Genomic DNA, 144,179 nt, shown 5'->3' on the forward strand with positions numbered 1-144,179 from the left:
ATAGTTCCCATCTGGGTGGGGTCTTAGTCACATTATCTCAATTTTTTTTCCACTCACACTTTTAGAAAGCATGAATCCGTGCCCACATGGCGGCGCTGCTCACCTGCGTGAGGTCAAATAAAGAGGATTTTATAGAATATTGGTTATTTATTTCCAAGTAGAATCATAAAACGTTAAACACACACAGCAGTAAGAACAACAACAAAAAAAATTATTAAAAAAAATAAGACACAAGATTTAATAGTTTTCATTCAGTTGTTTAAAATCTTGTTTAGTTTTGATGAATAGAGGCAACGTTTGCGCTCTAAAACTTGATTCCACGTGGAGACTAAATTAAATCTAGGTTAGCATTTACTGACTAGACATAGCTGATATAGACTGTAGTGTGATTTGACTACTTAAAACCCAACATGTTCAAATTCACACCCAACTATTGATATTTACAGATGCAGAAAATTCAAATCATTTGCAGATTCCTCTGTTTGCAGTTTGGTCACGCGCCTGAAAAGCGCAGTGGAGTCTAAACTGGGGGTTTTGTTAGTTTTATTCTCTTTTTACACCAAAAGGGGAAAAAAATCTTACCATGACATTGTATCTTTCTTGTAAAATCAGTTCCTCTTCCTCCATCGGACTCAAAGTGCGGACAGCAGTTTTCAGCTGGGCGGCGCGGAGGAGGGACCAGCAGAGAAAACAGCCTATCAAGTCTGAACTGCTTCTCGCGCTCACAACATCTTTAACAGCCCTCACAGCTTTCCATGCACGTTGTTCATTAGCAGACCTGACTTTAAGATCACCTCAATTAAGTGAGAACAGTGACAGACATTTAAAAGACTGAACCAGTGAGGTTTTTTCTTTCCGCTTTCAAGTCGCTTTTCTCTTCATGCCTCAACATAAGTCCCACGTGAGAGTGAGGGAATACCCGTTCTTTTGTCAATCATGACATTAAGTTTTTCGCCTTTTTCAATCAAGGACATTCTCGGTAGACGTGATGCCGGAGGGGTATCTGACGCCACAGGTGTGGAGGAGATCTGCGCACCAAGACGCAATCCCAACCTCCCATCCCACACCTGCAAGGAGGAGTCCGGGGGAGATGAGCTCACAGAAGGTGGGGGATATATATATATATTTTTTTTCATTAAAGAACTGTGGTTTTGTAGCAGGTATGAAAATATGGTGGTTTTATGTTGGCATCATATTTGGATACGTTGATAACAAAACAAGAGAGACTAAGTCTGAAAATTGCTGTCGTCTTACCTGTTAGTCCAAACTTTAACATGTTTACATTCACTGCATTTTAAAATTACATAATGGTGCAAATACTACATATAGTTTTCAAAAGAAATTAAAACGTACAATTAATTGTTTTATCCTAAATGTTACAATAAGAGTAAGATGTTAGTCAACTTTGTGAGAAGTTATGACAACATATTGTTGAGGCTATAGGCTTATAAACACCAATGAGTTGATCTTTTATTACTTATAAGACAGCATAAGTTGCTGTACAGCAATGCAGTGCTCTTGTCCCCCCTTTTTAAAAAAAAAAAAAAAAAAAATCCTGTCATCACATATGTCTGTTTTCCTTCAGACCATTGTACGGAGCAGAAAAATCTCTTAGATGCAGGAGAGGAGGGATCTGTCCACCGAGGAGAGACGATCAGCTGTTCGCCGGATGAGCCCTGCAGGCCCGGGACCAAGAAGCGCTCTCGAGCGGCCTTCTCTCACGCGCAGGTCAACGAGCTGGAGCGCAGGTTCAGCACTCAGAGGTACCTTTCAGGCCCCGAGAGGGCCGATCTGGCAGGGGCCCTGAAGCTCACAGAGACCCAGGTGAAAATCTGGTTCCAGAACCGGAGATATAAAACAAAGCGGCGCAGGATGGCGGCTGAGATGGCCGCATTCAGCTCAGCAAAGACCGTGGCGGTGAAAGTGCTGGTGAGAGACGAGCAGAAACAGTATCACCTGGGAAATGGAGGATTCCCAGCCATGACTGTGCCTCTGTACCAGGGCTATTACTATCCCTACCTGCACTACTACTGTCAGCCTTGGAGTGTAGACTGCATGCCGTGTGGAGGGATGCTCTGAATCTGCAACAAGCCCCTGGAAAAGCAACGAGTCGGTAATCCTGAGAGTCATGTGCACCTCTGATGCAGAAAATATGTTTTGATTCTTCTGTGCATTCTGCATAGCGTCAGATATAGGGACTTTTGTGTGACGGTTTGTTTCTTAAAATGCAACGTTTTTCTTTTTAAAAAACGTGTGATGATCTGTGGTTAGTTCTTTAACCTGAGCAGTATCAAACAAAACGTTTTAACGTTACAGTAAAAGCAGCTGTTGTGGGTCAAAGACAATAGATATTTTTTCTTACTTTATTCTGATTCAAAGCAAAAATGTGTAGTTTTAAAACTGGATGCTCTCTATGATCTGCTGACTATCATATCTGTTTAATATTAGAGGGAATATTTTCATGATTTTGACTTTAATTTGCTGACACATAAATCGGAAGTGGGAGTTCAGAAAAAAAAAAGGGCTGTGGTTTTTTTTTTTTCTGAGTAAAGGGTACTCTGACATATTGGGGCAAGCAGAGATTATATACCTCATAGATGTATTTTAGCATCACCTTGTAAGGTAAACAATTTAACAAAAGATAAAATAAACCCATTATATACTCATATATATGAATGGGGTTTATTTTCAGGTGTCTTAGTTATTTGTCTCATCACATGTTTTTGCAACTGAATGTTCTCTCACTTTGAAGAAAAACTAAGTTTCTAATGAATTTGTCTTTTAACTCACTACTCTATTGCATTAATATTTTAAATTCTGTTATGTTTAAAATAATAAATTAAAAGATTAAAGTAAAATGAATTCTACATAAAAAATAAACAAGTTGCACCAATACGGAGTTACAATCTTACGTACTGTTTTGGGGACTGTTGCAGAATTTTCTTTTGACTGAATATACATCTAAAAGAAATAAAAATCAATGACGCTGAGGTTTGAATAGAAAAAACAGTTTCCAGATAGTCCATTGTTAAAGAGAATAAAGGAGTAAAAGGGGACATTCAGGGATTATCACATTTATTAATCAGCATCTCACAAATTCTGCAATCTCTTTTGAGTTTCTCAGTAAAATTTTCTTGCTTGCTGTGTCTCAAAAAGCCGTGGGATGACCTGTGTTTTGTATTTTATTCAAGTGTGAGTTATCTGTAACCCCACAGACATAGCAGAAAGGAATTTTGAATGAACCCAACAAGGACAAGCAGCTTCTGTCGGTGTGCAAGCAGCCTAAAAATGACATTTTGAGTTGATCTCCATCTTGTTTATGGGCCCTTACATTTACTGATGATAAAACTCATCCTTTTATAACATGTTTGAGCTCTGGTCACCTTTATTTTATGATCTGAAGAGTGTTTATTGCCAATGTTTTGGATTTAAAGCCTGTTTGAAACATGATTTTAGGGTTTTACTGCCTTCACTATAACATGGATTGAAAGTGAATGATCAGTGTTTTGTTTTTACAGATTTTTGTTCAGCATATGGGCAAAACGTACCACATAGTTTTACTTTCTTTTGTGCTTTGCATGAGTCAGAGGGGGTCAATAGACCATGGAGATGTTGCACCATCCAGCCTGGCTGCACATGTAAGACAGCACACATTAATCATGCTTTACTGACAAGACTGCACCCACATCTGAAATCAGTAAACACAATGACCACACTTGATATGGCAATGAAAACATGACACTTACTTGAGGTGACCAGCATCTTACTGGTTTATTTCTTCACTGAATAATTGGCTGGAAGGTATTAAAGCTGGCAAAGTTGTGTTTTATAGACGCAAATGGCAGTGGATAAGCAAATGAATCAAGCTGGAGATATAAAGACATTAGCCTGCTAATTTAGCAGGATGTGTTCACTGATATCACCACGATCAACAAAAAGGATTGCACGCTTTAAAACAGAGTTATGTCCTGTCTCTGTAATCCTTGCAAATACAATATTGCAAGATTAACGAGGCCGTGACATCAAAGAACTTCGATGTAAAATAGGTACTTCAACTTCCCGTTTCCCAACGCAGGGTGCTTTGGCATGGTTGATCATTTTGTGCAGTACTCTGGCACAAACCCAAAACCTCATCTACCTCTCACATCAAAACACCACTTCAAATTATCGTAAGTGGCTGGCACTGTGCACAACAGATTTCTGGGTTGGTAAGAGCAACATATCTGATTGCCATTATGTCATCACCTCATCCTTGAGTCTAATTATTTTCATTACATTTTCAATAGTGGAGACTTAGCAGAAGAAAAAGCAACACTGCTGGGTTATGGCTGCGAGGTATGCCACTCTATGGGAGCTCTGATTATTCACATTGTGCTGGTGAAAGGTTGGTCTAGTCATTGCTATGTGCCGTGACTAGATAAGACTTTTTTTTTTCTCTGTTGCTGCACCCAGTCTGTGATGCCACATAGAAGTGAATTTCCATTGACAACAAAGGGAGACAGGGACAGAGTGTCTGTGACACAGGTCATATGGTGCAGCTCCATAGGTGTTAAAGGTTGCTGAAGGGATAAACAAAGTGGGCAGTCAGACAGAGGTTACAAAAACAACAACAACAACAAAAAAACCCAATATACATTTTCTTACCACTATTGCTTTATGCTTTGAAATAAATGATTATGTGTTGCTAGAGTAAAGATGATTGGTCAAAGCTGTCACACTGGGCAAAATTATTCATCCTTTCCCTGAAATAGTTTAAAATCCACAAGATTATCTCTCGCTGTGTTATTATCTATTAATTAGCCCTGTTTGTAATATAATTAGACTATAAGATATCTACTGGTTTAGTTATCATAAAATAATAATTCTTGACAATTAATAAATATTTCATGACAACCAGGTATCTGACATTTCTTCTACCTCCACTTAAAATATTCACATTTTAGATTTATGGTCAACTTTAGGCTACTTGTTAAATTTGTAGCCAGCTTTTACACACTTTGTTGTCGCCACAGTTGTGTTTGTAATGTGGTAATGCTGAGGATGTCATGTTTTCCCTCTTTTATTATTGGGCTTTTCTCACTGTTTGTTAGCAGATGGCAGAATGCTGTCATTTTATTAAACATTCGCAAAAGAAAATCAACTAATTAATCTTTTGAATAAGTGTTTGTGTAAACTGAGTCTGTGTTTGGGGTAGGAGGGGCAGAGGAGCAATAAAAGGACCTGACATCCAATAGCCACACAGATGTCCACCAACTCTGATTTTATTTAAATTGACTTAAAAACTATAAATTGTTTGATTTTATACACTGTTTTGTTTTAATTCATTGTTTGGTCAGATTTAGGTGTTTAATTAGCTTTCGATGGTAAGAAAATGTCATGACTGGCTCAGTCTTCTGGGATGCACAGAAGTCATTTGTGCCTATGTGTGAATAAACACATGATAATCTGTTCCTTTGTTGCTGTGAGACAGAGCTGCTGAAAATGACTCTAACCTGGTGCAAACCTCCACGTGAGAAACATGTAGAATTAATCTTTTTTTTTTTTATCCATTGATATAAGAAAAACATTCTTGTAGCTTTTTGTGAAAGTATAGCCAAAGCAGGATTATCAGCTTTAACAGGAGAAAGGGCACGTATTTGCAGGCTGGAGTGATTTAGAAGTTGAGTTACACCCCAGCTTGGTCTTGGTTGTGTGTGGTTAATACAAATTTTGTCATTGCACGCTATGACCTTTGAAGGGACGACACCCTGCCCTGTATTGTTATCATAACCCTAACCCTAAAATATATGTAAAAAAAAAAAAAAAAAAGTCTAAATGCATATGAATGGCTGGCATATCAAAAATGGGGTGCTGTTCATGTACAATGACATCAACATGTCGCTCCTACATCATTATATTGAAAAAGACTTCATAACACTGACATTTAAAAGAGACACTTGGTACTAATCTGTTTTTCTTGCTTATCAGATAAAAAGTCACCAACAAAACAAAACAAAATAAAGTAAAAACAAGTAAAAAAAAAAAACAAAACAAAAAAAAACCCAACACCAAATGTCATTTTGCTTCAATATAATAACTTGTTTAATATATTCTTTGCTTTGGACCAGCAGGGATGGATGATATAAAGTGTTTGCAAGTTATACACTGGGAATATCTCCCATTATTATCTTCCATCATGCACGACATTCGCATGTCCTAATCAGCACTGTCAGTATTATTCTAACATACTGTCAGGTGAAACACTTACAATGTTTGCTTAAATCTTCCAGCCTTAATCTGCACCATGTCCACTTAACCAGTTGTTTATCACTGTTAGCTTTCTATAAAACACTTTTTCTGTGCTTCAGTGGCAAGCTGAAGAGAGACCAGCACTACATTTATGAAGTAATGACACAAAACCAACAATCAGAGGTTTTGTCAGAGTTTGCAAAAGTGTAACTTTTAATTCAAGTGGTCAGTTGCTAGCAGGCCATGCAGAGATGTTTAACTTCTGCAGATATCTTCGTACATAAAGCCCTTCATTTTCAACCTTCATTTGTTTCTAAATACATTTTCCATGGCAACTTCAGCTTTGAAACATTTCCATCAACATTAATGCAAATTAATGGTAGGCAGCTTAGTGTTTTTATTTATTACAACAAGCAGTCACAAGATCAGGCATATGACCAGACAGGCCATTTGATTGGTTGACACGCTCAGAATTAAATTTGATGTCAAGATGTTATAAAGTGAATAAGAAGTAAAAGTCATGATGACTGACAGGTTAATGTGAATTATACCTTACTTTAGTCTTATTTCCTTACATATGGTTGATCAACAGAGTTGCCAGAGTAGACTCATCTGGTGATGAGAGACTCTCACCATATGAAGCCTGTATTCTTTGTCTGCTACTTCACTATCACCTAAATCACTCTAAGGTCATAACTATGTCAGCTTTTTAACTGCCTCCTTGTCGGGTTGTATGCTCCAGCCGGTAGTCCACAAACACTTCTCTGCCTATAAATATGTTATGCTCAAGTATGTAAACATTTTGATTTGCACTTTATATTTGTATATTCCCATGAACAGACTCATAAAACCGTAAAGGAGGCAGCTATCATTGCAGAAGAACATGTTCCTCTACTTCTATGAACAATTATCAGCCCAACTTCAACACCTTACATAACACAAATGTTAAAAAAAAAAAAACAACAAAAAAACAGATTTGAATAACACTTATTGAAACAAGTGGAAGCAGGTAATTTCCTGTTGTTTCTATTGCTGTCGATTCTATTGCTGGGAGGAATGCCTCAAGGGTGGGGCTGCCTCTCTGGTGTGCAAGACAGGAATGGCAGCCCAGGCCTAATCCATGCAAGGTATACTTTTAAGATACACATCTATTGACAAAGAATTCTCACAAGGCTCATGAGCAGCAATTACACATTCATTTCCGATGTGCCTATTGTAAGAGGAATCATGTTCTTAAGGGCCTTGTTGATTTAAACGCAGCGTCTACACATAACGGCTGCTGGCACCAAGACTGCTGGGTGAAATGAAAGGATTTAGAGCTCACGCGACAGAGCCAGGGAGAAGTTTTCCTTACAGGAGTCTGTCCAAAACCATCTAAAACTGATGATGATTGTGACATTAGGTACAGCTAAATGTTTTACTTTGTGTAATAATGGAAGAGCAGAGTTTGTCTTGCTGCTGTTAATGTGTTGGCCTGAAGCAGACACAGGGCAGCACTCAGGAAAGAAAGAGGTCATGGTTAATACCTCTGTTTAAAGACAGATCTGCTTCCCTTTGACCTCTTGGTCTCTGTCTTTTTCTCACAAACATACTGACACACACAAACACACACACACATTGCAAATAATCCCACCCAGAGGACTTTTCAGGCTAGTCCCAGAAACTATTAGTAGATAGCATCAGTGCACGCTGGAATGTAAACATTTACAGTAAAGCTAAAAGACATCAACTCCCCCTGGGGTAGACACATCCATCACACAGCAACCACATCAGTGCTTATAAGCTCCCCTAAGTTTCAAAAGGCATTAGACATTGTACCTTTATGCACAATTTCATCTGATTCTGTCTAATCAGCCCGTATTGTTCTGTTTGGCATGTTGGTGAAGTCGCTGCCATGTGGTTATGCTGCTGTGTTCACATTTAGTGTTGATTTTAGTAGATTTTAAACTTATTAAATAAAAGTTTGTTTGGAGTTAAGACATCTGCACACAAACTCAGCTGATTTTAAGTGTAAGGCACAGTAATCCTGTCTGTTTGTAGGAGGTGGATGGGGGGGGGGGGGTCATGTTGAAGATTTGAAAAGATATGGAGATGAGCCCATCCACAATTTATAAAGAGCATGCGGCCATTTTTAAGGAAACGGTATGTGTAAGTGTATTCACAAGAAGGATGTGTAGTCTTACTCCTGAGAACTGTTGATCTCTTTTCACATGCACACCAAAAATCTGATCATCATCTGATTTCTGGAGTTATCAGTTTATATAAGTGATAATATAAACAGTATATTGTGATATGTTTATCAGATGGCATTTTCTGATGCTGCGATATTAGACCATACAGTTTGTCCTCAACACGCCAACGTCTTCATGCACTTATGTCCATAGATCTGATCTAGTTTGTTTTTTTTATGGACATGTTAAAAAAAAAACAAAAAACTGGAAGACAAGAAGCTAGAATAAAAAAAGCAGAAACTCAGTCACGTCAAGAACAGGTGCAGATGCTTTCGTCTTATGAAAGCCAATCTTTATTTTATCATCATCAAGCATAAAAAACAGCAGGAGTATGCAACATGTTTTTCAAGCCTGAACTGCACTTGGATTCCTAAAGTAAAAACTTACCAGCACAGAATCATACATAGTTAAGAGTATGTGAACAACTAACGGGAATAAACATGATTTTTAACATTATCTCCTGAAATTTTCTTTCATTTCAACTATCTGGGCTTTATTTCAGTAAATAGCCCAAATATATGAAGGAAAGACTGAACATGAGAGAAGTGGGAATGTGCATCGAGCTCTTCTGTCCAAAGATGGACAGAAAGTTTTCTAAATTGCAACATCTCCTTCCTTGACTCTTCTCCGCTCTCATGTCTCCCACACACATGCTCAGACAAATGCACACTCCCCCAGAACCAACCAGAGGAATCCAAATGTTTTAATTAGTGGTGATAAGCTGAGACAACGAAAGCATTGAGAAACTCTGACACACAGACATCTCCTATCAGAGGACTGATAAAGGAACTACTCTGGCCCCACTTACAGTCTATGAAACTCCCCTCTTCCTTCTACACCCCCAGTGGAGGAGACTACCACCATTCCTGTGTGAAACAGAAAGTGTCCAAAAGTACATTTCATGAGACCATGTGTCATTTTTTAGGTGTTACCCCACCAATTAAAGCAGCACTTTCCACTGTCCAGTCTTCTGCTTGGAGTTAAGGTAAAACCTGCCCAGCGTGGACTGGTTTACTGACTTTACTTCCCATCTCAGGTAGAGTTTATTGTCATATAGTGGCATTAAATTAAGAATATTTCTCATGGGTAATGGATTTAGACTGAAAATCCAAGTTCAAACTATGTCCTAACCTTGAACCACTGCTTTGTCTTCTAAAGTCCCCTTCCATCACCCCCCTTCACACACACACACACACACACACTCACACAAAGTCTGACACACATTAAGGGATACAATGCAAATTGCACGGATCCCCCCTGAAATTCTCTGACAGAGATAAAACATTTTTGGAGAAATCTTAATAACAAAGAAATCAAGCAGAGCACAGACCTCTCCACCAAGCAGCTCATTTTCATCCATATTGTGATTTCCCCTCTACGTTATATTCCCACATTTATTTTATACAAATATACAGAATCCTAGATTTATTGTAAATCAATCCACTGCATGTGTCTTGGCTACATTGGGGTGTTTGTTGGGTAGTTGTTCTCTTGCAATGATGAAAAATTCCAAATATCCTGTTTTGGAGGAAAACATCCAGAATTTTGCCAGAGTTCAGATCTATCTTTATTATCTTGTACAACTTGTTGGGAACTTTTCCTGTATTTTTTTTTTTTTTTTTGGCAAGGCACCCTGACCATGTTTTGTGGAGTTATTTGCATAAATACTGAAAATAGCCCTATTTCACAATTATAAAGAATTCTTCAAAACATTCTTGTATCAAATACGGTCATCTGGATCACTCCTAAAATATAATGGAATCTAAATTAGACTAAGATCCCTTCTTGAATATCTGCTCAGTAGTTTTCGGATAAATTTCCTATTAGTCAGACAGATAAATGCCAGCAAAAACATAACTTGCACAATGGAGGAATTGCTGTCAAAAATAAAATTTTAAAAAAAAAATGCAGTGACAAAAAAATTCTGCATAAAAACAATAGGAATATGTAAACTGTAAAGTTATTTAAGACATTTGCATCATGTGTGCAATAAGCATGTGTGTTTCTCTAAATGTAATGAGTGGCTTACAGCGTCTTTCCAGAGCAGTTTTGTGCTGGCTTGAGCTTGAAGGCATGGTAGTTAAGCTTATTTGACAGGAAGCAAACACAGCTTTCTTTTCAAGATCAAGTTCAAAGGGCAGGAGGCCTTTTTCTTCCTCGGTGTCCCTGACTGCACCTGTGTTGCTTTGGCACACACGTGCACATATGCACATGCAAGGAATCTAGTCCTCACTGCTACCACTTCACCAACAGCAGACATCTAAAGTTTTTGGTCACCAGCAATGTTTGTGTGAAACGTTGTGTGTATCTGCACACTTGCGCACGCGTTAGGTGTTTGTGAGTTGATTCAATGACCTTGAGTTTGTCACAGTAATATAGACATGGAAGTCAGTTGAAGGAACTCGCTGGACACCTTAAATAATCTGCAACAAAGCTGCAGCTCAGCGGACCAAAAACTTCCCTCCAAAGGCACAGTGGTGTGGGTGTATTTGTGTGCACGCATATGTGTACGTGGTGCTTGCTTTGATCATGACAGACGTTGGCAGAGTTAATTTCCTCCTTAGGCAAAAAAGACATTTTTGCCTTTTTACTCATGCTCAGTCTAAGTATTGCACAAAGCCTCTTAAACGCTTCTTTTAACATCGTGTTTTTTTTTTTAGTCATCACACTTTAGCTTTGCCAGCTCATTGTAAAATATCAGTTTCCCCGTTGCAGGAGCTCATTTTGCATTTCTGGCCCATTAGTAACGGTTCTTCACTGTAAACACTCAGATTCATCAAGCAGATTTCTATTCAGTGTAAGTCTTGCATGATATTCTGTTATGGCACGAGAAGTGAAAAGGATCCTGTTTCAAGCTAACGTGCACACCGCTGCTACCTGAATTCTGTGGATTTCTCTGTGTATTAATATATTAAAAATGATGCTTTTTCTTCCATTGCTGTCTCCCATAGATAAATCACTACATGAGTGTCCATGCTTAGAGGTCATGCTAGATTTTGTGTTAGCAATCATCTTGAATCCTTGGAGGTGGTGGGAAGAATCCTCCTCCAACTTGTTCTCTTAAGTGATGAAAAGAGCTACATCTCCCCCGCACTTTAATTCTCCAGAGCACAACACGATGGGAACCATTCAAGCTATAACTGGCACAGCAACTTGGTAATCTTTGTTATTTTGCTTGACTTGCCCTTATCAGGAACTCACATTTCCCTGTGCTCCATAACTCAGTCTAATGTTGCCATTTTTGGACTTGTGTCTAATATAACAAAAAACAGCCATGAATCATTTGTGACCTCTGTAATGTTGAAAATGTTTTGGACAAAACATTTTGAGAAATCTAATAGAGTAGAAAATTCAAAGCTAAGGTTTCTAATTTAAAAGCAGTTCAGATACTTAGGACCAAAACAATTAAGAATGTTTAAAACTATTGAAAGAATCTTTCTGGTATGATCTGAACTCATGCAGCTACATTGCGGAGGTAAAAAAAAACAAAAAACAACTAAATGTAAGGGAGAAAAATAACAGGCATGTGTGGAGGACTGGAAGATGAGAGGATTGAAGGAGAGCATAGAAAGGAGGCAGCAAGGGGAAATTTGGGGGATGGAAAGAATCAAAGGTTGGATCTAAAGAAGATTGTAATGGGGAAAATTGTGAAAACTGCATGAAGAGGACAGGAGGAAGTGAAGGGAGGAGAGTGAGGAAATAGAGGAAGGGCATGTGGTGATGGAGGGAAGAATAAGGCAGAGATGAAAAGATGGAGTGAACGGGAGACAGACTGAAAGACAGACAGATAGTATCTATCTATCTGTCTAAGATGAACTGCAATTTGCCACAACCAACTCATTTGCCTTTTCAGTGTCTTTAATAAAATTTCATCGTGTTTTATTCTTTGTGTCTGTTTGGCGACCCTCTTTAACTGCTGATGAGATCCAAGAGTCCACACACTGAATTCCATGAGCATATGATATTATTGGCTATTGTCAAATACATTTTTTGTGCATTGCTATTATTTACAAAAAAATTACAATACTATATTTATGCATGCTTAATCAAGTTGCTTTCTATTGTTTATAACCTTTTTGAATTAGTCCCCATTAAGCCTTTTCACCTCAACATTAGCTTTGCAGAATTAGAGGTACCTATAAGATTAAGTATCGAATGAGTTTAATTACAGGTATTAAATGTGCATCATGTGTTATTCAAATGCTCTCAGTACTACTTCCCTAACACTCTGTCATCTCTTAACACTGCCTTCAACTGAACAGAAAATAACAGCCAGAGGAATTGCAACAACAGCTCCTTTATCCAGCAGCACCCCCAAGGAGCAAGAGCTCACAATCTGTATCTGTATCTATATCAGAGTAGCTCGGTGTGTTACATGAAGAGTCTGTTATCACACCTCATCCATTAGCTGCTGGCCAGAATAGATTAAAGTGGACATTATGACATATTTCTGAATCACTCTGTAATTCATGACATAATTTGGCTTAAAATATGGAGAGAGGTCTGACAAGAGAAACAGTTTAAGTTCCAAACTTTAGGGGTGGGTGGGGGGCTCAGGAAATTAGCAACTGAAGGATTTGCTGGAAACAGTCCCAGTCCATCTGACACTAGCATTCCACACTACCCTGTGTGTGTGTGTGTGTGTGTGTGTGTGTGTGTGAGAAAACACCCAGGTGCTTGCTATAATGGGCTTTGACGGCAGGATTGAGTTTCCAAAACAGCAGCTTACACCAGCACACAAGGGAATGTATGTATATATGTTCCAAAGATGTCTACAGTCAAGTTGCACTATTTTGGCTAGCTTCAGATAGCATGTCATAAAATAAATTTAAATTTGCAATTGGGTTGAGGTGTGGCGTAGGGGTTATGCTGACGGTCAGACTAGCAGTCATAATACTGAATTATGACAGTAAAAAACACAACAGTGTGCATGTGTGTGTCTGTGTGTTATTGTTATAAAGTCTGAAAATGAATTGCTTTGAAATATGATAACATTCAGTCGGTAAAAGAAACACTCTGGGCTGAAGTGACTGCAGTTACGCTACCAAACACTCAGAATGCACGCACCACCTAGGTCCTTGAGGACCAGTGTCCTGCAGGTTTTCCAAGTGTCCCTGCTGCACCACACTTAATAGAAATCAGTGTGTATTTAGCAGACATGTGCAGAGCTTGTCTGAGTCTGAGTCAGGTGTGTTCCAGCAGGATCACATGGAAAACCTGCAGGACACCGGTCCTCGAGGACCAGGGTTGGGGATCCCTGCCTTAGATCATCTTTTTGTTGGCAGTTTGCTCTCACAAAGTGCTTTCACTTTAAGCAGGAAATCCTACATTTAAAAAAAAAAAAAAAAAAAAAAAAAAAAAAAAAAAGTCAATCGTATCATTTTCTGAACCACTTAGTCTAATCAAGGGTCCCAGGAGCCTATCCCAGTAATCATTGGGTGAGAGGCAGGGTACATTCTGGACAGTTCCCAGTCCATTACAGGGCCAACACAGAGAGACAAACAACCAGTCACGCTCAAATTCACTCCTAGGGACAATTTAGGGTAACCAATTAACCTAACATGGACGTGTTTGGACAGTGGGAGGAAGAGAACCCATGCATATGTGGCGAGACGGGGGAAGTGTGTGCATTAAGTTTTGACAACGCCACTCTGGGACTTTCACCCAGAGATTAATGTAAGCAACCCCGACCTCAAGGCCTTCAGGTTCGTTATACTAAAAGAAGCTTGAGACAAGTGTCCGATTATAAAAGAAATAATTTTATTTAAACAAACATTAAGATAAACAATTACCTAAAAAGAGTCTGCATTGAGCTTACCGGGGGGGGGGGGGGGGGGGGGGGGGGGGGGGGGGATGAGTGGGCTAAGCCAAGGTGGAGGAATCCGACAAAACAGTAAGGGCCACCCCAGGCACACGTGAAGGACTTTTTCCGTTCTCCCAAGACACACAACACAGGCACACGTGATGAACATGCAAAACAGGGAGTGGGTAATCACACCAAACGGGATCCGACACCAAGGCAGCACCACAAGCTCTCAGACCACTAGGAATAAAAAGAAACAAAAAATGTTAACACACTTAACACAATAAAAAAAAAAAAAGGAACAGCTGCAGGGCAACGAGTAGTGACACATCGCCTCTAATGCACAATCTTTGTAGACTCCAACGCAGCAGCCGTGAAGGCGAAGCAGCGCAAACTCCAGCTTGGTGGAGCGGGTAATATCTCCGCCACGTCAGCACCGGCGAATTTCATAAAACCAAGCAGTTCTTTAACAGTAAGCAAAGCAGCAGCAATGTTAGGGAGATCAGCAGAGCAGTAGTCAACCAAGGCACATCCAGTGCATTACAGCAATCCGCTGACTGCAGAACCGCTGTGCTTTACAGCTCTCAGATTTTCCCCTAGAATAGAAAAAAAAACAGTAAAGTAAGTGTCCCATGCAAGTAGAAAATCAGCCCCCCTGTATCAGATTTACATACCAGCATGCAGCGTTAGTCTCGCAGAGGAGTCGCGAGCAGAAGACGCGGCGTGGTGCGCTACCTATGAAAACAGCCACTTAAACATGTATACTACTTAAAATATAAGAAGCCCAACTAAGAGACCTACCACAGCGATGCAAATATACGGCCAACTCCGCTTTGAAGCAGCGAGGGACCTTAGTGATGGCCGGAAGTTGCGCGGTCAATCAGTCACACAGGTGAGCGCTTGCTGTCAGTACCTGGCTCCGCTGTTTAAATATGTCGCCCCCATCAGCTGATTGGCCAGCAACGCAACCACCCATCTAATACTGCCACACATACACAGGGGAGAACATGCATGGGCTGCACGGTGGCATAGTGGTTAGCACTGTGGTCTCAAAGCAAGAAGGGGTGGCCTTTTTGTGTGTAGTTTGCATCTTCTCCTTGTCAGTAAAAATGACTTATGTTTAAATTTTCACCTTCTGCTTGTTAAGTTTGGTTAACAGTGATACATATTTTTATTTATTAATCAAGCACAAGATAAGAGATTACCAGCCTCACTTTAAGAGTTTGAATAGGTCAGTGACCACCAGTATTAGACACAAATGGAATAAATGATTTTGTTTTTAGATTAATTGCACTAATTGTACATGCCAAGCATTCATGTGAGCTCTAGTTCTTCGGCTTGTTTAGTTGAACTAACTGTTTTTAGCAACCGTTTCTGGTTTCCTTTCATTGGACAGTCCTTGTCAAACTTTCATCACAGCATTCAGTTGTTGTTTTTGTTACTTGGACCAGAAATATTCCTCAGAGGGACAGACATGCAGTTTATACAGTCATTTCCATTATGGTAAAACATTTGCAAAGTTATGATACCAATTGGCCACACAAGAGTTTCCTGTCTGTTCATTTCTAGTCCAGGCTGTTCTTTTTTTCAAATTACCATAAAATGCATGTACCTAATACCTGCCTTTTGGTTAGTTTTGCAGGTCTCACACAAATAAGTAAAGTAACGCCCTCATTTCTTTTAACCCTTGTAGCAGACCAGGCTTTGTCAGAAGAGTTAAATAGACTGGAGCAATATAACACAGAGGATGACAAGAAGTATAGCTGTGCACAATATGAAGTAGTGTATTTTGATAGGTGTTTGAATAAAGTAATCAACTTGTATCTTAAAATAACATAACTAAGCTCTTAAAATTGTCAGTACTCTACAGAGCTTGTAAATAAAAAAAATACACTGTGTACCCAGAAAGTATCTTTTACGATTACTTTCACAGTGTAGAAGTGACACACAACACAGACATTATTATCGTGAATAAATCCATCTGCAGCGTTCTTGCAAGGGCATGTTCAAACATCTGCACCATCATGCACTTGTGTCAGGGTTACGGGGAAGGCATCCATATACACACAGACACACATCTTGTCAACATTTATTTTTATGTAAATGTAGTAGTATCAGGTTGACCTGATACTTTTTAATTATAAGGTTCCCTTTACCTGGCCTGGTAGTATTATTATCATGACCCAGACCTCATTTGTAGCCAGCACTGAAAGGTGAAGTACAACCTCTGGGTAAGTTTTTAATTGATAGTTTTAATTAATTTGGGGATATAAACTTCCATGTTTTGATCTTCTTCCTTGTTGTGTGTTGTCAGTGTGGGACTTGTGCGCGTGTGCGTGTGTTAAACCTATATGTGGAGCACATGTTGGATTTGCTTTTAGTTGCAGTAGGCCTGCCCCCCCACCAGTGGGCCCCTTTGTTTATGTTTTTAACTATTTCCCTTCTTCTTCCATTTCAGAGTACCCATAGGTGGCACCAGACTGGGTGCATCTTTTAGATTTTTTAAATAATATTTTGTCTAATTAAACACATATTGGATCATATGCCTCTGCTTGTTTTCACTAAATAAGCATTTGATTATTGAAAATTCAGTCACTGACTGCTTCACCCACAACTCACACGAAGAGGATGGTGAATTGTCAAAGCCTGGAGCTGTGTTTCTGCGATGCATTAAGGGAACCACAGAGTGCAGAAATCCCCTTCCTAAGACAGTGGTTCCAGTTTTATCACTGAGGAGGAGAACAGAAGGAAGGAGATGCAGTTTGTCCGTGTAGCATTTATGAGATGAAGAAGAGCATGAATAGTGTAATTTTTGTTTTCTGGTGATTCCTAAAATGCTGATTAATAAGTTTTGGAGAGTATAAAATGGTATCTCTGAAAAGTTTGGAAACATATTTTCGTATTCTGAAATAAGATGGTTTCTGTTTGATTCTTGCTGCTTCTGTTATAGTTTTCTTAAACATATGAGTGTTTAAGGTTTTGTTGACGAGTTCACATAATTCTACACATAAACTCTATCAATCTATTCATATAAGATTCATCACAAGAGACATAAAGGGAAGTTCTATGTGTCTGAGCAGCAGGAGAAAGAGAAATACACGGTTATGAAAGCTATTACAGACCACACATACTGTACACTGTACATGCATGCAGACATAGTGGGAGAGAGTGAGTGACAGAGACAGTTCATTAACTCTCCCTGTTTGAACAGGTGTCTGCCTGACAAGCATGGATGTATGTGGGTGTGTATGTGCAGGCTGGGGTGGGGGAGCTATCACTCCTCACTATAATCTGTATGAGCATTAAGACAGCTTCTCCAAAACTCACAATTCCACTTAATGTGTTCAAGCCAAAAGATTTTGTTTTGTTTCACCCCTTCTCTCCAAAAAAAAAAAAAAAAAAGGGGGGGGGGGGGGACAAAAGTAAAGATGCAAGCATGTCCAAAAGACTGTTGCTCATTATTTGAACTTTCATAATAAATGTAGATCTATTTATAATTGTGTAAGTGATTTAATTTAAAAATGTCTTGTTTTCTACAGCTTCTCAACTAGTATATTCGTATTTGATATTTGGTATGTTCTGGAGGTGATCCAGATAAAAATGTGAAACAAAGCACGGCGCTTTGCCAACGTTATGTTACCTGAGACATCATATGTGTTTTTTTTTTTCTTTTCTCATACATTTTAAATAAAAACAAAATTGTTATCCGATGCCTAATTATGTGCATCTTATTTCCATCTAAAAAAAACATGATGACTTTATACCAAAGACAACATTTATACTACAGACCAGTCTCTAAACATGATTCATTACCTTTCTAAATAGTTTTACTTAAAAGAGGTAATAATGAACAATAAGGTTTTGTTTTGAACTGAAAAATACCATTACATTTTCTTTATGCTTTGTGTAACAACTTTTATAAGTTTGTGTTTCTGCATAGTGTGCAGCATTTCCTTCAACATTTAGAATAACAAAGAGGTGTCAGACTTAAAAGCGATCTAGACCAGATTAGGAGAGTGCTGCTTTCAGGAAGTAGGAAAAATGTACAGCAAAGATCTGACATATGACCTAGAGATGCATCTGGACCTTCAGTTGAACCATCTACTGTTGCCTGGAGCATCAACAGAAATTATGTCTGTGGGAGGATGACGATTAAGGAGTCATTTTTTTAAGGGAAACAGGGACTGAAAGGCTGAGTTATGAAATATTACACAAGCAGTACTGATGCAGCGTGGGATCATCTGACAGAAAACAGAACAAAATACAGCTGATATTATTAAAACAGATAGCTTTAAAGTGTCCTTTAAGAGACCTGAAGAACTTTTCTGTTGGCTACTTAAGAGAAATTACAAAAAAAGATTTGAGAGGATTCAAAGTGTACTCAAGAATAGAGACCACCTTAATATTAATGTGCATATGAATAAGAAATGAACAAACACTATTTTCACCTTGTGTGCTGTATTTCTGTTTATATTTGAACAGATCAGCGCACTTAATTCCTGGAAAATGTATTTAAAAATTAGGTGCAGATAAAGCCTTTGCACATTACTATTACTTTATCCTTTAAGACATTAATATTATGTATGTATACACACAATTAATCTTGTAGTTTGTGACCATCTTCCAGTTTTCCTACCAGTTTACTCTGTCATGCATCATTTGCTGAATTCCAAAGCTTCATTCTTCCAGTTGTTTGTATGCAGGCAACGTATCCACAAGTTCACATTGTGTTTCAAGGGTTAAAGTTGACATTTGCACCTGTGCTCAAGACTAAACAACTGTACCTGCAAGCATGAAAAATAAAAAGCTGAAAAAATACACTGAAGTACTACATGTTACCTGTAGTGTTTATCTAACTTATTTATATGCTTTCTGTTACATTTCTATTCTTTTTAAATCAATTTATTTTACGTGAATATGCAAATGTTTTCTACTGAGGCATTTTCATGTAATTAGAAAGAGAACTGCATGAAATGCAAGACATCCATATTTTCTGAGCAGTGAGTAGAGCTTCGCTGCCAAGTGTTTATTCCACAAGTGCAATTCAGTGTCAGAAATGACATCAGACATCAATCGGTAAGAACGACAGCTTCCATTAATGTGCATGTACATTGGTTCAGATACATAATGTGTAACATCAAACCCCTGTGACTCCAATTCTCTTACAGTACGGACACTCTGTGCTGATGAGAAAAATGCTGAAACTCAGTAGTTCACAAGTTGAAAACAGAACTCCAACACAAGTCACCGTCTTCTGTACTATACAGGTGCATTGTGAACCATCATGGGGGCAAATTGTCATAAAACAATTGTTTTAGAATTATGAAACATAAATTAAACACAAATAAGTTGGTATTTAGTTGGTATTTCAGTCCAATTAAATAATAGGTAGCAATTTTTAACCATTTAATTGGGGAAAAATAAATTAAAAACACATCAATTTTTTAAAGAAAAAAGATATGCTAAAGAAAATAAACCATTACATTTTTCTAAACTTTGACCAGTGAGATCAAAGCATGTTGGATGACTTTTTAAACCAACTCTTACTGATTCAACAACAGCTGGATTTGACTAAACCTTCTAACTTGTAATGCGCGTCAGCAAATTTCTGTGTACTTTTTAAAAAAAAAAAAAAAAGCAAAACATTTAGTAGGTTGTTTTTTCTTTGGAAGCCAGATGGATTAAATACTTTTTAGCTGGAAATAAATCAGGACTGGTCATACTCTGTGTGTGGGATCGGAAGTCATTTGTACTTTTTATTTGAATGGGTAAAAATTGAAATCTGCTGCAAAGACAACTGACCTAATAAAGTTACAAGAGCTGATGGAATAACAGGACTGCCCCCTGCTGATAATCTTTCCATTTTTTCCCCATGCACTCAGCTTGAACAGTGTTCATTTCTAAACAAGCTTGCATTGATCATCTATTTCAACAAAGCTTATATTACTGTGAATGTTTTCTCTCGTAACAAAACTGAGGCCATATTTACTATTGAAAAAGTGTAGAAGACACAGATCTACTCAAATTGCCTTTGAAGATGTCTTTCTTATCTGCTATGTCTGAGAGGACCATGGCAACTGAAGCGTATTTTAGTGAGACTTTATGTGCGTATTAATTCTTCCTCACAGCGAGGGCAGAGCAATATTCGAGGAGATTAGACCAGAGACATATCTACATCTCAGCCTAGATGTGTTGTGCTCTCCTCTTGTCGTGCTGGCGCTTGGTTAGTCCATACTTGAAGAACTCATAGACTGACCAGCTGATGGCTGTGGAGGGCATCTGGTAGATGACCCTGGCTTGGACTCCTTTGAAGAAGCCTTGCAGGCCGCCCAGCCTGTAAACTGTCCGAAAGGCGTGGGACAAGCCTGAGATGTGTCTGTGGGCTCCTTGGCTTTGGCCAGAAGAGCTGAGGGCTACAAATTCTTGGGTGTTGAGCAGGGTCTTGCAGACATCCAGAGGTGTGGTGGCCGCCGCTGCGACTGCTCCGGCCAAAGCTCCGGACAACATGTGGGACGAGGGGTTATACTGTCTGTGGGGGTTGAGCAGCTCCTGAAGGTACTCATAGGTCATGAAGTGGAGCGCCTGAAAGGGCACGTTCATGGTGAGCTGGGTGGTGTAGCTGCGGTAGAATGCTGCAGAGCCCTCCTTCTGCCATATGGCGTGCACACAGTCCAACACGCCGCGATAGGGCGAATTATACATCTGCATGCGCTGCTTCACAACTTGGGGCACGGAGGTATGTGAAACAATAGTGAAGAGGGTCAAGGGTGCCCAAGTTTGACGACAACAAGGTGAAAAACATGAGAAAAAGAAATTGGAATCAGTTATTTGTAATTATAAAAATGTGTGTACACAGAAATATCCTGTATATTTAGTTGCATTTGCTGGGAAAGCTCAACTCCAGCGAACAGCTGTATAAGAGGACTCAGACCAACGTCCTTCTACTGACATATTTGAACAGGTGGAGCAGAGACAGCTGTGAAACAGAGTGCCTGAGACTACCGGTTTGAGGCCAACATGTGAAGATAGCTCACACAGGCCAGCCACCTGCAAGCTTCTTGTCTGAAACTCAAAACTGTTGTTTTGATAGACTACATATCATGTGACCCTAATTCACACTGCAAATACAGAAGAAAAGCATTTCCCTTACCTTCAGCTGGGTTCATTGCGGCATCGTGAAGCAATGTTGCCACGCAACCAGCTGCTCCTGAAACAAACACGTCTCGACAATTACCACACAAAGGGAAACAAGGAAGCTACAAACGACAGCTACTTGCAACAGAATCCATTTGATCATGTCAAAGCCTTCGTGGCTATGTTCTTAACAGCTGCATGTGTCATGCTCAAAGCATTAAAAGAGCAGAACTGGTACATATCCTACAGGTAAACCAAAGATCTATCCTGACCACTTCCAGGCGGTCAATCCTAAGCAAAGAGAGACACCTGGTGGCCATGACTCTTTTGGGATTTTTTTTTAACCAAGCCTACACACTTAGAAAAAACAGGAGAAGGAGCAGATTAGATGGGAGAAAGTCGACTTACCTAGCCTCCCACTAAACTGGAAAAGGGAAGAGGGGAAAAAAAAGTAGGGATGACAAGGAATAACAGTAAATTGAACATTAGGAACACAGCTTTCAAAACAAATCTTTGATTTAATCTCTTTCAATTTTGTAGCTGAGCTCAATAAATGTAAGACGCCTGTCTGCAGTTTACAGCCACAGCAATGAAAGGACTCATTCTATGGCTTGCCAAGTTTTTTTTACCTTTTTTTTCTCCCCCAAATTAATTAAGCTGAATCGGCAGTGTCACTGATCTCACACAGAGGGTCTTTAGTACGTAGCCTCGAGTCAGACCACCTTACTGTGTTCTCAAAATCCAAATATAAGCTAGCTATACATGAGCTGCACGTTGATGTTACTGTACATTTGTGTGCTTTATGGTACCATTAGCCAAATGACTGTTAGCCCCTGGATGAATGACATCACTTAGAGTCTTTTTAAGTTTCTCATAGCTGGCAAAATAAAGGGCGTGAGCAGGTCCTGCCCCAATTGCTGTTGCATTCAGGCCTCTCAGCGGGCGCCAGACTCCCTCTGTGGCAACGATTCGGCGAAGAGCATCCATCACGTTTCTGTAGCGGGCTGCAGGTTCGGGCTGGAGGGACTGCATTCGTGTCTGGAAATGAGAATTTCAAAACGTATAAAACAAAACAAAAAAAACAATCAACTCAAAACAAAACTTTATGTGCCCAGTATGAAACTGGGAGTCACGTTTTGAAGCAGGTTCAATGTACTCCCTCAGTTTTGACGTAAAGAAAAAACAAACAGAAAAAACATATTTCCAGTCTTTCTATGGCTATACAAGAAGACCATTAAGAGACCACAGAGTGGATCAGGGGTCAAACGTGGGAAATGAGGTGTTCGACATTGGGTGTGGTTCATGTTGTTGTACATGAATGCCTGAATAGAAGGAAGTATGCAGTTACAAGCTTGAGGGTCACAAGTGGACATAAGCTGACTTCCTTTAATCCTCTTCTCTACGATGACCCTGAACCTCTTTTCCTCTTAACACACAAAGGTAAATAACAGATTGTGTAAATGATATCTCAGAGAAAAGCACAAGACACCAGTCTTTCAGTCACCTGTTATTTAATATCTAGAGAGTTGTGTGCTGAAGGAGGGGGTCAGTGAATCTGTATGAGGAACTGCAAGTGACAATCTCTGAATACCAACGTTCCAGCTGAATGGACAAACTTACACCCCACTGTGTGTGCATGCAGTACACTAAGAAAGTGTCCTTGTGTCACATTGTACTGCAAATGTGGGATCCAGTGACCATACATTACTAGTTCCTTCCCTGATGCCTGTACATGTATACAGGCCATACCAGCTATTGGTCTGCAGTGTTTATCTGGACAAGTCTGTGTCAGCATTACTAGAAAGCAGTGACCTTTGTGCTCAAACAGTGTCCATTGCTCAGCAGAGAAAACATGTTTCTCCTTTCCCTTGTGCCTGAATATTGTATTCATTAATACATTCCAGTGTATACTGACAACAGTTGGGGCATTCTGGTTTACATCCAGTCAGTCACTAGAATTATTTATGAATTAATGGAATAAATTATTTTCTTTTCTATAATGACAAGCAACTCTTAAATGAACACTCATTCTTACAGACAGGTCATGGTCTTATATGGATCCAGGGCTGCAGTACTGAGATGTTGATGTAGCATGAGTATTTGAACAGCTTTTCTGTATTTAACTTATTGCTGTTTGGCCTTTCTGTCCACATTTAAAAAAAAGAAAAAAAAAAAGAAATAAAGAACACCACCATGTGTCTAACAACTTTGCTTCTTAGGGAAGTTTTACAAGTCTTTTTAGCATAATTTCAACTAATTCATACAAGGTTATAAAAGAACTGATCTCGAGAGACAGCATGACTCATGGTGAAAAGACAATTAGGAATGGAGTGTGTAAAGCAGTTTTTGGTGTTACATTGGCTTATAAAATAATAATTATCGCTTTTTGTCATGTATGTCAACTAGAAATAGTGTGTGTGTGTGTTGGTGCAAGTTGTTTAATAAGAGCCTTCTCTCAAAAGTAAACACTATCCGAAGTGACAACCTTGTATTGGGCTGCTAACAGCTGTTTTAAGTGTCCCTCTCATGTTTTCCCTGTTGTTTGGTAATTTTTGTAATTTGTCAAATGTTTATTAGTTTGAATTAATTTTACAGACATCTTGTGTGCTTTTAAATGCTCTGTTTAGTGAAGTATTTTTGAACCTCAGTGCAGCAGCCAAATCATTGCATGTTAAGTGGCGTAATATATCCGCTCATGTTTTCACGGCTTATGGATTTGGTGTTCAACTTTGTTAAATGCAAAGCGACTTGGTTAGCATTCCTTGTTAAGTTAAGTGTGCTAAACTAATTTTATACCGAAGGTTATTCGCACATCACTCGCCACAGCATGCTAACACGTTAGCTAAGGCTGTAAAACGTAACTGAGCCGACTGACCTTGTCCTCGGCAGGCAGCGTGTTCAGGTTAACACACAAAGCTAATTAGCGATGCTAAACGTGCATGTTAGCAACAATAACATATGCAAAGACCAGGCTGTGAAGGCATTCGGTAATAACAACCAGTTGTGAGTCAGCTGGTTAGCCAGTGAGCTATGCTACCTTCACACAATCGATGGGGAACATGAGGCAGTGCTCCATGATCCCAGCCACGGCTCCTGCCAACATGTGGGTGCTTGTGGAAGCTCCCTGTGGTAGACCCTCATAGTCCGGTTCATAGTCATCTGTTTGTGCATCTTGTGTACTACAGATAATGCTAACACTCTTCAGTTCCGTTTCCCCTCCAATCCGAGGAGTCAGGCTTCCCACGATACTTTCAGAAACTCCCCAGAATCGGCTCCCCAGCCATCGAACTTCTGCCCCAGCAGAGGCTCCTGCAACCCCGGGATCATTGCCTGTGGTCTCCGCTGTCATCCGACGCTTCCTCAGAAATCCATCTGCTTCCATGAGAAACACAGTAATGCTTTAAGTCTTTTAGGCCGTGCACAGGTTTTTGTAGGTGATCCCAGGCCTTAAGTTTTACATTCCCCAGGGGTTGTCTCTCAGCGTCTTGCCCTGCTCCGCCATTCCGTGCCCGCCTCCACTCTTCCTAACCGGGGGCCAGCAGGGAAGGCCGTAACGGACAAACACACGGTGACCCGCCCAGACTGCAATACGGAAGTGATCGCTCATTGGTTATAATGGTCAAGTTCTGATTACACTATTGGATGATAGACATGTCACTCATGCTTGGCTCAGTCGACTATTTCAAACCCTGTCATGTGGTACATGGCATAGAGCACACACGAGAAAACATTTACAAGACCGAAGTTTCACTATGTCATTTAAAAATAACCGTAATGCTAATTTCAGAGAGCATAAAATCATAATGTTCAGTGAAACTTGTTTACGCATATCGCTGAATTTCTGGTTGGCGAGAGAAAGTCATTGGACAATAGTGTCAAAATATCAGAATAAAATGTATACAGGTGTTTGGACAGTTCAAAATCTAAGTGATTTATTAATTGACATTAGATTAAGGTATAGTGTTTAAATGATCAAAAGTGTATGTCCGTTCTCCAGGCATCTTGACATATAGTTCAAAGCCCTTATTTGTATCTCAGCTGCCATTTGTTCTGTTCTCTGTCCAGATAACCCTACACTGCTTCAGTAATGAAGTCCTGACTGGGGAGTATTCCTCAGTTTGTAAGACCAGTTGCCCTCTGATTTCATTCCTGCTCTTGTGTAATCTGCCACATCGCAAACTTTTCTCTGTTTCTCTACCTCAACAATGGCTAATTACACAGTTCAATTACAGACCCACTCACATGGATATAATTTCTAAGGAGGTTTTATTGATCCAAACCAGTACTAGTAAAGTTTACCGAATAAAATATCCAGTGAGTTTATATTTTTAAAATGCTCTTTAGGGATTTTCTTTTTTTGTATTGTTAATTTGGCTAAAAGTGAAATATTAATGGACATAAAAAATAATGTAAAACACTTTCTGAATCATAAGAACTCATTTAGATCAACATGTATATTTTTTTTCACATGTTGTAACACAGGTTGCCAAAAACCTTGCATGGAAATATTTACTCAGCCATACCAACCATTCATTAAACATACCTGTTTTAAGTTTCTCAGGGGAGTTGGACAGGTCAACAAGATGTCTGAGACATATACACACATGCAGAAAACTGAAAAATAGCTTTATACTTCAGACCCATCATTTGGACCATGAAGAATGACCTGAGGAAAATTCAATATAGTAACATGGTGAACATATAAACTACACAGAAAGACTCCAGCTCAGATCTCTACAAGCACTGTTACTCCACAAAAACACCACCGTCTTAGAAATCAGCTGACATTTATCAAATGGCAAAAAGAAACAAAATAGCAATAAGAATTATTATCTTTAATATTTAAATTAACTACCTAACATCCACCTACCTAACATTTTCTTCTTTTTTGTTAAATAACTTGAGTATATATACATGTTCATTAACACAATAAGTCACTTTATGGCTACTGTGAAACAATAGTTTGTAATTTTGTAAATATCTTTATTGGAGAACTGCCTGGAGGCTAAATTTTCATGAAGACTGGATAATTTTGTTACGGAGCTCCTACAATGAAATTGAATTTTCCCCTTTATTGCCTGGGAGAACCTTCGAGGGCTGCAGTGTTGAATTTCTGCCGACAAAGGGGAATGAAGTGTTAATTTCTGCTTACAAGAACAAAATCTCCTGCTTGAATCTTCTGATCTAGTTATGGTTGATTGGGTGCTCGCCGCAGACGCTCCTTTAAGGAAAACTAAGCAGACGGCATATCAGGATCATTTCTCTTCTCTGAAACTAATGCCTCACTAATATGACAAGGGAGAGGCATTTTAAGACTCGCAGGAAACTCTAGATCACTATAACGCTGCATTTCATTCACACTACCAAGAGAGTGCACAATCTATACAAACCTCAGGAATTATTTTACACTGTCTAAGCAAAACATGGTAAAAAATCCACATTATATGGACAAGATGAGAAGATAACTTGCTTATATTCTGCTGTGTTTGGTTGTTTTTGTAACAAACACCATCCATTCCCAAGATCCCTACAGACAGTTTGCCTCTGCAGTTCTGTCTACTCACAGACTGCTGCTTATAGGTCCACAGCATGATCTATTGCCTCTTATCTCATTAATGCACAGTGGATGAACCACTAGGCCAACATGACATTTTCAACAGTAGCACTAGGAAACCATTCTGTGTTAAGAGCTCATCTTAAAGCTCTTAAGGTGGGTCCTCAAGACAACTCAAGTCCAAAGCCAGACAAGCTGAGAAAGGATTCCTTCTTGATTATTTATATAATTGTGAAAAAAACAAACAAACAAAAAAAAAATCCCAAAACAAAACACGTTTTAAGAAGCTATTTGGACTTTGTGGAGCAGATGTTGCATATTATAACAGTTTTGCAGAAGTTGAACCTCCATTGATCTGTACAGTCATTAATGTACCATAGTAACTTAAAATCTATTGCCAGCATCTAAATATTCTGTTACACATACAAAGCCTTAAAGTAATAATCAATCACTAAATTTTAAATTATTTTATAGATTTTTTTTTTTTGTTTTTACAGAAACAATACTCTGCAGGTTTTAGGTTGTTGAAGCACTTTGAAACAGCCTTTATTGGGCCGACAGTGCCCTCTCGTGGCGAACTTTAGAACAACAATACGTTTTTGAAGCTCGGATTATGGCATTCCCGTCTTGATACGTGTAACTGTAGCAGAATTATTCTGAATCAAACACACACACACACACACACACACACACACACACACACACACACACACACACACACACACACATATATATATATATATATATATATATATATATATAAATATATATATAAAAATATATATATATATATATATATATATACATATATATATATATATATACATATATATAGTCTAATTCCGCAGTTTAGTAAAAGTGCTTATGTATATGTATATATATGTATATATATATATATATATATATATATATATATATATATATATATATATATATATATATATATATATATATATTAACACTTTTACTAAACTGCGGAATTAGACAAAATATAACTTCCCTTAGATTGTAATAGCCCAACCTGTCCCGCCACAGTGAAAACAATAATAATGGATTCATTTGGGGGGCGCAGTTGTCGCTCGAAACCCGGATCTACTATAGGGGAAGGAGGCGGGACTGATGTGGAATAACTAGATACCTTCTGGTCCTGCCATGGCTGCAGCGGTGTGGACTGATCGAGGGCGCAAAGCTGTGAGACTGGTGGGGACAGTGAGTGGTTCCAGATCAAATCACACCGCATTTCAGTCCCGTTATGACGCGCTAGTCATTGGTGGAGGTGAGATCTAAGGGCAGCTTGAAAAATAAAAGAAGGTGAAAAAAAAGTTCTGCAGGTTTAACAACACGGGACACAATTTTGCAGAAATAGTGCAAACGATGCAGCCAAGCTGTCCTTTTTTTTTTTTTTTTTTTTTTTTTTTTTTAAACAGGCTACTTCTCACTGACTGTCGTCATGAAGTTGGCTCTGTCTTTGTGCGGTTTATCACGATTTGAAGTTACCTCTGCAACTTTAGATTCATTTATCTTGTCCTAAAATATTACTAAGTAACAACAATAGCTAACTGTTATATTAGTTTACTAATACATTACTATTATATCACTGAAGTAGAATTTTTGAGATGAAAAATCTAATAATGCATATTTCATTGCAGGACACAATGGGTTAGTGGCGGTGAGTTCATACAGTTGTTTCACAACACAGATTGTACAATATGAACACCTGTATGGTTCTACAACAGGGTAAAGGTAATGTGTGTGAGAGTGTGTGAGAGTGTGTGTGAATGTGTGCGTGCAGGCTGCCTATCTTCAGAAGGGAGGAGTGAAGACAGCTGTGTTGGAGCGAAGACATGTACTAGGAGGAGCAGCCGTCTCAGAGGAGATCTTCCCTGGTAGGATTTACCCCAACTGGAAACAATCCTGCCTCTTCCTTATGGATGAATGGTTCACCGAATAAACAAGAAAAAAGAACACAGTCAGCTTTGAAGAAAGATTTTCTGACAAACATTTATCAGAATATTGGTTAACCAGGACATATTTGACATTGTAAGAGTGTCACACAGCAAACATACCCTCCAAACTATCTGCATAGTTAGTAACCATGTAATGACAAACAGGTTGTTTCTTATTTATGTAAATTCGACTAGTGGAGTAGATTTTCACTTTGCATAAACTGCAAGCAAATGTATAAAAGGGTGATGAATGAACTCAAGGTGAGCATGCAGATTGTGAGTCTGAGGGTCCACTGCCAGGTCATTTTGAGCATTTCTTACTTTGATGGCAGATTTTTATGAATTTACTCTTATCAGAGCTATAACTCTCTTGCATGCAGGTTTTCGCTTCTCCAGGTGCTCCTACTTGCTCAGTTTGTTGCGACCACAGATATACAAGGATCTGGAGCTCAAGGTAGAGAGTAAATCCACTTAAAAACTTTCCATAAATTTTTCATTTAGCAGTTTTCATGAAAGATTAAGGTGAAAGTGACGCGACTAATTTTCTGCTCCTCGTTTGTTTTATTGTGTTTTATTTTTGTGTTCATTTAATTTAGAAACATGGACTGAAAGTGTACATGAGAGACCCCCATGCTTTCACCCCCATGCTGGAGGAGGGGATAAGAGGTGCTCCACCAAGATCCCTCACCCTCGGCTCAGATCTGGCAAATAACCAGAGTGAGATTGGCAAGTTTTCACAAAAGGATGCAAAGGTGATTTAGACATTAGGATGTGAAACTGAGTTTTATATTAATGCAATTTTTTGACATTCAAAGAATTGTTCATTGTCTCATCTCTGTTATTCTTGTCTTAAACTATCCTACAGTCCTATGGTCACTCATCTTCATCCATGTTTTAACTTGTCCCAGGCTTATCCAGAATTCATTTCACACCTTGAGAAGCTAGCGAGTGCCATCCATCCTCTCCTGGACACTCGGCCTGTAGATATACCAGGCTTTACAACTGGATCACTGAGGAAGCGGCTAGCTGCAGCTAAAACACTGATGCCTGCTGTCAAATGTGGTGCGTTGATGGATGTACACGTTGGAAATAAGCTTTCTAAGCTATATTCTGATAGAGTGACACCGATTTTTGGTTTGCTTTTCAATTTAAAGGTCTGAAACTTGGCAGAAATTTCCCAGACTTTTATGAGATTGTAACTGCGCCAATAATGAAGGTTTGTTGTAGTTTACACAAAGTTAGGCATCAGTTAATTTTGCTGCAAGAATGACCAACTTGTTGTGTGTCAGATTCTCACTAGGTGGTTTGAATCAGAGCCACTGAGAGCAACACTGGCTACTGACGGTGTGATAGGAGCCATGACCAGTCCTAGTAATCCTGGTAGTGGGTGAGACATAGTTCACAGCACCCTGTGGCAGTCCAACAATAACACATGTAAGAAAGCAGAATTAAACACTGATCTCTATAAACACTGATTCATTTGTTTTGCTTCCAGGTATGTACTCCTGCACCATGTGATGGGAGAGCTTGAGAAAGAGAAGGGAGCATGGGGTTATGTGCAGGGAGGCATGGGAGGTGTGTCTCAGGCTATTGCTAAAGCTGCTCAGTCCTATGGCGCTGACATTTTTACTGAGAAGGTAATATTGTTTTTATAGATTACATTGATTTGCCGCTGTTTATTTTCTGGCTTAATGGATATTGTATTCCAGCATCTTAATCTATTTGGTTCTGTGTTCTTGGCAGGACGTTGGACAGGTCCTTGTTGGTTCGGACGGTGTTGCTAAGGGGGTGGTTCTTAAAGATGGCACAGAGATCCACAGTAAAGTTGTTTTATCAAATGCTACCCCATATGTCACCTTCAAGAATCTCACACCACAGGTAATCTTGAGCATCTGCATCACATGAAAGCTTTGAATCAGACAATGTCATTTACTTTGGCCTTTCTTTTCTTTGTAGGCCGCTCTTTCTCCAGAGTTCATCAAAGCTGTAGATCAGATAGATTACACCTCACCTGTTACCAAGATCAATGGTAAGTCTGTTCAATTCTATCATCCTGATTTATTTAACCCATTGTTACATATTTACATGAAACCCTTCATTTATTGCTTAGGTTGTGTACATTGCATATCAAAAAGTACACGAGAAGCCAAACACAGCAGTTTAATTGCTGATATAAAATGCAGGGAAGTTCTCTTTGCTGATAAACGCCAATAGTGTTTCACTTATAAGATGGCTTTAAGAGAGATCACTCTCTGAGGCACAATGTTGGATTAATCAGGTTGACAAACTGCGTGATTGATAATGAAACTGATCACTTTGATCACATTTTCCAGTGAAACCTTAAATCACATTTAGCACCACTGGTACTGAAATGATAGTACGCTCATTGTATAACATATTTAATAGTGTCTAAATCCATTTAAGTCTCAATAAAAACTGACTACAGACAAGACAAATGACCCTCCTTGCCTATTTCAACTCTAATTTTCTTCTGGTGGGAAAACAATTCCAAGCAAGTACAACAAGCGTCTGATTGTACGCAGACAGGAAGGGCAGGCAGCACAGATGAAGTTCTTACTGCATGAACTACTTGAAGGAGGTGTCTCATATGAACACAGAGGACTGTCGTTTAAAAAAAGAAGCATGCACATATCAAGTAAACATACCCCAAAATTGCCAGGTACATGGATGTCTGCACAGATTTTTGCTGAGCATACTGCATTCTCGCTTAATTATAGAGTTCATAGCTGTACATTAAGAACAATTATGAGTCTGTTGCAGATCAGAGAAAATGGGTCTGCATACTGAACCACCAATAGCAAATGTTGAAAGAAGAGGGGATGTGGGAAGGTTTAAGACAGATGTACTAAATGTGGTACTGATGTGCTGTGTAATTCCACAACACAAGATTACAGTGTTTAAAGCACTTTTTGAACACGTGTTTGTAAATATTGCATGAGTGAAGTACTTTATTTGTATCACTTGCTTTGTCATACAGCAGAACCTGGGTTCTGTTAAGTGTCATACAGTGTCGATTGAAGGGGAAGAAACTGAGTAATATTTGAGTGACTGAGAAATTGTAAAGGCAAAGTGTGCAGTTTTCGTTCTACAAAAACTGTGAACATTTTATGACATTGAAAAAGTAAAACTTGGTCTTTGTTGGAAACTGTTTTCCAGTGGCAGTAGACAAGCTACCGAACTTCATAGCATCTCCCACACCGCATGATAAACCTGGACCCCACCATCAGTGCTCAATCCATCTCAACTGTGAAAGTGTGGACATTTTAGAGACTGCATACAGCGATGCCAAGAATGGACGGCCCTCAACAAGGTAAACAAAGTCTTCACTACAAAAGAGAACTGTCTGGATAAAACTTGCTCTGAATGAGACTGAACAGTCAGCATCCAGAAACTAAATTGTCCTGGATGACTAGCTGACCTTCAAGTAAAGAAAAAATACAAACAGACAAAAAAAAGCTCTCCACAAATCTATCCTTTCAGTGATTTTAGTAATAATATTTACATAATTAATCTCACAGCTGAAAAGATTGTACTTTTCACAGTGAATAGAATGAAGAAATTCAGGGGCATGTTTTAAGTGTATAAAGTTAACCTAATATGTTGTTTTTCATAAAAGACATGGTTTAAAGCCATTAAATTGTGTACCTTCTACTATATGTTTTTAAAAACATATACATGAACACTGTCTCCTGATCTGGTTGGTTTTTTTTTTTGAAGTAACTATATTTATAGAATCAGTGTTTTTGCAATTTGATTACTATTACTATTTTGCTAAATCCATTTAGCCCTTGCATTTTAACCATGTCTAGATTTTACTAGAGAGCAATGTTTTGGAGCCCAAGGATCATTTAGGACATTAGGTGCCCTGAATAGTTTATCTTTATTGACACATCATGGACTTGAATCTAGACCTTTGAGGCCCAAGCCCACATGTGTAACCATTATTTTATCTTATTTTTTAGTAACAAATCACCCATTTAAAAAAAAAAAAAAAAAAAAAAAAAATTGTACCGCATTTTCTTCTCACAATCCTCTATTTTATATTCCTACAGACCCATGGTGGAGATGACCATCCCATCTGTGTTAGATCCCACTCTGGCGCCCCCTGGCTGCCACGTGGTGTCACTATTCACCCAGTTCACCCCCTACCACATAGAGGGCAGAGATTGGACTGAAGAGGACAAAGAAGCCTTTGCGGACACTGGTTAGAAACACAAATAATGTTGGACTCCTTACAAGTCTGCTAAAAGATTGTATTACCACAGTGTTAACCACTGATACTAAACCAGTAGCAAATTTCAGTTGTAGAAATGTTTTTTCCAAGATGAGAATCTTTTCCAAAACAAATAAGCTAGTTCAAATGTTTATTGATAAATGTGTTTAATTAAAAGCAAAAAAAAAAAAAAAAAAAAAGCATGCCTTTTTCTCTGCAGTATTTGACTGGGTGGAGCAATATGCCCCTGGGTTTAAAAAGTCTGTGGTTGGAAGAGACATCCTGTGTCCACCAGACCTGGAGAGGATCTTTGGACTCACTGGCGGGGTACAAGCTGTACACTGTAGACATTGTAGAACTGAGAAGCGATTTGAATGTTGACATGCAGCTTATTTGCTTGACACGATCATCTGTTCATTTGATGAGGAAGTAATTTGCTTCCTACACAGTGTTGAGTCATTCACTATCCACTTTGGGGCTGGCCTGTTATATAAGCAGTTAATAGTTACAGACACGTTATAAACACCTGTTTATGTGAATCAAAGTTCACTTCAGCGCTGTTACAATTAACTCATTGACTGCCAGCCATTGTTATAGCAGAATGTTTTGGCAGCCAGTGAGTTAACATAGCTCTGTTTACTAAGTGTATATTTCTATGTATTATGTGTATTATGTCTTTATGAAGCAGTCAACGCATCACACAGTATGTTATTTTTTAGTCAAAAACATAAAAAGTAATCATTTTGGTGTTGTTTTTGCAGAATATCTTTCATGGATCAATGTCTCTGGATCAGCTCTACTTAGCCAGACCTTTGCCCTATCTCTCAAACTACCGTTCGCCAGTTAAAGGGCTCTATTTATGTGGCAGCGGGTGTCATCCAGGTTTGTCTTTAATGTTCAACTGGATGTTGAAGTTTATAGTGTATAGTCCAGTAACAGCCATAAAGATTGATGGAAAACACAGTTTAAAGTCTTATTTCCAATTTTGAAACTGAGTCTTTTTTTTTTTATCATGATCTGTGAGTTAAGCTGACTGAGTAAACAGTGTGTGATTTTCATGTGTCTATTGATTCATAGGTGGTGGTGTGATGGGTTCTGCAGGCTGGAATGCAGCACTCACTGTCATTGCTGACCTGAAACATCGATGAGAAACATGACAGCATCAGAGGTTTACTCAGTGAAGCTTCACAATACTTCGTGTGTGGTTTTTCCATCTAAAAAAATAAATTTTACTGCACACTCAAGTTGTTTATTTGATTAGCTCTCTCTGTACAATGGTTGGTTTGATTTAATAGTCTAGTAATGTGAAATGAGAAAAAGAAAACAAAGAGATGCTGAATAGATCAGGCTATCCAGGAAAACTGATTAGAGATTAACTAATGTAACTGAGTCACAAAATATATATATTTTTTAAAATAATTTTGTCTTAATCACGTAAATTATTTATCCTTATAATGATGGAAATTATCATATAAACACAAAGTGGAAAATTGTTTTGAGTTTGAATAAAATTTAAATGAATTCAAGAGTTGGTCATTTGTGCAAACATATTGTATTCATTCGACTCGTAATTTTTGACACTAATAGAATCATCTTTCTTCATCTTGCCTGATGTATTTGCTCATCAGTTGTTATTGATAATTTATTAATGCAGACATGCTACCAGTCAACACCTGAAACTGAAACAACTAGAGAGAATTGAGCTCTCAATTATGATTTAATCATTTGAGTCTTTTATTTCCAATAACCAAATTCGCTTGTGGTGGAAAAAAAAACGAACTTGCATGTTTAGTAAATGGTGAAGAAAACTCAATAAGGGAAACAAAACAATTAGAATTTATGTCTATCTGAAAAATGCTCTATATCTGAGTGACACAAATATGTGAATCTCTAGGTTTAAAAAATAAAAAACTTCAAAGGTAAAGTCCTGTGGTTTAAATGCATTGAATGAAAACTAGGTGGATGTAATCTTTGAAAACCTATTCTATCTATTCTGTAATGAAAAGTAGGTTTGGAGAAAGGAATATATACATATATATATATATGTATATATATATATATATATATATATATATATATACATATATATATATGTATATAAATATATATATATATATATATATATATATATATATATATATATATATATATATATATATATATATATATATATATATATATATATATATATATATATATATATATGTGTGTGTGTGTGTGTGTGTGTGTGTGTGTGTGTGTGTGTGTGTGTATTTATGTATATATATGTAATGCAGCTTCACACAATTTCATTCAATTGAAGTAGTGTCCTGTACCTTTAAGACGTTGTTCAGGGTGGACCCGGTGGCACGTCTGACGCTCAGGAAGTGGATTAAACCACCAGATTCCCGCAGATTCGATAGCGATTCTCCCTTTAGTTCAACATTAGTTTACATATTTCTGGGCGATATTTGAGACGATAATGCTGAATGGTTGCGCTCATGAAATTCACCAGAGATATATGCAGACTGTTGGGACTCGGAAGCGGTAAGAAATGTTCCTCTTTTCAAAACTTTCTGAACTCACCATAAGTTTGATCCTGAAAGTTATAAGCAGACGTGTGTGTCAGTTAAACCTTGGGATACAGCTAATGCGTGATTTATTTATGTGTGACGGTGTTAATCTTTTTTTAATGTATGTCTTTATCGAGGATCTGTTTGGGTTCACGGCCTAACAATGAAAGTTCCTTTCTTCCCAGTTCCACCCTTTCTCGCATTTCTTCCAAGTTTGTGTAGAAGGTGTCAACAAGTTCTAGTTAAAACGAAGTCACATTTTCCTTTTAGTATTACATTTATCAAGCAGATAATGGGCAGCCTAACAGAGCAAAGTCTAACGAGTAACAAAAGGCAAAAAGGTGTGTTTTTAAAATCGGCCAAATTGAATACAAATGCATTTTTCCGGTTTTGTTGGTATGACAACAATAGATGGCAACAGCTCCGCCGTACACGCAGTTGTTTCCTTTAAATGTAGGCTACCTGACTATAATCGCATGTAGGCTATCTCTTATTCTTTGTTTCGGTTTGTGTTAAATTTCATTTCATTGCAGGCTGCAACATGTTAATCTGCTTGCTGCTACAGTGACATCAGAGGCAGCTGAGCATCCTGAAAAACCTCTTTCAACATTGCTTAAAAAAAACAAACAAAAACCTGTTATTAACTATATGATAAAATAGTTTTTCTAGTTTCATTCGTACTTTAAATGTCAGATTTTCACTCATGTGAGTGGGTAAACTCCCATCAGCGAGTGGATTTCATAATAGTCCTTGTTTGAGATGGAAAGCTAATATTACACAGATGTCTAAATTTTATAGACTCAGTTCCACCCAGAAACAGTTGTGCCTTGCAGCCACATACTTTGTTGTCAGAAATCGTGCCAGCATGTTATTGTACTGTTGTGCAATCACCTGTGTCTCTTGTGATTTTTAAAAAAAAATAACATAACAAGTGAGATATAACAATATTGATGAGGTTACATGCTTTGTGTTTCATATGAGAAGCTGTAAAGGGGGGGGGAGAAGTGAAGCTGATTTCCTGTTTAACACAACCAACCATGATGATAGACTGTTATTTTGCATTCCTGTGGAGAGAGCTCACCTTTCAGCTCAACCCTAACTTTGGAGATTTCCTTGGAGAGAAGAAACAGAGACTCTTTTGTTGCCTATGTCCACTAATTTGGTATCATTTATGTGCTAAGAGGACATTCTGTCAAAGTTAAGATATGAAAAAAAAAAGGCCGGATGAAGCCGATATACCTAGCACTGGGTTTTCTTGATTTTTGAGTCAGACATGAACAGTTGATAACTCGCTACCGTATGCGTGTTTCAGATGCATTACCCAAGTTAATGAGGATTACTCTACGACTAAAATCAAATGTTCAGATTTATTTTGTCTGCAAAGTGAAAGTTTGATTTTTTTTCATTATTATCTAGATTGGTGACCAGAGCCTTTAAATCTTGCAGAATTTAAATGGAGAGTGAGAAATTTTAGAGGCTGCTTGTTTTCTTCTTTCCAGGAGAAAGTTGGTATTTCTAGTTTACATTTATTAACTAAAATTGCGACAAGCTCAACCGTTTGTGCTTCAAGTGTTACTACATGAGTCACAGGCCAAGTATGGATTTGTCACTGTGTGGAAATCTTTGCTGAACAAGTGGAAATCTGATGCCACACAGATTCCTCCAAGGTTTATTCTTCCTTTTTCTTTTTCATTTTTTTTCTTTTTCTTGCTGCTAGTCTACTTCCACTGGGTCAAAGTCAATTGCACTGTTGTTTGATGTGATCCATGCACCAACACAACATGCACATGTTTTTCATATTCAGGGCAGTGGCTGTATTCTGTGCGATATTTAAAGTTTCTAAGAAATAGCAGTGCTTGAGGCAACTGTATGTAGTACACGATGGGTTAAAGGCTCTATTTCTACCTCAAGAACAAAAATAAAATTAGTTGATTTCAGATAAATCTGTGTCCACAAGCAGTCCTCTGTGCAGTTTTGTGTTCTGTTGAACATTTCCTTTTTGCTTCATAAAAGATACCATGATGTTATTCTGGCCCCACCCAATGTGTCTTTAAAGTTTTTGATTTGTTATCAAATGTCAAAGGGGTTAGATCCATATATAAAGGAGGAATATGTTCGATTGTACACTTGGACATAAGAATGTTTTGCCTACTTGTAGAATTTGAAATGTCAAGCTATACATTACTATGTTCGGGTTTTTCTCCTTTCACTTTTAAAGGAGATGTTTGCTGTTTATGTCACCATATTAGATGGAATCAAAGAAAGATAAAAATGGGCCAATATATCATGTGATTCCTCTTTTGTGGATGTGGAGTAGAAATCTCATTGCAGGAGAGTTAGTCAAATCATCGTTCAGAGCAAGAAAAGAACATCTGTTTGTTATTTATGGCTGAGGTTATTCTGCTTTTCCTGTTTTGAAATGAAGAAAATAACATATAGCTTACAAAAACATTCAAAATATTTATAATATTAGAAAATACAAAGGCATGTGATTCATTTCAAACACATAATGAGCTGTTTTCTTTGCCTGAAGGCCCTGCTGTTCAGCAGCAGGAGGAGCAGATGGACTGTGGTGCTGCAAACCCTGACCCCAGTCACAATGCCCATTTGTCGCAGGTAAACAAATGGTGTCATCCTGACAGGGCATTACCAAAATTGTATGGTTGATGTTATAATGTACAGTCTTTAAAATTTCTGTGTTTATTAAGGATTCATTAAATGAAGAAGAAGAAGAATTAAGTGAGGAAGAAAAGGTCAAACAGAAAGCTGAGCGACGGAGAGCCAAGAGGAAGGTGAGCAGTCAAAAGAAATGTTGTCCCTACACAAAGTGTTTCATATTCTTTATTCTGTTAAGCACATGACGGGTAACATGATTTTCTTCGTCCGCTTCAGCGCCGACGAAAACGGAAGAAGCAAGAGCAGATTAAGCAGAATGAGAGTGCTGAACAGGTAATTGAATTAGAAGAATGCAACCTTCATTTTCTGTTTCTGTGAAGAGCTGAATGTTTACACAGCCCATAATCTGCACTAGGATGATGACGAGGAAGATGGAGGTGGAGAATCGGAGCTGGATGAGAGTGAGTCAGAAGCAGACGTCATTGTTGAAGATGAGAAACAAAGAGCACAAAAAGAGGAGCAAAAGAAGGCGAAACCAGCAGCTTCACACAAGTACGATTCCACTCAGGTCATGGCTGCTGCAGTAATCAAAGGACACCAGAAGACAAAAGCCAGGACCACTGAGGAGGTATTGATTATAGATTGTCTGCTGCTACTTTATTACTTTTCTTACCCATCTTGGAATACAAATTGGCTTGTGGAATTTTTTGGTGATGAAAGCTTTCAGATTTAAATTAAACACAATCCAGCACCAATATTTTCGTCTTGTTGTGCCCCACAGGAGCCAGAGTGGGACGTAAGAAGTGCCTTCTTTGCTAATGCTGCTAGCCATATGAAACCCAAAGGATCAAGACGCAAGTCCAAAGAAAACAAGGAGAATGAGGCCAAGAGAGAGGTAAATGAATATCAATAGATATTCTAAGATCAGCTTGTACAGCAAAAGTTCTTGTCATTGTCATCCAGAAAGTGTGTTTGTCTTGCTGTTCCAAAATCTGATGAGTCGCAAAGTGGACTCTGGACCTGGCTGACTTTAATGTAAGGTCGTGTGTGTGTGCACATTGTAATGAATATAAAGTGATTCAAATAATGTATTACTTACAGACAAATGGAACTGACACAATGACTAAGAAAAGTACATCACTGACAGGTAAGGCATCATTTCTGCACGGTATGCTATGTTACCAAGATTTTATTAGCTTTTTGACAGAAATGGAAACTACGGCTGAGACAAAATTATTGATTCAACATTGTTTTATGCAAACATGTAGCGCTGAGTTCAGTTGAAGCTTTGGGCCAGTATCTCAACATGAAATAATTTACAAATATGCTTCATTTCCTGCAGAAAAAGGGATAAAGCTGGTGCAAGAGGGGCAGTATGCACAAGCAGTCAGCATGTTTACAGAAGCCATCAAATGTGATCCAAAGGATTACAGGTATGTTTCTGATTATGCCTTGTTAGATCCTGTTGTACTACATTTTAGACTGTTATATCGTAATCTTTTTTTTAACTGTTAAATGACATCCTGTAGGTTCTTTGGGAATCGTTCTTATTGCTACTATTGCTTGGAGCAGTATCCTTTGGCCCTGGAAGATGCTGAGCGCTCCATTCTGCTGGCTCCAGACTGGCCCAAAGGACACTTCCGCAGAGGCAGTGCTCTTATGGGCATGAAGGTGGGCATAAGTCACTGTGGTCATTATTAAAAGATCATAAAATGATAGGAAAAATATCTGCAGAGTGATGTTATTATTTAAGCCTGTGATACACTTTTTTTTGTGTGTGTGTTTCAGCGGTACAGTGAGGCAGAAAAGGCTATGGAGCATGTGCTGAAACTGGACAAAGACTGTGAGGAAGCTGTCACTGACCTCTTTAACTGCAAAGTGCTGCAGCTAATGGTAAATAATAATGCAAAGTAGCAACCTTTTTTTATCTTAGCATGGCAGATGATTGAAAATGACCAGAGATTCTTCTTAGCTATTGATTTTAGACACGTTTTGTCACATGATGACACATCCACCACATTTAGATGTACGTGACATGGAGTGGTGGCCAACGTAGCTCATTGCAGACCAGAACATGCATGGCAAACATTGTCTTGATTGTTGTACAATGCTTGATGTTTGCACTGTTTCTGGTTGTTCTAGTCATTCGAATTTCAATCATTCATGTTGTGAAACAGCTACTTCACTGGGTTAGAGTGCTTCTTTGTTAACTTTTGCTGTGTTGTGGGTAAGTTAAACCTCATTGGTTCATAAAAGATTGTGGTTGTCAAGCAAGAAGCTGACATGCGAGCTGAGCTAGTTTTGTCTTTATTCATAAGTGTCTAAATCATTTTTATGATGGAGACTGCAAAGGCTTTGTTTCAATATGTGCAAAGAAACAGTAAAACAGTTGTTTTGTTTACACAATATGCATATATAGATAGCAATAATAGTACAAAGCTACCAGAAGGCTTACTTGGATAATCAGAAACAGTGCACTATTAGTCATTAAAGGTCTTGATACCATCTGCTTTCACCCATTCACATGTAAATTATTTATAGACTAACAATCTTTTTTCACACTTTAAACCACTTTGGTGAGTCCTTGTTGTTTTTATTATGTGTGAAGCACTTTGCGCTGCTTCAGATATGAAAGGTGCTGCACAAACAAAATTTCATTTGATTGAGAAACTTGTCTTAAAATCCAGAAAGTTTTAGATATAAGAAACTAGACTAATGGGTTTGTCTGCCAAATCTTACATTTTTAATCAAATATTAGTAGTTTATAATATTAGGATTTATTTATTTATGTGGGATAAAGTATGAGGATTTATGCCATCAGGTAGATCATCCATTTTACAGTATTTTACTTGTGAACACTAAACTGAAGTATGTAATGCTGCAGATGTTTGACCTGGCTTTTTTTTTTTTTTTTTTCAGGATCTTGGTTTTGAAGAGATGCAAAGTGTCATACTGCTGGAAAAATTTTCAACTGTGCAGGCTGTTCTGGCATCTTGTTCTGACACAGCTAGAGGTTAGAAGTTAATATTTTATGAGCCCTTCCAACAACATTTTCTCTTTGTAATGCGTGGTAATGCCTTGTAACTAAATTTTTTTTATCATTTTTCTGGTAATAATACACTTCTTTCCTTTCCTTCAGCTGCAGGGCAAGATGCATCAATCGTGCAACCAGGGTAAGTGACCATTTGTTTTTCTTGTAAAGGATTGGGAAGTTACAGGGATTTTAGCAAACAAAATAAAAGCATAACTGTGGTTGTACTGCCGTTTCATGATGTCTTCTTTTTATTTCAGAAGCCCTTGCCCATCTCTTTGGGTAGGAAATGTGACAACTGAGTTAACAGAGAAACACTTGTGGGACCTTTTTAAAATGTAAGACCCCAGTCTGGTACAGTTTTGGTCACAAATGTAATCCAAGTTGTAATTAGTCCAAAAAAAAAGATTAATGTTCCTGTACAGGAACATGGAAATCTAATATTGAATCATGGTGGGTAATAACTTCTCTGTTGATTTGCTTTGCACTGCAGGTATGGTGAGATAGAGAGTATCCGTGTGCTGCATGAGCGATTCTGTGCCTTTGTCAACTTCAAGAATGCAAACATGGCTGCCCGTGCCATGGAGAAACTAAATGTAAGTTTCTTTCCATTGTCGTGGTTTTGGATGTTTTTGGAAAGAATACGTTAGATTTGCATGTATTTCTGCTCTACAGGGTTATTGTATTGAGAACACGCGCTTAGTGGTGCGCTATCCTGACCGTCGCACACAGAGGGTCTTCCCCTTTCCACTTAAGACCTTTCTTCCTGTCATGCAGCAGGCAGGAGCAGCTGCTGGGTAAGAGACTATACAGTCACACTTCTAATTTATATATTTATTTTTTTAGAGTGTCAAAATGTTTTAATACTTTAAATTTAACACTTGATGTAAAAACTGGTTTCCTATCTGGATATGATGTACTTTATTTTTCCTTAGTATATTGCTTAGAGCATCATCCTCTATATGTCATATTTTTGTCTTCTCAGTCCTCGAAGACGTGGTCCAGTAAACGGAGATGAGTGTTACTTCTGGAGAACCACTGGCTGCCATTTTGGAGACAAATGTCACTACAAACACATTCCTGATCAGAAAGGCAAGGACAGGAAACCATTTCAACCTTGAACCCAGTTTAAGCCCTGCTTCAGTGGTGCTTCACAGGAAACTGAAAAGCACCAAATGTGCCAGTGAAGCTGGTACTTACTGGATCGGGATCTCTAGGCTTAAAATATTTACTGTGGTAGAAAGGACTAGAATAGTAAAGGATCAGAGCCAGACGTTGGGCTCTCAGTGAGGAATAGTCGCACATGAGCCTCAAAGAGAGCAGGAATGGTGTTCTTTTTTTTTTTTTTTTTTTCTCCCCCAGCCTACAAGATTGGACTGGATCATATTGCTCCATCTTACAAGGGAGCAACAAACTTTCATATTTACAGGCTTCCATAGTACATGGTGAACTATTCCCTCTTTAAGAGACACTAAACATAACGTCAAAAACCAGCAGCATAAGGTGGAAGTGAAATTGACCTGGTCCACATCAGTAGTTTCTTTATGCCAGGGGACATTCCTTCTTCCTTAAAAAGAAAAATCGTCCAACTTTTGACATTTAAGAAGTACTTGTTCACAGCTGCTTTAATCTAATGTCAGTCTGCAGTTAATCCTGGAGCTCTATTCCACTTGTTCCTGTGCCAGTATCAGCACCAGACCAAAGATTTGTTAACAGGTATACTTGAGATTTCAGTACCTCCCCTATGCAGTTTTTTTTTAAAGTTTTTTTTTAAAGCCAATAAGCTACAGAGACCCAGAGTAGGTGCCTTTAAAACTGTTCTATGTACCCTTAAAATTATCGGTTTGTAATCGGACTGACGATTATAAAATTGTTAATAGTATATTCCACTTTATTTATCAATTGGCTTCCCTTTGCATGTGAGATAAGGTTGTGACAAGTTATGGAGAACTCATTAACCTCAATTATTTTAAGATACGGTTGAAGAAGTGGCAACATCTGATAAGATTATGCAGCCAAGTAAAATCAGTTTTTAATGTAAAACCTGTAGTGCTCCGTATTGTTTTGTCTTACAAGCAGTTTTGAGACTACAGGTTTTAGATTCTGTTTTTCTGGATCGCATAAAAGTAACAGACATTAAATGCTTTAGACAGGCTTTCTTTTATTCTACTTTGTGGATTATAAGACTGATATGTTAATCAGTTTGAATGAAAAGCTTCTAACGGGTTATTCAGCATACAGTTGCTTTCTAAATTTCAATGTTTTTTTGTCTATGCAAAAGAGAGGTTTAGGACCTGCTTACAGCTGCCATATCTGGCACGAATAGTCACATCAAAATATTGTTTGAAAAAGGATTTTTCTTTTTATAACTTTAGAAGCAGTGTTTATGACCTTAGGGCCTCCATTTCAGTATTTCAGTGAGCTAAATAGTTCTGTTTTATTCTTCACGAGTTTAGTGTCCAAACGGTGCATAACAAGCCCGATGGCGTGTGTTTGTATCATCTACTAAACAACATCTACATCTTAAGTCCACACTACGCTCACCAGTAAGCTATGCATTGCATAGTGAGAGTATTTATTTAGCTATTTATACAAGATTTTTAGCAACATTTTGCAAACTGATTTAACGTTTCATTCACTTTATGACTTTTAACTTTAAAAATGTATCTTTGAACACCCCCCATCTGTTTTTTTCCTGGCTTTACAAGGTAAATATGAAGAGCCATTTGGTGCAAACACTGTCACATGCTGCACTTTTGCTTATGTTGTGTTACTGTTTTGCCCGTGGCTAAAACTTGTGAAAAAGGAATGAAAACCTAAGCTTAAGACTGCACTTGTTCATTTAACATACTGGTTCATATCTTGTTTGACTGATGCTGTTAATGATACTTTTGCAGTGCATTAATTTATGTAGTCCTTTAGCATGTTTTTTTTTTTTTTTTTTTTTTTTTTTTTTTTTTTTTTAAGCATAGTCTATTTTAAATTTCAATGAATGAATAGTTCAAATTTGCTTTTAATGTATGTTGCAAATAGTCTTTTTTTCTGGCTCTTTACAATTTTTCAGCCTATTTCAGTAAAATATTTTTTAAATTATGTCCACATTTATAACGAACACTGCAATCTTGTTTAGTAATCCCCAAAATATGTTTCATTACTGCACCAGAAATAAGATTCTTTTATATTTAATAAACATATATTGACTACCAATGTCCAAGTGTCTTCATGAGTGGGAAGAAATTAAGAGATACAGCTTTTTAAGATTCATTTTATGGCAGTGAAATGTGTTTCTGCGATCCACAAGGTGGCAGAGTTGTATTTGAAAGGTTTGTACTTTAATTCTTTCCACTCAACTATATGCTTTATATACACTTTTAATTTCTAATCACCAGGAATCATTGTTTTACTAAGTACAGATGCTCAAAACCCTGACATGGTCAATTAATGCAGTTCAGGCCAATGTGTGTGGAGCTCAGCAACCCTCTTATCACAAATAGGAGACATTTGTGTGGCCAACATAAAAGGTGTGCTCAGGAATATACAACCACCTGACTAAAAGGAGAGTGAAGAAACTGTTGACAACTTGTGTGATAAACACACTGATTCCAGTGAACTGATTCCACTGGCAAATTCATGTGTAATCTTTGCACTGTGTTGCTCAATTAAAGGGGCCCATTGCACGTTAAAGTACTTCAATCAAGTTTACAGTTTGCTTACTAAAATACATAATTCAGCTTTAGAAACGGCTCTCAAAGTTTTTATTTAAGCTATTGATTATAATGTCATGATAAAGTGCATGTAGTGGCATGTTTGTAAAGTCAGAAAATGAAATTGCTGAAAGAAAATGAAAAATAGTTTATTTATACCAGAGGGAAATTCATTTTGTAGGAGGTTTTTTTTTTTTCTTTTTTCAAATTAAAAAGGATAACGGAGCAGTTTTCCCCAGTCTGTTTTCCTTGAGGATCTCCTCTTAATGCAAATACTAAATAGCCATGGACTCCCTGCCCCACTCCATACTGAAACCAAACCATGCTCAGTTTGATAGTTTCAAAAGTAAGATTCTTGGTGTATTTTGAGACCTCTCCTTAGAACAAGCCAAAGTTAAATTAACAGCATATATAGCCTTACTTTTATTTCTTAAAATAGGGTCAATGTATGGACATTAATCACAATGGCTATAAACATTCAAAGCCTCAGGGACCCCATGTGCTCTGTGGAGACCCCCTTGGGTGTCCAGGACCTATGGATGGGAACCACTGAATTAAAGATGATATTGCCTCGTTCCGAAGGGTGATGGCTGCTGGCAGGAATAATCTCTGGTACCTTTCTGGTCCAGTTTTAAATCCCTTCTTAAAACCGACGTCTTTTCATTGGCGTCTCACCCATTATGAGTTTGCTATTGGTGCTTGTATTGTTTCATTTTTATGGTTTTTAATGTTTTTACTGATTTCATTGCTTCATCTTTTACTATTTGTTTTAATATTTATTTTACGTTCAGCACTTTGTTCAGTGCATGCTGTTTTAAAATTTCTTTATAAAGTTGGCTTGGCTTTCTGTCTTGCATTGGACTTGGCAAAGTATCGCACTGAACACACTTGTTTCTTCACTGTGTTGTGTAGAAGATGTGAAATCATCAGTTCTCTTCTGTAGCTTGTGGAGCATTCTGTCCTGGACAACCAGCTAAAGCAGCTCCAGAATTATACCCAGCACAATATGAGCCTTCTTGATTAATTTGCCATTCTCTTGCCTTCTCTGACATTAATGCTGTTGCCTCAACAGATGGCCGCAAAGCTGATTGCATGGTCCATAACAGACTTACAAATTGTTGGAATGTTGGTAAAGTTGCAGAGAAGGAGATGTTGTTAAAGTCTCCAGAAATTAACAAAATAATACATTTGGATGCTGTGCTTGTAGCCTAGCAACAGTGGAGGTGATGACATCACAGGTTACATCTGCTCTGGTAACAGGAATGATACAGACTTCTACCACTATAACCTGGAATAAAAAAATTGAAATCATTTCAGTTTGGACCTGCACTTACTGAGCAGGGATAGGCTTTCAGTGTCTCTTTAGGTGTTCTGCCTTGGTCTGCAGATCAGACTTGGTTTGATCCAGTCTTAAGTGCTATAAGCTGTATTGTTTTCCCAGGGACCAACAGGGGGTGGTGCCAGTCCTGAAAACAACAGAAGAATGGAAAAAAAACAAAACAAAAAAAACAACTCATAAATGGAAACCCATGAGAAAGTCCCCTCACTTCCCCCTGGATTTAATAACTCAGTAAACATTTTCCTTATGAGTTTATGGTCTGAATTTTCTTCAATACAGAAAACATACATAAATGTGTGAGAAAACTATTGTCCAATTTGTCATTAATATGAAAGATATTGCCTGGAATACATTAGGATACAACCACAGACTGGAAAAGTTGACAGAATAAAATGGGTCCCATTTCTCCTATGGAGACGGAGTAAGAGAATAATTATTATCTGTGTTTACTCTCATTTTTCCTATATTGGAATTAATTGGTCTGTTGCTAGTTTATTTTAAGAATGACATTGGTGGAAAACTGACAAATGCTCCTCAAATGACTATACAATCACATAAATCTAGTCTTCATTAATAAAAACAAGCAATCAAATAAGTTCAAATTCCCAACATATAAAACCTTCATCTTTTTGGGATCTTTTCAGTATCTGTGCTTTATATCAGTTAGTTGCCAGATAAGTCCATAAATCTTACAAAAAAAGTTTTTAATGGGTGATGAAGTCTTTTACTAGGAATTACTTTGACTGCAGAGTGCAATGACTGAACCTTACATTACTGCTCCAATGTCATTAACAGTTGATGAAATGGTTTTCTGTAGTGAAACAACTTCAGAAAGCCTTTGCTAATAAAGTTGTAAGGGATTTGCTGGCTCTCCCACTGGAGTACAAAGTTGACAGTACTCTGTTAATTCTTGGTTGATCAGTCAGACTTCATGTACTTCTTAAGGATTAGTTCTGAAGGAAAACCTAATTTGGGGTCTTCTTTACAGTTATAATTAAAGCATTATTTTTCAATGTATATTTTACACAATGACTAAATCTTTAATAATTTGTCCTTTCTACTCAGTTAATGACTGACCTCTTTCAGATTTTCCTTTTCTAAAATACTGGTTTTCTTTATTTTTTACCATTCGCTGCTGACTTCTTTGCACCTCTGCCTCTCTGGAGTAATGTTAGCATAACACTGGAGGTACATAATATATCTTCTTGTGCATTGTTTTATAACAGCTGAATAATGCAATAACAAATGCAATTTCTTACATGTAAAGCAGTCTTACTGAACTTTGCTCAACTTTCACATTTTGACGTGAAAGGCTAATTCAGCATTGATCTTGCATCCTGTCTTCTCTCTGAGCTCTCTCCAGCCAGTAAAAGTCTCTCTAATGTTAACTGTTGCTCTGTCCCTTTCTTTGTTTCTTGACCTCACTACATATGATAATGTCCTTATAACATGTAAGAGTGAGGACCTGGTAATTTAACCAACACAGGAGTAGTTTGAAAGGAAACAGGTTTATTGAACAGGAGGATGGTGGTGAGTCAAAGGCTTGGGAGTATAGTGGCCTGATCTTGAAGAGAAGGAAAGCTGAAAGAAAGTGTAGAATCTAGGTCAAAAATAGACTATGGTCAAAACACAGGTATGAAATACAATAAAAAAAAGCAAAGCATGGGTCAATGTCCGGATTCTGGACACTGAACCATGCTGGGTCCTTATATCTGGACTCCAGATATAAGGAGAGGCAAGAGAAGTCTGTTGTGGGCAAAAAGAATGATTCAGGGATGTGTACTTAATAGGCACCTTTAGAAAACAGTGGAAAAAGTGATAAACTTCTAGACTTAAACTTGGCACAGTGGTTGTTAATAATCTGGCATCGAGAAAGAAGTTGTAAAGAGTTAAATTAGTGCTGTGAACAAGTTAAACAATGAAAAATGATGAAAGCCGAAGTGGGCTGAATAAGACTGATGAGCAAATATGGTAGAGGAACATGAACTATGACAGTCCTCTAGTTTTATTTGCTGAATCAGCCATGGTACATGGTACATGCAAATTACGTGTGTTGGTCTTGGGCTGCTGCAGGGCAACGATAGCTCCAGGAATGTGACTAATGAATACCAGCGTGCCATCAACCAGTCATAGACATAGAATTTTAATGTCAGAAACTTATGTATTGTTGCTTTAACATGAAACATGTGGAATTACAGACGGAGCCTGTGAAAATCAGGAGTGTGGTGCTAATTTCACGTCAAGCAAAACAGTCCATAAATGTTTGTGTAATCAGAGTTTACTGGACCTTCAGAAACCTTCTTATACCTCCAAAGCAGGTAGCTTAAATTCCTAGATTTCAACACCCACAATAAAATCTTGGTTTTATAAATTTGCATAATAAGGGCTTTTAAATGACTTAAGTCCCAAATTGAAAATTGGACCCCTCTGTTTTTTTTGAGCATCTTGGACAGAATGCCAAAATTCTATCAAGAATTTTTTTTTATTGAACTCATAATTATGTTTGGACTTCTGCAGAATATTTTAAAGCAAATGCAGCCTTGAAGCAAAATCTAATATGTTCAGCCTATATGTACCTTTAGTTCCCTGCACTTTCCTATGTGTTTCCTGCACGTGTTCCTATAGGCTGTGCAAAGCAGATGCATTATGAAAGCTTGGTGGGAAGGCTGTGGGGTTGAGCGTGAGGAGGTGTTGTCATTTGAAAAGGCGCTTGTTTATTGTTGGAGAGCATGTATTTATTTCATGCCTCCACAGATTGTGGGTATAAGGGCAGAGCCGACTCGGTTTGCGTAATTAAAGAGGTGGAGAGAGAAAACGCTCTGCCGCAGAGACCTGCTTTCAGACAGTCCTACATAACTCTCAGAGCCCTGAAACACACTCTCACTAGACCACACCCCCACTAAAATGTAAAAAAGGAATGACACACAGGCAGGGACACCTGTCTAGTCTTGTTTAGTTGGTGTGATATGAAATAATGTATAAATTGTAAAATGTCCCACACACTTCAGATACTTTTCATTTTAATCTTTACAAATTATTTCCTTTTACATTTTTATGCCTCTTTTCTATCCTGGCCTTGGAGATCCTTCTGATTTTGCCACGCTAATAGAGGGTCTGGTCTTCCTGTTCGGGTTTACTGCCTAGGGAGGGACCACCACCTTGCCACCCAGTCATACTGAAACACATAAACATCTCTATTACAGCTTCAAAGGACACACACACACACACACACACACACACACATATATATATATATATATATATATATATATATGTATATATGTGTGTGTGTGTGTGTGTGTGTGTGTGTGTGTGTGTATATATATATATATATATATATATATATATATATATTTATATCGTATATGTGCGTGCTGTGTGTGTGTTTAATTCCTTTTCGCTCTGTTTAAAATCCGCATGCAGCAAAGTGTTTTAATGGTCGTAGCTGAGGTTTAGATTTCTACTTTCCCTGTGTTGTCATTTTTCATATCTATGAATAACCCCTGCTTCCCCAGAAAGGTTTGCTTGAGGTTTATTTGTGCACTGAAATACAGTTTTATCAACACAACACTTTTGAGAACAAACATTTTCATGTAGCTAAATTTGTTCCAAATCTGTCTAAAAATGACTCAGCAAATAAACAAACAAGTTTCAAACATGTAAAGAGGCTTTGGTAGACATCTGGAAGAAACTGTAACTGGGCCAGGACCTTGTTGTACAGTCATATAAGGCTCCTTTTTTTCAACACTTCTCTATACTGATGAGTTACATCTTTATGCTTCCTACACCACGATGATAGGTTAGACTATAGTAACATATTCCTGGGCAGCGGTGGTAATGCATATTCTCATCAGTCACATTCACCATGGCTACGGTGAGGCTGGGTCTATTTTAAAGTTGGTGGTTTGTGGCCATCTCAACAAGGAAATATCTACCCTGTGGTATAGGGAGCTTCTTTAAGGCACTTGGAACGTGATGTTTGAAACTATTCTCGAACCAGAATCCTTCCTGTTGGTTACATTTACACACGTTCCCCCTGCAGTTGTGTAATGCTCCGAGGTTACAGTTGTGTAAAGCGTCTTTAGCCAATCAGGGGACAAAAGTGTAACGTGAGAGCAAAAAATAAAAAAATAAAAAAGAAACTGAAAGCACTACATGTGAAGAAAATTGATTGAAAAAATATATCAAATCCCTTTTTAGTTCTCAAGTATTGAACCTCAACTTCAATAAATTACTGTAATAATAGCTGGAAATCATTTTCTGGCATGTTTGATTAATTTATGCATAGGAACATCTTTCAACAATGGTAGAAAATGTTCGCATCTACTAAATGTGGCATTAAAATAAAAAACACCAAGGATGACAACCAACTATATGATTTTTAAGGCAATATTTTAAAATGCTGTGGAGTTGGTTTTATTTCTAATAAACCTGCTTTACATTTCAGAATTCCAACTTTGGTCCACACATGAAAGAAAAAGATCTAGTGAGAAAGAGGAGGGAGGCAGTGAAGGAGGCAGGGAGTGTTATATGGAGAAGGAGGGAAGAGGGAAGGATTGTGTGAGGAGAGCTTTTAGTAGACACACTCCTTCATGCAGCCACTCTCCCAATGCCACTGACGTTCACCACTGCAATATTTGCTGTCTGCCAGGTGAGTGAACTTTTACCCTATAATCCTTTTTTTCATTTTTTCTTAAATTTTTTTCCTTCTTTTTTTTCATTTGCTAATGATAATTATCCTTTTTATTTTCATTTTTTGAGCTGATTTGGTTTAAAATAGGTTGTGATTATTTGTGTTTTCTTACAAGTGCATCAGAGTGCAAGTGTAACAGGTGTTCGAAAGGATAAAAATGAATGCATAAACTATTATTTATATTAGATGTATTTTAACACTTAATACAGATGTAGAGGCAAAGAGCTCCAGATTTTAAGTTACCTTAATAAACATTTAATAATAGTAGGCTGTCTTTTAAACTGCATCCTGGCTCTTGCAGAGCTCAGTGTGGGTTACTGAGATTATCTCTACAGACTCTGTTTACTTGTTGGATGTGTTTATATATTTATTTATTTTGTCATTTTATCATAAAAGTAAACACACATATTTTTGGTACTTTAGCCACTGTGCTGTCCCCTAGCCTGCTGTGAGTTAGTATTTTAAGACGCTTTCTCTTCCACTGTGTTTGGATGAAACACTTGTTCCCCACCAGTTAAAGCTTGCCTTATAGGTCTGTGGGTTATGTTTGCCTTGAGGGATGTTTATCCATAAGAAATGCCTGACAAAACTGCACTGCTGTGTCTCTAATTATATGCCAACGTTTGGCATGAACAAAAAAACTATTCATTTGATATGTTTTGGTTTTCACTGCATCACACTGAGAGTGATACTGTAGCACCAACAAACACGGGCATACAAAATAAATCAAGTCATATCTCGCTGACTGTTAGTAGATAAGTTACCCCAGCACGGGCAACTGTCTCAGAGCTTATCTCATATCTTGATAAAAAATGGCTACAAGACTAAACAAATTTTGTCCAGAGGATGTCAGCGTTGGTCTGTTTTATATCAAGGTCATCTTAGCTGCAATTGACTCGCTGTTTGACTTGTACTGAGATGAACTGAAGCAGATGAAATCCACATCAAACTGATCATTTACTTGACGAGCCAATCAAATACCTGAACCTATATAGTTTCATAACACGAAACAAAAGCGCAGCAAACTGAGCCATACGACCACCTTTTGTGTCTGCAGGGTTCTTCCTCTCACTCAACGATGACCCGCATCCTCTGCTTGCAACTCTGCCTCCTGCTGCTGCTTCTCCTCTGCCGTGCGCAGGCGGAGCCTCGACTCACCATGACGTCCCAGCGCAGAGCTTCTCGTGCGCCTGCAGCCAAAGTGCGTCTGGCGGGCAACTTTGCGCGAGAAGCGCATGAAGGGCGCGTGGAGGTGTTGCACAACAGCACCTGGGGAACAGTCTGCGATGATGAAGTGGACATAAAACTGGCTGACGTAGTGTGCCGAGAGCTGGGCTACAGGGGAGCTGTAACGTGGGCCCACAGTGCAAAGTATGGAGAAGGAACTGGTGAGAGCACTCAGGAACCTTGCTGAATGGAGACAAATGTGTTCAGTTCGGTAACAACCAAAACAATGCTGAATATTTACTTGTGACAGAACAAGCCTTGACGTGCTGAATAACTTTCCAAAAAGCTATTTATCATTATGCTAATTAACTATATTAATTACACTTGGGCTTTTTCAGGCTTGTCATGAGAATCACTGTAAGATCAACAGTGAGCAGAGGCAGGCAGCCTTATTAGCCAGTTTATCTCAGCCTGCCACCTCCAAATCTTCTATGCTGCAGAACAGCCCACAACTCACATTCATGGCTTCATGAAAAGACCAGTAATTATGAAATCTAAAATTAACTGGCATCATAAAGTGACAAAGATAACTTGTGGGATTGGAGCCTACATTTCATTAAGGTCTACTTGCAGGCCAGCAGAGCAAATATATGGGCAGAAAAGGGGCATTTGTATGAGAATAATGACAGCATTTGCCTGCCAGAGTTGTGCAACACTTGCTGTGGTTTATGGACATTCTTTACTGCTGCTTTTAAATCCAAATTAAAGAGAAGGTTGAATGGATTCAGGAACAGGATCTACAGCACCCTGCTGCCTTGTAAAATACTGTGTATCTACTGCTAAACACGCTGCTAAGGTGCAACCTTAAATCAGCCTCCCAATAAAAGTCAAGTGCTAGATGTTTAGGAACTGATTCTGGCTGTTGTGTAGATGCTCTTTCTCGTTTGTTTATTGTACAGGCAATTGAAATCCCACCGAATGAAGTTATGAATTTTTTTTTTTTCACAAGGTCCCATATGGATGGATAATGTACGCTGTGGTGGCTCTGAGAGGTCCCTGAAGGACTGCAAACACAACGGTTGGGGGGTGAATGACTGTAAACACTCAGAAGATTTAGGGGTGGTGTGCATGCATGAGCGAAGGTTGGATCAACCAACCAGCAGACGCAACACGACTCCTGCCAGGTCTTACAGCAGAACTGCGCCTCAGTGGGGAGGCTATGTGGCATCGCAGAGGCATCCAGGATATGAATATTATGGAAACGGGCATTCGTATGAGGTTCCTTCTTTTCCAAGACACCCCCACTATCAGGTACAACAGTTTCCATCTTTTAGATTCCTGCTACTGTCTGAAAGATATGTAATCATATGTGTTATTTATCTTTTCTGAAAGGGGCACAGTAAGGTACGCATCGAGGAGGTACGTCTTCGTCCCATCCTCATGGCGACCAAGAAGAAGAGCCTCATCACAGAGGGTGCAGTGGAAGTGAAGCATGCTAGTAGATGGAGGCAAGTTTGTGATTTGGGTTGGAGTCTCAACAGCAGCCGGGTTGTGTGTGGGATGCTTGGCTTTCCAGAGGCTACTCAGTACAACGTCAACACATACAAGTGAGTATGACTTTTTCTCAACTGCTGAACTGAAAGCAACACTATTCACCTTTATGAACCCAGCTCAGTGTTATGGATCGTGGTTCAAAAGTCCAACATGCTGTGCAATACATCCTATTATGAAATGAATAAAAACACATCTTGAAGAAAGAAAACGCATCAGCAACATCTCGCTTATAGAGCCACTTTGAGAAAAAGGCTTATACTGGGCTTATCTTTCTTCCCCAGCCAATTCACCTCTATGTCCCCTTTTACACTATCCTTTTCTCAGCTTTGGAATGATGATAAAGAGATCTCTGTCCCTTCTCCATTGCCCTTTCTCTGCACCTCGCTCATGGCAAATCACCTCTGCACACCTCATTGCCTTTTGTTCACTCTTCTCTCCTCTCTTTCTGATGCTATCTTCAGCTTGCTGCTCTCAGACAAAGAGCGGTGCTTAAACCTTTAGATACCTACGTTGAGGTGTAATATTACTGCTGATTGTGGTTTAACTGTCTCATCTATACCCCACTGAGACTTGCTGTTGCTGTAGGAGAACAAAATAATGATTTGAGAGAAGTTGTGGACTCGTCTTACTGGCAAACCAACATCCTCAAGTGCAAAACCGCCACATATTTATTTATTTTTGTCGATTATCTGACATGCTGCAAGTCCGAATCTGTCTTTATGATTAATGTAATTTTAAAATAAATAATACAGGGGATCCCAGCTCCGGTCTTTGAGGGCCACAATTCTACAGGTTTTCATGTATCTTGGTTCCAACACACCCAACTCCAACTAATCACTCATTGCGCAGAACTTCATTGGCTGTTGGATCCATTTAATGAAAGCCAAGTATGTTGGTACAGGGATACATTGGATACCTGCAGGACAGCAGCCCCCGAGGACCGACTTTGGGCACCACTGATATGATATATGTAATAATACTTCAAGTTTTAAGACACAAGCTAAAGAAAAAATAGATACAAAAAAATTTCTTCTTCTTCTTATTATTATAGCTTGAAGAAACAACTCTGTTATTGTTATTATTCTTTAAAGCACCCCTTTCTGGAAAGAGCACTTTTCTCTGATTGGCTAGTGTTCTGTCACATGGTTCATATTTCCTTTTGCTCTGCCGTTCTGCCACTTTGAAGCCATACCATACTTGTAGTAAATAAATGTCTGAGAAATAGTTAAAAGATAAAAATTACAAAACAAAATAAATAAGGGCCATGAGAAATGAGTCTAAATGTACCGTACTTCCTTAAATGTTTTTCTTTTTTATTAATTATTATAAGCAATTTTTCCATGTGGAACAACATTTTGGTTCATATTGCCCAAAAGGGAACATTTTTTAAATTGTGTTTCAAAGAGGAAAAAGCTGAAAACACCTCTATTTAGTTTTTGTGTATACATCTGGTATTTTCTGAGCTGATGATGCCATAGCCCCAACTCTCACTCTCAAACCCCACAAACAGATACAGCAATGCCAGATTACATTGTTGTGTTTATGCTGCAGAAGCTACTGAGAATAAAATGGCTTTTAGAGCTAAATCTGTAAAGAGCCTAAAATCCACACAAATGTCTCCTTTTTTGTCCAACTTTCCCCCATCGTCGTCGTGGTATCATCGTAATGATACCAGTACAGCATTTTCAGTCCTTTATGTGTGGACACACACTTCCCGTAATGATTCTGTCATTGTGGGATACTAAAAATGAAATAGGCTTTGTCTCTGTGTGCATGTAGCTTAGAACAGTGTTTAGAGCACACAGTATTCATAACTATTGTTCTTTAAGCTTACATTAATTAATTTTATGTTTTTCAAATGATTACTTTAAAAAATTAAGTGGTTCAAAGCAAAACGTGTTCATTTTAACATGTATGACATGTGCTTAATGTAGTGTCTTTAGATGTTTCCTTCAGCTTCTTTGACACAGATGGACATTTCTTCCCTGCTTGCTGAAAAAAAGCAGTGGTTTTGAGGAAGGTTCTGCTGTAAAACCACAAAAGGACCACACATTAGCAGGAAATTACTCCACTGTTGTTATAGGAATGAGCAGTGTCTGACCATCAGTGGAAGGGGAACCCAGTTGGATCTTGTTCCTAGAGTTGTTAGCCATAGGTGATTCACAGTTTAGGTATTCCCACCCTTTATTGGCTGGGGTTATTCTGACACGACTGGTGACAGACCACAACATCTGCTCTGTACTGTAGATGCTACAATCCTCAGCCTCCCAAAAATACTGCAACTGTTGAAGAGGAGACACTCAAATAGTTGACTTTTCTGACTTTTTGTTTTATTTAAAAAAACTGGACAGCAATCAGTTGCTGAAAGTACGCTGCATTACATGTAAAATAGGGTATTTGTGTTGAAGTGTGTTATTGGAAACACTGAAGGCTCAACAAGGTCCAGCTGTTGGAGTGGGGAGTTACGTCCCATCAAATGTTCAGTCATAAAAGGCCCTCAGAATAAGCTGCTGTTGAACAGCACAGCCTGACTCTGTTTGTGGCCTGAACGGGGTCATTTATTATTTCAGCTTCCCTGTGTTGCAGGTGTGATGCTTTTTATGCATTTGCTCAGTTTTCTTCTGCAGTAAGGATTTGACAGCACGGATACAGAGAACTGAGGGTAACACGTACACAGTTTAGTAGAGGGAGTGGATTTGTATGGCTGCAATGTGTTAACAGTGATTTGGCTGCCTACCAAGAAGACTGATAAAAAAGAGCAGGGTTGCTGTAGCTTGAAGGACTTGGCATGAAACCTGCAGGGAATCTGTCCACTGTCCGTTTAAGATGTAGATTTAAAATCTTTCTCTAAGGTCAACTAAAGAAGCCTAAATAGAAGTACTTCTTTACTTTTTTAATCTTTGACCAAACAAACAAACAAACAAACAAACAAACAAACAAACAAAAAGAGTGATTATACGGTTTATTTAAAAACATGGAAATGAGAAAAGTAAGGCAAATGGATGCCAGTAAGTTGAATTCTTTTTATTGTGTGTGTGTGTGTGTAAATTATATGTCTCTAGTTTAGAAGTGGTCATGATTTGTTACATTTTAGTCAACTTGTCCCGGGTGTGACCTGGTGTTTTTGCTGAGGTTGAAGCCACCGTGATGCATTTGCTTTCAAGTCTATATCTGTTTTCATTCTGCATAAATGTGCATTTGTTCATGCTAATATGCATTTCTTACTTCAGGCTGGTTACAACAATACAAAAGCCTTACTTTTTTAGTTATTTATGTTAAAGTATTCTCTAAAAAAAAAAAAAAAAAGAGAAGTAAAAACCACATAAAACACAAAAATCAGGAAGACTTACAAGGAAACTCTTTTACTGTTGGTGTAACATCTTCCTAAAGTTGTCAGAAAATGTAGGATTGAATGACCCCCCCCCCCCCCACACACACACACACACACACACACACACCTTCTTTTTACTCCTTCCCCATGTATCTCAGTCCATTCTTAGAAATCCTGAACCCTGCCATCTCTCTCAGCTCCATGTGTCTCTTGGATAAAACTCTAAAGATGCTGTAATTACAAGTTGGTCAGGACCAAAGCTTTCCAGGGTTTTTGCTGAGGGTGAAAAAAACACTCCCAATTATAGATGTGTGTGTGAGACAGAGAGAGTAAAACAGAGCTGGCAAATACAGAGGAGAGTAGGAACAGAAAAAGGTGATGGAGGAAAAAAAAAAAAAAGAGTACAGCGGCCAGACGTGCCAGATTTTTGCTTGCTTGTGTGAAATATGGCCAATTACAGCAGCAGTTTGCAGCAACAGCCGCTGCGTCAGCGGCTGTTGCTCTTCCTCTGTCACTATGATTTAGGGACTTAACTGGTATTTTGTTTAATTATCTTTCATCTTAAATTTTCTTATGATGAGCGTATCATTTTCAGACCTTTCGGTGACACTTTGTGTAACCAAATGTGGTTTATCTGTCTGTTGTCTGTGTGATCTTCCTTAAATGACCTCTCTAATTTATTTCCCCATCTTTTAATTTCTATATGCATGCCAGTGGTTATCTTTTTGGCTTGCATCAGACTGTGGAAGCTGGGTCTTCCAAGCTTATTTGAAGCATGGTGATTTTTATCTTTTCACTTAGGCCTTCGTGGAGATTTTCAGCCATTGTGTCACTAGCAAGTTCCTTTTCATGGACGCTCTGAGGAATCTGAAAATGTTATCTTTTAAAAATATTTCCTTCTGTATGAGGAAAAATATGCTTCATCTCGGCCTTCTTTTTCATTTTATTTATAGCCAAGAGTTGAGATCACTATTAAGTGAAATTAACTGTCTGCTACAAGTATCATTTAAATATATCCGACCACAGAAAAATGCACAAGTAATTTTAAAAGTAATTTTAAGAGATGAATGATTTTACTTAAAGCATCTATCCATATTTGTCTTTAGAAATTACTTAAAAGTTGTTGTTTTATAGTTAAAATGAACAACATTTTACTAAATCAAACTATTTTTAATACAAAAATTAACTTTTAAATGACGAATTTGCTTTTAAAACTTACATCAAGGACTCAGAGTAGAGCTGAGATAGTAAGCCTTAAGGATGAGGTAACCTAAATGGTGGTGTAAGTCTTGTCTCATAATAGTCTGGTGGGAGCCCATTATCATTAGCTTCTGCTCTACTGGGTCACACCAGTTATCTTCATCACATCAAGTGGTGAAGATAACTTTATGGTCGCACAAGGCAGATGATTGCTGAAGATGAAAATCAAACTAATAGTTGGGTTGCCTTTCAACTGCATGAGTTTACAATTTGTTAAGATATATATATATATATATATATATATATATATATATATATATATATATATATATATATATATATATATATATATATATATATATATATATATATATATATATGTATATATATATATATATATATATGTATATAATGTGTGTGTGTATCTGCTATATACAATTTAAATTTCATTGCTTCTCAATGAAGATCAGCATAGCTGTAATTCAGTCAAATGAAAGACCTGCAGGCATTTTTTATAGCCTGAGTAGTAGTCCTGCTGCTTTCTGAAGAGGGAAAATTGGTTTGCTGATTTGCTTGTGGTGAGGTCACAAACAAGTCATAGACATGTTTGCTTCGTGAGAAAATGTGTACATGAATGCGCTTTGCTTTCTATCGTATGCTGCTGCAAAGCCACATGGCAGACACATTTAAGATATTTTTACAAGTGTAAGTCCAGACACGGAGGAGCACAAGTATTTAAATCTATTCAGTGAGTCAGTTACAACTTACAGAAGGTCTCAGCACAACAGCTTTATATAGAGTTCTTGGTGTTTTTCCTTATCAAAAATTACCTTTAATATAGTTCTGAAAAGTACCATCTGAGGTCTTTTTAGCTGCTGAAATTATATGGGCAGATGTTCAGAATTTAACTCCTGCATTTAGCTACTCCTAGCTGAGTTTGTGCTCTAAATGGGCCAGAAAAATAGCCCACTTAAAAAGTCTTTTTCAAAAATAATATCCGTCAGTTTGCTAAATGATTGCCTAAATAATGTATACTGGCTTTTAAAAAATGCTGAAAAATGCTGATGAGTGTTTTTTTTTTTAGCTTTAGAGCAATAAGGTACTCATTGCTAAGTGACTAGTTGCACCATCAGGAAACAAGTCATTATATGATTGTGGAAAGGGTACATTCAGCAGTCCGTGACTTCACGCAACCAACAACATAGCATTACGTTGCTGACAATGAGTCCCTTGATTTTAGCATCCTCAGTTTATTTTTTAAGGTTTGTGCTTTAGCTTTAAAGGCATGTCAGAAATATAAATATTGACCTGCCTTTGCTTTTACACAAATATACATAAGATGTGTTTGTTTCTGTAAAAGGGAATGTCACTGATCTCAGCATTTTGTTATGTTTTAGAGAACATTTCTTCTATGTGTTTAAGCTTTTCACATCTGTGATGTCAATAAAAATAACCTTGGAAAAACAAGGTTCTGTTTTAAAAAGTGTTTGATGAAATCCAGGTGTATGTGCACGTGCTATAGTCCAACAAACAAGCCTTTTGTTTCCGCCCTGTAAGAAGTATGAAACAGTTTTAATCTTCAAAATGATACAACAGAATTATCCTGATTCATGAATAGTAATTGTTTTTTTTGCATTGCTACATATAAGGCTTGACAGCTGGGTAGACTGCTATAAAGCACTGAATGGTTTAGGCAAAAAATATGTTCAGGATCTTCTGGTTTGCTATGAACCAACAAGATCCCTCAGGTCATCAGGAACAGGTCTACTTTCAGCCTCCAGAGTCAGAAGCAAACATTGAGAGGTAGCCTTCAGGTTTAAATACCCTTCACATGCAGAACAAAGTCCCAGAAAACTGCAGGTTTGCTGAAACTCTCAGCTGTTTTAAATAAAAGTTACAACTTTTTTTTATTTGCCTCCTTTTATTAAAATAACTGTTAATTAAGCATTTTTTTCTCTCTTTTCAAAATCAAATTTTTTGCTTTTTCTGTAATGCTGACGTTTCGGTCAGTAGTGACATTTTGGGCCACAGTACTTCCTCAGACTATACTCTGTAGTTTTGTGCTTGGTAAATAAAAGACATTGGGAGCTATTTCTAGTGTGCAGACCTACATTTTTTCATTGTTGGTAATGGGACATGCCTTTTGGTCTAAGGATGTACCGTCTGTGTGGCATGTCCCACTTTGCATGTGTGCCAAAGGAACAGAAGGTTGTCCCTTCCAAGTCCGTCAGCCTACTCAGTGCATAAATCTGTGTTTGGTTTCAATGCAGTGCAAGTGTTCTTGTTTGTATATCGTGCTTGGTTGAAGCCTCTGTTCCCAAAAATGTTCTTTTTCTCTGATGTTGCATGTTATGATTTTTTTCTTTTTTCTTCTGTGGACTACATGTGGTTTTGGAGGTTCAAAATAACCTATGTTGTCTTTTTGTTGATACTTGCATAGCTTTTACATCCTGGAGTCGCATGCATATCTTTGTTATTTAAAGGTTTGGCATGAACTGAATATGTGTTTGACATATTTCTGTAATGAGGTTTCATCCTGGTGCAGTTCCCACATTATTCCCAAAACGCACGTAATTGTTTTGTTGAATGCCAGTATTTTTGACTAATGGTTAAAGAAACTGCACTTCCAATTCTTTTAATAGACATACTGTTTTTCACATGTATCCCCATAAGCTTCTAAAAGTGTGTTATTTACTGTCATTATGCAAAGTTGTGTTTGTTTTTCTTCTCAGAATTGCAAATATAATATCAGAAATGAATGTGAAACCAGAATAGATGCTGACCTGGCACATATTGAACAATGAATAAACACCTGTGTGTCTGGCTACTCTGAGCACACTGAGCCTTTCAGCAGAAAAAAACTGAACGTTAAAAAGATAGAGTGAAAAAATGTACTGCAGAAATGTACAGAAAGAGAAAAATCAAATCATGAATCGACTGAACACAACCTAATTCACTCTTACTAGACTAGTTGTTGCTATCTGTAGCTGTTACCCTACCTTCTAAAGGTGTATATTTTTGCTGCCAATTGCTTCACACCAAATTTCTCTATGATCATTTTACATAATGACAATTCCAACGTGGCGTCACTAACTACAAGGTAAAAAATTGTGAGTCCAGTGATTAAAATAATCTTGTAAACCAACACTTTGCTAACATCAGGACAAAGACAGCAAATGTAGAAAATGAGACAATATACCATTTTTTAAAAAATTATTAGCTCACCATCAAATTGTTGTCAGAAACAAATCTAAAATATCTGGCTTTTAACTCCAGAGAGCAGGACCACTAGGTCTTCTCTGTCTTTTTTTTTAATTTATTTATTTTTTTTAAACTATTTTATTGTCTTTCAACTCTTTTTATTTTTGTGCTATTAATGTTGATTTATTTTATTTTACCTCTACAGCACTTTGGGTTACCTTGTGATATGTGAAAGTGCTCTACAAATAACGTTTTGATTGATTGATTGAAACAATTTGGGACAGAGCCTCTTTACATATGTGTAGCATCCCAGTTTCTCTGAACAACAGTCAGTACACACCTTGGACCTGAAAAGACCAGTTGCTGGATATTTAGGTGGTTTACTGATTTATCTGCACAGTAACTTTTAATATAATCTTGCTTATGATTATTTTAATATAATTTATTATTTTATTGTGATTTGCTATTTGTGTTGTCTTTTATGCTTTTTTTTTTTTTACACCATCTGTAATGCTTTTAATGTTTTATGTAAAACATTTTGAATTGTCTTCTACATGAAAGGTGCGATCCAAATAAACTCGCCTTATTCTTGTCACATAAAAGAATTTAGCTGTTCGGCAATACTAGGCTTTCTTTCATGGCACACCATATGTTGTCTGAGCCATACTGATGTAATAGACCTTATGCATTGTCATGGCTGTTTTTAATGCAGGATATAAAGATCACGTGTACTCTGTGATTATTCTCTGCCATATCCCCTGCACACAGGGATTTCCTCAGACACTCTGAATGGTTTGTTGATAATATGTACTGCAGATTATGGACTATTTAAAGTCTTCTACTTTCTTTTCAAGCCCGTTTTATCCTGTTCTAGGCTTTTAGAGATGCATTGTTGTCATTAAATTCAAGATTATCTCATGTTTTTCATGAAATAGAAACGTAGTGTGTTTTTTTTTGTTTTGTAAGCTCTTTTGTCAGTATAAGCTATGGGTTTGTAAACCACTGCATACAGTTATCATTTTCATTTTACACAGCATCCTGCTGTAGACAGTACAGAATCTATGATCTCATGTGTGTTTCTTTGCTCCTTTACAGGAAAATATGGGATACCAAGGCTGCTGATCCCTCAACAAGGTAATAAAAAGACCATTATATGGCCACCATGATGGAAATAACTTCAAGACCCGATAACTTCAACAAGATTTAAAGGCTTTTTGCTTTGTTAGCAGAATGTTCATTTGTGTTTTATTAAACCAATCTTTAACACGACTGATTAAACAGATTAGACTAATTAGTTTCTGAGTAACCGACGCTTAATCTGATTGTGTGTGTGTGTGTGTGTGTGTGTGTGTGTGTGTGTGTGTGTGTGTGTGTGTGTGTGTGTTTTTCTTCTAAAATTTAACAAAGGTTGCTGGCAGTTGCTGCTGAGAATTCAAAGCAAATTAAGACCCACTTGAAAATATATCACTAATGCTTACCTTCTCATCATTTCAGAATAAGTGTCATGACAAAAAAGAAGGGCTTCTGGGTAGAGAAAGTTCATTGTCGTGGAACTGAGAACAGCTTGTCAGAGTGCCACGCTCAGCTGTCAATCCCCCGAAGTCCCAGTCCTTGTAAGAATGGAAGACACGCAGTGGTCAAGTGTGTCCCTGGTCCTCAGTTCGCTCGCATCTCATCAGGAAGACCCCAGGCTCCTTATCCAGTTGTGGTAGGATTTATAAAATCGTGTCAACAAAAACATAATCCTTCCGTAAAAATTAAGTTATCTAATTTTTGCATCTTTTCTAAAGCCTGTGCGTCTTAAAGCTGGCCCCAGGCTGGGGGAGGGTCGTGTGGAAGTGCTCAGAGATGGAAAATGGGGAACCATTGTAGATCACTTGTGGGACAGAACGGCTTCCAGTGTGGTGTGCAGAGAGCTGGGCTTCGGTACTGCACAGGATGCCCTGCATGGGGCCTTCATGGGCCAAGGTAAGAGAGAAAACTGCCTCAAACTAAGGCTTTCATGCAACTTTGGAAATTGTGTAAAACTCTATATTTAATCTAGTTGTTTTGAATCTACAATTTGGTTGTCTGAATGTGTTTATCATGCGTCATGGTATTCCAGAGAAGACAGAAAGACTTGCTTATCTTTTGCTTATCGTAGACGCCGCACCCGTCTGCCCTGACTGATTAGATAATGTGCGGGCCTGTGTGTTTGTCTTTCTGTCTGTGTATGTTACCTTGTGAGCTGCAAATGTGTTGATTGCAGAATCTCCAGCTGTGATTATGTGAACACTGCTAGTGCTACCAGCTGCCCAAACACACATGTGCACAGACACTCAAAGTGAAAAGGATTTGGCAAGCAAAGACAGAGACATAATCTTGCTAGATCAAGTGAGCTTTTCATTGACTCACCTAGTACTTCATTTTTCCCCATCCTTCAATTTCAAATGTCCAGATTTGGTGTCACACACAGTTTCAGTCAGTATCCAGCTGTGCTAGTGGTCTCCCCACCCTCGTGAGATATATGAGAGAACGGCTTCCCCATGCCTCAGGCTAGGGTGTAGTCTAAAAAATGCTGATGAAGAAATATGGGATTATATTTTGCTGGTTCAGCTGTTCAAATATTCATCGCAAGCAAATTTGTATTTGAATTGGATTAGTTAATAACTTTTACTTTTGAACTTCTGAAATTGGGATTTCTGAAGAAGATATTCATTCTGCAACTTTTCTCTCTGATGAGTGTACCAGAAGGTCGGCTTAAGAGGATTTTTCCTAGGGGTCCGTTTCACCAGTCCTCACACCCCTTTTCATCTGGCTTTGATCACCATTTGGTTTTTGAGTGTCATTCATCAAGAAGATCTAAAAAGATTTCTGTTGGTCCCTTATAACAAGTTTTCAGTGATCTAGCCGCTAAGCTACATCTGCGTATTTGCTACGGCCCAACCAGCATGTGCATGTTCAGTGGCACTGTGTCATAAAATCAGCCTCAGACTTTTCACATTAGGATGTGGCTCTGCAGCTGTAATTTGCTTTGACATATGGTAGTTTTACTCTCTTTACAACTTCTCTCCTTTCATGTCATATTTCTTCTTCTCTGCTCATTTAAATGTGAGTTGCTGTGCCATGTTTTCTCAGTGTGTCCGTCATGTAGCTTTATCATATATATTGCAAATATTTGCCCAGTCATGGATGTAATATAAATGTGCTTGGCCTATGTGCATGAGAAAAAAATCTAATCATATGCTTTATGGATTTGTCTGTATTTATCTTTTAAAAAAAAGGGGAATATTGGTCATATGAATGATGTATTAGAAAACTGTACTAGAAACTAACACCAATGTTTATTGTACCGATGATGAAGCTGCAGCATTAGTTTATAAATCAGCCTCATCAGCGTTTTTACTATGACTTAATGACTGATTTTTAGACAGTCTGTCACGAGCAGCTGTAATGCTTTCCCATTAAAACCAATAGCCACCTGAAGGAAGCAGAATGGTGATGCGGGTAAATCTGACACATCACAGCTGTCTGCTGTGTTCATCTTGAAAAAAAACACAAGAAATCAGATTGCAACACAATAGACCACATTCTTCCACACATTAGAGTGTTCAGTTTTCTGAGATTAGCTTCATTAGCTCAAAGCAATGAGACTAGACATGTGACGGACTTGAAGTTTGTTGAAATAATCATAGCATTCTTCTTTATATTGGTCGATTTTGTACTTATACTTTGTACATGTGTTCTCACACTGTATATTATGAGGGCCAAAATAAACCAACACAACACAAACTGCCATGAACTCAAATGAAACTGTAAACTCAACCATGCAAATATGTTCACTTTTCTTCCAGACACAAACACACAGCTCAGTACTATTTTACTCCTTGCTTGGGCTTCAAAGAGCATTCAGAGCTTCCTGTCTGTAACATGCAGCCTATTTTATATACAGTATTTCTGTGACATGTAATTTTTTACATGCTTGAAGACCTAAGTGCTTTTGGAAAAGGCCTAATTAAATTATTTGATAGAAAGAATATAGTGTTTAGTATTGTGTTGCATTATGTTGTGTAAAATGTTTAGTTTGTGCATGCCATACGCTTGCTGTTCTGTAAAAAATACACAAACATTCCTGATAATTTCAGTCACTTAATTGAGTTGTTAATTTGTTAAACTGAAATTTCACAGGAAAAAATAAATTATTTCTGATCATAAAACACAATGATGTGATAAGTGTTGTCAGTGATTGGTTTGCTGCAGAGGATTGTAGATGGACATTATGGCTTTGAATAAAGCCTGAGTTCAAGTTCATCACATCTGATGAACTTGAACTTTTCTGTATGATATAAGTACACTCCACTAGTATAAGAAGTATCATATTAAACTGGTTTATTTTGAATGCACTCAGGCAGACAGGTTTATCCAAACTTTATTAATAAGGACATTGCACTAAGATACAGATCGGATGATGTCTAAAGAAATGTATTCACTGTTGAAGTTCTTTGTTTAATCATATAGAAAATTTATATAAGAGAGAGTGAAAGTGAAGTCCTTTTAGAGTCCACCTGCCAACTCACATTATCATTCCATTTATCATCACCACCACCGAGTTAAATTACAGAGGATATGTTTCTATTTCCTTTTTAACCAACACTGTTATTTTACTGTATAATTTTGCACATGAGTACATACACAGAGGGTACTATGTATACATACAGTGAAAAGACCCTTACACTTGTGTGTATTTGTGTGCATGTAAAGCACGTGTGGTCGGTTTTCTGGCATTTATTCTGAGGCAAGGTTTAAATAGAGCCTGTCACCGCTCATGTTGAAGACCTGTTTTGTGAGTTTTCCCTGATAAGTTAAATAGTGGGAGATTGTATCTATTTTGCGGCCTTCACACTGCAGATAGAGGTGGAAGTGGTGAAAAGTTGACTTTTTCATACATATAAAACCCACGCATGATGACCAGGATGGAAGCAGGCCTACAATCGACTAAAACCAACACAGAGGGAGATTGGGTTACGCAGCAATCTGGCCGCCCAAGTATTTTTCATTACACCCTTTTTTCTTGGTTTGCCTCCCTCCCATAGTTTTTGTGTTTTTGACCGTGTTTATTTCAACGCTGCCTCATTTCCAAGTTTGCTGTTTGCAGTTTTTGCTTTAAGAAAACACTGAAACCATAGTTTGTTCTGTGTTTTTATGTACTACCATCATTATGCCATGAGCTGTTTGTTCTTGCAAAATCTTGAGCTTTTTCCATCTTCTTCTGTGTTGTTTAGCGATTATCTGGGTTTAAAAGACAAACGTACGCCAGGAAGCCTTTCATTTTTGCTGACATAGATATGGCTTGTTTGCTCACTCAGGGTGGCAGACTAACACATTGTTGTTGTTGTGCTCGAAGCAACAGAATAGTGGTAATGAGGTGTGACAGATGCCCTAAGTGAATATTTTTGCTGCAGCTTTTAAGCTTGCGAGTGCATTTTGTCATGACAGATAGCAGCTTTTCATTATCGGTATGATGCTAAAATAGAGAATGCTCGTTCCCTTGAAATAAATACAGATCCTCATTTCTATCTATGAGCGCTCCTTTGCATGATAAAATCTTTTAATTCTATTCTGGCAACACTGGGTGGCCCCAGGCAGTTAAAGAAATGCTGCCCCTTTATGTATATCTGCGCTTTTGTGGTTTCTCTATCTCCCTGCTTTAGTGTTGTTATCAGTCTAACACACGCTCTCCCTCTTTAGGTACAGGACCTATTCATATGAACAATGTAAGGTGCACAGGATCAGAGCGCTCCATTCTAGACTGCCAGTTTCAGGAAGTCCAACCTTGGACATTTAAACACAGCCAAGATGCCTCGGTGCGATGCAATGTTCCTAAGACTGGCACAGAGAAGACGGTACAAAACTATAGAATCCTTTGTACAAACCTTATTACTGCTCCCTAGTAGCAAATAGCCCATTTAATCCCTTTAATCTGGTGGATTTTCAGGTACGGCTTGCTGGTGGAAGAGTCCCATCAGAAGGCCGTGTGGAGGTTTTGATGGAGGTTGGAGGTCGTAAGCGCTGGGGTTCTGTCTGTAGTGAAAACTGGAGCATCAATGAGGCTATGGTGGTGTGCAGACAACTTGGCTTTGGCTTTGCTGCCAGCGCTCATCAGGTAACCCTCAAACCTACGAATTGTGACATGTTATCACAGATTTTTCTCAAAGTTTTTAATAATAAAACAAAGCAGAAATCTCATTCTTAAACTAATTAAAGTAATTTTGAAAATGACGAAGTGGAGTGGTTAGGTATCATTTCTCTGAGAGCTGTCAACATCCGTATCAGCAGTGCGCAAGTTATTAATGAGAAACTGAAATGAACCCTTAGAAACCGATCCATAGTTGCAGCCTCTGTCTTCACTGCAGCGAATAGTGAGTGATGCTTATTGAAAAAAAAAGCTGTCAAGCTTACCATGTCCTTGCTTCACGCTCTTCTTTTCACAGGAGACCTGGTACTGGTCCAGTCACCCAAATGCAAGTGAAGTGATTCTCAGTGGAACTCACTGTGTTGGCACAGAGCTTTCAATCCAACAGTGTCGTCGCAACAACCATGTCCATTGTCCTCGTGGGGGTGGAAATAAAGCTGCTGGGGTCAGCTGTTCAGAAAGTAAGTTCAGCTTCCTGTAATTCCTCTTCTCCTGTTGTAATGCTGACATCTCATATCTGACACTTCTCAGCTGCCCCAGACCTTGTTCTTGATGCCCAACTGGTCCAAGAGACAGCATACCTGGAGGACCGTCCCCTCCACCTGCTGACTTGTGCCCATGAGGAGAACTGTCTGTCATCATCGGCTGCCAGGATGAACTGGCCGTATGGCCACCGACGTCTGCTGCGCTTCTCCTCCCGCATCATGAACCTGGGTCGGTCCGATTTCAGACCTAAAGCATCAAAAGAAAGCTGGACTTGGCACCAATGTCACAGGTAGGACGTCACTGCAGAGAAGCAAAAGGAATTTATAGATAGCTTAGATGTGTCATTTGCTGTAATGGAAAGAGCTCTTATATGAGAACATTTCTTTCCATATGGTTAAGTTTTCAGCAGGTTGGTTGGTTTGTCAGTCTGTTGGCAACAAACTAAAAAAGTTATGGAGAGATTTTGATGAAATTTTCAGGAAATGTCTAAAATAGAATAAAGATTTAGTGATTACATTCTGGGGGGATCTGGGTCACTGTCAGGATCCAAGATTTTTTTTTAAAGATTCTTTACTATTGGGCGATGGGGATAATTTTGCTATTATAGCTTCTAACCCAACAAATAATGGAAATAACCATTTGCCAAAAAAACGGTGACAAGATTGCATCATAGTAGATGTTAAACACACTCACAGCTAACCCAGGTTTCTGTCATTAGAGAAAATGTAAATTTCTTCAATATCTTCAAGGCTATTATAACATTTGCTTCATCTTGGTAAAAACATTAGGTTTTTCAGGTTAAGGATTCCAAATAAGATTTGGCATCTATCCTGATGATGGAAACAGGTAGTGATATTAGCTTGAAGTACATATGAGAGCGTTGGTAACCAGGTGGGCTGTTGGGCTTTTTGTTTTCAGGTTTTGTGGCCTCTGCAATTTTTAAGTACTTTTACTTGCTCTTGTAATTGTTCTGAGGGATTTTGGGAGTGTAACAGGCTATGGCTAAGTGCAGGGATCCCCGGCTCTGGTCCTCAAGGCCCACTATCCTGCCAACATTCAACGTTTCCCTACTTCAACACACCTGACTCAAATTAATGACTGAATAGTAGAGATCCATTTCATTTGAATCCTGTGTGTTGTAGCCAGGAAACATTTTATCCCTGCAGGATAGTGGTCATCGAGTTCCATTGTTGGGGATCACTGGCTTAGTGTGTCCTGTATGCAGGTGAGCTTTGGTTTTCAGATGTTGTCAGAAACATGATGATAAGCACATTGTTTCCCCTTAAAATAGCATGTATGTGGAATAATGATATAGCTTAATACATATTTAATTAATTTGAGTTATGTTGAACTGCATTATTTTCAGTTGGTGACATACTAGAAGCTTGATGAGACAGGTTGCATGCAAAATGGACATTATGGACATTAGGGGCTGTTTGTTGCTGTTGGGAACAGCATGGTCATCTAATCTGATTAATTAGCATGTCTGTGGAAACAACAGCTACACCAGTCAAGCCACCATAGGTCGGGTGTCATAGAAAGGACAGGATAGCCTATGCACAGTGAAATTTGCCTCAGATTATTACAGCACACCACCAGGTTTCAAAGCCCTTCATTCAGTTAGAAGAAGTAAACAGCCCAACCAGGCCGCAGCTAAAACAAGCTTCTGTGAGAGGTGTTACGGTAACACCCATGCTCATGTTCAAGCAGTGAGGTCATTAGGAAATGAGCCATAGGGATGCAGTGTTCATTTCAAATAAATGCACACACTCAGCAGACACACACTCTCACCTGGACTTTCCCCTCTGACGTCTCAGGCACTACCACAGCATCGAGGTGTTCACACATTACGACCTGCTGACGCTGAATGGTACAAGGGTTGCAGAGGGACACAAGGCCAGCTTCTGTCTCGAGGACACATACTGCCCTGATGGTAATGTTCAACACTATTCATGAGTCCCAGTAATATACTTGTTTTCATCAGTAACAGGAAATTGATATCAATATTTCTGCAGCAGCTGTTCAGATTTTTACTTTGTGGTCAATGTATTAAATTGTTGCTATTCTTGAACGTTCACTCCCCATTTACTTGTTATGTGATGAATGAAATACAAAAAAGACAGTGCTCATAGAGTGAAGCATAATGCAATCCAGGACTCTAAAGACTGTTGGAAATATTAGTTTGAAGTATTAAAAAAAAGTTTTGATGTCGTAAATGATAAAAGTTTTGGCATGTGTATAAACATGTATTAGGACTCCAGAAACGGTTCTCCTGCTACAACATGGGTGATCAGGGTATCTCTGTGGGCTGCTGGGACACCTACCGCCACGATATCGACTGTCAGTGGGTTGATGTGACAGATGTGCGGCCAGGCGATTACATCTTTCAGGTCAGAAGTAACTTTTTAAAAAAAAAAATATTACTGGTGAAAGCAAGCATGAAGGTATGCCGTTTACCTCACCACTCTGAAGTTGGAACCGGGAATAACCTTATACTCTACAATACAGCAGTCAGAAACTCATTGGGATCTGCTCACCCACCTTGTTTGCCATTGTAGACAAAACCAGTCAGAATTGTGCTTTACGCAAATGCAAACACTGTAGCTTAAAATGTGCCTGAGGAGTGGAAGATGTACATTCATACAGTTTTACAAGTACTAACAAGCAGAGCTGCTATCTTGGATTACGGTTGAGGATGGGGAGGTTTTCCAAATTGTATCTGTCAGGAATATGTCTAGTAGGGGTGATCCAATTGAAATGACCCTTCAGGAACTTAAATACTCGGGCCCTTCAGTTTCAATGAAATACTAACCTCAAATTTTGTTTTGGTATCTTATTTTTCTGCTAGCTAGCAAAGAGAGAAACTTTGCACTTCTGTGTGCGTGTTTTTGTATGTAGTAAAAATGCAAGATATAGCATAATGTGCTGTTAAGTTAGCTCAGTTGCACTTCTTTGGTGGATTTTTTCTGGCAAAACCAGGCTAAAAGTTTGTTGTTTCTTGTTTTTATGTCAAAATAAGCTAATGAACTGTGGCAGATATCTATCATTCAGATGTGAAAGGGTTGTTAAGCTCTACACCTAACCTTCAGTAGAAGAAAAAGGCACATTCTTTCTATGTTTTATTATTTCTTCACAACCAGAGATTTAGTTAAGAGCCAGATGTTCACAGGCTCTTAAGGTGGACTTCCTCATAACTAGATAGTGTTTCTATTTCTATACCAGTTAAACCTGCTGGCCTTTTTCAGCACAGTCATCACCTCAACCACTCATTTTTTTGTCGTGTCCAGTCATTGTGGTACCAGACAAAAACACATCAAAGACTCCACTCCTCTTTATCCTCCATTTTCATGTCAGACCCTTGATCCCACCATGGTATGCGGTATGCTTCAGATCTTAGCATGATGGCAATTACTTTCAACTATCTGTTTGATAATTACTGTCTGAGTGGTCAAACCACAAATGTTTGTAATTAACACCTAAATGCTTTCTATTTAATACCACTTTATTTAATTAACTCATGATGTGTCACACACATTTGTAAAAGCATGTGCTAACTGGATGTGTTTTAAGCGTTTAGAGTGGGTCATAATTATAAAGTCAGACTTTACTGTAGCACACTAAAGAGGTGTAAAGATAGATGACAGAGGAAGGCAAACTGGAGTTTAAATAAATGAGAGCAAGAAATGAGAAACACTAAGAGGTAAAAAGGTTGTCATTTCAGTTCTAAAGAGAAATATAACTATAAAGACAGAGCAAGAAAAAAAGCTGTGCAGTGAAGTGATCATTTATCAGGACTACAGAACTGGGAAAATGCAGTTTTTTTGGTAGGCTTCCCTCTCTGCACCGTGTTCTTTCCTCTATCTAGTAAAGTACAGATGATGTTTGACTTCACTGATTCTTGGCTTTACAGAAGGGCTAGGCAGGCCTGTCCTTGAACCACCCAATGCTAATGAAACACACCAATTTACCCAAATTAGCCACTGCCTCCCTTAAGTCAAACAGCACCTAGTGCCCTTCTTCCATTAAGTGCAGCTAATTTGCCACCAAGGAATTCCTCAAGCCCTGTTTTTTATTTTTATAGCCACTTTCTCACTGAATGATGGGTCCTGCCACAGAGCCAGCTCTCAGAATAAGCCAACAGTGTAGTTTACACAGAAAATTTAAGATACTGTTTTTGTGCATTCAGTGTTTTTTTTTTTTTTTAAATGTTTTTCTCTTTTTTTTTGTGTAGAATGAGTTCTTTCTCCAAGAAGTTGTTTGTAACCTGTACTTAAAGTGGGTGTAGCAGTTTGCAGGGCAGCTATTTAAGAAAATGGCCTCTCAGTATTATCACCATACTAGATTAAGAGAATGGTTATATCAGCAGAGTTACAGAGCCGCTCTGCAAATGACATACTATTGTTACATGTATGGCTACATTCAGGACACGACAGTTTTAACATTCATTTTTTATTTTTGCAGCCCTGTGGTGGTTTCAGAAGCAGAGGATAATTGTCCTCTGCCACTGTTTGAATCTGCGCCGTGTTAAATCTAAATTCTGTCAGCCCTTCCCTGTAAAGTTGCAGAACCCCATTAGCGGCCAGTTGCCATGTTTTGTTGGGGTAAAAAAAAAAAGCCTTTGTTGCATTTCTGTACAAGTTATAAACATTTTTTACAATGGGTTTCCCCTAAAGATCTCCCAGTGTGTGTAATGCCCTGCATAGCATAAAGTAAAAGCAAGTGTTTTACTGCTGTGTGTCACCCAGTTCATATGTCCAGCTGCAGACAACCAAATGAGCATCATTCAAGCATCAGATCTATGAGAAAGTACTGCATGAGCACTCATCTTTACAAATAGGAATGCTGCATGGAAAAGTCATCCAGTCTTCTTTTTATAGATGAAAAGCAAATTGACTATAAAAACAATTCCAGCCACGAGTGCTATTTAATAACGGCCCCTCTCACAATTTCACATGCAACTGCTGTTTATTTAAAGTGGCTTTGCCAGCGAGTGCAGAGAATAGATCTGGTCAACTGGAGATACGATGTCAGTGGAAGGTGACAGAGGTTGGTCAGGATTGTATTATTTTGCAGGTGGAAGTCAACCCCTCGATGGACATGGCTGAGTCCGACTTTATGAACAACGTCATGAGATGTCGGTGCAGATATGATGGCCATAGAGCTTACATGTATGGTTGTCATGCAGGTAAGCACAGAAAATACACCTCATCTTTCTTCAGACTTATGAAATTTCTTCCCGGCTGTGACATTTATGTTTTCCCTCACAGGTGACGCCTACAGTGCAGAAATTGAAGACCTGTTTGAGCATCAGAGGCAAATCACCAACAACTTTGTGTAGCTCAACCCAGGGTCCAGTGCAAAGGCCTTCCAGTGGGGCAAAGACAATTCAGGGAAGGGTGTGTCAATGGTCCCAGGACCTTGGGACCCACAATGACAAAACATGCAAAGTGGTGCCTGTCCATCTCCTTGGCAGATGTGGAAAAATTTTAGCACATGATGTTACAACAGCAACTATCACAGAGGCTTCGATTTGAGCTCAAACAGCCATTTACAACAAGAGTGGGGCAGGCACTGCTTGGTTCAACGTGTGTTTATGCTGTAAAGACAAAAAGATTATGAAAAGAGATTTAAACTATTTAGATTTTTGTGAATGTGGATTAGTAGTTTCTGAAATTTGACAGTGTAACAGACAGTGTAAGACTGTGTCACACAAGCAACAGGGAAGCTGGTACTGTTGTAAAACCTTACAGATCTGGAAAAATGGAAAATATGTAAACTTTGTTACAAGAGGCTAAATTGAAAATTTTGCAAAAAAAACTTAATATTTTTTATTTGACTTCAAAATGGACTCATTTACAATGGTTTTGCTTTTAAACTTCTTAAATAGTGGTGCTCTAACAATACTGTATGTTGTCACATTAACCTCATCAGGTGTCAGGTGAATGGTGTTATACAGGATATTTTGGGTACTTTTCTGTTACAGTTACTTTGTTATGTTATCATTACTTTGGTTTTAACAAAATTACAATTTTATAAATATGTACTTGTGCTTCATATTTAGAGTAGAAAACAAGACATCAGTTTATTTTTATGGAGGAAAGCACTTTATATTTTTAATGTCAGTATTCAAGTTTGACCCCTCTTGCTTTTAATTAGCAACCAAAATGACATTTTTACGGTGTTTATCTAATATGACTTTATTGTGTTTTACATAATGGGATATTTAAATGTAAGGTATGTGTTTAGTTTTCGTTTTAAATCTGATATTTATGCTCTATTTATTCATGGAATTCACACTTACAAACATATTCGGTAAAAAGGATTGTTAGCTAGTTTTAAAGACAAAAAATTCTCTTTTTTTTACATAAATAACCAGGAATAATATTAATAATAAAAGTAAGTACAGTTGAGATAATACATAAAAATAGAAAAATTTCCATTAAGCAGAGGAATAATAGTTAATTTATTTAATTTTAATCATTAAAAAAATTGTAACTGCAGAGTTTTTCTTTTCCAGTCTCTCTGATGGAAAGAAGAACTGGTCTGACAAAACCGCAGTATTGTGGTAGACAGGCAGCCTGGGTTTTGAGAGCATATAAAAAGCCTTTTAATTACGTCTGTTTGGTTAGACTAAAGGTTTTGGTTAAGATTGAGGCTCAAGCATGTGTTTTTATAAAGAAAGACCATGGAATTGTTACTTGTGCAATCTTAGAAAGGGCATGAATCTGGATTGCGATCGTTACTCAAACAGCAAAAGGAGATTTGGGTTTACTGATGTTGAGTGAAGGAGATGTTAAATGAAAGATTGAATGGAGAAGGGATGGAGTTTGGCAAGACCTATGCAGGTATAGTTTTTAACAACAAAAGTTTCCTTTTTGCAGGCAGTCATATAGAGACCGCAGGGTGGCATTTTCAGCTCCCCAACGAAAACAACATGTTTGTCTGACAGAAAAAATAAACCCCTCTATTCATACTTCAGCCTAGTAAACAGGGGCCTTATTTTTACCAAAGCCAGACCTTTTATATGTACTGTACATTTCTACACACTGCTGAATGAGTATGTTTTAGCAGACTAAACAATGATACAATTCCCATTTCTTTACAACATGATGTTTTTCATGTGCTTTAGTATGTTTGATGTGTTTGCCTTCTTGTTTTAGTGGCTGAACCTGTTAAGATGATTTTCTGATTGACAGTCCTTGTCACTCATGAAGGCAGTCGAAGACTTAACAGATTTCTTTTGCAGATTTTCTTTATCCTTCTTGCAGTTTTCATGATTTTTATTCGACAAGGAAGGCTTGGAAATAGTTTGCATGTTTTGCAGGATAACCTTTCTGCACAACTTCATGAACAAAGTCAAACTCATAAATGCAGGAGACAAAAAGAAAGTCAGCAAAGCCAGTCATGTTCGACATAAAAAGTCTGAATTTAAATGTTTCTAATGTTTTTTTTTTTGTCGTAATTGATTTTGACACAATAACATATTCTGTTCTGTGTGTTTTTTTAAAATCATATGCCTTCCAATAGTTTAGGCTGGTTTGTAATCTTCATATTACTGTATTAGTACCCATGCTACCAGCATAGCATTGGGATTTTGTTATATGGCCAGTTTTGCTTGTGTCTTTAAAGCTGAGAGTGTGATCTAAATGGCGCTTATCTACAGTCATTTTCATTTAACAAAAAAAAAAAAAAGCTGTGCTCTCAGGGACTTTGACCTCATCTAAATAGTAAATACATTTCATATGATGTGAGTTAGTTTGCTTTTAGCTGTGATAACACCTAATAACATGAAGCTGTTTGAACTGTCAGATCTCTCTCTCTCTCTCTCTCTCTCAAAGAAAAAAAAAAGAAAAACACCTAGTCTGTACCCACATGTTTATTTTTTAGGTAAGAATGTAAGGTATGATGGTGATAAGCTGCATTACGATTTGCCTAGAGAGAAGTTCAGATAACTGTGGATACACACTGGCTGAGTCAGAGTCAAATCACAATACATTCATTCATCATTACTGTGAATCAATAAAACTTCATCTCATACTAAGCTGTCCTCGACTTCCTGCCTCCTTCTTGTTGTTAATATGTGACAGTGAACAATAATTGATCAAAAAGTGGTTAAGATCAAAAACAACTTTGACCCATGGTAGCATGGTCAAAGAACTTTTACTGTATCTGATTGGGTGATTGTGAATTTTCCTGCTGTCTAGTGTGATACATACGAGTTATTTCATGACAACATCTGATCTGACCACAGTGGTTACCCAGACTTCTTGTTCACCCAATGCCTTAGTAAGTTTGTGAACATACTGAGCTGCTCAGTCCAAAGACAAATCTTTCAAGCTGTTAGGTTTGCTGTAAACACACCGTTTGCAAATACAGCTTGTCCTGGGAACTGAGAGATTGCTTAACTATTTCCAGTAATACAAATACACAAAAATGTCGAAGATTTAAAGACTGAACTCAAGCATATCAGGTCTGGTAGACATGGGTGGAGTAATCAGCTATGTCTGGAAAGAAAATTTACTCTTGACAAAAGTCTGATTTGATTATAGCTGACAAATCCACCCAGAAAGAAAACAGCAGAGCTGTGAAGTGGTCACTTGCTGGGATGAAACAGCTGCTGAGCAAACAGGAAAGACACACTTGAAAGCGGAGCACCTGAGTTCTTCGTGTGTACTCACACATTCAGCATCCTTTCCTGCTCTTTCAACAAAGTGTAACACTGTTGACACTCATGCCTTGAGTCTGGACTAGAGCTTCGGTTTCACAGGATTCTAAATATACAGTAGATTTGAATGTAACCACACATAGTTATCCACCTTTACTGTTAGCCCTGTGGTGACCTCTTCCTATGGCAGCTGGGATACACTCCAGAACCCCATGACCCTGAACAAGATAATAAAAAAAGACAATAAAGTGGAAAAAAAAAAATCCATTTAAATTAGAAGTGAATCCATTTGTTCTCTGGAACCATGTTTCTTCCTGGGAAAAGATCACAATGATCTCAAAATGCTGGCAGACACAGGTATCAACAACTTACTATAAGAGAACATGACAGTAAGAAGTTGATTACATCTCCAAGTGTCTTGTGAATGTGGAAGTGGGGAATCTGAACTGAAACCAATGTAAACTCAATTGCTATGTTGAGATGATTCATAACAGAAAGAATGGTATCTCATAAAAGTAAGAGATGAGAAAACGTGAGCACAATCTATTCATCATCAATTCATTTTCTCCTCACTTTTCTCCACATCCTGTGTGCAGTCACTCCGGACGGCTTCTGCTTCCCCACCCTGCCCCCAATGGGAACCACAGACAGCTCCATAATGGAGACTGTGTGCTGTCTGAATGACAGACCTGTCCATACAAGCTACACGATACCCTCCCCCAACCTGGACAGGCACACATGCAAACAACTCAACGGCTCAACAAGTTTTGCCATCATCTCTTTTGGAGGCAGCGTTCCATGGTTTATAAGGCTGCCAGACACTGTAAGGGATTCTGCTGATCACACTTCCGATTACTGAGCAGGAATTTCCTGACTGAAAGGCACGTGACATCTTTTGCTTCAGAATGACTCGCTTTTTTTTATGCAGACAGATAAGGTTATCCTGCGCAATCTAAGTGCCTGATATGACTGATGTTGTGCTTTTCTCCTATTCATAACTGATTTCCATGTTTTCATTGCTGTGCTTGTATATGCGTCTTCATCATTGATCATAAGCAGACCACCTGGCATATGCAGGCCCCAGTTCATCACCTGGGATTGTTAATATCTACTGATAAAGAAAGACGCCTCTTTGAATAATGAATTCATTTGCATAATCGTCTCTTTATGTTGATGGAAAAACGCATTATGGGGCCCACTCCATTTTCATGTCAGAGAGTGAATGACTAGGCAGTGATATATAATAACTAACTGAAGCAGAGAGAAAGCTTGTAAAGGCCTTTTGTCATTGAATGTGCTTATAAAATTGCACCCAGTTTCCTTGTGCTTGTTGTATTGTTTGTACATTGTGTATAAATAAGTTTGTCTTTATGTGTGTGCAAGTTCCTGTGCACGTACATAACCCCAACTCCTCCCCACCCCATCCTCTCCTCTCCCTTAAGAGATTTACTGCAAAACAGCCGTGTGAGAGAGTACACACACTCTGCCCAGTCTCCATACTGCACCCTGACAATTACTGCTATATATACCACTCCAAATGAGAGCCATGAACTGGCGTGATTATAGGGTGGAGCAGGAGCAAAGAGAAAGAGGGGGACGAAAAGCAAGGCAAAGCGAGAGAGAGAAGAGGAGGAAGAGACAGGGAGATGAAGGGAAGCTGGCATTACATTCAGAAGTGATTGAAGTCTTAAGTTAATTGTAATGTGTTTATTTTATAAATCATAGTGCATTCACAAGCAGCGCTTTAGTTTGAAGGACTTTCCTTTAAAACAGGGAAATGGAAAAGATAAAATTAAAGAGATGTTGTGTTCCATGTAGAAAGACTCAAGTTTTTGACCTCTGTCTGCATGCCTCTCCCCAATGAATTACACAGGAGTGCTTTAAATACTAAGAATGCTTTTATGGAAATGGTTACAACAATGTAAAGAAGTGCTGCCATCTCCTGGAAAACCAAATAAATAGACTTTGACTCAAAATGTCAAATCACAAGGTGTCAAGGTATTTCCTCGATCAATTCTTTATTACATAAACCATTGTTTCTTTTTTGGTTTTTCATTGAGGTTATCTCTTTCTTCTATAATGTGCCAAAAATGTGCAGCTGTGAACTGAGATAACGGAACTAGAAGAGGCAGATTTTCCCAGGACTGAAAGGAAAATCATACAAGAAAACTATTTTTAATGCAAACACGTTTGTAGCTCGACAAGTTTTCATTTACGATAAAAACTCATCCATCTCTTATTTTCCTTTCCAACACTGACTGTCGCTTCAGCTGATTGACAGGCTGCTGTCAGTTACAGGGTAACCCTCACATCTTGCTGCTTAAAGAGAGGATTCTAAAGAAAGACTGATAGGAACTCATGTCATGTAAAAATCCTTAGATATGATACTCTTGAGTGCTAAATATATCAGATGTTGGCTGTTGCAGAAATCAGTTTGATAGATAGATAGACCAGCCTACCTTATGGGGTCATAACACTGTGGGAAAAAGTGGTGAACTGGGAAGAGTTAAGAGGAGAGATAAGAGCTCTTTTAAACTCTTGTGTGTGCGGAAGCCTTCTTTATTGGGGTGGGTTAACAGAAGGATCAACGTCATCCATGGACCAGTTTTCATTGTACAGAAACCCACACTCTGCCTCACTCCAGCGGCTCGTATAATTGGAAGCATCTTGGCATGAAGATAGAGTCACAGTGGCATGTCAATGGGTGCATACTCCAAGGGCATGCAGATAAGGAAAGGCTGCCTCTCTTAACAGGTCATGTCCATGATAGGGTCAATAGTCCCTTCTAAAAAAGGAAAGCGGGCTGGGCGTTGACTCACATACAAATAACTATAGTTAATCAGTAAAGTGGAGCCTAGAACTGCAATTCACTGACATTGGTCCTAATCCCAAGCAAAAACAGAGTTTGTTCTACTAAGTCTTATTTAGCCTGCATGTTAAATAGCAAAGAATCTCACGTTAATAGAATTAATAAATAAAATATATACAGTAACAACATGCCTAAAACCTTCTCATAATTAAATTAATAAACATATATAATGTGTAATTTAAGTTAACTTGTACTTAAACTGTGACGGGGTCAAATGCATGGGTTTTAAATGAAATTGTTTTATTGCATGTGTTTTTAACTTGTTGCCTGCACTACTAACCCCAGGCCTAACGAGCTCACCCTTAATTGTTAAATGGGAACACCTGTGAGTGTCTGGACAGACTATTCAAAAGAGCAACAGGTGTGGCAGGAGAGACTCAGAGAAGGAAAACAAAAAGAGAAGCAGAAGAGGAGCAGGACAAGGAAGGGGATGGAGCTCCTGGAAAATGGAAGGCGATGATGATGATGATGATGATGATGATGATGATGATGATGATGATGATGATGATGATGATGATGATGGCGGCGACAATGATGATGGCGACGATGATGGCGACGATGATGATGATGATGATGGCCGCGATGATGGTGATGATGATGATGGCCACGATGACGACGCTGGTGATGACGACGAGGAAGGGACTGCTGAGGGGCCAGTGATGACTGGTCCCACCGCGGCTTGGTGGTGGCCAGGCGGAGCCTGAAGTGCAGCAGCCGGTCTGGACCCTAAGGCGCAGCTTCTCAGTCCTGGGCCTACGGATATTCCTGGCCCAGGACCAAGCGTGAGTATGACTGGCTTAGTTTAGGGTCCAGAGGGAGAGGCTGGCTGCAGGGCCAGGCAGGAGGGTCGTCCTCTTAAGCGTGTAGACTGCCGTGTATGCTCCTCTCTGCAGGTCCTGGATGTGATGTCGCCAAATCGAAGACTGAAGACAGGATCCGTCGCTGCAGAGAGGAGGGCCACCCCAAGCCGCACAGTGGTCATTTTAAAGGACATTTTAAGGACATCTGAGAGGACTGGGATTTTATCATTTTAACTTAACCTTTTTATTATCATCTTATTAAACCATTTTTATTGAGATTTTAGTGTGAGTGACTCTGCTCCCCCTGATTTTTAAAAGAACCAAGGTGGCGGGGAGGACCCCTTTTTTTTTTTTTTTTTAAACACGCCCCGGCCACCCCTGTGTTACATAAACAATACCATAGGGTTACGCCACAAAAGTATGCAAAATTATCATAACCACCTTATAACCACCACAGCCATATGAGGTTGTAATTTCTCAGGGAGCTCCACCATGTACTCAAACAACTTCTAAAAGACAAAGATGGCCATTGAACCATTAAAATCCAATTCCACAAACCACCAAGAGACATCAGTGTCTCTCTGTTTCTGCTACTTCTCTGGCTGACAACTATGTGTGGCCATCAACTTGGTGCATCAGTAAAAACACGTTTTTGGTTTTGGGTCTTCAGGTTGTCCATTTGTTGTGAAAATGAGGGTGCATATCTGTTGATGCTCTCTGGAAACTGATACCAGCAGGAAAGGTACACACCAGATCTTGGTCAATGAACAAAAGAAGTTTGTTGTCTTTGGTTGAACTTGCATTGAATGAGAACAATGGATTGCTTTACAAAATGTTTTGATCACTGTTGTCAACTATTTGGAAGTTGTTAGTGTTGGTATTGCAGCGGATATATCATAACTAATTAGTATAGAAAATACTATTAATATGACATTATGTGAAGTGGATGGCACTTTGGGGGTTAGCACCATTACCTCACAGCAAGAAGACTCCTGTTATAAACCTCAGCTGGGGTTTTTCGGTCTCAAGTTTGGATTGTGGAGTCTCCAGGTACTCTGGTTTCCTCCAACAGTCCAAAGACATGCATGTTAGGTCTACTATTTACTAAATTCTCCCGACATTTGTAGGAGGATGTTGTCATTCTGTGTTGGCCCTGGCAATCTTTCTAGGGTGTCCTCTCGCCTGATAGCAGCTGGGACCCTGCATAGGAACAAGCGGTATACACTCTGGACGTTGATCTAATTATGACATTTTATTAGGGCCATCGTAAAAGTGGTCAGTGTCCTAAGTGTATCATAACTGTTTGCTCTCTCCCAGAAAACACTACTCCCGGTCCTGCAACGGTATCCACTCTGCTGTACCGCTTTGGAATAGGGGAACAGGAGAGGGACTTCTCCACCTTCACAAGAATAAAACTGTGTGCCAAGCTGCATTAAACCTGCATCCTTATCACCTTCATGACTTGAGACATTTTATGAGCAGAAACTGTCAGAGTTCAACAACAAGAATGGGCACTCTTTATATGCTGCTACATCATCAGTACCACCACTGTTTACTACACACTATTATCATTTAACTGCATGTACGCTACAAAAGGTCACATTTCAGACCTCTATCACATTTACACACACACACACACACACACACACACACACATATATATATATATATATATATATATATATATATTTCATTTAAGTGTTTTTACTACATTATTATTTACTACATTATTATAACCACCAAAAATATGACCCGACAGTACCTGGATGTTGGATTAAAGTGCTTCACATTGAATAAATCATTTACTCTGATGATGGTAACTGAAGCTGTGACTACATGTAACCACAGCTGCAGCCGATATTAACCAGCAGTCTCATGACCAAAACATTAATTTTTTAGAGATGTTGACTGTAAGAAGATTTCAAACCGCTGGCCTTTGGGTCAGTGGACTGCTCTACCTTCTGAGCCACCATCGCCCATCCTCAGTGACATCTATGCAGAGCATTTGTGTTGGGTCTTACTGCCAACCCAAGAAAGTGCGCTGCTGGATGGAGAAAAGTAGGTCTACAGTATCTCAGGTATCACTTGGGCTGCTGGAAGTTGTGGCCTCAGGTGGCTCCCTGGCTTCAGTCGTGCTGTTGGGAGTGGAAGAATGGATGATGTTTATTTAAAATCTCTTTATCTGCAGTAGTTTGCTGAAGCCTTGGAAAAGAAGACAGGGTGGAGAGCAGATGGCCAGGTTGGCTGTCCTGGTCTTCCTTGAGTCGGCTACTAGGCCTGGATGATAAAATGTTATGGAATCAGATCCAAATTATATGTCCTTGCTATGTGGGGTGAACCCTTGAGTTGCAATGTGTACATAAGGAGGGAGAAGACCTGCCGTGGCCTCTGCTGCAGGTCTAAAACAGCTCTCTTTACCCTTTTAAATATTCTGCCCTCACATATTCTTGCCACAGTGGCCCGTGAGGTATCTGAAATAAGCATTTATGCTCACTGGGGGGAAAATGACTCAACATCGTGCCCAGAATGTGTGCATAGTTCTACAAATATCTTACAAGAGGTGTAAAATACCGTGGACGTATCTAATTTTAAATCAACTAGCCAGTGGCATGTTGAACGTTGGTGTGTAGCTCTGCCAGAACAAATAAATTTCACACTCACAAGTTTGCAATTTAAATGTTTGACAAATAGTTTTGCTTCTTAGCGCTTCCTCAAGCTAAAGGTACAATCATAATTTCAACATTAAGACTGACAAGTGCTTCATGACATTCCCTTCGCTCCTCTTTTTATCCTTGTCTAACACTTCGATGCCCTGTCTATTTGTGGTAATATCACCCCAAACCTGTACTGTAGGAGAACTGTTTGGATTTTCTGTATGTATCCACTAGTGTCAAAATTAAATTACATTATTTTCAGCTATGACATCAGTATATGCAAAACCTCATATTCATGCTGTAGCTTTAGCCCCTTGTGGTTTCTTTTGCAGTAACTTAATTCCGCTCCACTAATCCTAATAATTATATATATTGCAGTAGTTTTGGTAATTACCATAGAGCAGAGGCTACTATCTTTTAATGGATGCTTAAACAAACAGATTTCAGATAACTTTGGAAAGAAAACTAATTTATGGCCTGTGAGGGGAGATCAATCAGGTGACGGTGGAGGGTGGAGTTCAGTAATTAATACAGAATGCAGTAAGAGACTGAACCTGGCTCTTTCTTTGTTTTCAGTTCTGCTTCCCTTTCATCCCCACATCCCCTCTCCCTCTCCTTGCCTTTGCCACATTATTTATCTGTGCTGTCATACCATTGTTGTGATTATGGATGTCATGCAGTCGTAAAGCGTTCCACGATCAATAGGCCTGAAATTAAACCCAAAAATGAATTTCCGCAGTGTCGGCCACATGCACTCTTGAGCAGGAATTACCTTGCAGGAGAATGCCTGATTACCTCACTGAGAAGACAGCGACAGAAGCACAGGAAAGGAACAGTTTGCTGACTGAGGCTGGAAGATATGGCAGTCAGGGTAAAGCCACACCTTGACTGTTTAGGTAAACAGGTAAATTTGTGTTTTAATATAGTGTCGCCAAACAATAATATTTACATTTATGTGTACCAACAACATCTCAGGCAATATGTTATGGAGCATTCTATAAATACATGAAAGATTTTTTTTTTTTTTAAAGGTACAATGTCCAAGAATTACTGACATCTGCTGGTAAAGATGGGCATAAAACTGACTTCAAACATCCAGCACAGTTTTAAAGGTGGAGTATGTAAGATTTTCAATATTTTCTAAATAATTTAACTACTAAAATAACTACAATCATAATTAGATAGTTTTTTGAACATGTAGGTTCCAGTCTGTCCATTTTTGATGTGCTATTAAATTACAAGTTTAATTAATGACAAACGACAAAGAGCACTTTTTTTTACTGGTAGGCAAACATTTGAGAAGGATTTATGTCATTAATTAAACTTGTAATTTAATAACACATCAAGACTGGAACATACATGTTTAAAAAAAACTATCTAATTATGATTGTAGTTATTTTTTTAGTTAATTTATTTTGAAAATGTTGAAAATCTTACATACTCCACTTTTAAATGACAATCAGTGAACGGTGGCCATTAGTGGCCAAAGTTCTTCCACACATAAACACATTTTAATCTGGGAGTGTATCCAGTGTCTTCGCATGCAGTGATGACAGCAGCTACTTCAGAAATGTGTTCATTTGTACGTTCTTCTTCTATGAGCCTTTTAAGGCATTACTTATTCCAAGCTCCACTTTAGTACTTATCAGAGCTGATACTGTACTTTTAAAGCTCAGAGCATTTTTGATTCACACACAGACTAGACCACAGGTGTCAAACTCCAGTCCTCGAGGGCCGGTATCCTGCAGGTTTTTGTTGTCTCCATCTTCCAACACACCTGACCAACATTCATAAATAGGTTGATGAGAAAAGCTGCTGGATCCATTTGATATGAAACAGCTGTTTTGGTAGAGAGAAACAACAAAAACCTGCCGGATACCGGCCCTCGAGGACTGGAGTTTGACACCCCTGGACTAGACTGTTCATTCAGAAAAACCATAACAAAAGTAGTGGCACAAAGATGGCAGCTGTCGTATTTGTGAACCCACGGCAAGTCGATGGAAATGACTCACTAAACAAGAATGAAAATGTAATTTTATTAAAGAAATATTATACCAACAGAAACTAATAGAATGATGATCAATTAAGAGGAGCCATATCTTCCAGGATATGTTAGTTGCAGCAATGATGAGAAAAAACATTGTTCATGTCTCATCCCATATCATTCCAATCATGCCATACCATTTCACATTGTAAGACCTGAAGCGGTCAACAACAACTAAACATGTTGGGTTTAGGGATCCCTGTGCTATATGTCCTGTTCTAATCACCATCTGATACTTTTCCCTGGAAAATGATATATAGCTATAGACAGCTGCATAGAGGATGCAGAAAATATTCTAATCTGCTGTACCTTAAAACCAGCCTGCCCTTTAGCATCATCCAGTGGACATAAATGTATCCCTCTCCCCCTGTTGTCCCCCATTTAGAATCGATTTGCTATTAAGGTTGGAGGGATGCAGAGGGAGGGTGTCAGGGGCTGAGGCGGCTCCAGCTGTATGACAGGCTTCTTCATCACCAAACAGGAAGTTTGGTTTACATCAGCCACAGGGCGGGAACTGTCATCAGGAGACCTGAGGGCTAATGGGCTGGATTTATGCCTGCATCTCCTCCTCTCAGTGAGGACCAAGTTGGAAGAAGGTGAGGTCACTGAACTGAGGTCTTTTTAGCATCTTGTTATTGTATTATGATTAAAGTTTTTAGGCTGGAGGGGGCCTTATAAGTTAGCAGATCGGATGATAAATTTAATCTTAAATGTACACATAGTAACCACTTTATTTATTTATTTTTTATGTAACATGGTCAAGTCAAAGACTAATTTTGATCCTTTTTCCCCTCATGCGACACGTCAAGACACATTTAGTTCACCACTCTTCCAAAGAATTTGTTGTCAGGCAAGAACCACTGTTTGGGTTTTCAAATCAATTTGACAAACCTTCTGAGAATTGTAAAACTGTCTTGGAGCATATGATGGGCTGACAGTTCGCATTAACAGAAAAGACATGACACAAGACTGATGTCTGAGCATGTGGCTTCCGGGTTTTCAAACAAAATGTCACGTTTTGTCACTCATGACACTACAAGAAGATGTCAATAAAAGTTAGCGTTTTGCACATACAAAGGACGGCAATGCCTTGAAGCAAACTGTATAGCTCCTAGTTTTGTAGCTCAGTATACATACAGAACTATGCTAACCTTTTGCATTGACTGCATGCAGCAATAATAAAAACTACATGTTATTTCCAAGTCGAACTACAAGGATGGGTAAGTTCAAAGAAAGTTATCCAAGTAATAAGCTTGTTCTAAATACATGAACGGAAATGATCTGCTGAACTACAGTCAGTTTAACAATATGGATGTGACTAATATTCTGTGTATCCTTAATGTTTTATGATGTTTCAGCTGTTTTCTTGCCACCTGATTTTTATCTGCTTCTTTTTATTCCTGCTCTTTCGTCCACACTCAATCTTTCTCACATCCTCGTGAGCATCACAGTGACTGCACTCATTCTCAGTTATTTATTTGCTTTATTTCCTGAGATCAGCTATAAAGAACAAACACTATTAAGCCAGCCAATCAATAAAGGAACATCAGCTCTTATCCCCCTCCCCCCCTTTACAAAATAGATTTATATCTTCAGCCTGGGCAACATAAATCACATATTCATACATTAAATTAAAAACGTGATTGATAGCAAAGCAGAGGGTGTATAAAAGCTCATGATCTAAAAACAAATATTAGCTGGGAACTGCAGAGGGTGAAGAAAACACTTTTTTCTGCAATACTTTACAAGCTGAATGGAAAAATTAAAACTAAGCATTTGTTAAACTGCGGCTACAGACACAGAATATGAATAATCAGTATCTCAAACAAGTCTTAAATAGAAATGTTATAAAAGAGTAGAAAAAATAGGCAAACTCAGAATCCAGGAGACAAGTGATATGACTTTAATGGAGCTGGTTAACCCCAGCATCAGTGCCTTGCATGTCGTTCAGTGAGGTGAGCAAAGTGTGGAGAAACAGGTTCATTCACAAAGTGACACTTAATGGGATATATACAGATTGTGTCTTGCATTACAGGGCCCAGTGGTTATGGGAACATTCCAGAGGAGAGAAGCAGAGAAATATGGCTGCATCCATCAGGGGCTTGGCCAGACAGAAAAGGTGCAGGAACAGAGAGGGAATGAGGGCTCAGGGTTGGGGGGCTGCCAAGGACATTTAAGAGAGCTGTCAAGGGAGGCTGATCTATGAAGGACCCTGGCAAAACCTATATCCCAGTATGTGTGTGCATGAGAATGGTTCTAGATCTGTGTGAGCAAGGGAGAGACACGAGTGCAGTTTCACCAATGCATGAAGTAACACAGGCACTCAAACCCTGGAGGTTTAACTTAAGCAGAGTTTGAGCATGAAACTCAAAGATCAGAGCTGGAGTCTATCCACACAGAAAATCAAATGTTTTCATTTTGAGCATGAGATGAAACAGAGAATTTAAAAAAGAAAAAACAATAAGAGGTAGAAATAGCAAGGGATGTACTGCTTGATGGACGTAAAATATGTTTACTGGAAAAGAAAGGTATAAAAAGTAAAATAGAAAAGTTAATGACAAGCACAAGGCAGATCTGGAATGCAGTCACTCTATATCATGCAACGATGCATCATATACACTCTCAGAAATTAAAGCAGACCTGACTATATACATGTTTAATTTCCTCCTAAAACAAACAAACAAACCAAAAAAAAAAAAAACACTGATCTTTTATGTGTGTACTTTTATGACTCACGTTGTGGGGACATAAATCTGTTTACACAGTAACATTGTCAAGACTTGCGTCCCATAATGTAAATCATAAAATTGTGGGATGAAAACTCAAGTTAAGTTCGTTTTTTGTGGTGTGGAGCGCAACAACAACCTCTGCCAAAATGCGGGAATAAAAGCAAAAACAACAAGAGAAACACAGCTATATTTCACATTGCAACATCACATTATGCATAAAATGAAACACAATTACAAAACCAAAGAGTAAACAATGAAAACATAAACACATTATAATAAAGAGTTAAAAATATGGTTTTATGTAGCAAAGACATGCATAATGGGAAAGAAATGAACATGTTTAGGAGACACTTTGATGTAATTTGAAGTTAAGCTCTGATCTCTTCAGTCTAAGAGCCTAAAACACAGCTTTAAAGGTTTTATAGAAGCATCACAATGTTAAGACACACTGAAAATAATATAAAAAATTAAGAATCGAAGTTCTCTTTTGCGCTTTAATAAGGGGATCTCAAACTCCAGATTTTGAAGGGCACTGTCCAAGTGGTTTTAGATGTTTTCTTCCTTCAACACATCCAGCTCAAATTTATGAGTCCTTGTGTAAAAGCTGAAAAGCAGCTGTTGGATCCAGGATTAGAATTAAGAGTGTCAGAGCAGGAAAAAAGATTAAAACCTGCAGAACAGTGGCCACTGAGTTGGAGATCCTGCTTTAGTGCTTAATGTTTCTTATTTTATACATTTAGAGACCTTTTGGTTATTATTGTTGTTGTTCGTTTTTGTTAAAGACTTTGAAGGTATTACACATGGTGCCATTCTCCTCTGTCTGTTAGCATGTTTTGTTGTAATGCTGTGCAAAATGTGGCTTCTTATTTTTTTGGGCTCACCGTGGGCTCACCATCTGCGGGAGGAGCCGTAGGGGTCGGGTGCAGTGTGAGCTGGGCGGCAGCAAGGGGCGGGGACCCTGGCGGTCCGATCCCCGGCTGCAGAAGCTGGCTCTAGGGACGTGGAACGTCACCTCTCTGGTGGGGAAGGAGCCTGAGCTTGTGCGCGAGGTTGAGCGGTTCCGGCTAGATATAGTTGGACTCACCTCGACGCATGGCTTGGGCTCTGGAACCAGTACCCTCGAAAGGGGCTGGACTTTCTTCCACTCTGGAGTTGCTCATGGTGGGAGGCGCTGAGCAGGTGTGGGCATTCTCATCAGCCCCCAGCTTGGTGCCTGCACGTTGGGGTTTACCCCGGTGGATGAAAGGGTAGTTTCCCTCCGCCTCCGGGTGGGGGGACGGGTCCTGACTGTTGTCTGTGCTTATGCACCGAACAGCAGTTCAGAGTACCCACCCTTTCTGGAGTCCTTGGAGGGAGTGCTGGAGGGTGCTCCTTCTGGGGACTCCATTGTTCTGCTGGGGGACTTCAATGCTCACGTGGGCAACGACAGTGAGACCTGGAGGGGAGTGATTGGGAGGCATGGTCCCCCTCCTCTGAACCCAAATGGTGTTTTGTTATTGGACTTCTGTGCTCGTCATGGATTGTCCATAACGAACACCATGTTCCAACATAAGAGTGTCCATATGTACACCTGGCATCAGGATTCCCTGGGCCGCAGTTCGATGATCGATTTTGTAGTCGTATCGTCGGACCTGCGGCCACATGCCTTGGACACTCGGGTGAAGAGGGGAGCGGAGCTGTCAACTGATCACCACCTGGTGGTGAGTTGGCTCAGGTGGTGGGGGAGGAGGCCGGTCAGAGCTGGCAGGCCCAAACGTGTTGTGAGGGTCTGCTGGGAACGCCTGGCTGAGTCCCCCGTCAGAGCGAGCTTCAACTCCCACCTTCAGCAGAGCTTCAACCATGTCCCGAGTGAGGCGGGGGACATTGAGTCCGAATGGGCTGTGTTCCGTGCCTCTATTGCTGAGGCGGCCGTCCGGAGCTGTGGCTGTAAGGTCGTTGGTGCCTGTCGTGGCGGTAATCCCAGGACTCGTTGGTGGACACCAACAGTGAGGGATGCCGTCAAGCTGAAGAAGGAGTCCTATCGGGCCTTCTTGGCCTGTGGGACTCTGGAGGCAGCTGATGGGTACCGGTGGGCTAAGCGGCATGCGGCTTCGACTGTTGCCGAGGCAAAAACTCGGGCATGGGAGGAGTTCGGCGAGGCCATGGAGAAAGACTTCCGGACGGCTTCGAGGAGATTCTGGTCCACCATCCAGCGGCTCAGGAGGGGGAAGCAGTGCTCCGTCAATACTGTGTACAGTGGAGATGGGGAGCTGCTGACCTCAACTCGGGACGTAGTGGGTCGGTGGAAGGAATACTTCGAAGACCTCCTCAATCCTACCAACACGTCTTCCGATGAGGAAGCAGAGCTGGTGGACTCAGGGGTGGACTCTCCTATCTCTGGGGCTGAAGTCGCTGAGGTGGTCAAAAAGCTCCTTGGCGGCAAGGCCCCGGGGGTGGATGAGATCCGCCCGGAGTTCCTTAAGGCTCTGGATGCTGTGGGGCTGTCCTGGCTGACACGCCTCTGCAGCATTGCGTGGACATCAGGGGCAGTACCGCTGGATTGGCAGACTGGGGTGGTGGTCCCCCTTTTTAAGAAGGGGGACCGGAGGGTGTGTTCCAATTACAGGGGAATCACACTCCTCAGCCTCCCTGGTAAGGTCTATTCAGGGGTCCTGGAGAGGAGGGTCCGCCGGATAGTTGAATCCCAGATTGAGGAGGAGCAGTGTGGTTTTCGTCCTGGTCGCGGAACAGTGGACCAGCTCTATACCCTCTTTGGGGTCCTGGAGGGGGCATGGGAGTTTGCCCAACCAGTCTACATGTGTTTTGTGGACCTGGAGAAGGCATTCGACCGTGTCCCCCGGGGCTCCTGTGGGGGGTACTCCGGGAGTATGGGGTACCGGACCCCCTTGTAAGGGCTGTCCGGTCCCTGTACGACAGGTGTCAGAGCTTGGTCCGCATTGCCGGTAGTAAGTCGGATTCGTTTCCGGTGAGGGTTGGACTCCGCCAAGGCTGCCCTTTATCACCGATTCATAACTTATATGGACAGAATTTCTAGGCGCAGCCGAGGTGTTGAGGGGATCCGACTTGGTGGCCTCAGGATTGGGTTCCTGCTTTTTGCGGATGACGTGGTCCTGTTGGCTTCATCTGGTCGTGATCTCCAGCTCTCGCTTGAGCGATTCGCGGCCGAGTGTGAAGCGGCTGGGATGGGAATCAGCGCCTCCAAATCTGAGACCATGGTCCTAAGCCGGAATAGGGTGGATTGCCCTCTCCGGGTCGGGAGTGAGGTCCTGCCTCAAGTGGAGGAGTTTAAATATCTCGGGGTCTTGTTCACGAGTGAGGGAAAGATGGAGCGCGAGATCGACAGACGGATCGGTGCGGCATCTGCAGTAATGCGGGCTCTGCGCCGGTCTGTCGTGGTGAAGAAGGAGCTGAGCCAGAAGGCGAAGCTCTCGATTTACCAGTCGATCTACGTTCCTACCCTCACCTATGGTCATGAGCTGTGGGTCGTGACCGAAAGAACGAGATCTCGTATACAGGCGGCTGAAATGGGTTTCCTCCGCAGGGTGGCCGGGCTCTCCCTTAGAGATAGGGTGAAGAGCTCGGTCATCCGGGAGGGGCTCAGATTAGAGCCGCTGCTCCTTCACATCGAGAGGAACCAGTTGAGGTGGCTCGGGCATCTGGTCAGGATGCCTCCTGGACGCCTCCCTGGTGAGGTGTTCCAGGCACGTCCCTCTGGGAGGAGACCCCGGGGAAGACCCAGGACACGCTGGAGGGATTACATCTCTCGGCTGGCCTGGGAACGCCTCGGGATCCCCCCCGCAGAGTTGGCAAATGTGGCTGGGGAGAGGGAAGTCTGGGCTTCCCTGCTTAGGCTGCTGCCCCCGCGACCCGACCCCGGATAAGCGGCAGAAGATGGATGGATGGATGGATGGATGTTATATCCAAATATAGATGCAATAAGAACTCAAAAGCATATCATGCAGTAAATGTAGAGAAACGAAACAGACAGAGACAAAGGAATGTTGCAAATGTGTACAAAGGGAACACAGTTATTGCACAACTAACAGTAACTGCACAGATATAAAAGATATTGCAAAGTCAGAGTCGGATGTGGGCAATTGAAGTCTTTTAGCTTTTATGTGATCTGTTGGGAATACTGCTGATTGCACGGTCTCACAGCCGCAGGATGCGAAGACCTGCAATATCATTCCTTCATTCATTTGAGGTGCTGTAGCCTGTCTCTGAAAGGGTTTTTGTTTCTCCTACACATGGTTGGGGAGGCAGCCCAGAACATAGCTGGCTTTTGTGCTAACTTAATCTTTTTTCCACAGTGTTTGGGATGCTGTTGCTATGAAAGAGCTCCACATAAAAAAAATGTCTGATATAACAACAGAGGTAAGAGAGATCTTCAGTAACCCTCCATGCACTGATCTGACCGGTCTTCCTAGCAGAGAGAGTCTGCTCTAAACCCACAGTACTTCTGTGTTGCGAGTTCAGTCTAGTTTATTGTTCTGGGGAAGACAGATACTTGTAAGGTTCCTATGTTGTGTCTCAAGTCTCAAGCCGGAGAAGTCTCTGCTCACAGAATTGGACAAAATCTCTCATATACAGTTATGTTTTTTCTCTCATCATGAACACACTTGTAAATAACTAAAAAGTAATATCTGCACATTTCTTTAATTCTATCAACCAACTACTGGAGTTGCTTCCTGTGATAGAAAAACCAAATATTTGCATATTTCTATAACTGTTTTGTGGGAGTTGATTAAGTGAGAATATGCTCTGGATCTTGGCGCTTCATTAAACAGTGTTCTAGCAACTTTTATCTGAGTGTGAACTTTGAAGAGGCCCAGCAGCTGCAGTAGTAAAACAGTGCAACTCTGTAGGTGCAGCTGTAAGGGCTTTTAACCAGAGGAGTAAAATGCTTCACAACTCTGCTGGGGGGGGGGTGACTTTGGGACCATTACTAATGCTTAGTGATATTAAGCATTAGTAATGGTCCCACTGCAGAATAGATTCATCGTGAGGCTGTAGCGCTATACATCTTTCAATAGGCCTTAAAGACGAAAAGAGACATGTCTTCATGCTGTGGTCAAAGCCCTTCCTTTCCTTATTTTTTCTCTCTGGCTTTCTACGATCCCCACCTAAATAAGCTTTATTTAAAGATTGTACATTCAGAAGGACGGGGGCATGACTTTGATGTAGAGAGAGGTGAGGCAAGGTGGAAGATTCTCTGTACCCTGATGGAAACAGTCTCCAAGCACAACATTGTGTCTGGGGTTTGTCCCAGTGTGCCCCAGGGGAAGAAATACAATTCACTTTGCACCTCAAAGTCACACTACACACTGTCGCTGGCTTCAGCTGAGTGCTGATAGATGTCTCTGTGTCTCCTCGTAAATAAAATCACTGCTCACCAGTGTGAAAGACTGTAGATCAGGGAGTAAATACCTAAAGGTATAATGCACAGCAAAACAGTGAAGATTTTCTCATTTTTTTTACGAAGCCTTTGCATTTTGAGATGATGACACACAGGGTGCAGACAAACAGCTACAAAAGAGCACCGAAGCGCTGAATGGAAAATACGCTTTTCTTGTGGGTCTTTAATTTTATTTTGCAGCCTGAAGCCAACGTGCACAAATCACAAGATAGAAAAGCCGAATATCTCTGTCCACATATTTGCATCATTGGAGTCGAAGCCACCTGCCTGCAGGTTTACACCAGCAGATCACAGACAATAATGGGGAAGATGGAGGTGCACAGTTTTATGACTTCAGCACTTTCAGTTTGAAGTCTTCCAGCACAAGTGAGTTTAAATTATGGTGGGAGACGTCCTTGGGATGTGAACATCTCATTTCACCAGGTTGTTCACACTCTCTCACACACATCCACACACACACGCAAACACATACATGCACACAACTCATTTCATTGGGGGTCTCAGGGAGGCTGAACTCAGTGGAGCATGACATAAGAATTATACATCTGGCAGCTGTAAACCTGCAAACTCTCTCTCACACACACTTAAAACTGTTATAAAGGAATACTAACTTTTGGTCATAATGCTGAGAGACAATTCTTTTTTTCCCCCAGAATAATTTATCTTTATTCTATAATATGGTATGGGCAAAAGGGGGGTTGCTTTTTAATTACTTTTTTTCCCCATCACCTATAGCTGAAACAGCTGTCAGATTTCTTCAGCTCACTGTTTTAGTTAACCTTAATGGCTTTCTTTTGCTCTAAGAAAATAGAGTTAATGTGTAGCTTTTATGTTTTTAGACAAAAAATTGGAAAATAAACATTTTCCAATAATTTATTGATGAAAATATTTAGCGTTTTTAAAGGCCTTATTATCAGTTCTTTGCTAAATAAAACTGCAGCATTGGGGGTCGATGTTCAGTGAAATTAAATGCACATATTCGGTAAAGATTCCCTAAATTTAATTGATGCTACCTTAAGACATGCTTGTTGGCAGACATTAGTTTATTTAGGATAAATCTGTGAAGTTCAGATTTATCCCACTTAATAATGACTCTTTATTTCTAAGTCAATTTAAACAGTTATGTGAAGCCTATGTTAGTGGAAGTAAGTCAAAATCACCTCATGTGTAGCTTCAGAACAAATAACATAGAATAAAGGCTGCTTGACATCCCAGGACACTGAAACAGCGTTTCATCCATGCGCAGATGGAGCCGGAGTCAGAGCATCCCAGGCGGACCGAACACACTGCATCCTCTTCCCAGCTGCGTCCAGCTCACACTGTAATGAAACACCTGTGGACACGCCCACTCAGCGTTTTCCAGCTTTCGCATTGGCTCTGCGTTTAGATATTCAGCAAGCTGCCAGGTGATTGGTGCAAATTTCACGCCACTGATTTCATAAAGGAAATCTTTTAGAAGTTGTGTAAAGGGAATAAGACGGATGAAAAAAAAAAAAAAAAACCCGCCAGGGATAACGTTGATAGCAACAGCACAATTAGCCGACTGTGTCTTGTTTCCCCCCCGTCTCTCCTCTTGCTGCCAGTCGCGGCTGGATTTGTGGGAGTTTCGGAGCGTCTTCTGCACCCGTGAGTACCAGAGTTTGGGTTCCTCCTGGTTTAGCAGGAACGTAGGACTCCGCGAGGATCTGCTGCAGGAGAGCCGGAAGAAAGTTGATGCTGATTTTGAAGCAACTTCCCCCCCCCCTCTCTCTTCAGAAGAAACAATACATTTCAATTAAGAGGCTTGCTTACTGGGTAGAACTGTTTAATCATCACCTGCAGTTACAGCAGTTGTCATGGATGGAGTGCAGCTTTACACAGTCGATTACAGTAAAAAAATGCTGAGGAGCAGAAAGTAATAACGGCAGGATTCAGAGTGATTATTGCAGCACTTTTATCACCTGTAAAAAAAAAGAAAAAAAAAGTGAAGGTTTTATTTTCATGGATGCACTTCTTATGGGCACGTTCTTTCTTTTTAATTAATTAATAGATTGATTTAGAGTTATGACTGCCATGACTGATTAGATAGATAGATAGATAGATAAACTTTAAAAGACTTCTTTAAAATACAAATGACACAATGAAGTTTGGCAAATTAGTTGGAAATGTAGGTTTGTTTAGTTGATAGTTGATTTATTGAGCAGGTTTTGCTTTATATCTTTGCTACAGCAAGTTTTATTGTCTGATACTAACTGTGATAACTGGTGGATAAACTAGAGCTTAACCTCAACGGCAGGTGTTCTGTGCTGAAACCTTGGAGGAATTTGTACCGGTGAAGAGCTGTCCTATGTGTGTGTGTGTGTGTGTGTGTGTGCTGCAGTGAGGGTGTCCTTCACAGGGAAGAGCTTCTGGAAGTGTGTGTCTGAAAGTGAAGATGTTACTGGCTCTTTGTCGCAGTGTTATCAGGATCAGAGCTGGGCAGGAACGCTCCAGAAAGCACATGCTGATGTTGCATGCTGTGTTAATGGCCTCTTATGGCCCCCATAAATAATCAAATCGAAAGCATTTCTCTGCTTCACACAACATTTTGTCTATTTCCAGAGCCATTCATGGCCTTTGACACGTTTACAGATTACTTTCTGTGATGCTTGCCATCACTGTCAATGCTGCAGTGTGACACTGTAAAAATCAAACGAGTGCGTGAAATGTTTCCTTAATCCACGCTTAGATACCACAACTTTACTAGAGTGGGATATCTTCATCTTTGCTGCAGTGAACATTACCTGAAGGGACTGGGTGTCCTTCACTTGCCTCTTGGCATGAATTAGTGGGGATATTCCACTTTTATGAGTTAGGTTGGCCCTTAACTGAAGAAAGGCACCATGGGGATGAAACCCGTCTCATTTAGATTGACCCATCCCGTGTCCCGACATTGACTAGTTGGAATTTTCTCCAATATTGCTGTTTTTAGCCCCTTTTTTTTTTTTTTAAATTACATCTTTTTCTGTCAGTCTTTTTTTCCCTTGTTTTTCAAGTTGCCTTTTTCCACTTGTTTTTCATTTATAGCTCACTTTCTATCTCACATGGCGTGTATTAGCAAGTCTTTAAAACTGCTTTCTGTAGTCGTGGACTGGCCGGCTCATTTCTCATCACGTCCTGCTCTAATGGAAAGGAACTGTTGTTAATTAACCCTTCTTGCTAACAGCCACAGTACACACCACTACCAGCTCTCCAGCGTGCGTTATCGCTGCGCTGCCTGCTTGCAAAGCTAACATTGGCCCCAGCCGTATTTCTGCAGGTGTCAGCCCAGGTGCTTCCTCTGCAGACATACATTTGAGAGTATTACTCAAACTGCACATAGGTTTTTATCTTAAATTGAATTGTTGAAGCAGACGTTAAAGAGCCATATATCATGCGGACACAGGAAGTTGAAGGGGACAATATGCAGCAGTGTGGAAGCTGAGATGGCTGAGCGTCTCAATGGCATCTCAGATGGAATGACTAAAGCGTTGTTCATAAATCCACAGGCAGAGAAAATCAAGTTGTCAACTTGTAAACTCCACTCTGTGTGTGTGTGTGTGTGCGCGCGCGTGTGTGTGTGGTGTGTAAATTTAATTTTAGTCCTAAGAAGGTGACCCTTCTTTATTCTCTTTCTGCTATGTTTCATTTCTTTATCATTTACAAGCTGAGAATCAGAAATGTCATCTCTACCTGCTTGCACATCCCAAGTAATATATCAATTCTTCAATGTTCACATCCATCTTTTATGGAAACCCCCCTTCCCCCATATCTATCTATCTATCTATCTATCTATCTATCTATCTATCTATCTATCTATCTATCTATCTATATATATATATATACATATAAATATACATATATATATATATACATATATGTGTGTGTATATATATATATATATATATATATATATATATATATATATATATATATATGTGTGTGTATATATATATATGTGTATATGTATATATATATATATATATATATATATATATATATATATATATATATATATATATATATATATAATTTTATTTTATTTTATTTATTTTTTCTCTCTGTCCTACAGTCCTACAGTTGATGGAATGCTGAAATCTAAAGTTGCAGACGGCTGATGATTGCAATGATGTGTGATTGCATCTTTACGTCTGAGAAAAGCAGAGAAACACGGCAATGATATCTTACGTGGAATGGATTTGTAATGCAACAGGGACATGCGTGTTCCAGTTCCAGTTTGGACAAATGTGTGCTGTAGTTACTGTGAAAAGCATGTAGTGTGTGCGTGTGTGTGTGTGCGTGTCAAAGCTGTTTTTGCTTTTTGATTTTTCTTTTATAAAAAAAGTGTTTTTTGCTCTTTAGATGAAGATGTTGTGGCTGTCTTTCTTCTTGCCTGCCTGCTCCTTGGCCCAGCGATCAGAGCCTATGTTTACGGCCATAACCAAGACCTCCCTTCCTCCGGACTATGAACACAACCCCACCCAACTCAACTATGGCATGGCTGTCACTGATGTGGATGGGGATGGAGACCTGGAGATATTTGTAGCTGGGTGAGGAGAGAATGGAAAACACTTTTTATCACTTGATTTCAGCTCAGTGTTTTCCGAGTAATTTAGTTAAAACTTTTTAAAATCTCACTCATCATTTTGAGTATTAATAGTTTCTAAAGACAGACATAAAAATCAAACGTAATTTTCTTTAACTGTAAATGTGAAAGACAAAGGTATGAAAAAAAGAAAAATTGATAGGTGATAGTCAGTAAGGTGCCCCTCAGCTCGCTCAGCTGAGGAAAATGGATGTGATTGAATTGAACGCCATTGATGGGAACAGTTTTGCGAGCCTGCTTCTATCCAGTGAAGCAGCAATGAGTTTCTCAATGCTTAACAGAATATAGATGAGCCAAAATGAGTGTGCTTACTAAATGTCATTAAGCCAAAACATCCTATTCAGCAGGTATCCGGGGCAGGAGCTCATCCCACAGCTTCATAGAGGATGTAATTTAATTTGCCATTAGAAGAATCTTCGCATGAATTGCTTCGCTATACTTTATATTACACAGGTGTTGGTGACCTTCAGTACTTATAGCACAATTTCAAAAGTTGATTACATCTTTAGTTTACTCAAACATTTAACCACAACATTTAAGGAATATTTGGAATTTAAATAATACATTTCTTCCATCTAGTTTAATTTAATCTAATCTGAGTATTGCTTCATTGGTTTTTCCTGCAGTACGCTGTTGCTGGTTTTCCTGACAAAATCTAGAAATACTGAACAGTTCCAGGCTATCAGTCAGAGGATATCAAACTCAATGCAAATCAATTTGGGAGACTGCTAGTTTTTAAAGGACACACATTTTCTGGCTGTAAATGTTGCTATACTTCATAAATGTTTTAGATTTACAATTATTTTTATTATATTTTCACATTTAACTGTTTTGTAGTTTGTTCAAAAGTCAAAGACATTCTGAGCTGCAATTTTGTTTTATGTACATGGGTGTGTGCATGTGTCTGTTGCGTTTGTGTCAGTATGTTTATGTCCATGTGTGTCCATATAACTATCTTTATGCATGTGTTGCAACGAAAAATGAATGGTCATGCAGATTTGATAGAAATAATGGGAAAAGCTTAGTTATGTTTCTAACTCTCTGGTGATGTTATGACTCTATGAGTCTCTGATGTTATAAACAAAACTCCAATTCTAAATTGATTTGAAAAAACACAAAAACTAGTACAAAATGATCCTACAGTGCTTTTAAATGAACCATAAAATCATGGGTTTATGTGATTAGTAACATTAAACAAATAATAATTCAATATTTTAATGGCTGTATATATGGTTACATGTAAAAAATAGCTGACATTTAAAATGGCAAGTTTCTTTCGTTAGGATTTACAAAAATGATGTTTTGTATATATTTATTTATATATATATATATATATATATATATATATATATATATATATATATATATATATATATATATATATATATATGTATATATATTTTTTTTTTAAATTTTTTTTAAATTTTTTTATATATATATTTTACATGTAGCTGACAGAAGCTGTCAGAAGCGGCAGATACACACTTCTGTCTGAAGCACAGCAGCAGCTTTGTTCATCTGCAGCATTTCAGTTTATTTTCCTCTAATGGTCTTAGACCACACAAATTTTAGTGGTCAGAGGACTTGTCCACTTTAAGAATGAGTATTACTCATAATTATTATATATGAGTAATTATTAGTCATAAATACTCATAATTTTAGGATAAAAATATCATTACATGGTCCTGAATATTCAGGCAGTAAATACACTGGTATACAATGTGAATCAATATTTGTTTAATTTGCAAAAATTTGCGTTAAAACTTTTTAAATATTGTCTTGAGTTTTTCTGTAGCATATTTGTAAGGTATATATTATGGTCATGTCATCTGAAAGGTGTCTTTACCAACATTACAGAGACACTTTGGCACTGTCTCAAAAAGACTAATAAAAAGGACGTGAGACCAGAATGTCATCAGTCAGTGTGTTGTGTTTTACATGCGGGATGACAAACATTTTGTATTTTGACCAGTAAATCTATACATTTGAAAAGAAATATCTTTATGAGTATGACTGTAAGCAGGCTGGAAGACATTATAACATTAATATTACGTCAGGAAGCTAGTGTTTTCTGCAGTTCTGTGCAACCATATCCTCTTGCTGGGTTATTGTGATCGTAAATAGGTCAGAACTACCAGGCTGAAAGCCTAAAGGTAGTCCAATCAGGGTATTTTTTGGATGTAGAGAAAGCGGGAAAGAGATTTGTTGGTGTAAAACAAAGTGTGGAGGACAGGGTTAGAGGCAGAGGATTCACCATGGTGACCCCTGAAGGGACAGCAGGAAATAAAATAATGATGTCATGACAACCATGTGCTCAGATTGACACATTGGAAAAATATTGTTTTGTCAGATAAAATCACATGAAAATCAGAGCAAAACAGTTCGAAGCAATGAGAAGTGTAGTCTAGTTTTATAATATGGTTCCAAATTAAAAGGTGCGATGTAGGTTATGCACCTAAATAAATAAATAAATAAAGGGGAAGCTGGTTTGAACTGGTTGATTGTTGGGCTGTAAAATACAGAAGAATCTCTATTATGTTTAAGATTTTATTTTTATTTTACTAAAGAAACAACTATGATGAGTGTTTATGTTAGATAGTGCTTCTTTTTTTAAATGTAGAAGTGAGGCATCGTCTCATTGATTGTTCAGTGCTTTGCAAAATGCCTCCATCCTTACAGTCTGAGAATTCTTATCCTTAATTTGTTTAATAATTTAAAGCCATTATTTACAATTAGATTTGATTTGCTCACCAATATACCACATTGATTACATTTTATAATTATTCATCTTTTTGGATCTTATGTTTGATTCAATTAGAAGATTTTGGGGTGTTTCCTTGCTTGTTTATATTTTTATTTTTTAAACAAACAAAAAAGTTTTTTTTTTTTTTTTTTTCGCATTAATAGCGTTGATTTGATCATAGCTTTACAGGAAAGCGACTCACAGAGAATAGGAAATGACATGCAGCAAAGGGCCCCAGGTCAGGACTTGAATCTGGGCTGGCCTCACTGAGGACCTGTAGCCTACATGGGATGACAGCTTAACCAGTTTGAAGGGGAAAAGCCTGAAACAGAAGTATATAGGCTCTTCCTCCAACAGAACTAGTACTGCCAAATGCTGTGTAAATAGACTTGAACTGGTAAAACTGTTAAATTCCTCTAAAAGATATGAATTTAATGGGAAAAATATTTTAAAAATAAACAAAAAAACAAAAAACGATTTCTCCATAATTCTGAATTTTAGAAACTTGATTAAAGAAATCTAAAAAAATACAGAAATCATTTTGAAATTTTTTTTTTAGACAGCATGATCATTTACAACTCATAACCTATAAAGCTTATTATAACACTTGCATATCTTCTGTCAACAGCTACAATGGTCCAAACCTGGTGCTAAAATATGACAAGCAGAGGAAGAGGCTTGTCAACATTGCTGTTGACAACCGTAGCTCCCCATTCTATGCCCTGAGAGACCGACAAGGCAATGCCATTGGAGTAACAGCATGCGACATAGATGGGGACGGACGGGAGGAGATTTACGTCCTTAACACCAATAACGCCTTCCGCGGTACAGTGCAAGTTAATGCAAATGCATACAGTATACACACAATCTTTTCTCATACAACTGGAGAATATGCAAGCAGCTGCTAGGCTTATCTCATCTGAGTCTCCATCAGATAACAGATAAGCTTTGTGCTGCTATTAATCATATGGGGAGCTGCAGAGCGCACTCTGCCACCTCTGTCATTCTTATTAAAACTCCTGCTTCACATTTGTGCTGCAACAACCTGCTCAACCTGCTCCTCTGTTTCTTGCTAATTCTTCTCTTGCACAGTCCATTTGTATCCCCCCCCCCATCTCCTTAACTCTGCGTTCTCCTCAATCAAGGTCCAGCTACGTATTCTGACAAGTTGTTTAAGTTTCGTAATGGACGCTTTGAGGATCTGCTGAGCGATGACATCAATGAGCATCGAGATGTAGCCAACCCAATGGCAGGGCGCTCAGTTGCCTGTGTGGACAGAAAGGTACTACATGCACACATGTACAGTATGCAGATCTGCACCACACACACACACACACACACACAAAAAAACTCCAACTGGAGTCTTCAGGGTACATGCATGGACGCTTCTGTTTGTTTACCAGTGATAACTCATGCCCTGCCTACACCGCCCTTCTCAGCATGTGCTTTGACAGTTCATTTGGGGGAATGGTGAGCCATTTTCTCGCCTTTGTCCATCGCACCAGTGTAATTACCGAAGGAAAGGCTCGTTTGTTTTACAGAACATCTTACGAGGAGGGGAGTGATGACTGCACACTACTGCTTTCTGTCTGTAGCATCTTCTCTCTTCCTCGCAGTCCCTTTGTTTTCATCCTTTTTCCCTCCATCTGACTGGCACGCTCCTTCTTTGTCTCTTATCTCACACACACATACAGTTTTCACTTCTAATCAGGGGATGGGATAAAGATGGTAATAGTGGGAAGAGGACAGCAGGGATTACAATAGATTTTTTAACCACAGTCCCATCTCACTGAGCACTGATAGGATGTTCAGGTGCCAAACAGATTGGAAAGATATTTGCTTTTAATGGTGTAATTCTTTTAGAAGAAGCCAAAACCCTGATGTGTGCTCTTGCATGCCACTTCAAGCGGATCGACTGTTCCTATTGCTGAACATGTTTTATTAGAACATATTTGCAACAAACAGCAGAAGGTTACACAGGCCAAAACCACAGCATGCTGCATTGTCAGCTGTGCAGCTGATGTGTTCAATAAGTTTTACTCATAAATAAAATGTTATCTTTCAGTAAAAGAACTGCATTTGTCATCCAACTACTCTGTTTCTTTTGGTCCCCTTGCAAGTGGTGTTCCCTTTGTTGTTCCTTTACAAACTGATGAAGGTGACACATTGAAGGGTTTCACATTGAACTGATGGAACGGCTCACTGTGAACTGGCAGCCGGGAGGGAATAAGTGGCTTTTAAAAGCCCAAATAACTAAAACATGTTGCAGTAAAGCAAGATTAAAATGGTGATGTACACTTCCTGACAACAAAAGATTGACATTAGAGGAGGCAGCTTATTCAGGCTTTTCTGTGAAAGCTGGTAAGATTGATGGAAAGCAGCCCCTGCACTCACATGCACTTTGCAGGCATGCATGTCGTACTATTCACTCTGCCAATCCAAACGACAGAAATTAGCCTTGGGTGAAGACTTATTGAAAAATCGTTGACTTTTAAGTTTGTTCAGTAACAGCCATTGGCCTTCAGGTCTCCTGTTGTAGTTTTTTGTGTGTGTGTGTGTGTGTGTATGTGTGTGTGTATAAATGTGTGTAAAACTCACTGCTCATACAGCATACTATTATGTGACATTTGTATCGTTTACTTTACTTGTCTTGTAAAAATATGGTAAGGTGAACACATACGGTAAAATGGCTTGTGTTTATGCAGGTTTGCATATGTGCATGTGTTTGTACTGATGGAAATATGTTTGGCCTGGTGAGAAAGCTCATTGGAATCGAGTGTGCAGTCTATTAGTGTGGTTCCGTCTGTGAGTTTGTGTCTGTAGGGACTCTGGTTGATAATGGAGTGTGAAATTAATCTCCAAAGGGAGGCAGAGCGAGGGAGACAGGCTGAGAAAAAAAAGGGGTAAGGGGTAATAAACAGTGTAAGCAGAGATAAAGGGGGAAGGAAGAAGTTTGATTGGGAGAAGGTGCATAATATTTACAAAAAGAGGAAAATAATAAGGAAAGATTGTTCCAGGATGTCTGGTGAACACATTCAGTCCTATTTTAGTCACGTAAATAGCGCTGATTACCTTCATAGGAAATTATTTGGCTTTTTAAAGTCAGCAAAACAAAAAAGCAGCTGCACTGGTTCTGACTTTAGCTTAAAGTAGCAAGTTACAACTTATTGTTTAAATGTGTGGTGGAAATATTCCCATATGTCTACATAATTTTTTTTTTATTCATTTTTACTGGTTTTGCTGGTTTAAAGCTGCTGATTTTGGTGTAAAAAGTCAACAAAGTCCCTTTATGCTTGGGGAACAGTTGAGAATATCTTAAGTAAAATATGCAGAAGCTACATTGTGATTCCCTAATGAACAAGTACAGATCTTCCTCTGTGAGATCCATAACTCCTTTGTATCAAAGATCCAACGATTCAATTGTCAATAGTTTGAACAAAGTCCCTTCCCAGAGATAAATCAGCAGCAGCAATAGAGAGAGCAGAGGTGGTTGTTGGATTCATTTTTGTCTTATCAGCGCAGAAAAGCATAGGCTACCTCTAAAAACCTATATAAGTTAATAAACAATCAAATAAAGAAATGATTAGAAAAGCTTTCCCAAGAGCAGTTTGGTCTTACTGATTTAACCTCTTAACAAGGTTCTGCTGGTGGTTCTGGTGGTTGGACATCAACACACACTGACAAATTATGTTTTGGATCAACTGAAAAGAAATTGTGTGAAAACACAACTCATATTTTAATATTATATTTTTATATTTTCTTTACTTTACTTTAATGTATATGTGATTACACTGCATGTGATTAAATGGAAACCACATTTATTTTTGTACAGGGTACCGGGCGTTATGCTATCTACATTGCTAACTATGCCAGTGGAAAAGTCGGGCCTCATGCTCTCATTGAAATGGATGAGGCAGCGAGTGACCTTTCACAGGGCGTTGTTGTTCTGTCCAACGTGGCGGAGCAAGCTGGAGTCAACAAGTTAACCGGTGGGTATGAAGAACTGATGGTGGTTGTGTGAAGTAGATCAAGGTGTCATGGTCACTGGACCCTCAGTGTGATTTATACTGACATCTGCAGAGGAGCATGTGCTCGTTGTTCCCGTAGCGTCTGAAATATAGGACTTTAGTATGCAGAGGGAGCTTGTCGAGGAGCGAGTTGTCGAGGGAGCTGGAAAACGTCCAGACAAGAAGAAATGAGAAAGGGAAAGGGAAAAAAAAAGAGGACAGCATGTCAGCTGTTTATTCCAAAGTCACAGGGAAGTGAAGGAAGGGCGACACAAACATACATGAGAGTACTACAGCTGCTCAAAGATGGCATGTGTGTTTGCAACCTTTTATTACGTGGTCATTCAGATATGCTGAAGTAAATTTTGTCCCCCCCCAAAAAAAGATTATGTGCTGTGTAAACATTTTTATTTATTAATTTTACATAGTTGTTTAAAAAAAAAAATCAATCAATTTCCATAATGTCAGATAAAAGTGATCGAATGCTGTCAATTTGATTTTAATCAGAATAAAAACCTCTTATAGGGCAACATAAATGTTGTAGATTTTCTAATAAAAGTTTATGATCTATGAGAGAGCAGAACAGTAAATGCCAAAAAAGCAATATGATTTAATTCTCCATGAATGAGCGTCATCAGTAAAGCAAAAGAGATTTTTTTAAAAAAAGGCTCCGTGTGCGATACTTCATCTTAACCACTGAAAAGTCCTTGATGCTGATGTTCCAGTTAGTTTGGAAAATGGGAGATGACTTTGTATTAAAGAGCAGCAGGATGAATCTTCATCTTTGGATCTTTTTACATGAAGGACGTCATCTGATCTGCTGGGGGAGCAAAGTGAGCCGGCTCAGAATTACTGTGAATGATGTACGGTAGACGGCTTTGTCATCAAACTGCAGTTAATCGGAGCAGAGGGACAGCCAGTGAAGTTGTATATCTGATGGTTACATATCTCTGGAGAGACATTAGTGGTTTATGGCCATAGGGGGCGAGTGATATTTGTCTGGCCTGATGGAGCGGGCCAGTAAATCAGGAGCGAGTCCTGGCTCACAGCACTGACTCCACATACAGGAAGGGCAATCAAAGCCCTTTCAACTACATAATTAAACTCTGCTGGTCTGAGATGAAACACTTCAGTGAGATACTTCACTTTATAGAAAGTCATTGGGAAATCCTGGGGTGATGCTGAGAGTGTAGCGAGCAGTCACAGAGACCTTTTTATAAGGAGGAAATTACTGTTAGGTTTTGGTTAATGCAAAACACTCTCAGCATGCGGCGCGTCAGTGTGTTTGTGTATATGTATTTGTGCTTCCGTTGTGGGTGTGTTTACCTGTGTTTGTGTGTATGAAGCCCATCAGTGTCGGTGTCTGTGTCAGCAGAAAGACTTACCATGCTCAGAGTAAATGGCCCAGAAAGGCAGTAATGATCTCTTACCATTCACTTCTGCTATGGAGCTGATTTCTCTCCCTCTTTACTTACATTGTTTCACTTTTCCTGCTTCAATTTTTCTTCGCTCTCCATCTGTTTAGCAGCCTAATTTTCTCTCACTGCGAAGCCTCATCTCGTTCTCTTCATCTATGCAGGGGGGAGAGGCGTCGTAGTGGGGCCCATTGTCAGTCAGACTCTATCGGATGTCTTCTGTGACAATGAATATGGCTCCAACTTCCTGTTCAGAAACAACGGAGATGGGACGTTCACTGACATGGCACAGCAGGCCGGTAAGAGCATGTGGAGTTTAATAGATCATAGCCTTATAGATACGTTCCTTCATGACATATATTTATCAATTGCTGAGAGAACAGAAAGAAGGATTCACTTGTAATTTTAGGTGTGGAAGACCCCATGCAGCATGGCAGAGGGGTGGCGCTGGCAGACTTCAATCGGGATGGTAGGACAGATATTGTTTATGGGAACTGGAATGGACCTCATCGCCTCTACATCCAGCAGAATAGCCGCAAGCAGAAATTCAAGGTCAGCCCCAAATGTGTTAAAAAGCAAACACAGTAGTTAAAAAGAACATAAAAAAAACATTTTCTTCTGTCAATATTAGCTCCCAGTCCTTACGTTCCCTTATTCTGATGGTGTTAGGTGTTTCTCTGCTGTAACACACCTGATTCAAAATAATGGATCTCTGACAAGCTATGCACAAGTCTGCTATTGAGCCACCATTTTGAGTCAGGTATGTTGAAGCAGGGTAACATGGAAAATATGCCGACTGATCAGCCTTGAGGACTGGAGTTGAGGATCCGTGCCTTAAAGGACCAAATGTTCATATTTAAGGACAATAAACCTACTGTAATGAGAATGTGATAGTATATGTGTGTGTGCATGTACACACAGGATGTACAGAACTGATAGTTGTGGTTGCATGAAGAAAGAAGTATCAGTAATATTTACAACAACTTCAATGCAGGCAATCTCAGTGAAGTGATGCATGGAAATTATGAAGATTTCTTTTACAAGAGAAAAATCTAAATATATACACTGACAAGTAAAATTTGCAGTTTTATACAACTTGGTGCTTATGTCAGAAAAGGAATGGCAGTAATTTGTTATTTAACACTAGATTTAGGGTCTTTTGTACTGTATTACAAAGCAAACATTCAAATCTTGTCTTCCTGACATAATTCAGCTGCATGTTCTTGTGACAGAACCACAGATGATACAGCTGACTGAAGGAAGTAATATTTCAATGTGACCTGTAATTTCTAATAATGGTACATCCACACATATTCCACGCTCTGGGCTCTGTAGCACCTTTAACCTTTTCCAGTCCTCCTGAAACACACTTTCAGAAGACCAAATACAGCCAGGGTCATCAAATCATATTATACACATTTTTAGCTTTCCATCTAACTGAATCATTGTTTTATTTAGTATTCTGTTATTTATTTAATTTTATTACTATTTCATTTTACTTATCTCCTCATGTTTTTTTTTTTAACTACATATTTTGTAACTTTACTTTTATTTAGTTTTTATGGTTTTGTTTTACAAAGGCATTGGTTTTTATTAACTCTTTAATTTATACTTTTATACTTTGTTGTTCTCATTTGTTGTTGTTTTTTTTTTTTTTTTTAGCTTTATTTGAACCTTTTCCACCCATTTAAACACCTTAACTCCATTCACTCCATAGCAGAAGTGAATGGTAAGCGTCCATACATTTATATCTGGGTGGTAGTGTTTTATATCTGGGTGGTAGTGTTTTAGGGGGTGTAAGAAAGAGAGAATGAGAGTAGGTGTGTGTTTAAATCATTTTATATTCTTTCTTTCATGCAAACATTGTTGCTTTTATCATGTGAAGCTCTTTGTGTTAGGTATATTAATCCATCAATCTGATAAAACTTTGTTGTCAGAAAACATCTATAACCTGTGGTCCTCGAAGACCAATTTTGAACTGCCACTGTTTGCAGTCATGACATATAGTTGTGATGTCTTATTATATTGTTGTTGGTTTTAAAATGTAACAAAACCCATTTAAAAAGTTAATGTTTTACAAAAAGATGTCCACTTTTGTATCTGCATGTCTGTAGCTAAGTTTATGGATTAATAATTCTAATGATTGTTTCCAAAAAAAACACAATGTTATATTTTCTGTTGAAGCCATTTAATCTGGGTCCATCTAGCACGTTACTTCTGTGTAGACATTAAATATAACTGGCATGAATCACCATAGTTTTAGGTATTTTAAAGCCTTTAATTTTTTATTTATTAAGAAAGAGACCAACCGTTGTTGGATGTAAAGGACTATATAGATTTCATCAGATACTACTTTTCCTATAATGACTCGCAGGCAGGATAATCCAGAGTAACCAGCACTTACTGATCATCAGCAATCTCAGTGATTCACCTCATCAAATAATCTATTATGGCTGCTGATGTAGACATTTGAGAGATAGAGAGAACATTGGTCTCTATTATATCCCCTCTGACCCCAATCAATGTCTAAAGAGCACGCAGCATATAAGCAGCAGATCTCATCTATTATCAATGTGAATCACAATGTTATCAGCACCAACAGTTGGCTAATGAGTTAGCACCATTCACCGCTGGTTCCACTTTGTGTTTAAGTGGTATTTAAAGACGCATGGGTAGTGATTTACTCAATCAATAACTCTACACACAGCTTTCTGTGAGGCAGCCAGCAATGTGCATCCGTTTGCGTTCTACCTTAGAGAGCAGCAGAGAGCGAGATGGACCGTGCTGCGTGTAAATCTGCAGAGGTTTCATGCTCTGTGATCTACCTGTCACCGCCTGCACCCACATCCCTTACCGAAGACATAAATGTCACAAGAGGCATCTTTATAGGGGTCAAATAAGGGGTTAATGTGTGACGCTTAGCCCAGAGACAGTTCTATCAGAACCATACACACACGTGCTATTAAATTCGCTTGCTGAAGACAAATTGAATTAGCAGGACAAGTTTTTTTTTTTTTTTGTTTAACCGAGATTGTTAAATCACAAGCCCACAACATATTTAAGACCTATTTTACCCCCACAAGCTGACACTTTCAATAGCCGTGTTGACCTTTGGCATGCATAATGAAGCTGTTGTATCAGTTCAGTAAACCGCCAATTAAATTGGGCTGAACCAGCAGCTTGGCGTGGCTGTGAAAAGTGCCGATTAGGCCTGTTTATGCTTTAATTAAAATCTATTGAGGAGGTTTTCTTTGCACTAGGTTTAAAACACACACGTGCATATACCCACACACCCAGAACATATATTAAGATGGATGGAAGAAGTCCGAAGTAGAAGTTGTTAAAGTTTACTTGCTTAATGAGAAGTCAAGTGTAAGCCAGTCTTTTTGTAAACAAATAAATAAATATAGATATCAGATGTTTTCATTTTCTTTTTTTTTTTTTTTTTTACTGTAAATCATCATCACTTCAGGTTTTGATAGAAAAAATACTGAATAAAAGTAGGCAACATTTTGAAAGTTAAGTTAAATTTTTGTGTGTTCATGTATATTTTTTATTTCCAGTAAAACAACTGGTAATAAAAAGATACAAGCCTAATCAACTGAAGATGTACTGAGATGATTTCATGCATCAAAGGCAAATCTTTAGTTTCATTGCTCCATTCAGTTTTATTGAAAGTTCAATTCTTTTTACTTTAGGTACATAGACATACGGTTATACAGTAAATGTAGGCATCAGAGGGCCATCCCCTCTCCTTCACCTGAGAAGCAGAAGGTCACTGTGGGCGGCCCCCATCCCTGCAGCTTTATGAGCCTTATAATTAAAACAGGGAGTAAATACTGTGGGGGAGTGAAGGGGTGCTCTATAACTCTTTTTCAACTTATCACAGTGTCACTGAAGCGGGGAAATGTCTGTAACTTTCTCATGCAAAAAACCCCCTCTGCTGCAAAGACTTCTTTTTTTCTTGGTGGGGGTGTCTATTTTTTTCATGCCAGCAGATGTAAAAAGGCCCTTTGTTCTTATCTATAGGCATTAGATGCAGCCAGAGCTGTCCAGGTCAAGGATGGGACATTTATTATTGATAAACTTGTTTGGAGAGGAACTTGTGATGCCAGAGGTTATGAAGTTGGTTCGAAAACCACTTTCTACAAACACATATTTGTAGAAAGTGGATTATTTTTGTCCTATAACCTTTTATTCTTCAGCTGACCAACATATTATATGGGAAAATTTTGTGTAGCAAACCTGTACAATCCATGAAAGACAGAGATATTACATTTTACTTTAACAGAACTCATATACTCCATTTTATAAGCCAAGAGAATAACTGTAAGGACATTCACATGGGTCATAAATAGAGATATCATTCATGACATCAGATGTGTCATTGGCACAATATAGATATCAGCTGATAATGATTTTAAAATGAAATATCTTGACATCATCCTTTCCACTACTGTAATTAGTCAATAAAAGTAGTACGTGCTGTTTTGTGATGAACCTGTGGGAATTTAATAACGTCACACTGCATCCTCCTCATCTGAAACTATCTGATGTATGACCTGCTGCAGGTGAAAGGTAGAACTTAAAGATGGAACCAGTGTGGAAGTTTTATTTTTTTTAACACTAAAACTTTCAGAGCTACCAAAATATTTGTAATTCTGAAGTTCCTCTGACCCAATTTACACCTCATCAACCAGTGTTTTCATGTAAATTAGCACCAATGCCGCTTTCCCGGAAGAACCAGCCTCTTCTTCAGCTCTAACTTTTAGCTCATGTCTCTGTTGTAGGTTTTTTATGGAGTTCATTAAAGGAAATTGTATTTGTAAAGTCTTCTATGCTGTCTGCATTTTCAGATCTCCGAGAGCAGAATGATTCCCCACAGCGGCTGATCAATCAGATTGATAAACTGATCTAACAGACAGACAAGTTACCTTACACTTATTTGTAAAGTCAAATTTTGCTTCAGTAGAATACAAATACAATTATTTCTAAGAGATCGATACCGATACATGATATCAATATCTGTTTTCGCCGAAATGAGTTGAAAAATGAGAACAAAAGGAGCTAAACTTTTCATGTATCCGACTCACATAGGCACAATCTTCATAGTAATCATTGTATTTAATAAAAGTGTGAAATAGGAATTTTGTTATAATTCTTTAAACATGCTTTGCCATTGCTGGCAAATATCAGATATATATGATATTCTGATATTTCTTCTGAATTTTCCTGCTGGCGTATACATTAAGCTTGACCTTTGTGCCCTTTTCTCCAGGACATAGCCTCCCAGAAGTTTTCCATGCCGTCTCCCGTCCGAACAGTCATTGCTGCAGACTTTGACAACGACAATGAGCTGGAGGTTTTCTTCAATAATATCGCCTACCGAGGCCCCTCTGCCAACAGACTGTTCAGGTACTGAAAGAAATAATCAGATGCACACTTGCTTGTGCAGATGCAGATGGCGGTAAGTTTTAATAGCACTTTGATGATTAAGTTAATGGACTACTCTTCAGTCTTGACTTAATATTCTACAGCTGAGCTTTAAAGCTGAGGAGAATTTAAAATTCCCAGCCAAGGATACTTATCTAGTCTGGCATTCTGCCTCTTCCTCCTCCTCCTCCTCCTCCTTCCCCCTTCTCCTCCACACATGAATGAATCTTTCATTAAGACAGTTTCAGGTCTCTTTTTGGCTTGTGGTTAAGTTTCCTCTCAAGATAATATTAATGAATTCAGCTCCCAAAATGTAACGTGTGATAAATATCAGTTGATTGATAGTAGAACGGGCCCATCCTTTCTGCATAAAAATCTGATTTGGCATATTTGTGTAAACTGGTTTCAGAACGGAGCCCATACTGAATTTCAATAACTAATCAGTTTCCACCTTTGAGGATTTTTTGGACCAGAGTTTTCCGGCACACCGGGTCGTAAGGGGAAAATAAATGGTCTTTGTGGTCTGACAAAGGTCACAGCTTCACAGCACATGGCTTCACAATAATTCAGTTGCTTTATACAGATGAATCAGCTAATTTATTCTACTCTCTGCCACTGAAAATGAAAAAAAAGAGAAAGGGAAAAAAATGCTCAAACAACTGTACTAAAGCTAATTAATACAATCTAGTTAATCAATATTTAGTTGAAGTTATGGCTTAAACAGCCAGGATCAGCACAATAATTGAACTAAAATATAGATTTTTTTTCTTTCTTATTTTACTAATGGGATGCTGGATATTGTGATTAAATAACTAAATACTAGATGCTAACAACTAATTTATTGCCATGCGGTTCTGCAGATATTGCTGTTATTTAAAGTTATAATTTCACAAAAGAGTTTTGTACTCAGAGAACTATGCAAATAAATAAAAATACAAAATTATAATCGTGTTTTCAATTGGTTTTGTAAATTTATTAGAAAACTTAACACTTTATATAATATATTTTAAGTTTGAAAAGTGCTTCTGAATGTTGACAAGTGTAGGGAAACATAACAAGAATGGAATATTTCATATTAACATGTAGTTAAGAGGAAGAAAAAAATTTACATTGTGTTGTTCAGAACTGCACATAAACAAAATACTTGGTTGAATTGCTTTCGGTAGTTTTCATGTCTTGGCATTTATTTATTTTTGCTTTGATAGAGTGAGCAGAAGAGAACATGGTGACCCCCAGATTGAGGAGTTAAACATTGGGGATGCTGCTGAGCCTGATGGAAGGGGAACTGGTAAGCATAACGGAACAGACATAAATAATAAAATAATATTTAATATGTAGGGTACACTGATGAAATACCACATAATTGCACAAAACTGACATAAATGATACATGTTAAGGTTTCAGTATTTCCTGTTTTTATTGATGCTGTCAAAAAAGTGTTTATCCTACTTCCTCAGATAATCTTAAAGTAATGAGTGGTGATGTTTTTTTTTTGTAAAGTAATACAGAAGATTACACAACCAACGCCCATTGTTATCACATTCATAACTGTTAGCTGCATTTTATAGCTGCTCTTCTTGTGTCAAACCAGTAGATGGCACCAGAGCTCCACTCTGAGTTCCACTGTGTGCTTTTTGTTTCCCATTATTTTTCCATTAACTGTTAATCCAAACCAACTTTATTAAGAATACATAAAACATTTCAAAGACATAAAATAATGAAATAGAAAATTAATCCTATCTTAAGGATAATATATGTTTAGCTGCATTTTTGTGATGGATTTCCAGGAGCGGTTGCGACAGATTTTGATGGTGATGGACATCTGGAGCTACTAGTGTCTCACGGTGAAAGTGCAGCTCAGCCGCTCTCTGTTTACAAAGTCAACCAGGTGAGAGTGTATGCTCCATGTAACACTTGAAACTCGGTAGGTTGTATTACCTTAAACAGATCCCCTTCTTTGCTTCGTGTTGCCTGTGTGTTAGGGCCTCACTAACTCATGGCTGCGGGTAATTCCTCGGACAAAGTTTGGTGCTTTTGCCAGAGGAGCTAAAGTGGTGGTCTATACGAAGAAGAGTGGCCCCCACACACGGATTATAGATGGTGGTTCAGGGTACCTGTGTGAAATGGAGCCTGTCGCCCACTTTGGCCTTGGTAAGACCTAATTAAAGCAGACGCATCATAATGCAGTGGTCAAAACTGTCAGCTTGCCACATCCTCTACTTTTCAGGGCTCCAACTAGCATATGATAGATTATATTTGTGATTAACAAGAGCATTATTTTTTAGGTATTGTACATGTAGATTGCTTGTTTAGGTAAGTCACAGATACATTTTCCTTTTGTAAAACTGAAATTTACTTAGTCTGTGTTAATTGAGGAACTGAGACGTAATAAAACAGAATTGGACGGAATAAGCATTGCAGACAACAGTAGCAAAAAAAAAAAACATATGCAAAGTGTTGTTTTAATACCCTTTAGCTTAACTGGACACCCACAACAACAACATTTTCAGTGGAAGTGACAGTGAGTGGACAAAGCCAGGAGTTAGAAGGACAGGTGTGGCTGCTAATATCCAACAAGGATTGTAAGCGACCAAATCTGAGTTTCCCTTGACTCGTCCAGGGACAGTCAGCTGGTGACATACAGGCCTGCCAGCACACCCACTGCTGCTCACTGAACCTGTTTTCTATCAGAATCAGAACAAACACATTTCAACTTCAGCAGCCCCCAATAATACACTTAAACGACAAACTTACTGCCTACTTGTAGCGTCAGAACAGACCTCCAGACTTTAAAGCGGTGGTGGACATTTGAGAAACACTCACCACCAGTAAATGAAAGAGTGTCATGTGGGTGCAGAGCAGGTGAAATATGCTTTGGCTCTCTGGCAGTGCACCTGTCTGGCAGGGTAACTGAAGATCTGTTTACATAAGAAAGGCCACTTTAATTAAGGACCACAGAGGGTCTTAGGAGACAAGCTTTCTCTGTGCCTGATTAAAACAGTTAATGGAGAGAGAAGACTGGCATCCCATCTGAACTGCGCAAGTCTGTAAAAACAAGAAATAAAGGAGGAAGACGTATGAATGCTAAAATGTTTTGTACAGTATCCAACCTCAGCGATCAGGTAAAGTTGTATAAATGTTTCTTTGTGTGTCCATCTTACCTAAACAGGTAAAGATGTGGCCACCAATGTTGAGGTCTACTGGCCAGATGGCCGCTCAATAGCCCGACCCCTGGAGCCTTCAGAGACCAACTCAGTGCTGGAAATCCAGTATCCAAGAGATGATGATGAAGTCACTCCCACTGTGGAAATAGAGGTACATACTTAAATTGCTACTGATGTAATTTCTGATCATCCAGAAAAATTTAGTAGAATGGGCTTGGCCCGAGCAACAAGGAGAATTTCCCCTCGGGGACAAATAATAAAGTATCTTTGATTGATTGATTGATTGATTGATTGAAAGCACTGATGTGGTTTCATTTCTTTTTTTCTTTTTTTTATAGTTTAGAGCAGTTTGATCTAAAATAGGCTAAAATGATTTGCAAATAACAGCAAAACTGTTTCTATGTTGGGTGAAAGGTAGCAACAGGATCTAAAGATGCTCTACTGTGTGCTTACTTTAGTAGCAAAAAAACAGCACAGATAATGAACTGATGTTCATTGGGATTGTCTTAACAGATGTCACTGACTGTTTCATTTTGACTGTCTGTTACAGTGTGGTCACGGCTTTGCTTTGAATGAAAATGGCCGTTGCACAGGTAAATGGAATCACCTCAGCCGCCTGTTGAAAACTGTGCTTGTCTCCTTGTTGAAAACCCTGAAGTATCTTTACCCTCCTCACTCCCCAATCTTCAGATAAAGATGAGTGTACCCAGTTTCCCTCTGTGTGCCCCTCTGACCGCCCTGTCTGCACCAACACTTATGGCAGCTATAAGTGCCGTGCCAAGAGGAGATGCAACCAGGGTTTTGAGCCCAATGATGATGGCTCAGCCTGTGTGGGTAAGTGGTTCTGACAGGGACTTAGCTGGATTACTGAAATCAGGACAACAAAGGAAGTGCTGCAACAAAATGAGATGTGTTAAGCTTCCTTAATTATACCGGCTTTGACTAAAGACTTCGAGGTGCTAGCGTTCCTCTGACCATGTCCCCTCTGTGTGTCAGCTGTCTTGCCTGACTTGACTCCCCGTGTGAATGAGTTGTCTTTTAGCCATGTTGGCTAACATGTACTTCTCTCTTTCTCCTGTTTCTCTGCAGCCCAGGTGGCTTACTTTGGGGGGACACGGTCTTCTGGGGAACGTAATGCTTTCTGCATTCTTTCTTTCTCTATTTTACCACTCATCTCTACACATCTGCAGATGGGACTGCTGTAGCTGTCACTGCTTTCTCCTCTTCTTCACTGTTGAATGAGGATGTACAGAAACTCTCAGTGCAAACTTTTCACAAATAAGAAAAAAAAACCTCCTCCCACTACTCCCTAATGGATCTCTTCCTTTTCCATCAGTTATTTGCACCTTTGCCCCCTTGTTACTGCTGCTGTATGTTACCTCTTGGCTCCCAGCCCCCCCCCCCCCCCCCCCCCCCCTGGACTATAAAGTAACGAACAGGGAGCTACTGGGATCAGAACTAACTATGTTACCTGTGGAGCCCTCACGTCATCACCTGGCACTTATCTTAGTGGGACCTGAACTGAGGCCAAGTTAATAAGTGGAGCTGCAATGTAACCATTGCACATCCAGGACTAGATTCACTGGCTCCACTGAGCACATTCATTAGAGACACTGAGGCCCATCTGTATCTCCACCAAACTGCTGTGCTTATCCTCAAAACATCAGTCTTATTCTAAACATGGGCTCATTGGTATGCTAAGGAACACCAAAGCAAGTTTTACTGTGTTTCTGTGGGCATAGCGTGTGTGCATGTGTGTGCTGGGTCCAAGAAGAGGGACATATGCCAGACCATCTGCCTCTGATGGGTTGTATTTTACTGTGTATGATAAGCAGCACAGAGGAGAAGGTAAATGCAGAGGTATGTGAGCACACAGAAAAAGAATATAGATTTAGTTTTGTTTCCATGTTTACTGTATCCAGAAAGTGAATTCTGACAAAAATAATACAAAGGAGTCCAGAAAATGGAGACGGAAGGTAAGAGAACCAAAAGCAAAACTCGTCATCAGATTTTATCTGGGCCTGGTGGCATTTTCATGCATTCAGGCCCAGATTTGCACGGCATGCCAGGTGGCATGTTCATGCAAGAGTCACAATGATTGACTCAGTATGAAATAAAAGATGCAGCTTTTATCACATCTTTTAAAGTATTAAGCACATTTATCCCCCGTGGGATGATTTGCAACTAAATTTAAAATGTCAAAATCCCAGGTTGGTGGTGTTCCATATTTTAGAAATGAGCACAATTGTTGTTGCACTATTCTCTTATATCCCATCCCTCCATTGAAATATAAATTTACCAATAAATGATTTCCTTGAACATGAGGATTATGTAGTTAATAGTTCCTGTCTTAAGAGTGGAGTAAATTATGTTTATGTTGGAAATTAGCGCATGTCACAAAATGGGTTCAAAGATATTTTCTTTAATAATGCAGATGATCTATAAATTCTGATCTTATGGTCATTGCTCAAGCTAGTCTTTTTAACAGATTACAGGAGACATGTGACAAAATCTGAATTTTCTGTATTTGAGATTATATTTGAGTGTCTGAAGGTACTATTAATCCATAACCTTCACACAAAACAATCCTGCCACTTTGTTTGTTTGGGACTGCTTTGGTCTGAAAACCAGTCATGTAGCAAGCTGATCAGGACTTTAGAGTTGAGAGTCTAAATATGTTTGCTTTGCTCATAACTGCACATTCTCATCAGCGGTCATAGTGAGAAATTAGCTAATAATGTGTTACCAATACTTTGTCCTTGCTTTATTTTATCAAGAATGAAATGAAAAGATTTAGGCAAGTCACACCACTCTCAGTCTCCCGTCAATGACCAGGAGATTTTCATTTGTAAGCACTGCTGAAATTTGACCCATAAAAGGAATAGACAGGTCATTAAGACTTTAGATTATTTGAACTTGTGCCAAAAGGCCATAATGTCTTCTTTGAAGGTAAAATGATTTAATCTTATATGAAAGGTTAATGGACATTTGATGGGATGTGAATTTCTGAGATAAATGAAAAAAACAACAACTCAGGATCAAAGGTACATGTGATGTAATGTTGCATAGCAGTCACACTCCAAACGTAATCCATAATATTTTCTAAACCTGCCATTTTTCATTACCGTGGACACAAACACATATGGGGATGAAAAATAAGCAGTTTCAATGATTTTTATTGGAAAATACATTGTAAAAAAAAAATTAAAAAACTGATGCTGACAGTATGTTGACTGACAGCTTTATGATCTTATATTATTCTGCAGAGGAACTTGAGTTCACATCTCAGCAGCTGCAACAGAAAATGTAACTCCTTTATTAAGCATTTGACCGAGATCATTTTTATAGCAGGACACGTGTTTGACATGCTGTCTGCTGTCCAGAACAGTCCTCTGAAGAAGTGATTTTTTTTTGTGTAGGGGTTGGAGTGTGTGGGGCAGTGTGTGTGTGTGTGTGTGTGTGTGTGTGTGTGTGTGTGTGTGTGTGTGTGCGCGTATGTAATACAGAGATAAATTTGTGAAATTAGCACCATCATTTTGTTAAACATTAATGCATAAACAACAAAGTTATTGCACATCATCTTAAAGTCATAATTTGGCATCATCTCTACAAGAGAAGCTGATTTTGGGCATGAAGTTACTTTGTTAAGTGAATTTAATCCACCAAAAACCACTTCATCCTCCTTATATGTGATGATTTACACAGTTATCCAGCTTAACATTTAGAGGACGGCTGCAGGATGACCCATTTGATATCTTACTTTCTCACTCAGTGTTGGGTGTGAGTGGGAGTTCTAGCTCAGGAAATTTGAGAACCACTGGGTTAGAGGGTGTGTCAGTGTGGATTCATTCCACTCATGATACCATATCCAATCAGCTGAGCCCACAAGTGGGCTGAACCCAAACCACTGATGCCACAGAAAACATCAAACACTTAAGCTGTTATTTAGGGCCCGACCACTTTCCTGTTGTGTCTTTTTTTTTTTATTATTCTTCTCCTGAAAGCTTAAGAGGTGACACCACGAAAAGCCAAAACATGTGATGATGGACGTGTTAATAGAATTAAAGTGACTCTGTGGAATTCTGTTGCACGCATGCTAAAGGGTGTTTTTTCTCTCTGTAAACCAAAAACTCCTTGGAGAGTTCAGATGGTTCAGCAAGACCACGTCTGTTCACATCAAGTATTTAATGTTTTGACAGAAATCTGTAGAACAGAGTCGACTGTGGCTACTATTACGTATGTCCTGCACAATGAGGACAGTTTTGGAAACAGTTTTTCACTGATGGAATCACTGAAATGTAAGCTAAACGTTTGCATGATAAAAGTGTGTTCAAATGAATGAAACTGCACAGTTTGCTGTGGGATGGTTCCAGATGTTTAAACCCTTTTGTTCACACAGTCTTACAACAATTTTAAAAACAATGTAGTTACTGGTTGACATGCTTATGTGATTCTTCGGTATTTTTCCTACAAAAATGTTGAAATTAATTGTACAGTAAAATTTCAGCTAAAGCTTAACATAGATGGGATACTATCAACAAGGATTGATCTAACTCTGTGTACATTCAATATACAACTTACAATAGTGTATACAGATTTACTGTGTCTGTTCTGCCCACCTAAACATACAGGGTGTCTGTGAAATGATATTATGTTACTTTTAATTTAGTTCAGATACAGAGTATGTCTTTGTTCGCTGAGACAGAGTTAAAGCTGAAAATAAACAAATGCAAAGTATGGATTAGTGCTCTATGGATTAATTTGCTCTATTACTTAATTCCCATCTACAAACAAATGTTTTGGGGTTAAAGTGGAAGGAAAGGCATAGAGGCCTGATTCTTAATCTGTGTGATGTAACTAAAATCTGTCATTGAATAATGTCCAGGTTAAGACCTGTGTGTTTGTATGGATGCATGTGCACACACACATTTGTTTTTGACAAAGTCAGTCGTTACATTGTTTGCATCCCTGAGGTTCCAGCTGCGTGTTTTATTGCTGGAATAAACTGCAAGCTGAGGCGTTCCTGTGCATCAAACCTGCAACAAAATGCTGAATGAGTGAGTATCAGAGGTGGGTTTCCTTGTGGAGAGTCTGCTTGTGTGCTGGCCTTTTCTCAAAGAGAAAACACAACTCAAAAGGCTTATTTTCTTGCTTCAGACCGCCAGTCAGATATTTCCCTTCCGCAATACACATACAGACAATGGAGTATTTGTGGAAAATGATCTGAAATGGACTGTCAAAAAAGCATTGAAATGAGTAGAAAAAAAAGAGCAGAGAGAATCAAGAAGAAGTGTGGGTGTGTACACCACGCTGGTCATTTCCTCATTTCAGTAGTCAGAGAATTTATGTTTATTTGCTCTTGTCCCCGATACTAACAGCATGCTGTGTTTTCAGAGCTTGAGTCTAATTGCGGTTTGCAAACTCCTCTGAAGCCAATCTAATTACAGTAAAAGTGCTCTGAGGTTCACTGCAGTCTGAGATAAAATGAACAAGTTCCCCTCCCTCCTTGAATCTGCCTGTGCACTTCTCAAGTCATTCCATTTAAACTTATTTGACAAAATTAAGTATGCCTGCAAAAATGAGAAGTTAAAAAAAAGAGGGTATGCTGTGTTAAATGTAAGTAAAACAGAGAGGAGCAGTTATACAATATTTCAAACCAAGATTGCATTTATAATAAAACATACACAATATATCAAACATGGAAAGTGAGGCATTTTACTATTTGCTGAAAATCATGAGCACATCTTGAATTCAGTAGCAGTAACATGTAAAAAAGTTGGTATAGAAGCACCAAAGGTTTGTTCCAAGATTTGATAGGAAAGGACCTTGAGAGGCTATCTCTAAGATGTAAAGATGGACAGAATTTCAGCTATCTACAAAAAAAATAAAATAAATAAAACTGTATTTGAAAGTTGTGGAACATCTTCAGAACAGTGTTTTCAATGTAAAGTAATAAATGGTGAATATTTCACATATTACATAACAGCATCAGAGGAACAAATTTAATAAAAATGACAAGATTGGACACAGCCAAAAGTCAATTTTGGGTGTTTGTGACGCTTTAGTCCTCAGGCAACGCTCCATTAACCCCTTAAAATAACTTCAGTTTGTACACAGAACAGTTATTTTTGGAAAAGACTTGCAGGCAAACTATCTTACTGGACTACTTTTAATTGACCCTTGCTGATATGACAGGACTATTTTGTCTGCGGTATCTGCCTTTTGGAGTGGTACATGGTTTCGTACAAGAATTGCATTGGTGACTATTCAGAAAAAAGTGTTTAATGAATTGACAGTTATGGTGGTAGCCAGGAATAGTATACAACATTCAAATCTCTAAAATCTTACCTTTCCAGTGGTATAGCATGTAGATAAGGGAGTAAAAACATATTTATTTGTCACGTCCCGTTAATGGGACATCTGGTACAGATGAAAACTAAAAGTTCATAAATGCAGGTTAAGGTCTGTCATGAACGGAAGAAGCCATATGTGAGCATGATCTGAAATGCAGCCATCTTATTTGAGCCATAGTTAATTAAAAATGGACCAAGCCAAAGTGGGAAACAAATTTAACATTGATATTCTTTCTGGATTTCATAGATGCTGCATCTTCCAGACTAAATAGGAGAGAGAATATTGAGCTTGTTATGAGCACTTAGATCAAAATCCTGCTCCTCTGATGGTTTGGCGGTGCATTTTAGAGCAACATGCTCCCATTCAGATAGATGGTTTTTAAAGGAAGGCCTTGCATGTTACAGAAAACAATGCTTAACTGTGTTTCGGGTTTATTTGAACAGTGTAGCATCGTAACAGAAGAGTCCAGGTGCTAAACAGGCCTGATGCTGTATAGATATTTCACCAGGTACTTTAACATTTGACAGGCTAAAAATGAATACAACCAAAAGAAAAACTGAACATTTGAGGAGACAAGACAAGAATGGGGCAACTTTTTGTTTTTAAAAAGTGGCTGCTATTGAATTTAAGCTTAACTGGGTTTGTTTTTTTTTGTTTGTTTTTAAATATTAAATGGTGTCACCTTCATGATTTGTATCCATTCTCTGCGTTCTGTTGTGAATAAAATGGTAGTTTTGTTCACATGAAAACTTTTTAGTCATTGGATTTTATTAATATTTTACTCATGTTTCTGTGAATTACAGTTGTAGATTAATAGTTTATAGGACAGTTTAACCTCGTAATAGCTTTCTGAGCCTGAATGGATGAATGGATGTGAACAAAGCAGGAGTTCATCATAATTTCGAGCCACAACAGATACATTGAGTCAAAATGTATTTTTATGCACCTGTTACCACCAAATACTTAAAGCCCAAAAAGAAGTTGTTACAATTGTAGCACTAAAGTTTCTTCTAACACCAGGGATTAATAAAGATGACATGAGAAACACACTAAGGGCCAGATCCACTAAGATCCCACTTCTCAAGTAGTAAAATGTGTCTGCAATCTAGAATTTTGCTTATGGGACTGAACCATGGTTTGCAGGTGATTTATTGATAGGCAGGTGAAAATGTGTTTAAGACTTCCTATTTAAATGAGGGTTTTACTTGTGTTGTGGTTGCAGCATGGTGAGATTAAAGAGAAAGCAAACCCCCAGACTGCCAAAATTATATAAATTCTATGTGGAAGCAAATTTATTAAAATGTCTGGTTAAAGTGGAAGGATATGAGCTGAGAAAAGCATAGAAGCCTAATTTCTAGATGTAACTAAAAACTGTCAGTGACCTACAGCTGATTAAGGGTAAACATCTATCTGAAGGAGAAGTGACATAGGTTAATTATCCATAGGTCTTGTGTGAATTGCTTTGAAGTTTGACCTTTTTTTAGATGGTGAAAAATGTGCTTAACTGATCGCTTTTAGCTTTTTTCACCTGCCAGGAAGGCTTCAGCTTCAAGAAGTGAAAGTGCTTTAAATGACTATTTCATCTGTCTTCACCAAAAAAAATGAGATATCCATTTAAAGTAACTGTATATGTAAGGATAAAGAGGTCCACTTACAGTCTTACCAGAAAAGGCAGGTAATCTTTTGTTGCCCTTTTTGTCCTTTCTGCATTGTGGCAGTTAGTCCGGTCAGATTTTCCTCTCATGAATAAAATCATTTTGCTAAAAAGCCTCCCACAAAGAGAACAATAAGGCCAGAATAAACAGTACTAAGTTTCATCTGTGATAAAAGGAGGGTTGAAGGAATCCAAACTATGTTTTTTTTGTGGTTTTGGCTCTGTGTTGAACTGAGATTCTGCTGCTCCAGTGCAACAGCTGGTGGTTTTCTGAGCTCCGTGATTTAACCTGTACGTACAGTGTTTGAGTAAATGTGTTTGGGTTACAATCTGCTACTGTTTGTAGTTAATACGTTGTGGTCACACTCCCTTCTGAATAAAAACAAAGCTGTGAAAGCCACTGGAACATCTGTAACATTTACAGCTAAGTGTGAGGTGATGTGTTCAACAAATTTTAGTTTTGTTTTTGTGTTTTAGAAACCAAGTCCAAACAAAGAAAATGACATTCAACCCAGCTGCAATCATCTCATAAACGATTGCTCATTCCACATTGTTCCATATTTTGCAGGCAGCCAAACATACTAGCAGTGGTTTGAGTATTAAGACATACAGATAAATTTATTCACCTCCAAGGCCTTAAAAATTGTTATTGACTAAGCTTTTATTTGTTTTTGCCCCAAGAAGCAATAAAAAAAAGCCCCAGTTGACACAAAAAAGTGGGACATTGTGTAAAATGTAAATGAAAAACAATGCAGTGAACTGCAGACCTCAATGACACGTTTGTCCCTTATGAACATAAACAACTTATGATGGTAAAATCAATTCTTTTTTTTTTTTTTTTTACTGAATCAAGCTTAATTAAGTCACTCTAGAAAGTGAATCAGGTTTTTGAGTCAGTGACCCAGAGAATGCAGACATGTACACATGCATGCAAGCTTAGTCTGCTTCCATTTATAACTTATTTATATTGCTAAAAAAATGCTAAAATAAAAAATTAATATTATTAAAATAGGAAAATAATCAAATTTCCAAACAAGCAAGTTAGTTACACAGCCTAATAGTCCATTTAGTGATGGACTATTAGAAGCAAATGAAGTGTGACTTCACTGCATGTACACCTAATTACAAACATGAAGATCACATTTTTGTGAGGGAATTATCGTACATTTTGATTTTGACATGACTTCTGGAGGGCTTATTATGTCGTAAATGTATTTGACAAGGTTGATTATTTAACTTTTTATTCTTTTTTCACTCCTTTTGTGTGTTTGCCGTTGGGTATACAGAACAGACACTATATCTGCTTCACCTCTGCAAGAGCGTCCCCTTTATTCATTTAAAAACTGCCATGGGGACAGCGACTGATCCTTTTTGGTTTCCCTTTAGCTGTTCAATTGTTCTCCCAGTAATAACTCACAATAACCCGTCTCACAATTAGCCAGGTTGACGTTTTAACTGGAACCACACATTTCCATCCTGATGCTCAACACTGCGCTTTTATGTAGCATTCTGAACTGAATTTGGAAATAGTCCAGCAGTGAACACAACCCAAGAGCTGTCAATCGCACTGAGGTTAAGTAAAACTGAACTGATATTAATGCCAAAGGCAACAGGGAGGGCAGTGGTATTGTGGGGGAAAAAATCTTCTGAAAAGACAGTTTCCAAAATCAGGCAACGCACAACAAATCAAGAGACAAATCTTGGCTTTTCCCCATGTTTTACCTTTGACCAAGCTTCAAAAGGAACCTCAACACAGCAGCTTTCATGGCAGAATTTCAAAACTAATTTTCTAAATCTGATACAACATCCATACTTGTTCAAACAATACGCCAGATGGGTCGGTGTAGCTGGGTGTACCGAAGGTCTGTGTATTGTAGGTTTACTGGAATATACTGTATGATGCATCACATTACATCGTACCTCACTGTCATCTTAAATTTGGGTGGACGTAGATAAATAGTGGGAGGTCTGACTGAGACACAAATGCTTTCTACCCCTGAATACCTCTTGTCACACCATTTTTTGCTTGGGGGAAATGAAATAAATGTGCATTTGTGTGTGAAGTCCATCGTGGCTATGTTTCAAGAGCATTATATACTGTAGAAATGAATGGCCTCCTTCAGTATTGCTACAGAAATCACTCTTCTGGAGGGTTGAATGACTAGCACATTAATGCAAGCACACAAATGTAAAGTTGAACTACTGTGATTTGTTTCCCAGACAGTGCTGCCAGCTAAAATATTTTTGGAACACACAGACAGAAGTGGAATACAGCTTTTCTGTCATGTTTAAGAATAAACATTTTAACCTATCAATACTGGAAAGTGATTTTTCTTTTCCTTCCGTGAGTCAGAAAACAAATAAGGGAAAAGGTTAAACAGACCACTTCCTCTCTGTTGATTGTTGATAGAACAAGTAATGTAAGAGCGGGAATACTGTGGAATAAGTCAAATGGAAAGTAAGTGTGTTGTCCAGCCAAAAGAACAACAAATGTTATAACTTGGAAACTCGAAACAATTTTTCAACAATTTTCCAGGCAAACATAAAGGGACAGAAATATCCTGCAGGGAAAAAGAAGTCTGTGTGGAAGGAGAGGGTAGCTTGTTAGTGTGTGACTGACCTTTGTCCACAGGTGTTGGGATGTTTCATCACCCCTCTGCCATCTTTGAGAAAATATCAGCTCGTTCTCACCGCTCCTCCTCTTGTGATCTTAACTACCTGTGAGGCTTAGGCTTTGCCAGAATGTTATTGCTGTATTTTAGCCTTATGAAGAGGCTATGATTGATCTGCCACTGCACAGCGTTCACATGCACACATGCAAAGTTAAAAAAAAAAAAAAAAAAATCTTCTCCAATTGAAGCAAGCTGGATGAGTATAATGTTAGCATTAGCAAACTTAGTGATTAGTGTTTTTAAGTTCAACATTCCCAGATCTCCCTCAGATCTGTACAGCATATACTTTTTTTTACATTTTAGACAAAGATTTTATGAACACAGAAAATCCCATGTGAAGTTGCAACAAGTTCTTAAATGTTCAACTCAGATATACAGATGTTTGTACGACCTGCACATTTTCATGAGCATGACCAGATCAATGTTACCAGTTCATGACCTCATCTATCGTTCCTAAACTGTACTGTTCTATATCCCAGAATAATTTTTGCAGAAAATATTATTTACATCTCTTGGATACATGACATCAGTATCTCATCATTTTATGTGAAATTATCTTGTATTATGACCAAAAATTGTACTTTTCATGTGACGGTTTCCACAAAATCCTAAGTAGTTCAAGTTTGAATACAAATGGATGTTTGCGCCTAATACTATTAAATTCCCTTCAACCATTCCAAAGGTATTGAATTCTCAAGAAGACAGATAGTCTATGCATGTAAACATGATCTGTCTGATTATACAATAGCTGTTTACAGCACTGAAGAATTTAGAAACATTGCAAAGCAACCCACGACACCGCAAGCAATTAAAAACATTTGAACACAGAAACATGTTGCAGTCAGACAAACAAATACACCCTTTAAGTACTTCTAAATCAAGGACTGAAACTGAAATCTGTCTGTAATCTTCGTATTGCTGTGAGGACAAGCAAGACTGTAATAGCACTTTATATTTTTAGAGTGATAAAAAACCTGCCAACAACTGCTAACACCTCCAGTTCAGTGTGAAGCCGGCTGATCAGCATCAGTCCAGCATCAAGTAACTGCTACATACAGGTTTTAATGGACTCCATATCAGCTTGGCTATAATGAATACAAAACAGGTCTATACATTAGTTTTCACTGAGAATGCAGCAGTTCAGTCAACAAAAGTGTGTCTTGCTTCAAGTTGTTACAGCCAAATATAAATACATGTTCTCTGAGACACAGAGGTATAATGCACAGGTGAGTTGTCATCTTCAGATCATTGATGATAAATATGATACATTACATGAAATGTAAAATGTTTTTAACTGCTTGTTTTTAGCAGCTATGCACATGTTTTAGAAAGTATAATCAATCTCATTTTGGTGTAACAATGCTAGTTTTGTGGGCGTAATTATTCCAAAACACAGAGATTGTTTACTTGGGAACAAACGCAGACACTTTTAAATCCAGGTTAGAAACATTCTGCATGCTAACTTATAACATGTCTTGCTTGAATCATCTTAATTTAATTCATGACTTTATTGTAAACTTTTGTATTTGCTGTTGGCTTTTATGCTTTCTTTACACCATCTCTAATGGTTTTGATGTTTTATGTGAAGGACTTTGAATTTTGTTCTACATGAAATGTGCTGAATGAACTTGAATGAACTTGCAATATACAATATATATAATATACAATATATATATTATACAATATACAATTGCAATATATATAATATATTGTAAATTGTATACAATATATACAATATACAATGAACTTGCCTTAACAGATAGTAACTCAAATATAGACAGGTCTATTTCATCAAGTTCATAAAAGCTCAGAATTAAATAAAGAAAGTTTGATGTGAAAGAAACAGAGTCTGTTACCTTTGTTTAACAGATGTTTTAAAGCCCCACCCTTAGGGTGATGGTGTAGCCTCATTATTGGGCTTCCCTCTGTGGATATCATATTGGATATCATGTTGCCTCTGTCATGAACTTGAAGCAGAAACACAACTTGAAAATGAGCTGTAAAACAACATGAACCAACAGCAGCCTGCAGCAGCGGTCAAATTTCTTTTCATCAGCTTCATCACATTCTTTATTCATCTCTTGTAGCCAGTTAAAAACTCTTCTCCCCAGGCTCTCAGTTCGAATAAGCTTTGAAAAAAAGTACATAAATCCATTTTAATGAATATGTAAATATACATACGTAAGCACAAAAATAGCATCAAAGTATAATTTTTTTTTCAGCAGCACAACTGGGGACTTTGCTGATCAGGGATTTCACTTCTTGTCATCTGGTACTTGCTTTGTTTGCACACACATCATGCAGCATAAAATATCAATGCACTTTCAGTCTCCCCAAGGCAAAGAAAAGGAAAACAAAACAAAACAAACCCCCAAAACTTCGTGCTTGAAGCAACCAAAAGAGGCGGGTATCAAGACTACACATGATCTTAAGTACTTTAGGAAGACATCATTTTGCACTGTTGAAAAACCAACATCAACCATTCAACATGTGTTTACTGATGACAATGTGTCATCTCAAATACAATACAAGATATGTACAATAACCTTTACATAAGAAATGGACTATACATCACCGCTTGGCACATGTCTAAGCATTACTTCCTGATTCAAGTTTTGGCTAATAGGTTGTCTTGCCACTACCCGGCACAGCAGAGGTATCTTCATGATCATCATCATGATCTTCTTTCTAGCTGTTCTCTTGAATTTAAACTGAATTAAATTGTCCCTGAAAGCTACAAACAGCTGAATATTGCATATGGCACATTTTCATTTTAGACCTAAACTGTTAAATCTTTTCTTTTTAAGCATGTCTTAATTCTCTTCCACTAACATGTCCAGACAGTGGTTTTCAAAGTTTTAGACATGTGTAAAGTAGAACTGTGCAACCATGCTTTTTTTCTTTCCGTTTTTTTTTCTTTTTTTCTTTTTTTATAAGACCTTTGTCTTAAAAGTGGTGGGCATTATTAAAACAGTTATGTTATGTATCTCAAAGATCTGAATTATAGACACTACTTTCTTTTATCATGTCTTATCTGGCTACCATTCACAAAACAAGAAAAGTATAACAGTTGTTCCACTTTCACCACTTGCCCTTTTAACACAATACAAATGATGCTGGTGAAAATGCTGGTAGATTTGTCATTTGGTCAAAAGGTTGAAGGAAAGCAAGATTACAACTAAACCTGATAACATGGTTATTTGAATAAAAAGCTGTGGGAATTCATAACCACTGAGCACTACAAGAGCTAGTATGGCAACACATTAACCCATCTTTTAAAATTCTTTGAATTTGGCATGTTTAGACTTTTCCCTGAGCATCATCACCATCATCATCAGCTCCAATAACTTTAACTGTAATTACATCATTTTCATTAGTTTCAATATCCTAAGCTACATCATGAACAACATGACTTAGTTACACACAAACATATTTAGCAGCTGCACAGACTATGTTTATGTCGCTGCTCATTTACTTGAGGTCCGAAGATAGGGAAACATATCAAAGCAAACACATCAAAGTACACCTTTTATTTCATTCTATGGTTTAACAATCAGTATATATATATATATATATATATATATATATATATATATATATATATATATACATACATACATACATACATACATATATACATATATGAGAATCTAGTTCCTAACAGGTCATAAAATTAGTTTAAAAAAAAAAAAAAAGACTAAATTGAACAGAACCAATGGAGAGACTGTCATTGCTTAGTTGATATAAAGAAGGTAAAAATTCAGAAGCAGTGTAAGAAATTAAGGAAAGTCTCACTGCTCTAGAAGAATGCAGAAATCCAAGCAGCTAGGAGCTGTTACTTTATCATTGGTAGCCAGAGTGACATTGTCTAAAATGCATACATTTAGGTAGTTTACTATTTTGCTTGTGGTAATACAACATCAAGGAGGAAAAACATCAGCAATGATCATTTACTAACAACCTTTAGTCCATCCTCCTATGGTGAGCCTGTACGGACAAATGAAATGATTGCTGCTAAAGGAGATTCAACTAGTTTATAAATTGTAGCGTTTACTTCACACACTACATCAGCATTTGACTTACTTCATGCTAAATAAACAGTGTAACATGTAATGTGTTTATCTGAGGTTGTATTTATCTGATTTTAAGACCTGTTCTGGACTAGATTGTTTTGTTTTTAATATCCCAAAATGTGAAACCTTAGAGGTGAAGCAGCTTGTACTTTCATTTTCACATCACTATATTCAGTGACTACTGGGCAGTTATGACATTTGGAATTCATTAGCTTTATGGCATTTCCATCCACTTTTGCTACAGTCCATAAACTGAGTGTAGAAAAACAAGAAAATACAGTCTCCTGTACAGGTAATTGACACTTGTTTCTTTTTTTTTTTCTTTATACATTGTCCAATGAGCTTTTTTAGTTGCTTATTGGCAGTATTGAGTCATTTTTAAACTGGTCAGTCCATCAGCCCCAGGCTGGATATCCATTCCACTGGGATGAAACATGAAGGCATCAAAAAAAAAAAAAAGCACAGGAGGCAGAACAAAAGCACAGCTGAACACAACAACTTTAGTAAAAACAGCTGTGTGGGTAAAACTTTGTCACCCAAGTGATAAAAGCTGAAATAAAACTACCCACAGGAATTAAGCAAAACTTCATCCATTCTGCAACGATTTCTCAGTGAGTAGTTTGACTTTTTTTTATTTTATCTCTCGCTTGTCTGCTGAGGGGTCTGATGTCAGCTTACTCTTCCAAAGAGGACACAAAAGGCTACACTCCTGGAGTTTAAAAAAACAAAAATGAAAATGGTAATATTTTAAATAGGATGGACATTGCAGAAAAAAAAGAGATATGCAGACACTAAAGCGGGGATGAAGCCTCCATCTTTTGTTTGACATTGTGTTTGTGTTGCTGCCATCTGAAGATACCAAATTGAATGATTTTGAGTAATTCATCCTTTCAGAAGTTCAGAATTTTTCCAGTCTGACCCTAGAGGGAGCCCATATTGTGTGTACTGTAAAAATGAGTGGGTAAATGTGAAATCTTAATGTGCATCAACACTTCATTTCTAGATGTTTAAAGGTTACATGTCCAATGCAATAGACATGTAACCTTAAGAGGTTTAGTTTTAGGTCTGACTGTGTGGGCAGATTCTCCTGGTTGCTCCCACGTTTATAAAACGACATCTTAATCCCAACACACTTTCGAGCTTCCGTGATAATAGCCCACACATTTTCTCTGAAGCTTGTTCAGGGTGCCGATCTTTGACATCTTTAAGATCTTTGAACTTTTCTCTGACACAAAGCTAGTACTGATGGCACTGACATTGGACACACACACACACCGGACAAATGAACTCACCTCCAGGGGAACTAAGCACAGCCTACTGGGCCTGTGTTTGCTTGTGCTCCCAATGAGCTGAGACAACACAGAATGTTTTCTGGTTGGGTCGACTCAGATTCAAGAGTCACCCATGTGTGTGCAGGAATGTGTAGCAAATTGTTATACAATTGTGTGTGTGTGTCAATGTACACTTGTGTGTACATGTCCCCATCCGGATACGGCTTGAGTGCTCTGACACGGTTTTGTGCATTTGTATGCACACGTACGAGTATGTGTGCTTGGAGTATGACCTGCAGCTGTGATGTGGATGACTAGCATTGACTACAGTGAATAAGAAAGATAAATAATTCAGGTTTCTCTTTGTTAGATGTTTGATATTGAAGCCAAACGCAAGTGAACAGAGCATGGTCCCATGGTAGGCCCAATTTGCCATCATTCAAAGTGGCTTAACCTTAACCACCTGATGCAAATGTGATTAATCAGCAAGAGCAGAGAGCCTTGTGTCTCCCAGGTGGTTGGCAGTTTTCCTCCTTTCAGATGTCAGCGCCGCATATTTAGGAACGCGTTGCAGATGACTAAGCAGATATACATAAAGATAGTGACCCATGAAAGAAATCGCGTTGACTTTCAGTCTAATTACTGTGAACCTGATAAATAGCTACAACTCAGACATGGTGGGACTCATGGAAACAGACATGATGGAATGAGAGAAAGTATGAACAAAAAATGGAATAAAGAAATAGTAATCTTGGTTTGGATCCCATTTGGAGAGTTGTGTCTCATGCCTGTGTGTGGGTTTTGTTGCAGTTATGTTTACGCCTGTAAGTATCCATTGTGTTTCTGTAAGTCAGCTCCTCTTCTCAAGGTGATCTGTTGAAGACCCCAGCAGGGAGAGTGTGAATGCTGTGGATAAACCTCCTTGCCTTTTTTTCCTGTCTACTTTTTCTAGAACCTGGTGCTCTCATGTTTCAGCATGCGGATGTTGGTAAGTGTCCCGCTGCCCCTGTGGTGGTACCCGTAAGCCTGGTGCTGCCCCTCCAGTCACCGAGCACTGCTGGCGGATGACATGCTGCTGCTGGGGCTGGAGCTGCCTGAGCCTCGGTCTTCAAACACACTGATTTCCAACTGAAAACACCAAGTCAAGGATTGGTGAGATGAAAAAGGACTTATAGGGTTCAGACAATACACACAATAATGAAATGTCGTTTGTAATTCCCAAAGACAGCTGTGGATTTTGTCCCAAATCCGTAAAAAACTAGAACTAGATTGTCGTATGAACTTACAAGTTATACTTACACATTTTTATGTAGGAAAATGTCGTGGTGATGTATGGGTGTGACCACCTTTTCAGCTATAAACATAATGAAAGGTTTTTAGCCACTGCTGATGCTTTAAGGACTTTGACTTCACTCCTCTGTACAGAAAAAAGCTTTTACTGTGGCATGTTGATGGTCTTCCTCACATGAGCTGCCTCTCTTCTGGTCTTTCAGCACTACTTTCTGCTAGATTAAGGTCATTACTTTGAATTCCAAAGCTTTAACTTTATTCGTCTTTCACCATTCTTTGCTGCAGAAACTTGTGTACTTTATGTCATTGTCTTTCAGCATAAACCACTTTCTCTTTAAATTAATTTTATAGACAAATCTTGGATAGTTCTTGAGAATTTATTGGATAAATGCAGAATTCATTGTTCCAGATGCAGAAAAATAGGTTTAAACTCTAAAATGACCCCATTGTGTTTTGCAGACATAGCAGGGTTCTCTTGCTGGAATGCAGTGTTCTCTTTTCTATAAACTTAAAAGCTATTTGCACAAAAAAAGTTCTGTTTTTCATTCCTACTCTAAAAACATTTTTATTAGCCTACAGCACTTGACTTGTGAATGGGATTTTTTTTTTTAGCAAGCTGCAGACAGACAGTGAAGTTGTTATTGGAGAAAAGTGGTTTGCTTGCAGACTTGCCATGCATACCATTGCTGTTTACTTTCCAGCTGATGGTTGTTTCATGAACATGAATTAGTTAAAATATGAGAGGCCTTCAAGTACTTGGAAGTTACTTTTGGTACCTTTCTGACCTCACAAACCTTCCTCTTAAAGTAATCTTTGGTGATTAACAATACTGAGATCAGTAACATTGCTTGTGTTTTTGTTCACATTTTATCTTCACATTAAGAGGAAATTCTAGAGGCTTATATACTTTATGCCCAATAAATAGGTATCATTGGATAAATGTAGACATCTAAATCCAGCCAAATTAACCATTATAGTAAAGGCCCCAGAGATGGTTTAAAATGACTTCATGTTTTATTCAGATTATCTATAATAATGCATATAAGTGAAACACTCACTGCTGTTTTTGGGAGATGTGTGATACCTAGTCAGTTTTCACAAACAGATTTCATGTATGCAAGTGCATTGGACTTATATACATGTACCAGCACAATGCAGCACAATACTGGTGCTAACCTGGTACTAATCTGGGCCTTTGACTTGAAGCCCACTGTTTGTCACAGCGTAGGCAGTGCTTGCACAATGCTATAGGACATTTTCTCCTTTCATGTGGCTGCAGTGGGATCACTTTGACAGAGAGAAACCTACCGCTGGCCACTTGTGAAAACATCTTATCTTCAGAAATATGTTCCATGAACCACACAGAGTGAGACATATTTAAAAGATCATAATGAAACACATTTTTTTTGGATAACTTGAGAAAATGAAAGAGAATCTCACATACTTTGACTCCTGATGGAAAGTATGATCCTGTTTCTTTTCTAAACATTTCTTTCTGAAAAATAGTGTTCAGGCTTCTTTCGACCTGACCTGCTTGGGATTTATAAGTGTGAACACTTATGTTAAACAGCGAAATTGAACGGCTAATATGAAACACAGACGCTTAAATGCAGTGTTGAATAAGTAAAATACTGTATCTCACTTATCATTATGTCTTTGGCAGTTCTAATGACTTTCTCAGCCTTTTCATGTGCTATTATCCTACTTGGGCCTTTTTTCCCAGCTTGTTCTGAACTTCAACAGGGTGATGAATGAAGGATACGACCCTCATTCCTCTCTCTATAGGATCTGTTAACAGAAGACCTCTTGGGGCATAGATCTTCGCATTCTGGTCCTGGATGTACCCAGATATCTTCTTCAGCACCTGGAATAAAATGTTGGAAATGCTTTAAACAGGACAGAGATAGCTCTAGGATGAATCTAGATTTGATTACAACTATCAGATGTGGGAGAAAAAAAATCACGAGGTGCTTAATTCTTGCAGAAAAATAAATTAGAACAGACATTCCAGATGGGGGCCCATTAGCCGGTTATTATTTTCTTGAGTGTACTCAGTGTTACATATGATATGCATGTACCAAAGAGAGGATAAACAAAGCTGCTTAAACTTTATTTTAATGGAAAATGTGAAAAATGTAAGAAGTTAGTTTGTAATCCTTCTGTGCATTAGAATGTGAAACCAACTCTCAAGTCATCGCTGTTCTTTATTTTTTCTGAGGATTATAATCCAAACTAAAATTATTCCATTATGCTGTAAGTACGGTGGTGATTTCTTTATACATACTTTCAAACAAGTCAGAACCAAAGCTGTATGAATTGAATTACTGGAACTGGTGAGCAAGCGTGTTCCCTTTTTTGAAGTTTTCCATTTGGATACTTTAACTCCTAAATCAAAAGATGCCTCTCTCAGGCTTAATGTCAGGCCTTGGTACGATTTCAGGGCAAATCTGAAACACTATAAAATGTGAAGTGGACAGTTTATTTACATTGCATTGGCAGTGGATGCACTTACTGGTTTTGCAAGTATTGCATGGCATTAACAGCAGTGGGGTGAATCTGAGCGGTTCAGACCATGCATTGACACACAAACACAAGTAATCATGCTTGTGTATTTTCTTCATAATTAAAACTGCACAGACCATTTGTCAAGGATACCAGAACAGTAAATAAGAACTCTAAACAGCGTCTTGTGTCTCTAAGTTTGTTGCTGATAGGCTGTTGCAGACCAATGCTTGTTCTTGCTAAATGGACAGCATAAACTAAAATGCCATGATTAGAGTTAGAGTGGCTTATTCATCCTCAGACATGCCTCTGTAAGCACCAACAATGCTGTCATGCCATGCCTCTCCCAAACTATCGAATTATGTCAGTCAGACACACCACACTCCACTTGGCCTCATGTATACTGAAAGGCCAACTTAAAAAAAACTTTTCAAATATCAATCTTACTGATAAGGAGGCACAAAAGGGAACCATCTTTAAAGAAGTATGGAAATTCTAAACCAAACATCAGCCATCTGATGTATGTATTAAGAACTCTGTTTTCTGGGATTTAAACACAATTTTGAATTAAAAAATAGTACAAAGATAACGTATCAAATCTTGGCATTGACAGATTTTGCCATTTCATTTAATTTATTTATTTTATAAATTAAGAAATTGTTAAATAAACACATGGGTAACAAAAAGATTATAAAATTTGTTAAATGGTAGAAATCTTAAAACATCTTACAACTAATTTGGCAACAAGCCAGTAACATAACAGGATTTCAAAAGCAGCATCCCAGATCCATAAATAACATGACAAATCTGAAAACCAATCTTAAAAGCCTGAGATTCCTCGCACCTCACAGCACTGCATTAATGAAAGACACATTCTTGCTGTGAAAGTCACATCATTGGCTCAATAACACATCTGAGAACTATTTATATCAAGTTCATTCCTGCATAAACTCCACGATGAAAAGAAAAAAACATTAGAACCCAGCCCCAGAAGTGTGTTAGACGTCCCAGTGTGGTAGCTCATTATGATGGTCTGAGGTGAGGTGACAAGTTGTCTCATGTGGGAAAAGTTGAGATTTTAAATTATATTTAGAAACAATAATTTAGAAAGGACATTATAGTAATGAAACCTGGTTAAACTTTACAAAAGTGTTGCAGTATCTCCTAGCGTTTGTCTGTTACTCAATCAGTTAGGTCCAAGCATTATATGTTATCAACCAATAACCAGCGAGAAACTGGTTTTCATGTATTCAAATGGGAAACATCAGTGTGTTCCTGAACTGATTTATGAAACGTGACAGATTCACCTCCTTTTTTGTAACTTCAAAGGTCACTGCAGCACTCATCCTTGAGAGATTGTAACAATAGAGACTAAACAACACACTGAGCAGTGTTCCTCTGGGATAAAGGCCTGTAACAGCTGCAGGCACAGCTGCTAATATGCTGACCCTTGCTGGTGAAGACTAAGAGAAAAATAGTCCTTTTTGTCTCCCATTGAAAGAAGAATAAGAAACTTCTGCGATGAAATGTCTGGAAAGCATTACAGCATTGAAGTTACTGACATGCAAGTGAAGTGAAGCAGGCGAAAGCTGGCTGTTTGCTTTGCTTTGCATTGTTACACAACTCAGATTTTAGTGAAATAACAGTAACCGTATAGTCATCCATATTTGACATGGAACAATGACGTTATAACCGAATTTGAATAGTTAGTTTTTCAGGAAATATAAGTCATGTCTGTTGTTGGAAATTAAGAGTCAAATGTCAAAAAGAAATGACAGAGTGAAGCCCTGACTAATCAGTTTACTGTGGTCCGGGGAAAAGGCCAATCCTTTCACTTGCTTGTAAGCTCTTAGAGCAGTTTCAACGTGACAGTCAAGTATCAGAGCTGTGTGTCTGGTGTAGTGGTATTTGTGTGACAGCCGCTCTGAATGGCCTTTTGACAGTGGCAGTACACACAATCCTCTGGTTATGCTGCTGATTTAAAGTGCAATATAAAAGAATGTGTGTGTATACATGAGTCAGAACAAATCTTATACTGTGTGAACAGCCATGTTCCTGTCAACAATGAAGAGGAAGAGAAGTAGGAGATGAAAGATGCAAACTATGCATGAGGGACGTTTTATGAATGCTTGTGTGTACACGTATGTGTTCTGACACACTAGAAGCAATCAGTGCCTTTGATGTAGCAAGATGTAAGCATCAAGGAGCTTCAGGTTTTCTGGTGAATCGCCACAGTGATCTGAGATCTGCTGCTGTTTTGCACACACAGCTTCGACTTGGGTGGTTATATTTTATTGTCGCCAGTCAGAACAGCGTTCATAAAATTAAACAAGTAAATAAACAGCTCTCTCTGGGAGCTGATAGCATTTGAGCATCTCAATGGAGCGGCACCAGCTGACAGGGAGATGAAAGGTACCTCAGATCAAGACATTTCTGCATGGCTTCAACACAGCAATACCTCTTTCTTTTGTTTCTTGGTCAAGCTCAGTGTACCTCTGCACAGCTTTGATAAAAAATGCTTACAAAATGGGACAAGACGAAGCAGATTTTATGTTGAGGGTGATGGGCATGCTGGAACTTCATGCCACTCAGGCAGGTTTACAGAAAATCACAAGGGGTTTAATCAAGCTCACTGCAGTTAGGCGTTTGATTACACTATGTATGCATGTGTTCCTGTTCCATTTCAGCGATTAGCAAGCAGGCATATAGCGCTGCAGCGTTTTAACCATCTGCCCTTTCTCAAAATGGACATCTAGGTATTGCTGAGCTTAACCACACTACAGCTGGTGTGCTGTACTTTGCCCACAGGCACACAGGTCTGGCATTCAGAGCAAGATCAGAAATGTAGTGTAGACTAGGGGTAGTGCCAGAGAGAATCAGATTGTATCTTCCGGATTTTGGATCTCTTTCCCTCTGTCAGTTAGTATAAAGAACTGGTTTCTGATCTTACAGAGTGCATATGAACACAAAACTGGATCGCTGTGAGTGTGTTAGAGCTGGCTTCCACAAACGGTACATTTGGGCCCAATCCCAGTTCTTTCCCTTGACCCAACTAGGCCCTACCTGTCAGTTTTGAAGAGGTAAGGTTCCCCTTTGTTAATTTGGGGATCATAGAATAGTGATCATCCCTACTGTAATAGTAAAATTTGGTCAGCAGGATTAGTTTCCCACAGAGCTTTCATGCACTAAACATCTCCTAAAAGCTTCATTAGACTTTCGCAAGTAAAAATGAAACACCAGAAAGCTCCTACCATCGTATTTCTTTAAAATGGTCAATTAATCTTTAATGGTTAATACAATTAACCAGCTGTATACGCTGCAGTTGTTATTTAAATTAATATTTTTATTTCACATCAGTATTTTTGGTCTGTTACTGGCATCATTTTGATGTTGAAACTTTTTTTTTTTACCTTCTCATAGCGTGTCTCCATGCAGAGGAAGATGATGTAAGCTGTTGCACAAGCCAGGCATCCTTCCAGGTATGACTGACCTCCAATTTTTTCAGCTTCCACATAATAAGAGTTCAGGGTCTTCACCGTCTCCTCGAGCAAAGTTCTTTCAATCTAATTACAAACGCAAACAAACATCCAAGAGGAGCTGTTGGAGGCATACACAGAGCACAGGGGCTGCACAGGTGAAGCAAGTTCTGGCATTATAGCAGGAGAAAGTGGTTCAGCTATATAACAAACTGACAAACATACCTGCTGCCCTCACCTTAGACATTTTTTTAAGGACACAACTCACTTGCAGAATACAAAAGAAGCTAAGATTAAAAATCACTTTATGAATAAAAGATGTTGTAGTTTGAGCATCCAAGAGAGAATTTGCCAGAGGGTGATGCCTTCACTGTTTCCCTCCTCTGAGTCCTCTCGCTTATCATTTACTATTGTGTGATGTGTCATAATTTTCATAGTGTAATCTTCTGCTTCCTGGTTTTTATTAGAGGCTATAAAACCAGTATCACATTTTGTTCTACAGGATTTTGAGCAAAGTTTTTACCATAAAGTGATGCAAAACATCTCCAAACTTTGTGTATCAAATATGATACCTTTGACTTTTGGTTAAATATACACTTTAGTTACTATTACTAGAATAAAGTGCTTAAGTTGTATCCTTGAAAGGGCCAACACAACTGGATGACATGAACAAGTTAAAACCATAAATTATAAAAAATTTAAATTAATATTATCCAAGCTGCTGCAGAAGTAAGTAAGGTAAGTCAGGATGCAAGTACATGAATCCATGTGTAAAGAAAATAGCTCTCATATTTAAAGAAATGTGTAACAGTGTGTAGATAGATAGATAAAATAGATAAATAAAATGTTTTAGTAAAAGAAAAAAGAAATAAGTTCTGAATAAAACAAGTTCTCTTTTCAAAGACTGCCAACGGCTTTCTATTCATTGAGTCTGCCTTTTCTTTCTCATGTGTTCAGTCTTTTTAAATCTCAGTAGGTTTTGCAGAGTTTGCACATGTAAGAGATGTTTCAGGTTAATTTTATTAATCAATATGTGTATGCGGGTTTGTGCTTGTGCTCACCCTTGTGTCAAGCTCTGAGGGAAATTTGGTCTGAAACCGACACACCGTTCCTTCACTGTAATCTCTTTGTACGAACACCTTCATCACCAGCGAAGCACTGTGCCGCATCTCCTGGAGGTTATGGAACTAAGAAGAAAACACAACAGGAATAAAAAAAGAAACAAAACAGACATATTATGTGAAAAGAGTAGAGTCACTTTTTTGCTCTCTTTGCTAAACTCTGGGGATCCATTTCACTTTCTATATTATTCACTTCATAATTCTAGACCCGTCACTGTCAGAAAGCACTGCATCTTAAAAAATCTTGTACACAAAAGAGCTCAGTGAGAAGGCCTATACAGTACTCAGAGAACTCCATATTTCCTGACAGTTTGAGGTTGTATTTTTCCTGATATCATATGTGAAACAAGGCTTCGATGTTGAGAACATGTTTGAGATCTTTCTACATCAACAACAGTGCAGATTTACAGTAGCTAGTCGTCTTGCTGCATTCCTTCGACACCAACTTTGCTTTAACTGTGCTTTAATAACACTCTGAAAGAGTCCTCTTTACAGCACTTTTGTGGTGAGTGGTATGTTTTACACTCAAACTGCCAGAGTAAACCTGTCCCCTGCTGATCTAAATGACTTCCCTCAAGAGGATGGCAATTAGAGATAAAAGAGTGTAGAGGGAGAGGGGTATGAAAAGCAGAGTGTGAAGGAGGAAAGTGATGGAAAAATGAGATTGCACTCACTTTGGAACCTCAATACTCAAAATACTCAATTTAAATATTAAAAATCCAATATATTCCAAAAGAATCTCAAACCAATGTGTGGCTGTTTTGCTTCAAAGATTGTCCATGTTTGCATCCAAAAGTAGAGCTATAGGTAGTCAATCTAAGCAAACATAGCACAGAGCCGGTCTTTCATCTACACTCACATCCAAAAATAGCGTCCAAGCACCTATTTTCATCCGCAAAAAGCCACAATCATATCACTGCCAGTGCTTTTATTAGTCTTCTCTTTGCTTTTTCCACCTCTCTAACACAGCTTCTATCTTTGTAGGCATCATGATGAACAAGTCATACTATTAATAGATGCAATCACCGGCATGCAGCTGAGCATCGTTTATCCAAGTAGGAATCTGCTGGCTGAGAGTCAGACTCATTAAGATTTCACGGCTCTTTGATTGTAACTACAACTAGGTGAATGTGGAGGTGTTTACTGCACATATAAGGACCAGTAACTGCATCCTACGTTTAGATATTTTACTAGTTCTGGTTTAATGTGTTCATCAAATAAATGCAATTACGGCAAAATATGGCAGTATTCAAAGTAAGCATTTAGTTTACTAACTTGTGTAGTTAAGAACAAAATATTCAAAGAGAAGTTTGGCAAAATAGAGGACATCAATAAAATATGCATTGAAAGCAAGGGGAAATGTTTGAAATAAAGGTAATAGAAGTCTTAAATAGGTGCAAGGAAAGGAAAAAGCAAGAAAAGAAATGGGAAAAATGAAAAGCATTGATCATACAGTAAGGGAAGAACAGATGGGGAGCTGAGGGCAAAGGGAAACTAAAAGAAAGGAATCACTAAACTAAACTATACAAAACTAACACCAACACAAACTACTATAGGCCATCCTCTGTCAGACAATTTAAAAAAATTGGGCACCTTTTAAAAAATCATCTTATATTTACTAACCAGAGGCCAACAAATCAATGGAGATCTAATATTATATATATATATATATATATATATATATATTCATAAAAAAAAAAGTATTTTTAATTGTTATAACCAAGTATTACTTTTCAGAAGCTGGACATTAGTAAACACTCCTCAGATCCTCTCCATTCTTCTCCATTCTGAAATACATGAAGTTTTGCTCTCAACTGTTATATGCCAACAAGTGACTTTAAAAAAAAAAGTTTCAAAGTTTTATGTTGTTTTCCGCTTAAGCCTTCAATTGAAATATTTTCTGTTGGCAAACTGCGGATGTTCCTCCCTGTATGAGAGATCAGGGTTCAACCTTGTCTTATTCCTGCATCTATATATAGTAAACAGTCAAACAGAGATGTGTCATACTAATCACACTGAATGCCATTAAAATCTTTGCACTGTGCCACACAGTCTGACTTTTGCTTCCACCCACACATCATTTACTTTTGCTTAACATTTATTTTGACACTGATTATACTCAGAAAACCACAGTTATGTTAAGTAAAAGCTCCTGAAAAAATGGCAAGTGATCATGAGCTAAAAGCAAAGATAATAAATGCACAAGTTTTAACTATAGTACAAAGATGAATATTCATCAGTCCACGCTTTATATACTATTGTTTAGGTCTATGTGAGTCTCATTGCTTTGACATGCTTCCTACTTAAGTCACTCTAACTCAAGCAGCACAGAGCGACAATGTGGGTGAGTGCTGCCAGTGGGCAGATATCTCAAATGGTACACACGGAATTACAGCATGCACTGTAAATGCACTCAATGTTGGTCATTTCATTTAACCTCTCACAGCTCTCTCAGCCTTTTACTTGCAGCCAGCTGTGTCTTTTTTTTTTTTTTTAATTTATTTATTTATTTAATTTATTTTTTATTTTTTATCTTTTTATAATATAACTGATCCCTCCCCATTGAGAGCAGAATTTCCTTAGCTGAGCTAGTTTAGCAATGGCTCTATGAGTCAGCTGTGTTTAGACTAAACTTGACTAGGTGGAATACCAATGACTGTGAGACTAAAGCTGGAGGAAGAAATCTTTTTTTTTTTTTTTTTTTGTTTTTTTTTTTTTTGTTAATGGAAAAAGGTGGAACATTTTTTTCAGCCTCTGCTAGTCTGTGTTTGGCACATTATTTCCCAACAGTGTCCTTCTTCAATCAGAGACAGCCTGCAGACTCAGAGGAAGCTCTGACAGCAGTGGACTCACTGAATGCAAAGACCATTCATGCTAACAGTCTGCAGACCAAGCTGAGCACTACTCATCCCTTTCATTCCTTCATTTGCTTACTTGGGTTCAGCAAATGACATATGACAACAAGCAGGAATAGGAAGGAGTGCTTCTCTAACCCAACCACTTACGGGAACAAAACTGCAGCAGCGTGATCGCATCAGATATGCTTTGGATAATTGATGTGCCTTGGACTTCAAATCTATCCTGGGCCCACACACTGCATGTGTTTGTGTGCATGCATGTGTACGAGTAATTGATGGGGCTTGGATGAGGATACTGGCAGACCACCAGAGGATATCAGGGCTGCTCTGCTGCTGTCATGCACATTTATGGAAAAACATAATATTGAATCTTGCCCAGCTTCCTGTCTATCATTTTTACCTGCAGTGTCATTATCTTTGAAGAACAGTTTCGCTCACTCAAGCTAGCCAGTGTATGTGGAACTTGCATACAAACTGTATAAGAACAGTCATATACATTTATATGCAGCCACACGAGTGCAGCATGACTGTACTGCCCCAAAGCTACAAAGCAGTAGCATTCACTTCTAGTGAGGTCATTAATGTGATAAGTAAGGCAGCTATGTTGTTAGCATTATGATGACATCACCAAGGACACAGAAGGGGAAGGAAGACGTGCTGCTGGTCTGAGAGCTATCATACATTACTAAAGCTAAAAATACCACAGCAACCTCTGTTGCTCCTGTTTCAGACAACTAGTTGTACAATGACACACTGCTGGAACTACACCAGTACGACACTGGGCTCTCTACGCCTTCCTCTAAGTTGTCAATAATGTTAAACTTTATGAGGAACGGTGTGAAGGAAATATTAAAGTATAATTCAACAGGCTCTGAAGCGTCAACACGATACACTTGAGATGCAAGGTAAAGCCTTGCCAAACTAATTTAAATGTAACAAGGAGAAGCTGTCCCTGTCCATGGTGCTGAGTGCTCCATCACCATCATCATCATCATCATCATCACTGTTCTTCCATTTGAGCTTTCTCTACCGTAAGAACACTTGTCACAGTGTGTGTAGTAAAGAAAACAAGCTGAAAAAACTTAAGCTACTTACCAAAAGAATACTGTGTGTGCTGCAGTGAAAGAACAGATTGCATGAAAGTGAGCAGAAACCCCCAAATGAATGAGTTTTTAAATGAAAGCATCACGTGACCCCCCCATTTTAATTAGTCAGATTCATTCAGTTGATTAAATCAAATGAAAGAAATGTGCGCTCGACAGAGCTCAGCTACAAAAACGTTAAGCACAGCAAGCAACACGTTCAGTTTAGTAGACTGCAATCTGAAGCTGCATTTCTGGGAGAAATGGGGAGAAATGGGGAGGAGAGGTGTGGGATCATTCCTGGAATACTAAAAGAAACGACTGGAGATGTCTTACCTCTGTCGCCATACTGCAGTGAGATGGATCTGTCCCGTGCTGAAGACGACAACCGTTTGCTCGGGTTGTGTGGGACAAGGCAACTGTAGAGCGATGCAGGGAGAGACACAGGCGCACGAGCTCGCGCGCACGTGTCAGCGGGACTGCGGGATGCGGTTGCTGGTGGTTATAGCTACTTCCATATGTCAGTGCAGAAATAGAGAATAATTGGCTGATTCTCAAGGAATCAGCTGTTTGTTTGGATTTCCGTGTCTTTTGACAAGAAACCATTTTCATTTATTACTTACTTTAATGAAGTGCTTCGGTTTTTCTTTCCGTGGATGGCTTCTTTCGACAAGAAAACCCATGTAAGACAAGAAAGAATTGGGAAAAAGAAAGGATGACAGATATTTTATTTATCTGCAAACAAGGGCGGAGCCAGAGGGGGGCCTGGGGGAGAATGGCATTCCCTTACAATCTGACTGGGCCCTCAGGTGCCCCACCAACAACAGTTTTATTCGACCAAGTTGTTCAAGTGAATGCAGCATTCAGTGTACCTTTACATGTTCCCTGTACACCAACACTATCGTGTTTTTGGATATAATGCAGCATTTATGTAAAACAGGGGTAGGCAGCTCCAGTCCTTGGGTGCCACAGTCCTGCAAATGTTAGGAGTTTCTCTGCTGCAACACACCTGGCACACATCAGACCTAATCAGCAGACTTGAGCAGAGCTCATCAAACTCTGCACAAGTCTGCTAATTAGCCATTGATTTGACTCAGGTGTGTTGCAG

General features: G+C 38.7%; 7 protein-coding genes across 8 annotated transcripts; 5 read left to right on the forward strand and 2 right to left on the reverse strand.

The window, feature by feature from the left end:
* Positions 1 to 86: 86 nt before the first annotated feature.
* Positions 87 to 2,079, forward strand: nkx3.3 (NK3 homeobox 3; the record flags this gene model as incomplete). Its single annotated transcript, XM_079248789.1, has 3 exons — positions 87 to 107; positions 970 to 1,105; positions 1,586 to 2,079. The coding sequence occupies 3 exons, from the start codon at positions 87 to 89 to the stop codon at positions 2,077 to 2,079; spliced, it is 651 nt and encodes a 216-aa protein (XP_079104915.1).
* Positions 2,080 to 19,258: 17,179 nt separating this feature from the next.
* Positions 19,259 to 24,915, reverse strand: slc25a28 (solute carrier family 25 member 28). The gene is made up of 4 exons (XM_079248636.1): positions 24,434 to 24,915; positions 22,206 to 22,434; positions 21,413 to 21,469; positions 19,259 to 20,984 (listed from the first exon to the last, which is right to left on the reverse strand). Exons 1-4 carry the CDS (start codon positions 24,776 to 24,778, stop codon positions 20,446 to 20,448), a joined length of 1,170 nt encoding a protein of 389 aa, XP_079104762.1. The 5' UTR covers positions 24,779 to 24,915; the 3' UTR covers positions 19,259 to 20,445.
* A 3,187-nt stretch (positions 24,916 to 28,102) lies between these two features.
* pyroxd2 (pyridine nucleotide-disulphide oxidoreductase domain 2) lies at positions 28,103 to 34,546 on the forward strand (the record flags this gene model as incomplete). Of its 2 annotated transcripts, XM_079248631.1 has the most annotated exons (16): positions 28,103 to 28,226; positions 28,600 to 28,619; positions 28,743 to 28,836; positions 29,277 to 29,350; positions 29,493 to 29,648; positions 29,805 to 29,958; positions 30,051 to 30,112; positions 30,186 to 30,283; positions 30,392 to 30,533; positions 30,640 to 30,774; positions 30,853 to 30,925; positions 32,074 to 32,227; positions 32,970 to 33,121; positions 33,351 to 33,457; positions 33,892 to 34,012; positions 34,208 to 34,546. In XM_079248631.1, the coding sequence occupies 16 exons, from the start codon at positions 28,103 to 28,105 to the stop codon at positions 34,276 to 34,278; spliced, it is 1,737 nt and encodes a 578-aa protein (XP_079104757.1). In that variant the 3' UTR covers positions 34,279 to 34,546. The 2 variants fall into 2 exon arrangements, with proteins under 2 accessions (XP_079104757.1, XP_079104758.1); XM_079248632.1 differs by having other exon boundaries at positions 28,120 to 28,159; positions 28,600 to 28,836.
* Positions 34,547 to 35,516: 970 nt separating this feature from the next.
* LOC306762209 (uncharacterized protein) lies at positions 35,517 to 44,241 on the forward strand. Its single transcript, XM_079248634.1, has 16 exons — positions 35,517 to 35,656; positions 38,216 to 38,298; positions 38,391 to 38,474; positions 38,575 to 38,631; positions 38,714 to 38,926; positions 39,080 to 39,193; positions 39,400 to 39,445; positions 39,641 to 39,731; positions 39,828 to 39,969; positions 40,087 to 40,191; positions 41,218 to 41,311; positions 41,438 to 41,471; positions 41,590 to 41,667; positions 41,823 to 41,925; positions 42,005 to 42,126; positions 42,315 to 44,241. The coding sequence occupies exons 1-16, from the start codon at positions 35,599 to 35,601 to the stop codon at positions 42,448 to 42,450; spliced, it is 1,560 nt and encodes a 519-aa protein (XP_079104760.1). The 5' UTR covers positions 35,517 to 35,598; the 3' UTR covers positions 42,451 to 44,241.
* Positions 44,242 to 52,143: 7,902 nt separating this feature from the next.
* loxl4 (lysyl oxidase-like 4) lies at positions 52,144 to 73,514 on the forward strand (the record flags this gene model as incomplete). The annotated part of the gene is made up of 14 exons (XM_079248630.1): positions 52,144 to 52,453; positions 53,242 to 53,543; positions 53,625 to 53,839; positions 62,614 to 62,652; positions 63,013 to 63,226; positions 63,309 to 63,486; positions 67,246 to 67,400; positions 67,493 to 67,660; positions 67,989 to 68,151; positions 68,222 to 68,465; positions 69,994 to 70,109; positions 70,430 to 70,566; positions 73,250 to 73,361; positions 73,444 to 73,514. 14 exons carry the CDS (start codon positions 52,144 to 52,146, stop codon positions 73,512 to 73,514), a joined length of 2,424 nt encoding a protein of 807 aa, XP_079104756.1.
* Positions 73,515 to 95,766: 22,252 nt separating this feature from the next.
* On the forward strand, positions 95,767 to 115,923 carry crtac1b (cartilage acidic protein 1b; the record flags this gene model as incomplete). The annotated part of the gene is made up of 15 exons (XM_079248633.1): positions 95,767 to 95,850; positions 97,713 to 97,900; positions 101,328 to 101,524; positions 101,845 to 101,981; positions 104,532 to 104,688; positions 106,286 to 106,420; positions 106,531 to 106,673; positions 111,400 to 111,536; positions 112,760 to 112,842; positions 113,342 to 113,442; positions 113,537 to 113,705; positions 114,724 to 114,869; positions 115,269 to 115,311; positions 115,409 to 115,552; positions 115,808 to 115,923. The coding sequence occupies 15 exons, from the start codon at positions 95,767 to 95,769 to the stop codon at positions 115,921 to 115,923; spliced, it is 1,980 nt and encodes a 659-aa protein (XP_079104759.1).
* Positions 115,924 to 131,786: 15,863 nt separating this feature from the next.
* On the reverse strand, positions 131,787 to 143,419 carry LOC306762215 (golgin subfamily A member 7B-like; the record flags this gene model as incomplete). Its single annotated transcript, XM_079248640.1, has 5 exons — positions 131,787 to 131,870; positions 133,795 to 133,896; positions 137,945 to 138,097; positions 139,072 to 139,197; positions 143,408 to 143,419. The coding sequence occupies 5 exons, from the start codon at positions 143,417 to 143,419 to the stop codon at positions 131,787 to 131,789; spliced, it is 477 nt and encodes a 158-aa protein (XP_079104766.1).
* Between the last annotated feature and the right edge of the window lie 760 nt (positions 143,420 to 144,179).

The sequence above is a fragment of the Telmatherina bonti genome (genome assembly GCF_933228915.1).
Source record: "Telmatherina bonti genome assembly, chromosome: 11".
Classification (NCBI taxonomy): Eukaryota; Metazoa; Chordata; class Actinopteri; order Atheriniformes; family Telmatherinidae; genus Telmatherina; species Telmatherina bonti.

Bases quoted from the DNA above. Each gene is read 5' to 3' on its own strand.
- slc25a28 (XM_079248636.1), bottom strand. From the start codon at position 24,778: ATGGAAGCAGATGGATTTCTGAGGAAGCGTCGGATGACAGCGGAGACC. The intron at 22,435-24,433 runs GTAGCATAGCTC...TCTCATTTCCAG, and splicing joins TCCCCATCGATTGTGTGAAG to ACACGAATGCAGTCCCTCCA. The intron at 20,985-21,412 runs GTAAGGGAAATG...CCGTGCCCCAAG, and splicing joins CGCAATGAACCCAGCTGAAG to TTGTGAAGCAGCGCATGCAG.
- LOC306762209 (XM_079248634.1), top strand. From the start codon at position 35,599: ATGGTTGCGCTCATGAAATTCACCAGAGATATATGCAGACTGTTGGGA. The intron at 38,927-39,079 runs GTATTGATTATA...TGTGCCCCACAG, and splicing joins AAGCCAGGACCACTGAGGAG to GAGCCAGAGTGGGACGTAAG. The intron at 42,127-42,314 runs GTAAGAGACTAT...TTGTCTTCTCAG, and splicing joins CAGGCAGGAGCAGCTGCTGG to TCCTCGAAGACGTGGTCCAG.